Here is a 137,219-nt window from a genome sequence, read left to right as displayed (position 1 = left end):
CCTTGCCTGAGGTAAAAAAATCCCCTGTGTGACATGGTATTAAGCGTTTTCAATTGTGACATTGATAAAGGTTTATTGAATACCATGAAATTAATTTTGATTCCTAAAGTAGATAATCCTGAAGCAATTTCCCAATTTCGTCCCATTAGTCTCAACAATTTTGCATATAAGATAGTTGCAAAAAATTTAGCAAACCATTCGCATGAGCTTCTTGATGATGGTATTTCTGATAGTTTACGTGCTTTTATCCCTAATAGGCTTATCCAAGATAATAATATTATTTCTCATGAAGTGTTTCATTATTTAAAAAAAATAAGAAATCGAGCATTAGATTTGAGTTTGTTATTAAAATGGATATGAACAAAGCCTACGATAGACTTGAGTGGAAGTTCCTAAAACACGTGATGCTAAAATTATGTTTATGCTCTAAATGGATTGACTGGATCATGCTATGTGTGCGTAGTGTATAGTTTAAGGGTGCAAATCTCAAGTAGAACTTTTACTAATATTACTCCTTAAAGGGGGTATAAGACAAGGATGTCCTCCATCACCTTATTTCTTTATCATTGCTTTTGAAGTTTTCTCCACAATGCTCAAGAAGCATACTAATGCTAATGAGCTCATTAATGTTCAAATGGCTAGATCTAGCCCAATGCTAGCCCATTGCTTATTTGCCAATGATACCTTAATTTTTCTAAATGCTGAGGGCCAAAATTGTAAATTGTTCAAGGATGTCTTGAAGGAGTATTGCAAAGCCTTAGGGAAAAAGCTCAATTATGAAAAATCAAGCTTGTTTTTCTTGGGTAATATACTTAATATCGTCAGGGAAGTAGTTGCAGAGGCACTGGAAATTGATGCAGTAGATGACATTAGTTGTTACCTGGGAGGCTAGGACTCCCCATCCTTTGGGGAAGATCAAAAAATAGGGCACTGGCTTATGTTTGAGATATGGTGGGTAATAAAGCTTAAAGTTGGAAAAGATTACTTTCCTTTTCAAGTAGGGAGGTGATGATTAAAGTTTTTGTAAATGCGATCCATATTTTCCCAATGTCGTGCTTTAAATTTCCTAAACATACTTGTGTGGAGCCTAATAGATTGGTTTTCATTTTTTTCTAGAATAATGATGATGAGGGAGGTGGCATTTATTGATAGTCTAGGGGTTATTTGAATATCTTAAAACTTGAGGGAGGTTTGGGTTTTAAGGATTTTATGGGTTTTAATATCTCTCTATTTACTAAAATAGCCTAGCAAATTTTGTAACAACCTAATAGTATATGGGTTCAAGTTTTGAAGAGTGTTTATTTTCCCAATAGTTCCTTTTTTAATTCTACAAAAGGCCATAGTGCTTTATGGATTTGGGATAATATCCTAGCAAGAAGAGAATTAATGATAAAGGGTTTATGTTGGCAAGTGGGCAATGGCAATTATATACAGATTTGGTGTGATCCATAGATACCAAGGGCTCTAAATTTTAAATTGCCATGCAATTCAAACGTTGTTGCAAATGAGGCTTTAACAATCACCTCTTTTATAGCTAATGGGCAGTGAATTTATCTCCTATTCAAGACCAAACAAGTGAAGAAATGCTCAAACTCATCCAAAAATTTTCCTTGGCAGGTATTAGAAGACTAGATAAGTTGATATGGATGGGTTCTAACAATAAGGAGTATGTTGTTAAAACAGGCTATAGGTAATCCATAGAAAAACAATCCCATTTCCACATGGAAATCTCTAATGGTTGTAGCAACTCTGGGGATCTTTGGTATTCAATCTTCACCTTCTAACAAGTCATACATCGGGATACGTACTTTGTCACATCCCTCTTCATACTAGGCCACCACTATTGACTCTTCATGTCTTGATATGTCTTGGTGGCTTCTGGATGAATGGTGAACTTACTTTGATGAGTTTTAGCTAGAATGGTCTCTCGAACCCCTTTATCATTGGGTACACATACCCGATCTCTATACACTACCAACCTATCATCATTAAACTAAAAGTCCTTAGTATTGTTTGCCTTAATATCATCTTTAATCCCTAACGGATACTTGTCTTCAAGCTAAGCTTTTCTCAAGTCTTTTTAGAATTCATTAGTAACTACTGCTGTATTCAAGTTATACAAAGCAAAATCTGGACTATTTTTGTATTCATTAGAGAAATCCTCTAGTAGCTTGTACTCATAGATCATCAACCACGCAACATGTATGGTCTTGTGACTCAAAGCATCGGCCACTATGTTGGCCTTTCCTGAATGATACTTTAACTCGAGGATGTAATCTTTTAAAAATTCCATCCACCTTTGCTATCACATATTCAACTCCTTCTAGTCAATTAAGTACTTGAGGCTCTTATGGTTACTGAATACCTCAAACTATGAACTATAGAGATAGTACCTCTATATTTTCAAGGCAAATACAACCGCTGCTAACTCAAGGTTATGAGTTGAATAACTCTCTTTATGCAGTCTCGATTGTCTTGATGCATAAGCCACAACTCTGTCATCTTGCATTAGCACACAGCCTAGTCCCTTAAGTGATACATCAGTGTAAACCACATATGGCCATTTGGGATCTAGAATAGTCAACACTGGTGTTGTAGTCAACTTCTCCTTTAGAGTCTGAAATGCCTCTTCAGACTTCTTTGTTCAGACAAACAGTTGATCCTTCTTCGTTAGCTTTGTCAAAATAGAAGCAATTTGAGAGAATCCCTGAATGAATCTTCCATAATAGTCGACTAAACCTAAGAAACTTCTTATCTCAATTACTAACGTTAGTCTCTCTCATTATAGTATTGCATTAACCTTATATGGATCCACTACTATGTCGTCACTAGAAATGACATGGCCTAAAAATTTCACTTCTCGCAGCTAAAACTCACACTTGCTCAGTTTGGTATACAACTTGTGCACTTTTAACACTTGCAGTACTATCCTCAGATGCCTTGCATGTTCTTCCTCATCTCTGGAGTATATCAAGATGTCATTAATGAAAACCACTACAAATTTGTCTAAGTAGGGTCTAAAAATCCTGTTCTTGTAGTCCATAAAGATTGTAGGAGCATTTGTTAGACCGAAGGGCATTATTAAGAACTCCTAGTGCTCGTATTGTGTCTTGAACACAGTCTTAGGCACCTCATCTGCCTTAAACCTCAATTAGTAGTATCCAAACCTCAAGGCAATTTTAGAGAAAACTACAGCTCCGGCAAGTTGATCAAGCAAGTCATCAATCTATGGTAATGGATACTTGTTCTTTATAGTAACCTTATTGAGTTTCCTGTAGTCGATGCACAACCTCATACTCCTATCTTTCTTCTTTACAAACAACATAGGTGATCCCCACGACGATACACTTAGCAGAATGAATTCCTTCTCTAGCAACTCTTCTAACTGCTTTTTCAATTCTTCCAGTTCTACAAGAACCATACGATATAGAGCTTTAGAGATTGGCTTGGTATTGGGTACTAAATCAATTGAGAATTCAATCTTTCTTTCTGATGGCAATCCTGACATTTGGTCATCAAATACCTCTGGGAACTCATTCACTATATAAATTCTGTCAATTCCCCTATCGTACACTTCATGTGTAGAATAGTAGATCATGAAAGCTTGACAACCCTCTTTCACTGACTTCTCTACTTGTAGGGTTGACAAGAACTTGGGAGTCTTATGATCCACTACTGATAATGATTTGATAGGATCAGGGTTAACAGCTATCGCTATGTAAACCGATAGGGAAACTATCTTTCTATTATAGTTGAGTGTTGCACCATTGATAGACAATCAATCCATCCTACTATCACATCAATGCCACTCAAAGGTAAGCAAATTAAGTCAATAATAGTAATTCTATCACCAAACTTCAATTCTAATCTCAAACAAGCTCAACTGGTCCTCGCAGATGAACCAGTTGGCGTAGATACATTCAAGAAAAATGGCATTTCAAGCACATGCAATTTAAGTCTCTTAACACAATTATCAGATATAAAAGAGTGTGTGGCACCAGAATCAAACAAAATATCTATCTGGTGACCATAGAGTGAGATTATATCTCTAATTAGCTTCGATAAAGCCTTGGCCTCTTCTTTGGTCATGGCGAAGATTCCTCCTAGGACAGTGGATCTCTAATCAGGAGTAGGTATGTTCTTCGGGAAAAACTTGTCTATGTGCCCTACCTTGTTGCATTTGAAGCAAACCCAACATTGCCTTTGATGATGTTTTTTGCATTTATGGCATTGCGGAGCTCTAGTTGCCATCATAGCAGATGGAGTTATAGATCCCTACTAGGATGTCTGACTTCTGACCCCACCCATACTCCTCAGGGCATTGCTCCTTTGGTTGGATCCCCTAGATTGGGATCCTTTCTGGAAGCTCTTCTTCTTGCTTCCTCCTGTACTGTACCTCCCAAATATACTCGGGTTAAAACCCGACTTCTTACTCACTCTGCCTATAGGGCCTGTGTAGGAAAAGAATCTCTCTTGACCATCTCTCTTCTTCTTTTCTACCACTCTACTCCTTCTGGCTATAGCTTTGAACTTGTTGCACATAACCTTAAAGGAAGTAATGTCAAAGGCAGCTAACTACTAGCTAAACTTAGGCCTCATCTTATTAAGAAATTACTTGGCCTTCCAATACTTGTCATCGTGATGACTCAGGTAAGTGGAGTATTTCAATAGTTTATTGAACTTCGCTATGAATTCCTCCTCATTCATATTCTCCTATTGGAGTTTGTGAAATTTTTCCTCTTTCTCTACTTGAAATGAGGCTGGGAAGTAATGGGTGAAAAACTACCTCTTAAACTCTATCCAAGTCAACTGCGAGCCATCCACTAACCTCACAATTTCCTACCATTGCTTTACTGTGTCTTTGAGCATGAATGTGGCTAAAAGAACCCTTTGCTCAGTCGTATAGGTTATGACTAAGAAGATGGTCTCAAGCCTGTCGATCCACTTCTCAGCTGCTCTATCTTCCATAGAAACCTTAAAGAAAGGAGAATTTAACCTCGTGAATCACTTCTAATCTATGTCTATAGAGCCTTTCGACTCACTTGTCCTAGGCCGCACCAATCACATCGACCTTTCAAGAATACTTTCCTCATAATACTCTTCATCTCTATGTCTATGCACCTCAGCATGCAAATCATTTCGAGCTTCCTCTTGGTTAACCCCATTTTCTCAACTGTCCTGCTGCTCTCGCCAGGTCTTCTTCTAAGGATCTCATCATAACCATCCATTCTCCTCTGAATGTCCATCATCATATGCCTCAGCTCATCTAGAGCATTGTCTTTATTATCTTGTTAAGGTCCTAGTTGTTGGTCTTAGTTCATCAGTTCTTATTCCGGTCTTTGAACATTTTTTGGTACATTTTTGACATTTATGGCTCTTGTTTGCACCATATTCTCCCTTTTTAAGGATGGAAACAATCTCAAAATGAAAAAAGAGAGTTAACACTAGCTCGGTGAGGGAAATAACAAGTATAATGGGATATTGCCAATTCTCTATATGCAATGCACAACAATCTTAACCATAATTTTACATACACCACAAACTAGTTCTTAGAATCAGAGAAACTGATACTAAGTTGAAATATTCTTACTCCACTAAACCTAATTAACTAATAAAACTCATGGTAATTAAAGGATTAACTTAAAGAGTGATTACCAAGGTTTAGTTCAAAAGTAAGGGATCCTAAGTTTTCTAAATGACAATGAGTTTAGATCCATTAAAATCCTTTATATCAGAGTAAAAATAAATTTTGGATGCACGGGATATCTCAGAGGAGTGAAAAAAGTCAAAAACAAATGAAAAACAACTCACTTAATGTGTGACAGAGCAGTGCGCCATGGCTCGTGCACACTACACCATGGCGTGTTGCATGAAAATTAAACTAATTCTGTTGTCATTTGACAGCAGAATTAGGAAACTTTTGACGCTCCCTGATTCTCCATCCGAAGTTTGAATTGCGTGATTTAGGTGTCTACGAAAAACTCTTTACATGAACTAGATAATGGCATGGGTTTCACTTTCAAAACAAGTCACATTACACCCAAACACATTTTAACCACTTTTCAACACTTTTACATAAAATGGGTATCTAAAACTCTTAACAAGTACCAAAAGCTTTTCCTAACACTTGAACCATATCTAATGGACTTAGGATTACCATTATAACACGTCACTCACACTGAAACAATAGTATAACAAAAATTCACCCCTTAACCTCATTTTACCAAAAATAAAGAGGAAGGTAAATTGTCATTACTTTATACCCAAAACAATCAAAACATGCTCAAATGTCTATTTTTATACTTGCACTAGTATTTTGGCCCTATTAACAAATAAATATCAATATACATAAAGACTTAAGGCCCAAAATATAAATCTAACATTCCCGACAATAAAATAGTGCAAGTGTGATGGCATACATCCTAGAATTAGCGTTTATATACTATTACACAAAATAAATCTAAGCCAGAGGCATCTAGTAGGAATATGCTAATTCCTAGCCTCTTGAGCCTTCTCCTTTTCTCTATCAGAGCTAGAGCTTGAAAAATGTTAAATAAAAGGGGTGAGTCTAGCCACTTAGTAATTAAAGTTAAACCTATCTTATGCAGTTATATATCAATTATAAACCAAGTACCTGCATAAGGAACCAAGTATGTAAAACAAGCTCACGAATATCATAACTTGTCATTTATCATTAAATAACTTCTTTATCTCTCTTAAACTAGGTGTATTGTCACCATACTCTCAAATATGTGACATGACCTATTATTCACGTGGCTTGTCACCACTTAACGTGTGACATGTCATATATTTACTTAGGCAATGATCAGCTAACCTTATATCCTCTTTATTTTCTCAGACTGAAATTGTGAGCTATAATATTGATTAGGGCTCTATCCGTGTGACTGAACTATCCAAGCTCACTAATCTTGAGGTGTGACCTGGCCAAAGACCACAGGACTCACTCTCAGACCATGGCTTTCCTCATTCTCGAATCCCTGGGGTGTCTCATACCCTAAGCTATTCTCTTCATTAAACCGGTGGAGATAGCTAGGTTCTAGTCCCTCGACAGGCTATGAGACAGTCCCTCAAAAAACTATGGGACAAAGCTATTCCTTCGGTGCAACCTAAATACGATATGAATTTTTTTCTACTCACAATCCCTAGGCAAACTCCTGCCACTGATCATGTCATAATCAATTACTCACTCGTTTTTACTTTTTCATTTTCATATACTCATCATTACAACAATCATGTTGGGCTCACGACCATGCACTACCCAAGTATGTATTCTCATCATTTTCTCAAAATTCATTTCTCATTAACACACATCTATCTCACATAATCATCACACTCATTTTTTTAAAGACATATCATTTTCATATTCAAAAACATCTTAATTAGGCATTTGCATTTCAAGCCACAATAATCTTATGCATATTCAATTTTTCATATACTCATCGAAACAAACACATGCTTTTCACATTAAAAATCAACCCATGTATGTAACATTCACAATTTACATTTAACAATCAATTAACATATAACTACCCAAAGTAGGGCTTCCTCGATTACTTCAAACCTTTGAGAGATCAAAGATTTACCCCTCAATCTGCTAGCTTTCAAACTTGAATTTTCCAATCTAATAGGTGACCAAGAGTCAAAACTACAATCAACCAAGTTGAATTTCATCAACATTACCAATTCAAGCATTTACACCCTTAATCCTCTACTTCTAAATTGCTCAATATTCACTCTATATGAATTGGAGCCTATCTATTAGGTTCATTATCTATCTATAATATCATATAACTTCACTGAATAGCCACATTGCCATTAATACTTCAACAACCACAATAATGACAAATTTAATGTCCATTTTTAGACATTAATGGAGCCCATCATTGAAAAATCATCAAAATCATTTATATTAGGTTTAAATACTCTAAACAACTCCTTTTAACTCCATTTGAGTCAATGGGTTTAGACCCATAACCCATATGGACCAAAATCACCATCTTTATCTAAACCTTAACTCAAATCCTTGAGAAAATGGAAGAGGAAGGGAGAAAAAGGATTTAGAAATCTTACCTTAGATGATTTAGAGCTTCAAACCTTCTCAAATTCTCATCGAAGTTGTGCCCTAGCTTCAAACCTTCCATTTTCTCTTTTCTCTTCTCTTTTTTTGTCTCAGGTTCACGTTTGATAAATTGCAGCGGTGCATGGCACAAAGAGATCCTCCTCACATTTGAAGTATCTGTGTGCCACGGCATGTGACATAGCAACATCACTCTTTATTTTTCTTCAACTTTTGATGCCTGAGTGGCCCACCTTGATATCGGGCCCACAATTAGGGCTGAATTGCAATCAAATATAATTATTAGATCTCCCTAGCCACACACCACTTCAACTTACTTAATTATTTTAATTAGGTTTAATTAATCAGGAGATTAAAACTGAGATTTTATAGGGTGGGGTCTCTGCCACCACCTCCTCTAACGTTACTTATTCAATAGGATGTTGAACCCCCATGTGTTTTAGATGGCCATTTTGGGTTTGTCACTAACATAACCAGAATTGGTTGATGGCTATATAGTGATAGCCTCACTTTGTAATTTTCCTTTAGTATCTTGCTTTCGTTTGTTTTGGACTAAGCTTTAGGAGCTTCCTTTCATTTTTTGTTTTCCCTTTTGTTGATTGAATGAAATCCTTTGGCAAAATAAAAAAAGGTTTCTAGAAAAAAAAGGCAATGAAATAGATTAAAGAAATAAAAATAATATTTTTATTTTTTATTTATTTCATTGCCTGATATTTTGGAAAAGATGGGGGTATTCCCATCTTCCAACCCAATCCAAACTTTCATTATGTGAGATTGTTGTTACGAATGGAAGCCTGTCAGGTACCTTATATATGTCTTCGACATTTATATAATGTAATCACATATTTTAGAACTTAAAACTTTGAGATAAACTAATTTAATTTTGATTAATTGAACCAAACATTTTTAAGTAATAACATTTCTTTAGTATAATAGTTAATTCCATAGTCATTTTTTTTATCATCTTTCTTATGAAAAAAAATAACTAAATATCACAAATGTTGAAATCATTACATCCTTCAAACTTTTACAAATCTCACAAATTATGACCCTTAATTTTATGAATTAAATTATTCCCCTTTCATATAGACATGTGTAACCTTTCTCTCCTTTACACTTGATTATTTTATTTTTTCTTCTATCTCTTTAATCCATCTTATTCTCATCATTTTTCAGATTTTCAATTCAAATCCCTTTCTCTTGATTTGTTTGAGAAATCATTTGTGATAGAGTAACAATAAAAAAAAAAACCATGACTTTTACCCCTTTTTTGCCCGAAAAACATGATTTTTACATGTACATTTCTCAAATCTTACTCTGGAGCCCCACTCCCCCCACCTTTTTTTTTTTAAAAAAACTATCCTTAGGCACTAAAGGGGATGCAATCATTATTAAGAGATACATTAATCCCTTTTTATACGATCATTAATAAACTTTGAGTGAATGTTTTCTTATATTTCTCTTTCAACAGAGCATCACCATCCTACATCTAGACTTTCATGTTGTAACAGCTTCAACAACTACATCACCATCAATATAAAATATAAATATATAACATGAATTCTATTGTGAGCCATAATGCAACTCATCTCAACATCCATATAATGCATGAAAGGCATGTCTAGTCTGCCTCAAATAAATTTTACAATTACAAGCTGACCATATATAATAAAAAGGAAAAATAAGATAAGGAATAAAAAGATGAGTAAATTCCATACCTAGTCTTACTTTCTTATGTCTCACCCCATTCAACAGAAGAGTGCCATTTCTAACACGTGACTTGATTGGCGATGCTAAAATTGTTCTCACTGTGAAGCCAAAATTTCAAATGTCTTGCCAAACTCTTTCAAGATATGAAGGTATATAAAGAATCTAATTTATATTTAGCATAGCTCAGAAATAAAGTAATAAATGTTCAGCTGTATCTTTCCACATTTTGAGGCCTTATTCCCATCTTAAACATGCCATGGACCATGCAGTCCATAACCGCCTAAAAGCTTTTATTTAATTTAAATGAAAAAAGAGCATTACAGAGAAACTACTCAGAGGGTAGGTATTTTCCTCTATTATTTACAAGCTCCTAGAGAAAATATACATCATTAACCCGAAAGCATCTCTTCAAAGTGGAAGCAGGACTTCTGTTAAACCCTCTGCCGTGAGAACGAGCTCCACCTTCAGGATAAGGAAACAACACAAAGCTTCTTAAATGACAGTTCCACTGGGAATCAATGCATCCTTGATCACTGTCACTATACCGCTTTTTATGAAATAGCCATCGGTTTCCCTTGCAGCTTCTTGAACACTGTCAGTATTGAGGATCTGAGAAAGGAAATCTGGTTAGACTTGTTTCCAACAGAAAAGCATACATTTATACTCCTTTTTGTGCTAGAGAGCCACTTTCTCTCATTTTTCATTACAGTTACCACTCAGTTGTGAGATGAAAAGTAAAGGGGGAAAAAAAACCTAGTTTCATTGAACAAGTAATGTCAAGTAAGAATGTTAGACGAGGACTAAAGAAATTAGTTAATTCCATAATAACCTTAACGTCTTCCCCAATACGAGCATTTTTGTCGATTATTGCCCTTTTGATATGAGAGTCCTTTCCGATACCAATTGGAACACTGCCTTTAGCAGCAAGGAACCTCCTATCAGCATCAGTCTGGAAGAGACAATCAGAGAGAGAATTGCAATCAGTCACTTGGATCAGTTACATTGTCAGTGGTATATAACTTAAACAATTGGTGCAAGTTACATCGGTAAAAATAATATCACCTCATAGTAATCTGCCCCCATCAAAAGTGAGTCTTCTATAATTGCCCCCTCTGATATGCAAGATCTCAGCCCAACCACAGAATGGTGAATTTTGCAGTTCTACACCATAGATTATGAAAAGAAAGTTAGCTTCCCCTACTTTTTGATTGGGATCATGCCAATGTTCAAATAATCTCACCTTGATTACACAACCTTCACCGATAACGCTATCAGTGACATCAGCATTAAGCATCTTGGATGGAGGCAAATATCGAGGTTGGGTGTAAATTGGGGCTGAACGGTCATAGAAACTGAAATTGATAACCCAAAATTGCAGACATTTATGATTTAACCATAATGATAAAGCTGCAACCATTAAAGCACACTGACAATAGAATGGTTATATCAAATAATTATAATTAGTTACCTGAAATCTGGCACTGGCTTTTTAGTGATGCCAAGATTTGCATTGTAGAAAGCCTCGATCGTACCAATGTCCTCCCAATAGCCATCATATAAGTAAGCTTGCACCTGTGAAAATTCACAAAGGTAATATCAAACCCATAGAGAGTAGGGATTACAGCCATGATGGAAGAATTCTATAAATCAAACATAAAACTCTATAACAACAAAGTCTCAGCATGAAATTTTTATGCAGTTTCAATGAATTTTTTTTTTAACTATTGAAAATCATAACCTGGAAAACGGTTAAATAGATTAACATTTATATTTTATACCAATTTGTGAAATTCCTCTAAAATGCATGTAGTGCAGAAGTCAAAGCAGCAATTAGCTCAATGATCAAAGTAAATAAATAAGTACTTAGAAAATCTGAATGCAATTTTATCGTAAGAAAAATCAAATTCCAAAGCTATATTCACACATAAAAAGAAGAGGAAACTTCTCCGATTGATCAAAATTGAAATGAAGCCATACTCTCATTCCAATAGAAGTAGCACCAGGAATGACTTCACTTCCAAAGTCATTTGCGCCAGGAAATTTGTCTCGGAGCAGATCTAACATCACATGTTTGCTGACAACATATATACCCATGCTAGCAATAAAAGGCATTTCCTTTGCTCTCTCATCATCAAGACCCAAAATAGTAGTATCAACCTAGTAGCGAAAAAATTGACACAAACAATTAATCAATTGAATAGGTAATATCTATCAGATTAAGTAACATGAAAGGTATATTTTATGGGGTTCACCTTCATAGCTTTCAATTGTTCTCCTTTTGGCTTCTCTGCAAATTCAATTATGCGTCCTTCTTCATCAATCTTCATCAGACCAAATGCAGTGGCACGCTTTTCATCCATTGGCAATGCAGCCACAGTAATATCGGCATCAGTTTCTCGGTGTGCTTGAATAAATTTCTCATAATCCATTCGGTACAAATGGTCACCAGCAAGAACCAAGAACTCCAACACATTGTGCTCCTCAAATAGCCATAAATATTGCCTAACAGCATCTGCAGTGCCCTGCAATGACAAGATCGAAGGCGATCAAGCAGCAATCATGCTGAATTCCATTAAAAAGTTAAAAGAGATAAAGATGATATGGTAATTGCTAAGTTAAACATTCAAAACCAGGCCAATTTGTAAGCTTCCTTATAAGTGGGAGGTCACGGGTTTGGTACTGCGTGTAACCTCGTGTGCCTAATTAAAAAAAAAAAAAAAAAAAGAAACATTCAGGACTGGGTTAGGGATATGACCTGGAACCAATTTGGATTCTCAGGACTTTGCTGAGCAGCAAGAACCTCGACGAAGCCCTCATTTTTGTAGCCACCCATGTTGCTTGCATATGCACGGGAAAGATGCCGATTGAGAGATGCAGAATTGAATTGGGTAAGAACATAGATCTTGGATATGTTGCTATTTAGGCAGTTGCTTACAGGAATATCAATCAGCCTGTAGTTCGCTCCAAGAGGAACGGCTGGTTTCGCCCGCTTCTTCGTCAATGGGTAAAGACGGGTTCCAGCACCACCTCCAAGTATAATGCCTAGCACACTCTGCATATTGTGATACCAATATATCAAACATTTCCGTCGAAACTGGTTCTCGTGAAATTCAATTACAGAGCCCAAAAACACATGTAATCCATTCTTTTGTTATAAGAAGAATCCTCACACTCTCAATCAGATTTCTGAACAAACCAAAGAAACAATCACCATTTTATTCCTAATAATTGAGAATAAAATCCCATTAAAACGGGAGGGAAACCAATGAGATAATGCTATAAGGATCAAAAATCGAATTTGACAAAAAAAACTCAGATAAAAATAAGAGTGTTTTACTCCTCCATTAAGGAGAAGAAAAGATAATTTAAACAACACATTATAAGAACAGAGATATAACTCACGCGGCTAGCATCCGGGTCAAGACATGTCTGGGAGTTCCTAGAATCAGAAACAGCCTTTGGCGTGACAATCACCGGATAGCGGCTGCCCGAGCCGCCGCCTCCCACTGAAACTGCGATCTTATCACCAGAAAGCTGTGAAGACGAGAAACACAGGTTTCTTGAGATGGCTTTCTTTATAGACCCATTGTTAGACGAAGAAGAAGAAGCAGACGATGAAGATGGCACCTTCAGAACTCCGATCGCACCAGTGGACGCCATTGCATTAAGCTTTGTTGTAGTGTGTTGTGTTCTCTCGTGTGAGAGATATGACTGAGATTTGTGGTCCAACTATTAAGTCCAAAATGAAATGTGTGATTTCCTATTATTATTACTCGAAATAATTTATAGGGTTAATTTATGTGATGGAGATTGCAGATATCATTTTGGTCTGCGTTTTATAATATTTGTCGTTTTTGGTGAAATGTGAAAAACGACAAAGAAGAATTGGCGACCCAGATCTGAAATTGTGCAACGTAGACCAAGTGGACGTCGTTTGAGGCTTGGGAAGAGCGTTGCAAATTGCAGTGTGGGGTCACGTGAAAATTCTGTAAAGTGATCGTGAACCGTCGGGTTATTGGTTTATCGAAACCATTTTCCATCGTTGATTTTTATTAATATTTTAAATTTTTACTCAAAAATTTGAAAAATTAATTTTAAATTATGATTAAAGTAATTTAATACAAGAATTTACATTTTAAGAGGAATTTCATATTGAAAGTAAGGACGAGAGAATTTGTAGAAGAACAGATTTTGTTATTTGAAAGGATCATTAACTACTGAGCATATTTCGGCATATTTCGGTGCATTAGAATTGTTGAGTTAAAAGTAAATATTATTTTATGATTAATTAATATTAAAAGATGTAAATATTTTTTTAAAAATAATTCAAACAGTTTGCATGTAATAAAAATCTATACAAAATAGCTTAATGGATGTATTAAACTGTGTGCATCTCTATCATACTATATGCAAAAAAAATTAATTTAAAAAAATAATTTTTAAATTATTTTATCAATTTTGTTATCTGAAACCACCCTATTAACCTAACGATAATTATAATATGACCATTTACACCACCGTTTTTTTTTTTTAAGAAACCACCCTTTTATCATATAAATAAATATATAATTATGTGGGGGACTTTATTAGTGTTTTAGAATTCTTTAAAACTTGATTGATATTAAATTGCTGTTTTGGAATTTATCCATCATCCTCTTAAAATTAAATTAAATACAAAGAAATTAGGGGAAAGAGTAATGAAGGACTATCGGAACAAATTTATATTAATTAAAGAGCAGTTCTTATCAAAACTTGAATTGAAAATAAGTCCAAATAAATTATTATTAATTTAAAATAAATTATTATTAATTTAAAATAAATTATTATTAAAACTTAAATGGATATTTATTAATAAACAGTTAACCCAAATCAATAAGTATCTATTTAAATTTTAATAATAAATAATTTTTAATTGATATAAATTTATTTCAACAGTCCTTGATTAATATTTTTTTTAAGAAATTACTACCCTACATAATTATATATTTATTTACATATGAAATTAAGGCGTAAACATTGAATAAATATTAAAAATAAAGGAAGTGAATGATTGGGCATGGGAGCTAAAAAAAAGTGCGCAGAGGAGCACCGTTGAGACTTGAGGATGGTGACTTTGCCTTCTAATCATAACGAAAGAGACATTGAAACACTTAAAAAAGAATCAAAATGATTGAATCAAAATTTTATAATCCATCTTTCAAATCATGATTCATTCCCTTTTTAAAATTATATTTTGAATCAATATCAAATATATCAAATCAATATATGAAAAATCAATATCAAATATATCAAATCAATATATGAATATATGTGTGTGTGGGGGGTAAAAAAAAATAAAAATATCGTTGATATCTTAAAATAGTAATAGTAGTATTTTTTTTAATAAATTGGAAATTGATGTGAGTTTGAATTCAGCTTTTTGGAAAAAGAAAATATATAAAACATAAGTGTTTTGCTACAGTTTTCTAAGTAAACCCATATGAATTGGGAATGGTGAGCTGAAAAGGAAGGAAAAAGTGTAAACGTGGACTTCGTCGGGTCGTGATTATTTCATCTAAGTAGGATATTTTGTTAGAATAAAATATTTTAAAAAATAAAATTTATTTGTATTAATACTTTAAAATCTACTTGTTATAATTTGATTCAACAAACTGTATTAAACATCTAAGTCCAAGTATTCAAGTCTTCCCCTATTAAATTCACAAGTTAGCTTTCATGCCCAGCATATTAAAATTGTTTTCTTTTATAAATGGATTGATTGGTTTAACTTAAAATTTTATTACCAAGGGTTTGATTTGCAAGTGCTTGGACAAAATATTCTAATAGAATAATTTAAGGAAAATATGATTTAAATTCTAAGTGCATATGTTCGTTGGACATTTTAATTAGCTAATACTTGTTAATATTTTATAAATGGAACATCCTGATAGGTTGTCTTGTTCATTGGGTCATGATGATACACACTATATATATTGGTGATTGATATGATGGATGAAGTATTCTTATAATAAGTTGCAGCAGCTGCTGAAAGCCAAAGCTCATGAGCCTCAACACAAAAACATGGAGTTGGACGTGTGGACATTTTCTTGTAGTTGCAATAATCAAAGAACAAAACTAGTTGTGTATGGCTTGAAGTCTTGGACTCGTCCTTGAATTTCATGAACTGTCTAGCCCATTGGTTGCTGCCAAGTGCGTATAACAGACCTGAGTGACAACAGATATGGCAATGGTGCTCTGCTAATACACATATGATGGAGAATGCACTTGTTTCTGTCGTTTGCAAGAAGAACAACCTCATCTAAAGAATGAAGGATTCTGAAACATTTTTTAGACCCTTTTTTCTAATTCTTACTACTTTTATTTTTTTTAATATTTGAAATGTTCTGTCAAAAATAAAAAATTGAATTGTGATTCAAATTAATTTAATTTAATAATTCACATTTTAAGCATAATTTCATATTGGACATGGGAATGAAAGAATTTGTAAAGGAAAATGTCTTGCCATTTGAAACACCTGGCTCTTATGAGTTCAAACTCATAAGCTTAGTTTCTCTAAATTTGATCATTTTCTGAAAACTTAACTTTTATTTAAATGGCTCAGGGTCAAGTCTTAAGCTCATTTTTTTAAAAGATAAAATTTAACATTATAACATTATAAATTAATTAAAATCCCTTAAAATTTAACGTGAATAAAACAAATATAGATCCTCAATTATGTCACAATCATAAGTCAAGCTTTTACATGCTAATCACTCTGAGATATGCATGTACAAATGGTATATAGATAGGATGAAAGAAGAGAATTAATCCTAACTCATCATGACAATCCTATATATTTAAAACAATAGTCTTACATCACAAAGCCACCATCACAATTCACAGTTAACATTCTCATGGCAATTTAAATTTAAATTGGAAGTAAGAGAAACCAAATACTCCACATTTAACTTGCTTAACGAATCAAAAAACAAAATCAATAATTATTTCACAATATCATACTATCACGAAAAATATTTCAAATAACAAATTCACTAAGGAAACAAAAGGAAGATGGTTAGACAGGGTTTATGGCCACAAACCTCATTTTAATTCATAAAGTAAGTTGGATTATGAATGTATTTAAAAAATTAATACTGGCATGGCGAGCCACCCGAGCTCAAGTCCATTTTAACAAGGCCTAACAAGGCTAGGCTTATAAGGCTAGTTACATTAAAATATATATAATTTTTCAATATCAAATCCTTATAAAAATAGGCTTAAACAGGAAAATTGTTAGGCCCAAACCATATTCTCAACTCTAATTTGAAGGGATGATTAATTACTCAACATATTTCCATCATGAATTGTTGTTCTAAAAATAGATATTATTTTATTATTAATTAATATTAAAAAATATGAGGATTTAAAATAAAAATTATTGAAACAGCTGGTATATAATAAACCATCTATACAAAATAGTTTAATGAGTGTATTAAACATTTGTTGGCCCAATTTTTAGAAGAGGGGTTGGAGCATCAAGACCTTTTGAGTATTTTAGAGTACCAAGCAGGCCAGAGGAGTGTGTTCTCAAAAGAGTGAGTCATAATCAAATGATAAAAACAAGTTCCTAAAGTCCTTACTACAATTTTCTTAGAGAATCAAGTTACTTGCAAAAGTAATAACAAATGCATTGTGAGAGAGTGTAAAGCTTGGTGGTATTACTTGAAAAAAGTAAGTACAATGAGGAGTTCCATAAATACAAAGAAGCAAACAAGTTTGGAAAACTAGCCTAAAAAGCTAAGTTTACATAGAGAAAGTGAGTCACATAGAGCAAGATTGAAGATGACATTAGGTCATAAATAAAGTAATTGTACTAGGCAAGTGTAGTGTAAATTTGATAGAGTGTTCAGTCTCTTAGTTACATGCTCCTTGTCTATTTATAGCAAAATGGCAACGGCACGCGTTTCTTTTGAATTTTGATTTTGGCGCGATTAGAAGCAAATAACTGTTCATGCCTTCAGCTCCCTAGTAGAGCTCTATTGTGTGAAGTAGTAGGAGTAGGAGCATTGAGAATCTCAAAGAATATGAGGAGTGGGTGCAATTATAAGGTCTCACTTACTACTCCATGATTATCTTCAAATATAAGATAATCATGAGAATAATCCAAAAGGATTACCAAGTTTGTAAAATTAACATAACATCCCAAGTTTTCAAAAGGCTTTCCAAATTTATCTTAATATCAAATCATAATAAAAAATAAAAGTTAAACTAGTTTATGGAAGCATAGAAATCTGAATTGTGTAAAAAGCATTTGCATTATCATTGGAAAACACTCCTTCATCACAAAGACAAAGGTATGCAACCACATTCTCTAAAATCACCATGGCACATTTGCCTTTGTGCCATACGTCACGACACATTGCATACATTTAACAATAATTTTGTTGTCATAAGATAGCACCTGAGACAAATTCAAGCGTGTCCCATTTCTCCTTTTGTCATCCGATTGATATAATCTAGATGTCTATAGAGAGCTTTTTTTGAGCTCTAATTAATAACACTGACTTTACATTCAAATCATTTTCAATCAAAAGTTAGACACTCATTTCCAAACTCGCTCTTTTATCACAATAACACATAACTAAGGTATCTAATACCTAATCCAAACGAACTCGTGCAACACACCACGACAACCAAACAATACATAAATCACATTTTTATTTCTTAACCCTTTCATTACAACAACAAAAGGGGGAGCTAAATTCTCATAATTAATCATATAATTCATAATACTTATATATTTACACATATATTTACTTGCACTAGTATTTTGGCCTTATTTAAAATTTACAACGTTATCACATATAATCTAGGGCACAAAAATACACATTTAATTCAAGTTCACAATTAGTGCAAATAATCAAAAATTACATGATAACCTAATTGTCAAATATCGATCATAAGACACATGATTAATATGCCAATAAAGGCTTACATATAAGATTATGTAAAATCCTATGCCTCAAGTTGTTTTACCTAATATTGATTCGACGAGCTAGTCCTTGTAATATTGAAAAGAAATGAATGAATACAACCACTGAGTAACTAAGGTTAATCTAGCTTATACAAATGCATGTCAATCAATTATAGATGAAAATGGCAATTCTACTATTTTCACAAGTATACATGCTTTTTAAGAGGTTGCCATGACCACAATATGAATAATCATGTGATCGGGTACCAACATCAAATATAAGCATTAAAACACATATGAGATTATAATGCTAACAACCATATGCCCCTATCAATTATGTCAGACCATAATAATAATAACTATGGTTAGAATATGAAATGCATGATCAATGCTATCCTTATACCCTTTTGATACCTTCGATATGAAATCAATAGCTATTTAGTGGGCTATGTCCATAAACTCAGACTACTCAATCCTTCCACTCTTAAGGAGTTTCTCGACTAAGGCTACTACACTCACTTGTGATTTATGATTTTTCTTAATACTAACAATCATGAGGTGTCATACCCCTAATCTAACGTCCTTATGAACAAGTGGGATAGTTTCTTAATAACTATAGGATAATGGCTACCTTTTAATTTTAACGATTGGCAGCTGGCTAACTTTCGATTCCAATAGTAAATGGCCAATACCATGTGTATTTATTACTACTCCTTTCTTTGGGCAGACTCTCACTTCATAATGATTATATCATGCACAATTATTCAACATGTAGCCCGCAATTCCTTAATTATCAATAGCATGTGAAACACTGATGTTATTTCATCATAACATGCTTAAACTATCATGAACATAATCATTCTCAACATATATCTAAATTCAACATTTACCTTTTCCATATACACTCATATAAACTTTCACTTTTGCTCAATAATTATACATATGCATATATATTTACACATGCCAAACTTACCAATTTCACCATATCACATAAGTTATCCATATTTCCAAAATTTGCATCAAATATAGATATACATCCCTCATTTGGTTTTCAAACAATTCTTCTCAACATGTAATCAATCAAACTAAATTTCTCCTTGTTACCTCAAGTCTTTAAGAGACCAAAGATCTACCCATCTATTACAAACACTTCCAAAGCTCCAAATGGCTTAAATGGTGTCAATTTTTATGATTAATCTACAATTAATCCCATCAATAACCATCAATATTCTCATTAGGATAATTTCTAACATTATAATTCAACACTCAGTAATTCACAAAATCATAACCCCTCACTTTCAAATATACTCATTGAGTTTATTAGCTTCCTTTAGCTTACATTATTATTAATGAACTATTAAAACATTATTAATGGCCATCAAACACCTCCAACAACCTCATTTAATGCATATTTATGGGTAATTAATATTCCCACCAACCAAACACTTGTGAAACCATTAATACTAGGTACATATAGTCTAAATAACTCCTATTAACTCTATTTAAGTCAATGAATTTGGACTCATAACCTATATGGATCAAAAATCATCTTTCAACTTAAACCCTAACTTCACAAGTAAAGAAAATGGAAGAGAAAAGAAGGATAAGAGTTTAGGAGTCTTAACTTGATGGTTGATAGCTTATAAATACTCTTAAACCTCCAAACTTGCAAGCCTTAGTAGAGGAATGGTAGGTCTTTCATTTTCTCTCTTTTCCTTCTTTTTGATTTTTGAACTAACTCTTGCATTTATTATCAAAAAAAATTGTGCGTGTGTCACAGAACATGGTACAAAGAGGTCCATCCCTAGCAGCCTACCACACATGAGTCACGATGAATGAGTTGCACATCTAACCATATGATACAGAACTTCCTTCCTCAGATTTTCTCACCTTTTGATATTTGGGTGACTCAACTTCATTTTGAACTTGAATTTAAGGTTGAAATTACAACCAAAACATCAATTAGCTCTCTATAACCACACGCACTATATTAATTTATTTAATTAACCTCATTAAATTCAGTTGATTAGGGTTACTTTTTCAGGATATTACAACAACTTTATTAAAACTTCCCTTAAAATGCACTATCCCACTTATTTTCACAAGGCTGGATCGTAATTGGGCCAAGTTCCCTTTCCTCTAGTTTGGACTTTAGAAACCTTTGTAATTGGGTTTGGTGCTTCAATTTCGGTTCAAACAACATTATAAATCTTTTTTATATAATATGTAAAAATTTTAACCTACCTATAATTACCATAATTTATATTCATGATTCCCATATTAACAAGATCACTTAGTAAGGGAACATTTTCTTTCTATATGTTAATTGTGTTATTTAATCAAAGATTACATTTTTGATAATTTCTATTTTAAAAAGAAAGAGGTCCTAACACTATGATAGCATCAATTTAAGTCAACTGACTGTGTAAAAAATTAGGTATTAAATTGAGCACATTAATATTAGAATAAACTCCAAAATATTATGTAGTTTTTTAAAAAAAAAAATTGAAGTACCAATTAATTCAAAACCTCTTCCCATTGACAGTTCTAACATGGTGTAGCTGTCCTCCCGGTGGGTTGAAATAATTCTAACCCGATATACTATTTTTCCTTTCTTTTAAATACTTTCAAATTTTTTCATTATAAGTGGTATAAAAGTAAGGTTTTGCTTGGAACATTTTTAATTACACACACATTTGAAATTAAAAAGTGATGAACTTGTCTAATTTTGATAAGGATTTGTATGTGTCACACCTTTTGAAATGTGTATGCATTCAAAGTGAATTGACCCTAGTTTATCCATTCTTTATAAGTGTTATCAGAACATTGTTTCATCTACAACTTATATGAAGATGACGTTGGAAATGTATAATTATACGCACGTTTAAAACTCACAAATGGAAATTGTAACACCCTCAAATTTACAAATCGATTTTCCGCAAATTATTAATTCAACAAATCATTTTTTTTTTCTTTCTTTTTTTTTTCATTGAACCCTTATCATACCCTTATCATGGTAGAAAAATTTCTACCATGATACATCCAAGACAATATACCACAGGTCTTAAAATATCTCAAAAAGCAATTAGAACCATGAGGGACAGACATGATCCTCATAGCATGTTATTCAAATTAGGTCATGAATCAAAAGGGACAGACAAAATCCTCTTGGACATATAAATGCATTTAATAAAAAGGATTAGAGTTTACATGCTCCATAGACAAGATATGTCCTAAGTTGGCACAAGATACATTGTATAATCCAAAATAAGAGGCAACGTAAAAGATGGTGTCTCATACACCATAATTACACCTCTGGTGCTTTCTCGACCGGATCCGCTCCTGTAAAAATATTAACCACGGGGAATGAGACTTAAAAGTCCCAGTAACCAAAAATTAATATGTAATGATGCATGCGGATGTAACTAATCATGCGATTGCTAAGTGGGCACACAAAACATTTAACCGAACAATATTTTCAAACAAACCGAACAAGTATTTAATTTGCATGACTGCACCTTATATCCTCCTTTCGCCATGCTCGGACGCCAAATCACCCGGCCAAAGGTGAGTTGGACCAAGCGACACGCCACTCATTGGGTCCAATGAGGGCTTACCACGTGGTAATAATTAACCGAACAGAAATTTCCATTAACACCATACATTAAAATACCCTGACAAGTCATGCATCATTCAAATATCCAAACAGAAATATATCCGAACAATAATATCTCATCATGATAAACAAAAATAAATTTTTAACCCACTTGGCAATGATTTTACGGAAGTATATAACAGTATTTATTTTCAATAATTCATAATTTTTCCAAACAACAAAACAACACATAACCATTCACAAACACACCCATCACAACACATTAATAATGGTTACCTTGTGTCTTGAATAACAAGTTCCCCTTCACAACTCCTTTTTCACCACTATCTTTGTCAATATAATCTACATAATTATTTCACAATACTATATATTAATTTTACATTAAAATAAATAACTCTAATCTAAATAGTTAGAAAGTCTTAGATCTATAATCCATATTAACACTAATTTAAGATTTATGCCTCATTTAACTTCTCAAATTCTTTTCTAAAATTCTCGTACCCTAATAAACTATTTTTTTTATCCTCAAATCACTTCTAGTATTACAATTTCATCCTTCTATATTCTAAAAATTCATCCAAAAATAAATTAAAAATTTTAAAATTATCCTGAAGCCTCAAATCACCTTTCTATAACCTCAAAAATACCTATTCATACTTAAATAAATATTAATAATCATAGGTTTATCCCTACGTCTCAGATTCCACATAAATTCAACCATATAGATTTAGATTTTAACTCAAAAATTCTTAAACATGAGTTTCAACCTTAAGAAAATATTCTATAATATTTTTTATATCCCTAAGAATTTTAACCTATATTTTTAATCCATCATATCATCAGATTAACTATCCTATAGAAAAATCCTAATCAAAATATTTACTCTATCCTACAAAATAATCATATCACTAGAAAGCTAATATTATTTAAAAAATAACTATAAAATTAATTTTGTAATTAAATAAATTTTTAAATGCTAATCTAAACAGGAAAGTTAGAACATATCTAAAGAAAAAGAAAATAATCCCCCCTTGCGAGAAAACGCCGAGCAACGTGAGAGGAAGAGAGAAAAATAATATAAAAATGGGATTGTGAGTCCCAAAATTATATTAAAAAAAACTATAGGTTTGAATTTAATTATTCAAACCTTTGGGCCAAAAGTTGCAATTTTCTCTAAATTGCATCTTAGCCTCTCATGCTTCCTAATGCACACACCCCCTCCTTTTTATACATGAAGGCACCTCTTCTCTTCCCTCATCTAACCAATGTGGGATTTAGAAACAACAACCTTCTACCCCCTTTTTTTTGTTCCTTCTACCTTCTCTTTTTTTTTAACACATACATAAAAAAAATTATTTATGTATTATATCTTAATTAAATATTACTTATGTGGTTTTAAATTTAAATTTTTAAATTTATAATTAAATACCTAACCATAATATTATTTCTAAATAACCTCAAATAATATAAATTCCTATTATTATCATTTTTTTTTCAAAACCTAAATTCCACAATTTCTTTATTATATAAAAAAATCAGGATGTTACAGAAATGACCGTAATTTCATCCAAGGACTTGCATGTGACACATTCTTTGAAGTTCAAAAATTGGACTAGCTTTAATTGCACTAACAGGGATTTAATGTTAGCCACGACATCCTTAATATGGAGAGCTAATGAATTTACACTTAAAGAGAAAATTGTTAGGATGTCTACTGCTATTATTAGCAAGCATAATTCATCTTTTGTCTCGCGCATGATATTATATTTTTGGAGTTTTGGATTTTAGAAAATGATTTCATTAGACTTGAAAAAAAATGTTGGAGTGGTGTATATTAGTATTTTAAAATTCTGTAACATATGCTCTCACGATTTAGTTATGAATTTTATAAGTTATTTATTTGATATAACAAAAGAAATATATGTATGTAAAAGAGTTTAAAGTTTGTAGAGTTAGTTCTAAGCTTAAAAAGTTATAGCCTTATTATGTAAAAAAGTTTTTTTAGGGCTATGCTCTTTTAAACTCATATCCATAAAAAACCAACTCTAATCACTAACTTTTTTTTAAAAAAGACCGGCCAAAGATAAAATACTCCATGCACCTCATTTTATATTTTATAAAATTCTTCAAAACAAAATTGGTAAAATTGAAAATGCTAATGAAGTTAATTATACACTTTGGAATCTTAATTTTTTTTCAAAAATAAATATATACTTTTAAAAACATCTTTGTTTTACAAGGAAGAGTGAAAATAAAAAATATTTAAGGAGCGAAATAATCAGAGTTAATTTTGAAATAAACCACGTTAATAAATCATTTTTCAAAACATCTTATGTTATGAAACATTAAATCAGACCAATTTATTATAATTTAATTCAACAAGGAGGGGATCCAAATCCTGATCAAAGAACGTAAAAATGAAAGGGGGAAAAAATGGAAGCCCAAGTCAATCCTTTCCAATACTGCGAAAATTTATAAACAAATAAATGTAAGAACCATTTTATTTAAGATTAAAAAGTAAACAATTTTTAGATAGTTTATAAATTTTTATAAAAGATATGTTTTAGTGAATTTATAAAAAAATATTTCCATGTTTGATTACAATAATAAATCATTATTACTATTTAGTTATTTTTATATTTTATATCTTCGTGGATTTTTATTTACTCTCTCCATATAAAATATAAATTTTTTTTTGAAATTTTAGATATTAAAAAATATAAAACATTTTCAGTATTTCAAGGTATAATTATTACTTTTTTTCAAAATACTCATAATGAAAAAATTACTTTATAAATTAATTTATATTTACTTTAGAGTAAAACACTAAATTAAATAAGGATAAATATAAAAAAATAATATTAGTTTAAAGATGAATAACTACTTTATTGAAACAAAATTTAGTTAAAAATATCTTATATTTTTTAACAGAGAATATAAAAATAATTTGTATTTGATTATTTTAAAATTTCATAATATTTTTATATCTTTGCATTTTTATGACGTTCCCTCTCATTTATTGAATTTGACTATTTTTTCACATTAATCAGAAATATGTTTTTTCTAAATTCTTATTATTTTACAAAATTTGAACAAACACTATAAAATTTACACAAATAAACTATTTTTTCATGAGAAAAAACTAGACCAATTTGCTGTAAATAATTGTGCAATTATAATACTCCCTTCCTCCCAAATTATAAGATAGTTTTAGGGGAGATTAGGTTTCCTAAAATATAAGATACTTTAAAAAAAATGTTTCATTAATGATGTTTTTGCAATATTACCCTTCACATATATTTCTTTCGTTAAAAAATATAAGGCATTTTTTGAGAAGTTAAATATTAAAAAAGGTAAGACATTTTTAATCTTTCGATATGTAATCATTGCTTTTTTTAAAAAAAATGTTCCCATTGATAAATGACTTTATATTTAATAGGGGTCAAGATAAAAAGATAGGGTTAGTTTGAAAGTAAGTAACTGTTTTATTAGGAAATGAGATTCAGTTAAAAATATCTTATATTTTTCAACGGAAGAAGTATTCTCTTTCTTTAATATTCTTTCATAAATTAAGTATTAAATTAATGACATTTCTAAAAATTTATAATTTTATTTTGAATTGAAAAGGTAAAGATTTAAAGTGTATTCAATAAGTTTTATTAGTATATATAATTTTATCTAAAATTATCTTATAAATTAAGAAAAAGAGATGAATTTTCTTAGCAGATGTGATGATTAATTAGAAAACAAATTTCAATGCATTAATGGCTTCATCAAAGAAGATCAATTGGAATTTCGTACCATAACAGATTTAAGTGCAATGACCATTTTTTAATAGCAGGGCATAAATAGTGAGAGAATAATGACCACTTCAATTTTGGGAGAGAATATTCCTTATTTCAATCTCATCAGCTTAATTCCAACTTTTAGGATATCCTAGAAACGTAGGGTGCGTTTGGAAATCCAGCTTTTTACATCCAAAAAGTTGGTTTTTACTTTGGGAAAGTTAAATGGTGTTTGGGGATCATTTAAGGTTTAAAATTAACTCTTTGAAAGAGCTTTCAGACTTGGTTGCAACAGAAAAAAACTGGAAGCTGGTATTTGGAGCTTTTAAAAAGTCAGTTGAGGAGAGATAAAATACTTATTATTTAAAATGACCATGATACCCCTGACTCATATTTGTCTTTTCTTCCTCCCAAGCTGGTCTTCTTTCATGCTTTAGATCTCGCCTACTTCATCTTCAATTCTATCGTGTCTGTGGTCTGCTCTCCTCCGCCTCTTCTACGTCGTCTACCGTCAGTGCACCTCTGTCATATTCCGGTGAGTCTCATCATTCTCGTGTTCGTCTTCCCCCACCACACTGGGTCACAGATCTAACTTCTTCATTCTCTCTTCTCTGTGCTGTGTTCGTCCGCCTCGTCCGCTGTCAGATCTTCGGTGACTATCGTCCTTCTCTCCTCTGTCTCTCCCCTACCATCTCTAGTCATAGATCTGACTTTTCTTCCTTCGCTGAGCTCGTGGTCTCATTCTGTCATCCTTCCTCGCCATTTCAGTCACCATTTTCCGGTGGTAGCTCACGGATCGAGCTTCTTTTGAGTCTGGGACAGCATTGTGAAGCTGATAGAAGTAAAAACACTTGAGGCTTGAACTGAACTCGGATGGTTAGAGCTTCTTTCCGGTTGAAGGTTGCTTATGCTCTATTTTTTTTTCGGTTGAAGGTTCTTCTGATCTGTTAACCGTTTCTTCCACTTGCATCCAAAACTTGAGAGCTTCTGGACGTTTCTTCCATTTCAGTTACCATTTTTTGGTTGCTTATGCTCTGTTTTTTTTTCAGTTGAAGGTTCTTTTGATCTATTTAACCGTTTCTTCTACTTGCATTCCAAAACTTGAAAGCTTCTGAATGTTGGGAATCTGAACCTTGAAGAAGAAGGACAGGTTCAAACTTTTCTCATACTTATTGAATAGGAATGTTGTGAATCTGAACGTAGTTGTGCTTTGTGTGTATGGGTCAAAGTTTTGTTATGCTAAATGAATAGGAACCGAAATGGTGGAAATGCTTGGTTCTGTTTTTAGATCTTGAATTATTTAAGTTCAAAATTAGTTTTGCTCTTTGTATATGTTTGTAAATTTTTTTATAATCAATGATTGATTCCCAGGTTTTGATTTCTTTTCTTGAGAATGTGTGTGTTTTAAAATTTTTTTGTGCTCAATTACTGGTGAATTATTCTGAATTTATGTATGTTTATGTGTGTATTTTCAAGTTATTTTTTTGTTCAAACTAATGTTAAATTATGGGTTTTGGTATGGTTTCATAAATGAATATTGGATGATTTTACTTAATTAATTATTAGTTGCTTTGTTTTCTGTTAAATGTAAATTGACAAATAGGTCTAATTTATGTTAATTAATTATTGAGAATGTAATATTTTGATAGTAAATATAAGTAAGGAGAAGGCATTGTGGACTACCGAAGAAACTGAACTATTCATCAAATTAGCTCTTCAACAAGTTAGAAAAAATGAGCGCAAGGGCTCTACCTTATTAAAGGAAGGTTGGGAAGCGTTAATACAACAATTTAATACTTTAAACTCTAGAAGCTATGATAAGAAGTAGTTAAAAAACAAATGGGATAATTTGAGAAAAGACTGGAATATATGGGATAAATTGCTGAACAAAGAGACTGGCTTGGGATGGGATGGCGAAAAGAATACTATTTTAGCACTGGATGAGTGGTGGAGTCAAAAGATTATGGTATATAGTTATATACGACATGCTATATATTTGATGCTTTATTTTGTAAATATATTGAACTCAATTCTTGTAATGTGTAGGAGAATCCTGAGTATAGAAAATTCAGACATAGACCACTTCCATATATATAAGAATTGACACAGTTGTTCCAGCCAGTTGCAGCCCGAGGTACTTACTTGTGGACACCTACGGCTGATGACGCATAAGATGTGTATAGGCCTTAACTGGATTTGACCGAAGGATCAGGAAACAGTGATGATGTGAGAAATATTAGTGAAGAAGCTCTCCCAAAAATTGGGCAGGTCAACTTGAACAATGCATACAGTGGTGGTACTAATTCGGGGAGCAAGAGAAAGAAAGGTGAAAGTGGTTAAAACAAAAAGGGAAAACGTCTTGCAATTGTGATGGTTGATTCAGTGAGTCGCTTGGTGTCCACACAAGAGGATAGGATTTCAACACTGAAGTCAATTCTTAATTCCATAGAGGGTGGCACAAAACCAGTTAATCAAAATGTGGTGGATGTTGCAAAGGAACTTTATGGAATCGAGGAGATTACTTATGATGAGTCGCTTCTTGGACAGTATGCTGTGGCTTTATTAGATAAGACTGCAAGGGACATATATATTGGGCTTAGGGACAACAGAAGAGCATTAGTGGCCTATTTGAGGTGCTTAGGCAAAAAAGTAGATTAGATCAATCTTAGCTTGCCTTCTTAATGTTTTAAATTTAGCTAGTGCCGTTTATGTTGTTAACTTTGTTTTGAAACTGACTATGTTATTTGACTTTTGTGTTATGTGTTTCTTATGTTAAGTCATGAACAATAGTGTAATGGTTGTTTAATTATGCTATGCAGTTTTTATGGATGACAATACGCAATCTTGCTTATTACAATTACTTATACATACGGAAGATGATGAGATTGAGGTTATTACTGCAATAATATCTAATTACTCAACAACTTTATTGAAAGAGCCTTGTAGAACCAGTTCAAAATCAGGTCATGCATGGGTGCAAGAAATTTTGCAAGGGCATCCTCAGCGTTGTTATGACATGTTTCGCATGGAAAAAGATGTTTTTTTTAACTTTGTGATGAACTGGTGCAATATGGTTTGTCTCCAACTAGAAGAACAGGGATTCATGAAATGGTCGGTATGTTCTTAAATATTGTTGGACATGGGGTGGGGAATAGGATGGCACAAGAATGATTTCAACATTTAGTAGAGACTATTCACAAACATTTCAAAAATGTATTGCGTGCTTGTGAGAAGTTAGCAAAGGAATATATCCAACCAAAAGATCACACTTTTCAAGATATTCATCCAAAAATTTTAGGTGATCCACGATATTGGCCATTCTTTAAAAATGTCATAGGAGCAATCGATGGAACACATATCCCATGCGTGGTTAGTGTTGAAGAGCAAGTGAAATATATTAGAAGGAAAGGTATTTCAACACAAAATATAATAGCCGCATGTGATTGGGATATGTGCTTCACTTATGTCATGGCTTGATAGGAAGGGACTGCCTATGATGCTCATTTGTTTGACTATGCACTCATAAGGCCGGACATGAAATTTCCACATCCACCCCAAGGTATATTTTATATTTATTTAATTTAAAATAATTTACTCAATATTCTTTGGGATCTTATAATTTTTTTTATTAGTAGGTAAATATTATTTATTAGATGCCGGCTATCCAACGCCACGTGGATATTTAGGTCCTTGTAGATCTCATAGGTACCACCTCCTAGATTTCAGGCGTTCATCTGGATTTGCAAACAATAATGAGGTTTTTAATTATTATCATTCAAGCTTAAGGACCACGATTGAAAGGACTTTTGGGATTTGGAAGAACAGATTCGCAATCTTACAACACATGCCTAGCTATCCATTTGTGATGCAAGTTCGTATCGTTGGTGCAACAATGGCTATACATAATTTTATTAGAAGAAAATCTGCAACTGATTCAGACTTTAGGCGTTTTGAGGATGAAAATATGGTTAATACTAACGATGATAATGATGAGCATGTATTTTTATCAATAATTTCAACTACAATTTCAAGCATAGCTTCTGATAGAGAGATGAATATGGTTCGAGATTCTATTAGAGATTAGATTGTATATTATAGATCGAACCATTAATCATGTAACTATTCAATATTAGTCAATGCTTAACTATTTATTACATAAATTTGCCCAAAATTAAATTTTGAATTTTTTTTATTATTTAACATTTTAAATTTTATGTTATTTTAAAATTTCTTTCACATTTTTCAAACATTACTAATATATTATATTTGTATAATAAAAATTATAAATTATCATTTCTTAATGTCCTTTTTGGTCATTACACATTAAAAAGTACATTTCAAAAGAATAAATTTTTATTAATCTAAACAACTTTCTGTTTGTCAAATTGACTTTTGAAAAAATATATTCAAACACAAATTTTGTTACAACAACTGACTTTCACCAAACTGACTTTTACCAAATAAATTTTCATCAAATTGACTTTTGCCAAACTAAAAACTAAACACACACTTAACTTGTATCGAAGAGGAATAAAATTGGAATCTTAATTTTTTTGAAAATCTGAGACTTCCAACCATTTTTGACAATTTTTCTAAATTTTTGTACGAACAGTTAAACGCATCCTATATTTTGATTACAAAAGTATAAAACTAGTGCATCTTAAATATCCTAAGACAATGTGAAAAATTAAAGGTGTGTTTAGTTAAAAAGTTTTGGAGGGAACAAAAGGAGAGATTTGGTTAAGAACTTTTGGAGAGGAGAGGAGCCAAAATAACCCATCCCCTCTCCCCTCCTCATATTGCTCCCTTTCAAATTAGAGTTTTTTGGAGAGGTGTTTATTTTTTTAACTATTTTGCTCATATTTATTTTTTAATATTCTGAATATACTCATAATTAAAAAAAAATCTCTTTCGTATTAGATTATGCTTCACTCTCAAACCTCGACTGACCATATTTAATTTTTTAAAACAATTACAGTTCATCATATTTTATTATATATTTAAAAGAGTTATTAATTTTTAATAAAATTTTTTATTATTATAATTATTGATTTAATTTTTTATTCACATATTAACAATATGATAGGATGAGAGTGAATTTTTAAAAAACCATGCTATTTAAGTTGATGTGTAAAATTATTTTTTACATGAAACAATTTAAAAAAAAAGCTAATGTTGAGAGATATAATAGTAAATTAGTTATTACCTCCCCTCTCCTTTCTAAACCAAACAAAGGATCATTAAAAACCCCTCCATTTTAATAAAATTAAACAAGATGATATTAAAATCCTCTCCTTCCCTTCCATCCGCTCCCATCCCCCACCTCCCCTCCCTTTAAACCAAACACACCCTAAAAATTATTGATTAAAAAAAAAAGAAAAATTGGTGAAAATGACCTTGTTAGAAGGAAAATTAGATTCAAGGACCAAATACAATTGAAATACCAAAGCTAACATTTTATTCATTAAATCATTTGAACAAATGATCGAAATATTCCTCTCTCTAAACCACTGAAATTGAAAAAAAAAAAACAAATGCTACTTGTTCAACATATATATCCCAAGTCAGAAACCTTACACTCAAATTAGAAGCCTTATATCCAAAGTCAGAAGCTTGCACCCTAGTCAGAAGCCTTGCACTCAAGTAGTTTAGGGGTGCAAGGCTTTGATCATTTTATTCATTTTTATTTAGAATATGAAAATTCTTCTTCAAAACTGAGAATTCGGGCGGGCCGAGCCTATTCAAGCTCGGCCTGAATAAGCTCGAACTCGAACAGGCCCCATTCTCTAAAAAGCCCGAATAGCTAAGCCCAACTCGAATTCTTTTAGACTTCGGGTGGCCCAAATATTCAAATTTTATTTTAAAAATTATTTTTAATTAAATTTTTAACTTTAAAATTAATTATTTTATTTTATAAAAAATGTAAAATATATATTTTTGATACTTAAATTATATATAGAACTCAAATATATAATATTTTAGTATAAAATGACTTAAAACTTAAAAAAATTAATCAATATTTATTATATTTTATATATTTTTTTAAAAATAAATTTTTTATTCAGGTATTCAGGTCAAGCCCAAATCCGATCGGACTTGGCCTGAATTTCTTCAGGCCCATTCGGGCCCGAATAGGCCCGAACGTAAAAAAAATTATAATTTTTCAAAGCTCGGTCCTAAATTTTTTTTGGTGGGTTCGAGCTAACCTGTTAGGCTTGGCCTGAATTACCAGCTCTATTCTTCTTAGTTTATTTTGATTAGCTTTGATCAATTTAAGGGGAACAAGAAAATAGATGAGTTAATAAGAATGGCGGAGAATCTCATTTTTTCCACATCACAGCCTCTCAGGAAAATTATCATGTATACACTTCGAATGGCAAAAGGAAGAGAAATCATAAAGTAAAATATACGGATCATCCTTTTTTATCTAATTAATTATACAAACATCTTTTTTTATTTTACAAGCTCATATAAAATCTCTTAAAATTAAAATATACGATACATAAACCTCCATTATATGTTTAAGATTCTATTTTCATCCATCTAATTGTTAGTTGACTGTTAAATTTGATTCTTAAATTTTAATTTGACCAAAATGTCCCTCTTTAAGGTAAGAATTATTTAAAAATCTATATTTGCCAAAAAAATATTTTTTGTATGCAATTAAAAAATATAATAAATGCACTTTCAAAATTTTATTACATCATAAAATTTATTAATTTTTATCATAGTAGAAAATTCTAATTTTTATCAAATTTATTAAGACTTATTTAACTTTCAGACTGCTAGTGTGTGGTTGGGGGTGCAAGGCTTTTGGCTCAGGGTGCAAAGATTCTGGCTGGGGGTGCAAAACTTTTGCTTTAAGATGCAAGACTTCTGGCTTAGAGTGTATATATCAAACAAGTAGCCTTTGTTTTTTTTTCAATTTCATTGGTTTAAAAATAGGGGTATTTCGGTCATTTGTTTAAATTGTTTAATGAATAAAATATTAGCATTGGTCCTTCAATTGCATATGGTCTTTGGAACTAATTTCCCTTCTAAAAAGGTCCTTTTCACCAATTTTCCAAAAAAAAAATAAAAGACTAAACCCTTAAAATCATTTGAAATTTGTTGTCATTCTGTGACCTCACAGTGAAGACAGACAATGGAACAATGGATTTTACAGAAACACAATGTTGAGATAAGGGATTTTTTTAAAGCAGTGAGGCACAATGGTTTTTCAGAATTCACAAGACATAAAGAAACAGAAAATAGTCCATTTAGTTTCTTTTCTGATATGTATGCATGGGTCACTGTGTTGGTGACTTGGAAGGCCATGTTTTGCAATGTAATGCTACATAGGATATCCTTTTGCCATGTTGGCACAGAGTTGACACCAATAGTAGGGAGTCTGATAGAGCTTAGCTCTATTTACTAGTTCTCAATAGAATCTTAACACAAAGACAAAGAAATGAAAGGAAATTCTTAAATTTTGATATTAATATGAAATAACCGAATCAATGTTATAAAGTAGAGTCACTAATTCTAGCCAAAACCCTATTCCCTATGACAATAAAATATAATGAAGAAATAGTTACCAACAACATACACATAAAGGCCAAGTCTCCTACTGGTGTTCGAGAGACTAGCACTCTCCTTTCTAATATTTGAGTTACAACATATTTTAAGTGCCAAAATAAATGATAACAAAATATTAAGGAGGTAGAAAAGTGACACCATCACCTAAGCTGAGCCTACAACCACCCTACACACATAATGATCTATCTCATAAAATTTGGACCCTAAGGATAAGAGTCATGACCTGTTGGATTTTTCAATTTTGTTTTTTTATTTTTCCTTTTATAAGCCTGCACAATTTCTTGAGTCACATCATTACCCTCCTCTAAAAGCTTCACCTTGTCCTCAAGAAAAAAATCTAGAAATTGCATGGAGATGGTATCAATAGGCTTTTAAGAATTCTCAAACTCCAAAAAATCCTTCCATTTAACAAGAACTTCTTGTTGACCATTTAAAAGTTTTTGGACCTTTCGAATCTCTTAGGGCTGCAAGTGGAGTTCAAAGTCATGAGACAAAGCTAAAGGGATAGTTAGAGTAACTATAGTAGATTGCACAGATTTTTTTAATTTGGGAAATGTGAAAAACCATATGAATGTTAGCTATAGGAGGCAATTCCAACTTATATGCAACTTTGCCAACCTTTTCAAGCACCTTGAAGGGACCATAAAAGCATGGACTCAGCTTCTCATTGACCCTTCTAATTAGAGTTTTCAACCAATATAGCTTGACTTTAACATAAACCAAGTCTCCCACCTCAAACTGAACATCCCAACAATGCTTATTAGCTTGGTGCTTCATATTAGTTTATGCCATAGCTAAATTTTCCTTCAAAGTTGCAATTATCTGGTTGCGAAGCTGAATCTTCTCATTGATCTCTTCCATTGCTAACAGTTCATCTTGCAACTTAGAAAATGTAAGAGGATCTCAATCATACACGACTTTGAATGGAGGCATTCCTGCGACATTATGATGTGATGTATTGTAATAATATTTTGCCTGTGATAGCCATTTGACCTATTGATTAGGCTTCTTACTGGTAAAACATCATAAATATGTTTCCAATCCTTTATTAAGCACCTCGGATTGCCTATCAGACTCAAGATGATAAGCGGAGCTAAAACATTATTAAGTACCAGCCTGCTTGAATAATTCCTTCCAAAATTGACTTATAAAGACCCTATCCCTACCTAAAACAATTATTTTTGAAAACCTATGCAACTTGACAATCTCATTCACAGAAGTCTCAGCAATATCCTTAGTAATAAAAAGGTAGGAAAGGGGTAGAAAGTGAGCATATTTGGTAAGTCTATCAACAACAACAAGAATGGTGTCATAACTCTGAGACTTAGGAAGCCCGGTAATCAAATCCATGCTAATATCCTACTACATATTGTGAGGTATAAGAAGAAGTTGCAAAAGGCCAACTAGAGATAATGCTTGGTACTTGCTCTTTTAACATACATCACATTAAGCAACATACAACTGTATGTCTTTTTTCATTCCCTCCCAATAGACATTATTGCTCAATCTTTAGTAAGTCTAGAGGTAGCCCGTATGTCCCCCAATAGGTGAGTCATGATATTCCTTAAGCAACAGTGGAATCCAAGTAGAATTCTTCAGTAAAACCATCCATCCTTTATGGTGCAAACAACCTTTGTTTAAGCTGTATCCCTTAACACTGCCTTTTTTGTAATGATTTACTGCATTATTTGGCTCAATTTTGGGTTTGACTTCACTCATTTTTCCTATTCTTCAATGTCATAGTACTGCCACAGAGAAAAACCCATAATTTCCATAGTTCATCTTGCCTAGGCTTGTAAGAAATTTCAAACTTGTACCCCATTAGCTTAGAAACCCATTTTTGTTAGTTCTCTTCAACTATCCACTGGTCCAGCAAATATTTCAAGGCTTTCTGATATGTGCGAATGATAAATTTATGCCCCCATAAATAATGTCGCCACTTCTTGATTGTCATAACTATTGCCATCAACTTCCTTTCATGCATAGAGCATTGTTGGGCTTTAAAAGAGAGTTTTTGACTAAAATATGCCACTAGTTTTCCTTTTGGCATTAAAACCGCTCCTACACCAGACCAAAATGCATATGTTTCCAACTCAAAAGGAATGGAAAAGTCTGGCATGGTGAGCACCAGAAGCATAGTCATTAAGCTTTTAAGTCGTTCAAAAGCATCACCAACTTTAGTTGTCCACTTGAAGGCGTCTTTCTTGAGCAAGTCAATGAGGGGGCTTGCTATCTTTCCATAATTCTTGACAAAACATCAGTAATACCCAATCAACCTTAAGAATCCTCTCAAGGACTTCACATTCTTGGGCTTAGGCCATTTTAACATGCTTTCAACCATTATAGGGTCAGCCTAGACCCCTTCCTTTGAAATTATGTGTTCGAGATACTTGATCTTTGCTTGAGCAAAATTTCACTTTTTTAAATTTACCACCAACCAACTTTCTTTCAAGCAAGTTAATACAATTTCTAAATATTTCAAATGGGTAGAAAAATTAGTGCTGTAAATGAGTAAATCATCAAAAAATACTAATACAAACTTATGCAAATACTCCTTAAACACCTCATTCATCAGTGATTGGAATGTAGAGGGGGCATTGGTCAACCTAAAAGGCATCACTTTGAATTCATAGTGTCCTTCATGCTTTCTGAAGGCAATCTTATGCTCATCTCCCACTTTAATTTGAATCTAGTGGTATCCAGATTTAAGATCCATCTTTGAAAAAACGATTGCTTTCTTCAACTCATCTAGCAATTCACTCAATAGCAGGGATGGGAAATTTGTCTGGAATTGTAATTTTGTTCAATGCCTTGTAATCAACATAAAATTGCCAACTCCTATCCTTTTTTTAACCAATAAGACTGGGCTTGAGTAGGGGTTGTTGCTGGGTTGTATAATCTCAGCATTTAGCATCTCCTTCACTATATTTTCAATTTCATTTTTCTATAAATGAGGGTACCGATATGATCGAATGTTCGATGGTTGATCCCTTAGCTTGATTTCAATTGCATGATCCTTAAATCGAGATAGAGGTAACTCTTAAAGGGCTTGGCAAACTTCTGGAAAAAATTTTAAAAATGCCTGAACTTCGAGAATTAATCTCCCCTCATCCCCGTCATCACTGACTAGACCATTATACTTGATTAAATAGCCTTCCCCTTTTTCTTCACCAATCGCATTAGAGACTTGAAATTTATTTGGTTCTTGGACAAGGTAGGATCACCTTGTAAAGAAACCTTGTCTCTTCCCTTACCAATCTTCATTGTTAGCTAATTCCATCCTCCTCCTTCTCTAAATCAAATTCCAGCAGCATAATTTGCAAATTTTTATTTTTACAAATATGGTTAGGGTTATACTTTTCCAAACACTTGAAGCAATGACCCAATTCCCTCCAACAAGTCAATTCAATGTCTGAGAGTCTTCACGCACCTCCCCCTTTTTTCACCAATGCTATGCCTGTGGAGTTACTTGCAGATGAGTCTCCTCCCTTCACTTCTGGTTTGCGAATTGTATCCGAGTGGGTATAAGAATATGCAGTGCTTTTTTGCATTTCAGATAACTGGGTTTAGGCTAGGTATGGTTTGGGTCCATTAGCGTAATGTTACATCTTGTTTACCCGATTCTCCCTGACCTGAACCAACACCAAATTCCTTTCTTCAATTCATGGGGCCAACTCCATTATCTTGCAGTGGATGAGCAATAGTGAGTCTCAACTTGGCTCTGATCTCTAATTTCAAGGTGATTTTGAAGGCTCCTATCAAACTCTCTTTGATCGCGTCTGCTAGTGGGTCTGAGAGGCACTCGAATTCTTCCACAAACTCAAGCATAGAATGCTCATGTTTCATTGCATAAAGCATCTCATATTCATCCCCCAATTGGGAAGGGTGAAATCTCCATAATAACTCGTGTTTAAACTCAAGCCAACCCCATATAGTAGTTTGAGATTCAACCCATTAGTACCAATTCAAGACTTTGCCTTTTAAACAAACAACCATAGCCTCCAGTTTCTCAACTTCAGTAATGGAGTTAATGTGAAAGTATCTCTCTGCTCAAAAAAACCACCCAAGGGGATCTTCTCTAGAAAACACAGGTAACTCTAATTTTCCAAACTTGACTCCTCATGATTTGCACTGCTCCTTGATGATGCATCATTCTTAAGAATCTCTGGCTCCTTCGCATTGAACTCTTCAACAATCTTTTGCTTTACTAATTGCCCCAGAGTCTCTTGCACTTTCTCAATTACCTCTCTCAAGGCATTTACATCCCTAATTAATACCCTAACTGTCTCCCTGAACTCTTAAACATCTAGATCAACATAAAGCACTTCCTCTACCATTACTCTTTGCCACAAGTACCTTCCAAATTCATACTACACTAATACCAAATGATAAAGCTCAGCTTTATTTACTAGTTCTCAATAGAATCTTAACACAGATAAAGAATGAAGGGAAATTCTTAAGTTTTGATATTAATACGAAATAAATGAATCAGTGTTACAAAGTAGAATTACTGATTCTAACCAAAATCATATTCCCTATAACAATAAAATACAATGAAGAAATAGTTACCAACAACATACACATAAAGGTCAGGTCTCCCACTGGTGTCCAAGAGACCAACACTCTTCTCTCCAATATCTGAGTTACAACATACTCTGAGTGCCAAAACAAATGATAATAAAATATTAAGGAGGCAGAAAAGTGACACCATCACCTAAGTTGAACCTATAGCCACCCTACACACATAATGATCTATCCCATAAAATTTAGACCCTAAAGTTAAGAGTCTTGACTCATTGGATTTTTCATTTCCATTTTTTTGTTTTTCCTTTTATAAGTCTACACAATTCCTCAAGTCACATCAGAGTCTTTTGCAAATATTTTTAACTATAGCCACCAAATCACAAGGGAATAAAGTACAAGGACAAAAAACAATTGGTGAAACAATAAGGATTGATCACTTTAACAAACCACAGGATGCTTTATTTAACTAACAAGGGAGTTGTGCGAACTTAATTAGAAGTATCTAGTTCAAGCTCTAGGTACACAATACAATAGTGTTGATTGTAGAGCTTATGTCTAAAAGGCTCCCGTCCCATCTCAATCCAAATTAGTCTAGGCCCTCATTAAATCTCTTTAGCTTAATGTGAGGCAAGCCGAGAATATCAGATGCTCTGTGAAAAATAAAACTCACTTTTAACATAAATATAAAAACCAAGGGGCCAATCTACACCAGAAAGTGTAACGTTTAAGAGAACCTCTCATTATTAGTCATCTTAAGTTTTGTGGATAAAATCTCCAAAAAGAAGCAATCAAAGGCTTTCATACGGGTTCAAGAACTATTAAATAGAATGCAAATATTTCATTTCTTGCAAGCGGATTGATGAATAAGCAGATCTCTCCAATGTTATCCTTCAAAACAATGCTCCATCAACAAACCTACTTCAAATCCTTCAAGGATCGAGAAACATGAAATTTTGAAGAGGAGCACTCAGAAGTTACATGGTTACTTCAGAACAACTGCAGCGTTCCTCAAGGCCAAGTACCTCTGCACATACTCATTAGGAAGCGATCTGACAGTCTTGAAAACTTCAGTATTTGCATACCGCAGTCTAGTCCTGGGATCACAGTAGGGTGCCTGCAGAGTGAACTAATTAATTCTTCTCCAATACAAGGTCTAACGATTCCATATTAGCTTGAATATATGGCATAAAAATTAGTATAAGAAGAGTATAAGACGAGAATAAAGTGACAAGGATATGTGAGTTATGAAAGAAAATATATCCACAATAACAAGGAAAATATAAGCACGTTGAGAAGGGTATTTAATCAGATCACAGACAAGCCTAAGAACCATAATCCAAACCAATCAAGTTAAAGAACCTTAAATCGCTGATATGAGAGATCTAGCTAAATTACTAAAAGGTCATAAAATCTGTCACACTTAAGTTTTCTTTTGTGTTACCATGACTTCGTTAAAATATTTGCAGTTCTATGCATTGGCAGTATGTGTGCAGTTACTGCAGTATAATGCAACAAGAAAACAATAGGAATACTAATAGGTGACAAAAAGTGTTTTCATCCATGTCACACCTTCCACTAATTTCCTGCTGCTAATAGTGGCAGTGGAAGTCATTATCAAAATTTAGCTACAAGGAAATGCCATTATTTGATATTCAAATGTGAGAAGTTCACAAGCAAAACAATGACATGAGAAAAAAAATCTTATTGGATTCACAAATTCCAAAAATAAAAGATGAGAATGACAGCCTTTTAAATTGAAATTATGGGGATTCAATTTCCTCACCAATACAAAGCGCACCCTCTATTCTTTAAAATAGAATTCTATGATGAATTTCCAAACCAAGACATGGATGACTAATGATAGTCGTCAAGGAAATACAAGACCGAAACTAACAAAAATCTTTCCATACCTCAAAGCCTGTAACATCGCAAATTCTCTTGCAGGGATGTATAGAGGGTCGTGACTCAATATTCACATCTGCAAGCAAATCCCATGAACTAATCAAACAACCAAACAGAAGCATCAATATGGATTGCACAAACGGGAAATGGAACATAAAATATTAAAATTAGGAAACAGTCTCAGGCTCAGGATTTAATACTTCGTATGCAACTCTGGCACACACATATTGTCAAGGAAAATTAATTGAAGAACCAGATCTTGCATTTCTTTATAACTTTAGACCCTATAATATGAATAGGAAGCTTTTAACATTAGATTGACCAACAATTGAATTGTTATCACTTCACAAACCTCTTATGCAGTTCCAATTCTAAATAATAAAAGAAAAATACAAACATAAAAAAATAAAACTTACAAAAATGAAAAAAGCATAAAAAGATTGAGAGTACGTGGAGTAGTGTACACAAAATGTTGGATGAGACAAAATGAAGAAATGGGTTTCCTTTCACAAAAAGAAAAAGGATATTGGCTCTAATAGCTCACAATTGGGTTCATCAGGTGAGTAATCCTGGTAGTTCTCAGCTTGAAGAATCTGCTTAAGATGTTTCCAGTGCCTGCCACGGGCTTGGCCTTTGGGATATTTCTCATATGTTTGAACCCGCTTAAAACTGAGATAGGTTGGTAAAACTAGCTCTGCCTCCACCACCACAGGCTCCATCTTTCTTATCCTTCATGAGATATCAATCAAATTTCACTAAACAAAAAATCACGTCACCAATTTAACGCAATGGTAACATAGAATAACTTAATTAGAAGAACACAAAAAGTAAAAAAATAGAGAAAAGATATAAAATAAAAACAATAATGATAGAATAAATAGAGACACAGAGCCCAATACAAGCTGCAATGTTTATCAGGTGAACTATACAGAGAGGTCATACTAGTTACAACTTCTTAAAAATGCAGCTTGCCTTAATTAGAAGAACACAAAAAGTTAAAAAATAGAGAAAAGATATAAAATAAAAACAATAATGATAGAATAAATAGAGACACAGAGCCCAATACAAGCTGCAATGTTTATCAGGTGAACTATACAGAGAAAATCAACCTATTGCAATGCAGTAACCTAACTAAGGAATAAGGTGGAGAAAATCCTGTAAACTGTGCTAGCATGCAGAAACAAGGCCTGACAACACCCAAGCACCTCCAACCTTCCTGATTTTTTTCTGGAGGATAACGCAGAATAAGTTACACCCTAGTAAGAATTATCAATAAGAAAAGTCAAACTTAAATTAAAGATTCTCCTAAGAGCTTTTCCAGATTTAGATTAGTTTACTTGTACATCTACCCAATCTCAAGCACCTTCTATTTAATTAGGATCAGAATAAGATAAATTTTCTCTTGATTCAGATCTGATCTTGATTAGATTGAATATAAATTTAACATGAAAAGGAACGAAACAAAACCTTATTTGCTTCTCAAAAAGAGTTACAAAACGAATAAAGTGAAAATAAAGATTAAACCAAGAACATTTTTTTGTGTCCCATGCATCAGAAACATCACTACACAATATTAGTTGATAAATCCGATGCACTTGGCCTGTCAATAAGCTAGTAATGCGAACTAAACAACTGGTGGTATGCTGGTATTGTTGGTCACATTGAGGTTGTTCCCACGACTTTAACCTAACAAACTCTACTCAAGTGGACAAGCCCAGGGGGCATGTGGATGCTAGTATCAGTTTTAAAGCTGCGGCAGCACTCAAATGTAACAGGCAAAGACATAAATGTAGGATTTTCAGATATTATCTATAGGTACCAGTATCATGACATATAAAGGCCAGTAAGCTTTCACCAATATTAGGGCATGATAACTTCGAATATAATTTAAACATATAACAGTATGTGAATATAAAAATTAATGGCAATAGTTTAGCGCCAAAATGTCCCAATATATTAGCTAGTTCGCAGTATTATTGATTGTTAAATGAACTTGGAAATAAAATTCAATTCTAAAAAAAAACCCGATCGACTCTGACATAGAAAATTTTAAAATAATAACAGCATTAATGAAATCAATACCCAACCAGAAACAGCCGGACATTTTAGGATGGCAAAATTTTCTATTAAAGCTAACAAAATAAGTTGCAAGCAGAGGAAGCGAAATTAGGATTCACTGGCATATCAAGATCAGTCCACCTGTATCCACAAACTAGAGTTCAAAGTGGAGAAAGAAAAGACCTGAAGCTGCTGAAGAAAACGTCGCCGGCAAAATCCTGACAACGTCCCTACAAAAACCGACGTTGCAGTCGCTGGATTATGAGGATCAAAGTACGATCCCAGTGGCGTTCAGCATTCAGAAGTCAGCAGGAGAAGCTTCGGCATTGTTTACGCGCTGAATCCGAAATATTCTGTCGAAGAAATTTAAACTCGGCCGTTGCTCCCCTCTCATTTTCTTTTTCCTTTCTGTTGGCACTTTGGTAGTAGGAATTCTTACGTGTACTGGATGCACCCGTCATCCACAGCCTGTTCTATAAAATCATGCTAGTTAAGTGTAAATATAAATTGATTTTCTCGTTCAGAACGAAAGAAAGAAAAATGAACAAATTAAGGAGTTACTTTCTTTTAAAAATAAATTAAGAAAATATTTATGTACTTAACATCATCATATAATTAGGGTTTGTTTGATTGAAGTGGAGAGAAAATTTTTAAAAAAATTTTTCTCTCCAAACCCTCCCCCAAATTGGGAGGTCCCCTCCCCTCCCCTCCATTTCATTTCTTTTTCTCTAACCAAACATTATTTTTAGGTACTTTTATCTAATTAAATCATGATATGTGAATTTTTTATAGATTATTTAATCTAAAATAAATTTTTGTTATTGATTAAAATAATATATTAAGATTCACATGTCATGATTTGATTGAATAAAAGTATTTAAGTATATAAGGTTAAATATATGAATCTTGCCCATAAAATTATTAAAAAATAATTTTATATAAAATTTAAAATTTTATTTGATTGCATTAACATGATATGTTTTTATTAGATAATGTAATGTCTTTGGTCTATCCAAGATTTTTTTTTTTTTTTTTTGGTAGAAAGATTTGCAGCCGTGCACTCATGCATGTGTTAGTTGAGAAATTCTTGAATGAATTTAGTGTGCTATATTATTTATAATCTATTTAATAAAACTGCACTAATTCAATTAAATAAAATTTTATGTGTCATTATTTTTAATACATTTATTTTTATAATAAAATATTTATTTAATTTCTTGTATTTTCTCTCATTATTATTAATGTTAAAATTAATTTATATTTAATAACATATAAATATTATATTTTTGTTAGATAGATCAGTAATAACATGACGTACAAAGTCCATCCAATAATTTATCAATGTTAGATATCACCATGCACCTTAAAGATTTCTTTTTCTTTTTCTTTTTTCACCTCCCGTAAAAGACAATAATTTAAAATTTTTTAACAAATTATATTTATCTTCTAAATATCTAATATGAAACTAGATTTTTTTTTGAAAGAATGACAAATAAATCTCTCTAAAATAAGAAAAAATTAATTTGATCCCGTGAAATACGATAATGCAAATTTAAGTTTTAAGAGATCTAATTGTCATTTAGTTTTTACTTAAATGAAAAAAAATCCCTTAATTTAAAAAGTGCAACAAATTTTTTTACAACTTTAGTTCAAAAAATGATTAAAATAATTTAGACATTTACAACTTTCTCCAACCTTTTTTTTTTTCAATCAGCAAAGTGCAATAATATTTTTTGTTCACAACTTTAGTTTAATAAATAACTAAAGTAATTTAAACATTCGCAATTTTCTCTTTTTTTTTTTTTCTTAATCAACAAAGTCCACCAAAAATTTTTGATTCACAACTCTAGTTTTACAAATCTGACTCAATAAATAACTAGAATAGTTTAGACATTGATAACTTTTTCTCACCATTTTTCTTTACCTTTCTAAATTAAGAAGCATTTTTGTCATTTCGTTAAAAACTTTAATGAAACAATTACAAGTTTAAAGAATTGGGCAACGAGCTAATCGGATTAACGAGCTCACTCATCACTACTAGGCTACAATTTATCAAGTGAAAAGAAATACAAAATATATATGCAGGGCTAGGTTTGAACTAAACTAAGGCAGACCTTATTAAAAATCAGTTCTGCTTGGTTTTTTTCAGCTTGGTTCAATTTTAAAAACAAAGGGGAGAAACCAAGCCCCCAAGCATGAAACAGTAAGATATGTTAGGAAAACCACGTGCTTCTCCTTCTACACAATCTGCAGAAATTTTGGGCCCCAAGCTTAATGGGCTCCTGCTTCCTGAACAGAAAATCCTAATAATTCATAGAAAGATAAGGACCATTTGTTAATTTGTATAATTAGTTAAGCCACTTGTGGTGAAAGCCGGTTCTGAAAGGCGGTCAATTGATCACGCTGGGTCAAGGTGAACATGACATACTGAATGGGTAATTAAATTATGTCAAAATGTGAGGATTTCATAAATCTCTGATTGATCATATAACCATGAATAAATTGATCATCCATTTAGCACGTTCCATACTTCAGCTTCATCCACAATGCTCGTATTAATTGACACCACAACTGAGATATATCCAAAGCAAAACCATCATCTACCTAAGATTCTTGCATAGTTGCATGAACTCATGAACTCCAAGCTACAAGCTTGTGACTCAGTGAACAAAAATTCCTTGAGCATTAAAAAAACCACTCGTTCCAAAATATATATATATATATATATATATTTATATAGTTCCAAGAGTAACAAAACATCAGGGTGGTGACCCAAAAATTAACACACAAACACTCAACTATTTAGCTGCTCTAGAAATATATTACATCAAGACCACAGAGAGCAAGTTACCTTGGCATTCATACTCTCATATGTTTCCATTTATCTTTTAGATCAGCAGTGTTACGTTTGCTATGAAATACATGACAACCAAATTCTAAAATTTTCTTCCAAGGGATATTCCGCTGATCCATTGAGAACCTTAACACTCCTTCCTGCAGCGTGAGAACCAAAGTTGATGAGATAGACTGAGACAAGAAAGTCTGGCGTAATTGCGAGAATCAAGAATAATGCAATTCACTCTACTTGAATGATTATTAATACATTAAAGTTCAATATCATAAGTGATTATTCATGGTTAAATATAAGAAATTATATCAGAACCCATTTGACATTGCCTCAGATATCACAAAGTCTGCTGAATTAGTTCATGTAGCATCCATGATTCAGTTGGTTCTAGAAATATAGTTCATGAGACATATACCTTCAGCATATTTACTTCTTCAACCGTCCAATTTAATCTCTTGCGCTTCCCCGTTTCAGAATTGGCAACTTCCTCTTTTTTGTAACAAGCAGTTTCACCCCGAGTTATACTCTTCTGCGGCAATGATTTCCAAACAGGAGGAACTCCCCGAGTATAGGATGTTCTTTGTTCCCCTTGTTTGTCATGACTCTCCTTCATGAGGAGAGGCTGAGAATCTGAATCACCAGTTTCACTAACAGAACAATCAGTTACAGATGGATTTAATTCACTCTGGACTAACTTTTCTCTACCCTTCACCCTGCACTTATCTAAGTAGATTTCAACACCTTGCATCCCTCTGGCAAATGCATCATCAGGCAAGGGTCCATCTAAGGATTCACCAAAACGGAAAGCACTCAAAGGCTTTGCATCCTTAACAATCATTGCATGAGCATATTCATTATTATATCTCAAGTCTTCCAGTTCAATTCCCTGTTGTCCTTCAACAAATCTCGTTTCATGTGTTTTGGAAATGTTATTGTAGAGAATATCAAATTTCTCCCCGTTACCAAATTTATGATCCAGATCAATATGTACAGGTGTCACTTCTTCTCTATAACATTTAGAATCACAGGAATTGGCTTCTGGACCATTTGCATTGGCTATATCTCCAACTGCGATTTCATGTTGATCAGTTCCAGACATCGATATTTCCCCTTCTTTTTGTTCATCTTGCAAAGTCCTCAAAGGCTGACTGTGAAGACTCTTATTGCCTGGCCTATTATGATAATCCAAACCACTCCCATTTCCCAAAACAGAGACCTTTTCAGGCTCTCTCATCTCAATTCCCACATCATTCTCAGCCAGTCTGTCACTCGTGATTCCATTTTGAAAAAAGAATTTAGACAAATCTTTCTTTGCTAGAAAGGCCTTTCTCCTAGATTCCTCAGCTTCTGCCCGTGCTCGTTTGTACCAGCAATAGGGACAGAAGAAGTTCCCCTTATCATCAAATTTAGGTTCAATGCATAAACATTTTGCATGGAGATTAACAGGGCAATCTCTCTCAGCACAAACTAATACTTCTCCACCTTCATTACAACTGATACAGCTTTTTCTGCCCAAAAAAGTCAAACATATATCGTCATCGTCTAAACTTTCACGAGAGCTTCTGTTGGAACCCTCACCCATGTCATTATTTATACTTCCTTTTGAAACATCCTCTCTAACATCTGCCAGATCATGATTACTCTCAAGTGATGCTTTAAGCACAGCTACATTGTATTCATTCTGTTTCAAGTTTAAAAATTAATAAAATGAGTCATTTAAAATTAAGTAATCCAAAATCATTAAGGAAATAAAATCATAGGAAATAAGGGCACAAGAAGAGCGGGGCATGCATCATGTCACGGGTTTAAAATCCTCTGAAGTTGTTGAGATCCATGAATTTATGTGAAGATTTCCTCTTTTAATATTTCGCCCATTTTATTATTTTTTTAAAATATAAAATCTTTATTACAAAAACAAACTTAATGAAATTCATGGAATCTCAAATTCAGAGAATTTAAATCCATCCTATCACCGGATTCCCCGGAAGACAATAAGTAAGCCAAAGAGTAAAGCATCAAGATAAGTGATTGGCAGCATAAAAACAGAATGAAATCACATGCGCCCAACCCCTGGAAGCCAAACAGCATCATTACGACCCAATACTTTTTTTTCTTTTCTCAGCAGCCAAACAGAACAAATATTGAATCCGAAAAATGCTTTTTATTTACAAAGCAAAAATTGGAACATGAAATCCCTAGAAACATAAAAGAAGGACCTGACATAAAATTGGAACCTCGCCGCCAGTTCCCGGCGCTGGCTCGGGCTTTATCGATGTAGCAGCGCTTTCTCCACAAAGAGTCTTCCTTCTCATTGCAATTTGTTGGCTCCTATCAAAGAAGGGAACCTTTGATCTTCACCAAATGACCCGGGGACCAGAAATTTGGAAAATTGCCGAAGGATTTCACTTTGAGAATATGTGAATCTTACCAGTGAACTCTACTGAAGTATAATATATTTATAAAAAGAATTAAAATTAAACAATTTTAAATAAATCAAATTATCATCAACATTAATATCAATTATCATTATCTATTATCAAATACACTAAATCCTAGTAGTTGCCGGATGAACACCAAGTCACACTTTTTTTCTATTTTAATATTTCTTTTTTTGATGATTCTATTTTAAGTCACACTTTTTAATATTTTAATACATTTTCTACTTTAATATATAAAATATATATATATATATAGATAAAGAAATAGATATTTTTATATTTCAATAACCTTTTCATTAATCAAAGTATCCATTTCAGATTAAAAAAATTTATCATTATAATAAAAATACTTTTACAAAAATTTCATTAAGTTAACTAATTTAATATTCACATACTTCATTAACAAATTAATTTGAAAAACTGATATTTTATTATCAGATGTAGAGATTAAGGGGAAAAGATGCAGTGATTAAAAAAATTATATGCAACTTCTTATCTTTGTATTGTCAGATTTTTTTTCAGTTAACACTTAACACTACCAAGACTATAATTATATTTATTAGATTTTAATTGAAAATTGATAGTAAAAATAAATAAATTGCATATTACTAGCTAAGTAAAAAGTATATACCATTTATCGTTAGACAAATAATCTCCCTTATTCTTGTACCCTTAAAAAAAAATAATCTCCCTTACTCTCAATATATTGGTGGTATGGATAACTGTGATAATTGGAATTTATAAAGGATCAAAAGTAAAAATATCAAAAATTTTAAAAATATTTTCTTTTACATACCATATTGTTTTCAAAAATTACGCTAGATTTTAATTAATCAAATAAAATATGGTCAAACCACACAAGGGTAAAGTTATTCTAAGGAAAGTTCAAACTCAAGATGTTATTTAAGAGAAACAGCCCTCGTGTTACTTGAATCAGGTGTTGCTACTTTATTGTATACAGTACATATTTTTTATAAGTAAGAAAAATGCTAGTCCATTATATTTTTTATCATTATTTAATAATAGCATTTATATTTTTTTCAAGAACATATACATTTAATTTCTATAATTCATTTAGATTTTATGCGATCATCATAATAAAACTGTAGAATTGAGTTTGAGTCTTAATATTTTTAATTTAACACTACTTATTATTACAGTTTTATTACTATTTCATCCTACATATAATTAATTTCATTTGACTATCTATCAATATTTATATTAATTTTTCTTACCAATCATACGCATTCAAAATATTGAGATAATATACGATCAGTTATATCAACAACATGTTGATAGCATGGATTAAACTAATTAGCCATGTTTCCCTAACATGGCAAGAATTTGAGAAAATAACCCTATTCATTATGACTCTTAAACGACATGTGGGGTTCGCTTAGGTAGCTGTGAGTAGTGAATACATAGTATTTACTTACAAGTGGCCTTTAGTTATGGGAAAATTTTACTGAGGACCTCATAACCATAAATAATAAAAAAAGAAAACTTTAAAGTTTTTATTATCTCACTGCAAGGCTTAGGGCCTGAAGTGATATTAATTTGAAAAGCCAAATAATAAAATTGCTCTCATTAGAAAGAAAAAGAAAAAGCTTAAAGCTTGCGATGGAAGACAGATGAAATGCAAGAATGCTTTGACCCTCTCATCCCCCTTCTCTCACCTTCTCTAACATCATGAGCACTTAGTAAATTCTCTAAATTGTACTGTGATTGTGTTCTATAATCGAAATGAAAATATGATTGATTTTTAGTTGAAAACACAATTAGATATAATCGAGTCCAACCTGTCTTCTCTCCCCCTATGTATTTTACAGCTTATTTTGTGGTTGGAAACAAAATTAAATATGATCAGATGGTACAGCTTCATTATTAAAAACTGCTAGTGAAAACCACAAATCTTTTGCTTCATTACATTAAATGATGGGGTGGTTGGAACAATTCTAAATGTATATTTTGCTTACTATCATTATGACCCCTTTTCGCTTAAGTTTCTCATCTTGTTCATCTTCATATTGCTGTTGTAAATATGCTCAGTGTAGTTGTTTACATGTCCAATTATTAAATGCTACTAATTAATTAAATTTGAATGTGTACACGTATAAAGACTCATGATAAATGGGCAGTTGTTCTGGAAACCAACTATATTGCATCTTCCATGTAAAGGGGAGATTTAAAGGTATGGGTGAAAAAATTATTTATAAAGGCAGTGTTATACTTGGAAGATGAATAACTAAAAGGATGACGCATGAAAGAGTTAGAAGTATCATAGCAAATAATCTATGGCCTAAATGTAAAGATTTTTTTACATGAAATACAAAGTCATTCCAACTAAAAATACATTATTGGATCTTGAAGATAATGTTGGAGTAGAGCAACTAATTGAGGAGAACCAAACCAATGGTCATGTGTATATTGCACAAACATCACAGTTAAAGTTTCAAGAAAAGTAAGTTGTTAATTTTAACAAATTTGTTAATTTCCCTTCTGGTTAACATACACTAAGTTGCTAACTTCCTTTGTCACTTATTAATGCAGCATAATGAGGTTGCTAGGACTTAAGGAGGGAAGTTCATTAAGCCCTCCCAATTTTGTGACAACAAGCACTCCTTCTCCCTTGCCCTTACAAAATATGGAAGCATGCATTCAGAGCTTGCAAAGATCATACATTATATGTCAATTGAGATGACATTTCCTCATGGTGATGAATGCTTAACTAAACAAAGTTTGCTTACACCAATCCTTGAGATGAATGTCGACTGGGGAAACATTTCCTCATGAATATACCAGTATGAGATGAATATATCAATATGAGTTCTCCACAAGCAAAGAGGAGTAATTGAGAAGGAGATACCAGTATGTAACACATATATAGGGAAGAATAACATATACTAGTATGATCGAGATATATTGATACAATTCATCAATAAGCGCACAAAGTATTAGGCAAAGTTACTAAGGACATACCAATATATAACATATATATTGGTATGAAGAACCTCACTACATACCTTGTTTTTATGTGCTTGCAAGACGTGTTTGTGAGACATTTTTTATTCCTCGATGGTGTTCTCACAATGAAGGCAACTTTATCATTTGGCTTTTAAAATTAATTTCAAATCAGAACCCCAACCTTGTAGTGAGATATCAAAATTTTTGGAGTCTTCTTTTTCATTATCTACGATCAAAGACCCTGGATGAAATTTTCCCTTTAATTAATGCTAAATCGAGATAGAAAGAAGAATCTCTAATGGCATGGTTTTGGTTTCAGTTCAAAGAAGGGATACTGATTAAGGAGGAAAGGATTTAAAATACATGAGATATAGAAAAGGGATAAAACAATTAATTTCACAATAAGTTTAAAATATATGCAAATTAAAAGAGTATAATGAGAACTCCTAAAAATTGATCCAATTGATAAGAATTTATTTCATGATATCATGCAATCAAATTTCACTGTCAATATGAGAACTTTATCAACATTTTTTTGTGAACATTCTTTGAGTTTAATAGCGTGTTGGTCATTGTAAATCCAAAACTCAACTAAACTAAACTTTAAAAAAAATGTGTAATGAGATAAAATTATTGGTAGGGTCCATGACCGTGTATACTTCAAGGCCAGAGAGGCCATGACCTTAGGCCTCAAAAAAATCTCTGATACTCTATATAACCCATCATTATTTTTCTCATTAAGTATTAATATTAATTAAATATTTTCATCTAAAATTTATTTTTTGCTTATACCCTTAATAACCAATATTCATTTTTACATCAAGTATGAACGTTAATTACATCTTCCCATTAAAAATTCATTGACTCACATGTAATTGTATCTATCACTCTCATTTCCAATATCAATTAACCATTCTCTAACTAAAAAAGTAACACACACCCATAAGTTTCTTTGCCACTGACGAGAAAAGAAAATGAAGATACAGTGAAATATGAATTCTTCTAACTAATTAGAGTTTCAAAAATAAATCATATTGTTCATAACTTGTGCCCATGAATAATGTGACTGGCTAGAATTTTCACATTATATATAAATGAACTAATGCATATAATATTATTAAAAAAAAAAAAAAACTCGTTCCCACTCTTCTTCAATACCCTCTTTCTATTATTACATTACATACTATCACAGAACGTCCAAATAGATAAGGTCAAGAAACACCCCCCTTGCAACCCTCACTTCTATTCCATGCTTAAAGATGGGGAAAAAATAGAGACTGCCAAGCTATTTGGATTTTTTTTTTTTATTCTCCTTTTTACCAGCGCCAAGCTATTTGGATATAATGTACGTCAGTTTCACTCTTGATCACATTTTAAAAAATTTTGCATGTTGACATGTGGAGGCATCAGTAGTAAACTTGAAAAGATTCTTGTCAAAAGGAGCGGAAAACCTTACCTCTTGTGCTATATAATGTGTATAGAAGCCTCGACAAGGATTTCTTCAAGATCCCATTGTTCTGTGTGCGTGAGAGAGAGAGACAGAGAGGGGGGGGGAGAAACCCACATACAAGGATTTTGTTTTAGTACCTAAAAGTTTTGTATTCCCTCTGCATGTTACCGGGAGTGCAGAAATTGAGAAACAAAGTCCTCAAAGTCGGACAAAACGTGATTGAGAAAAACGCATTGCTTTCCCTTAGTCTGCAGAAATCTCCCAAGGTCGACTGTGTCCTGATTAAGATTAAATGTGTGAAAACAGAAAACCCAATTAAGTCAAAGAAAGAAGATGAAAGACCAATATGATATTGAGGGAGGCCCGTTGTACTCAAGGTACTATGTTCCAGTTACAGAGGCAATTAACTGGTTATGGTAAGTCAGGATAAGCATGATAAACTGACAAGATAATCATGTGAAAAAAATGAGAATTTCATAAATCACTGATTCACTGTAAAACTAGGACTAATTTTTATGTCCAGTTTTTGCATTTTTCCACGTTTGAATTGAATAAACCTAACCCAATTTATTGAATCCACAGCTGACAAGGGTCCAGTACAAGATCATCGCCTTCCTTAAATACTTGCACGAGTTGAGTTATCCACTTCAAGAACCCCAACTTGTAAACCCAACAAGTAGAAATCTTGTTTAGCATTAAAAATAATAATAAAGAATTGACCAAGTATTATGAGCCACTTATTCTTTATTGTTCACTCTTTCTGTAAGTTGTTTTCACATATATAATGAAATGACTCACTCAGGTTGAGTTAAGCTGAGCCTCAGAAAATATACTCTTCTCTCATTTCATTTTGCAACTTACACAAACAAATTAATGCATGGACTTTGAACTTAGAGGCTAAGATACCCCCCTGGAAGCCACTATAAAGGCTACTAATTCTTTTATTCATTTGCTTATGAAAATAAATCATCAATTAAACTACACACAGTTATTTACCTGGCCCCACTGTCATGGTCCTCCATTTATCCTTAAGATCAATTGGGGTGCGTGTAGTATCAAATACATCACAACCAAATTCTAAAATTTTCCTCCAAGGGATATTCCGGTTTTCCTTTGAGAATCTTGAAACTCCTTCCTGCAATATATGAACCAAAGAAGGCTATGGTTCAGGAAAACAAGGGTAATTGCAACATGATTTTCATGAACGAAAAACACAATTATCTCTTTTCTTTTGTGTCAATATTGATTCATCTGATGATCTCTGTTTCAACACACTAAGGTTCACAACAATTTTTGAATATATATCGCTTAAATCTGCACAAAAACACTTGGATACACAGGATGGGTTAAAATAGCACAGATCTTGGTTTGTTCTGCTTAAGAACATCAGTGTTTGAGAGTCATAAAATACAAACTCTTCAACTATTCAAGTTAATTCAGAAGTAGAAACATAAAGCTGGGTTGATTACTAAAGACAAACAGCCATATGAGTGTCCAAATGTTGAACTCACGCCATCCAGATAAATTCATGAATGCTATAAGTAAAAGAATGATCCAGGGCTGTTGCATGGGCATAATCAACAACAACAAAAAAAGCAAGCCTTATCTCATTAAATGAAGTCGGCTACATGGATTATACGTCATTGTACTCTTTTACCAACTAAGCCTATGAAAATATTGTTAACTAAGAAGTTTTATTCAGCAACTTTTATGAATATTCTTTTGGTCTTCTCCCACCTCTTGTTACAAGGCTCAAAACTATTTATGCCACTCTTCTCACTAGGGCCTCCCATAGCCTTTTCTATATATATCCAAACTATTTGAAACAATTTTCTATCATCTTCTCCTCAATAGATACCACACCCACTTTAAGTCAATGGGAAACTTTTGGATCCAGTAAATATTACATCTTTCTTATTTAAAGTGCCCCCCCCCCACCAAAGAAAAAACGTCTACAGCTGGCAAACTTACTTGGTTCAAACATAGTGAAAGCTCAAATGCAGGAACATGAATTTTGTTATGATTATACTCCCCCCAATCCCTATTACAAGGCACATTTAAACCAAGGAGAGATGGTTAAGTTATTAACTTTATCTAAAAATAGAATAAACTTTCAATTATATCCTTATTTACATAAAAATTGTAAATTTACATTACATTCTCTCTCATAATTAATGAGTTTAAATATACAAACACATTAAGTATAATAAGGGCCACAGGGAATGTATCATAAGAGGTCTGAACTCTGAACCAATTTCACAACTAGACAATCAAATGAATTATGTCAATGCAGCATCCATAATTCATTCAGTTCCAGAAATGTAGAAAGTGTCTGCGAAATTCATACCTTTAGTTTATTTTCTTCTTCAGTTGTCCAGCGTAATCTCTTCCGCTTTCTAGCTGGTAAAGTCAGTTTTTTGCTGAGACAGCAATAAATAAACTCCTTAGCAACCTTTTGAAAGTGAGAGCATGCCAATACCATATAAATAGTAAATGCCTTCACGAGATAATTCCATGTGAATTTTTAAACAATAATATTTGAAAAATCATATGAGCATACAGACATATAAACAGAAATGAATTACTCACCCTTGCTTAGAAGATTTCTGGACCCGTCTCAAAGTTCCAGAACTGGTAACTTCCTCATCTTTGTGACAACCAGTTTCACCCTCAGCATTCATAACTCTCTGAGGATGCCTCTTTGCCATATGTTTGACACGTCTTTTCTTCATTAAGAGAGCTTCAGAACCTGAATCATCAGTTTCACTGACAGAAGTACCCATTGAAGGCGTCCTTGATTCATTCTGGAGCAACTTCTCTCTGTCTTGCCTTGTGTCCTTTTTATCTACAGTCACAGCACCACTTTCTTGTGTCCCTTTGACAATTGCAATATCAGGTGAGGGTCCATCTTTGTGTTTTCCCAAATGGTATGAGCTCGAAGGGGATACTTCCTCTTCATCCTCAGGGATCCCTTCGTCAAGGCTTTTATCACTATATTTTGGATGCTCTGGTTCAATCCCCTCTTTTCCTTCAACAAAAGTGGTTTTATGTGCCTCTGAAATTTTATGATCAACTTTCTCCCTGGTCATGGATTTATCAATCAGATCCATATGCTCTGGTGTCTTTTCTTCCACATGATGCATAGAACCAGTATTGGCCACTTCAGCATTTGCATGAGTTTCATCTTCAACTGCTATTTCATGTTGATCAGCACTAGATGTCACTCCTTCCGTTTCTTTTTGTTGATCTTCCACTCTCTGCAAGGACCATGCGCATGCACTGCCATTTTCCTGCCCACTCTTGTAATCCATGCGGCTCCCATTTCCCCCAAGGGATAACTCGTTGGAATCTTTTCCTGCTTCCCCGTAATTTTGGGCCAACTTACTACTCATGCTCCCACTGTTACCTAAAAAGTCAGACAAATCTTTCTTCGCTGTTAAGGCCTTTTTCCTCAATACTTGGACCTCTGCCAAAGTTCGTTTTAACCAGCAATAAGGGCAGTAGTAGTTCCCTATACCATCAAATTTAGGTTTGCAGCTGATACATTTTGCATGGACAGTAACAGGACAACCACTTTCACTGCAAATTAATACTTCTCCACCTTCATTGCAACGGATGCAAATCTTTCCATCAAAAACATCTGTACAAATGTTGTCATGACCTAGACTCTCATGAGGCATTCTATTAGAGCCCTCATGAATTACATTATCCAAATTGTCTTTTGAATCCACCTCTCTAACATCTAGCAGATCACGATTACTCTCATTGGATATTTTAGGCACAGCTGCACCATCTGCATCCTTCATCAATTTCAACAATTTTAAGAAACGAGTCATTTGAAAATAAATCATTCACAATATATAATGGGATTTCATCATCAGATCCAAAAAAAAAAAAAAAAACTCATTGAGGCTAGAAAAACAATAACAGAACAAACTTCCCAAAATCACAAACTCCTTCAACTATGACGTGCGCAGCAATTAATATGTGCAAGAAAAGATGTGCCAATAGTAAAATAGGAATTGTAACGAACAGTGAGTGAAGATAAGGAAAGAGAATCAACAAAACAAAGCAAAATTGCATAACGCGACTCACGCAAGCCACTGTCAAATAAACCTAACCAGCCAAGCAGAAAGGTCAGCAGCATGTTCACTCAAATATGTTTTTCTCAGTAGCCAACCAGAACCGAAATAGAATTCAAAAAATGGTTTCCAAGCAGGCATTTGGAACTTAAATTCCCAAAAGTAATGAGAATCAGAAATAGAACCTGACTCACTCGAGGAATTGCCCTCACAGTAGGATGGGAGGGTTTTGTAGAAGTTTTAGCCCTGCCTCCATCATGAGATTTCGTTCTCATCGCTATTTACGTAAGATTTTCAGTCCTCTGGCGATGTAGAGATGGCATTTGCGTCGTTTTCAAGAACTTGAACGCGCGCTGCTTCAGATTTCTTGAATTTCTCCTTTAACCTCTTACATGAATATGTACATATGTTTTTTGTTTTTTTTTTTTTTTGGGGGTAGTTGTCGTTGTAAGCCCATGTAGTACGGGACACGTTTCGTGCTCATCACACTGACCATGATCATCGTTGAAATAAAATCTAGATCATTTAAAATTTATTTAAAATATTATTATTTTTTTATTTTATATTTATTAAAATAAAAATAATAAAATAATTTTAATAAAATTTTTATTTTTAATCTGACCTAAATTTAATTTAAAATGTCTAATTTAATGTTAAAATTTTTATAATTGATGTATACTCCAGATGTACTATCAAAATGATCAAGTATCAAAGAAGGTAGTCCGGACAATTCCTAAAATGCATCATCCATCGCAGCCTATGTGTCATCCACAACAGCACACTACATAGTGAGAAAAATTTGAACTATGTAGAATATATATGGATAATCAATATACATTAATTATAAAATTTTAATATTAAATTGGACCTTCTAAATTAAATTTAGATTAGATTAAAAATAAAAATATTAATATTATTTTCTAAATTTTTATTTTAATGAATATAATATATAATAATACTTTAAATCTAGAGTATTGAATGGTCCAGATCTCATCACAATAATGAGTACCATGAGCACTCAAACCAGTCCCTACATAAGTCATTATTAATTATTTAACATTTCTCAAAAAAATAGAAGTTAAAATTTTGATTTTTTTTAAATTTTTTACATTTTTCCAATCAAACCCTTGAATATAATAAATATAATATTTAATTTATTCAAAATATCATCATTAATTATTCAATAAGATTAAGATATAATTAAAAATAAATATATAACATCTACCTAATATCCTATTTTTAGAACCAAGTAAAATTTTTAGAAAATGATTTATATTGTGATACAGAGAAAGTATATATATATATATATGCAATGCTTATATTTTGTAAGGGGAGAGCATTAGGTCTTGTTTTGAAACTATTTATGTTTTATTATTTTGAGAACCAATGCTTTGTACAATATATTTTGAGAATAAAAATAATAAAAATATGTATTTGTTACATTCTTTTCTGTTTTTTAGAATAATAATCCCAAAACATCTCTATTTTTTTATTCTCCAAAGCAATATTTAGAATTTTTTTTTGTTTTCTCAAACATTTTTAAAAAATACATTATCAAACAATTTTTTTTATTTTTTTTATCCTAGAGAACATAAAACTATTTCTGAAATAAGTTGTCAAACAAACCCTTATTCTCTAGAGAAAAAAAAAAGGAGCTTTACCCTCAGTAATCTTCAATTAATTTTGAAATTTTCAAATACATATAAACAAAAAATGTAATAACTATAATTTATTTTTTTATAAACAATAACTATAATTTCTTTAACAATTATTCCATCTGATCACAATATAAGAATTTTTTTTATAAATTTTACATGGTCCAAAATATAGGATATTAGGTGGTTGTTATATTTTTTCAATTATACTCTTACTTTATTTATTATTATTTTTGAAACATTAATCTTAATGGAATTGTAATTGTCATTATTAAATCATTTATATAATACATTTAATAAGGATATAATTGAAAAAATATATAATTTTTAAAAATATTAAAATTTCAATTAACTTTTTTTAAGGACATACCAAGTTGTAAAATCCCACTCCACTAAATATAACTAACAAATAAAACTCATGGTAATAAAAGGATTAACTCAAAAAGTATTACCAAATTTTAGTTTAAATTCAAAGAATCTCAAGTTTTCTTAATAAACATGAATTTAAAATCAATCATAATCTTATATATTAAAGTAAAGATAAGTTATGGAAGTATGGGATACTTCAAAGAAGTGAAAAAAATCAAAAACAGTTGAAAAATAACTCATATGTTATGAAAGAGGGCAATGTGCTATGGCTCGTGCATGCTGTGGCGCGACATGTTGCTCTCTATGCCACATGCCGTCACTTAGGCCCTGTGTGCTATGCGTGTTGCATGAAAATATTAGTAGATTCTGCTGTCATTTGACAACAGAATCGAGGAACTTTCAACGTGTTCTGAATCTCTATCTGACGTCCAAATGATGTGATCTAGGTATTTATAAAAAGCTCTTTACATGAACTAACTAAAGGCACGAGTTTCACTTCCAAACAAGTCATACTAGGAAGTTAGACACCCAAATATGTTTTGACCACTTTTCACAACTTTAACATAAAAAAAGTGTCCAAAATCTACAACAAGTGTCAAAAACCTTTCCTAACACCTAGACTGCGTTCATTGGACTTAGGATTATCAATATAACACGTCACACGCACTAAAACACAAGTATAGAATAAAATCACTCATTAACCCCATTTCACCAAAAACAAAAGAGGGAAACATTTACCATTTCATTGCATCCAAACCAAATAAAACATATTCAAAATATCATTTTTACACTTGCACTAGTATTTTGGCCTTATCAATATATATATATATATATATATTATCATACACAAATACTCAGAGCCCAAAATACAACTTGGACATTTGCAATAACCAAAATAGTACAAGTGCAATGGCATGCAATCCTAAAATTGGCAATCATATACTATTACACAAAATAAATCTAAATTAGAGGCATACAATAGGAATGTACTAATTCCTAACCTCTTGAACTTTCTCCTTCTCTACACCAGAGCTAGAACTTGAAGAGTATTAAATGAAAGGGGTGAGTCTAACTACTCAGTAACCAAGGTAAAACCTACCCTATGTAATTATATATCAATTGTAAATCACACATATCATAACTTATTAATCCAGTTGGCAAATTTTTATCTCACACATGCTAGGTACATAATCACAAAATACTTAAACATGTGACAATGACTCAATTTATCACACAACTTGTCACAATTCAGAACATGTGACACATTATAAATTTACATAAACAATGATCAACCAACCTTATTCCTTCCTTATTTCCTCAAATCGAAACCGTGGGCTATAACACTGAATAGGGCTCCGTCCGTGTGACTGGACCATCCAAGCTCACTAATCATGAGGTGTGACCCGGTTAAAGATCACATGACTTACTCTTGGACCATAACTTCCTCCACTCTTGAATTTTTAGAGTGTCTCATATCCTAAGATATTCTCCTCATTGAACTGGTGAAAAAAGTTAAGTTTTAATCCCTCGACAAACTATGAGATAAGACTATACTTCCGTGTATTGGAGAGCAGCCTAAACACCATATGAATTTTTCTTTACTCCCAATTCCTAAATGAACTTTCGCCCACTGATCATGCCATAAATGATGTTCACTTATTTTCACATTTTCATTTATTATTTATCACAATCACACATTGGGTTCACGATCATGCGCTACCTAAGTGAGCATTTGATAACATTTCACAACACTATCCTTATTTATCATAATAATCCATTTCTTTATTAATACGCTTTTACCTCAACATAATATCACATTCATCTTCCTAAAACATATACACATCTATAGTTCAAAAATCATCTTGATTTCACATCTTACATTTCAAGCCAAATATGACATTATGCATAATTATGTTTTCAAACATTAAAAATCAATTTATGCATGTAGTGTTCACAACTTTACAATAAATAATCAATTAATAAATAACTGCTCAAAGTAGGGTTCCCCCGGTTATTTCATACTTTTGAGAGGTCAAAGGTTTACTTTTTAATATTATAGCTTCTAAACTTGAATTACAAAGCCAATTTAGTGTCCAAGATCTTAATCTACAATTTACCCAATTAACTTTCATTAACATTGCTAATCTTACACATTTCAACTCTAATATTCCCTTTCTAGATTATCCAATGCCCATATTACTTACATTTGAGTTACCCATTGGATTTATTATCTATTTTTAGTTCCCAATAACATTAATGAGCCATTAAACTCCCATTAATGGCATCATTCTCTTTCCAACAACCCACATTAATGCAATTTTAGATATTTATAGTGCTCAACAACTCAAGACATCAAAATTCATTATACCTAGATTTAGATACTCCAATCTACTCACATTAATTCTATTTGAGCTAATAGATCCGAACCCATAACCTATATGGATCGAAAATCATCTTTCATTATCAAAGCCTAATCATAAACTCATAAATGTAGAAGAAAACGGGAGATTAAGAAGCAAGATACTTACCTCGAGTGTTTGTAGCTTCCAAAACACTCATAATATTGTCCAAGAACAAACCCTGGCAAAACTTAGCGTGCCTCTTCTGTTTTCTCCTTCTTTCTCCCTATTTTTTTCTCAGTTTTGTGACTAATAAATTGCAGAAAATGACCATACACTACGATAGAGGTTCAATGCACCACGACACATGATATAAAGAGGTTCCCATTCCGTATCAATAGTGTTTATGTGCCGCGAATGCACTCCATGCCACTACGTGTGGCACAACAATATTACCCTTTATTTTCTTCTCCTTTTAATGCTTGGGTAGCCCAATTTGATACCGAACCCATGATTAGGGCTAAAATATAATCAAACATGATTATTAGACCTCTCTGGCCACACATCATTATAATTTACTTAATTTTTCTAATTAAGCTTAGTAAATCAAGGAATTAAAAATTGAGATGTTATACCATGAGGTAGTTAGAAATGTCTTATATTATGAACTTGAAGGAGTATATTACTTATCCTTTCATTTTCATATATAAAAAAATTTTAATCAACTCAAATAATTTAAGAAAGTTAATTAATTTTAATGATTATGAATAATATCGGAAGGTTTGGACTAGAATGCTTTTGTAATTAATTCTCATTTTTGTCTAATTTAATGATATTTCCATTTAATAATATTACCAACTAATAAAGAACAATTAAGAAAAGATAATCTATAAATTTTTTAAGTATGGCATAAAAAAAAAAGAAGAAGAAGCCAGATTATATGGTTTGGCTTGTAATTAGTTACTTGAGAAAATAAGCAAACCTACCTCTTTCTCTCAACTTTAGTGGGCAGTAGAGTTGATAATTCAGACTACCCTAAATATGTCCAAAGAATTTTAAGATTGGGCTTGATAAAATAATACATTTTTAATCTTGAAAAAATTAATACCCTAATAGCATTTTACTTTTTTCCAAAAATATATAAAAAGTATATTCTATATTTTTAATAATATAATAAATAATTTTAAATTTTTAATAAAATATTTGATAATTTGAGTATTTGTGCTGACCTAAATAAACCCAAGATTGTTTGAGTTAGGCTTGACTGTGTTAATTTTTTACAAGTTCGAGTTTATTCAAGCCAACCCAAATAAACCCTATCGAAATTTAGTTAAGCCCACTCAAATTATCAACTCTGGTGATTTAGAGTGTAAACAGAATACGTCAAGTTGGACTTTGACCAAATAAATAGCCTATGTGATAAGTTAGAGGTCTTAGCCTGCCCTTGTTGCACCTGCAGCACAACGCGGTGGCCTAATCATTGAGAGGGAGAAAAAAAGAGAAGGAGCCACCACCGAGATTTTAAGAAAAAAATCTTGCAAAACCAACTGAAGGTAATAAGAATGATCTTCATAACTAGAGATAGGTTCGGGAGTCAATTATGAGTGGGGAAGGTTTTATGCACCCCATATAACCCATTTTATAGAATTATTACCTTACTTAATTGTGCAATTATTATGACCTTTTAAGATTATTTTAACTACTCTTTTTATTATTCATCTGCTAAAAATAAATCTAAGAAAAAATTAAATTTAAATATGAAAGAAAAATTATTATTTATTTACAAGCAAACTTGACCTAAGATGAGAGCCTAGGGCTTACATACCTTGCTAAAGGGATCAAAGCCCACATAGTTCGGAATGAAAATTTTATTTTTACATTTTATTATTATTGAAGAGAAATAAGTTGAAAAATAAAAATAATTTTCTAAAATTTGGATATGAATTGAAAATCATGACATCTATGAGCACTTATTAATCCCACACAATGATGTGATTAATTTAAATCTTTATGAAAAATCTTAAAATCTCACATGAGACTATTGATTTAAATTATAAAAAAGAAAGTTAGTTTTAATGATGGGCCATTTGGAACCCATTTTTAATATATACAAGATTGATCCTCATATATGCAAAATCTTATTAATTTACATGACATGAGATCATTTTAAATACTTGCAAAGATTTTTAAAATCTTACATGATAAATAAATTTAAATATAATAAATAAATAAAATTACAATCAACACATAATTGTGATGCACCTACTCAGGAGCTAATTTATACCATAGGATTTGAATGTTTCGTTCCTCCTTTCCTTATGATGGTCATCAATTTCTCCAAATTAGGCACAGCGGCCCGATGATGCTAATAGAGTAGCAACTCAAAATTTTCAATAAAGCATAAGACAATCATGATAAGGAGCTACAGCCTATATCTTGTCATCACAAGGCAATTTCATGACACGTCAATGAATCTCAATGAGCTAGAATTGGAGAATTTTGAAGCACCGTCACATGATATCATAGCCACACAAAATAATTCATCCAATACATATCAATCAGAACTTCCCTTATTGTTGCATCAATTCATAAAAGCATAACGTGATAGATGAAGAATCTTCAAATTTTTTAGCAAACAAAATATGGAAAGGGAAATACTAATGACTTTGAAAACGCAGTATTTGAGTCTTGAATGAGAAATTCCTTGATCTATTATCTCTTCTTGAGATAACCAAAGCAAGAGGATGAAATTGTCACTATTAGAGAAAGAACTTAAACAAAAGAAATTGAGAACAGCACATAACCAACAAATCACATGCAGAAAGGTCCTTTCAAAACAATATTTTCCATTTAGACATTTGATCAAACATCTAATATGCATATCTGGAAAGAAGAGCAAGCATTATATGTCATTTTGTCTATTTTCAATATCGCACAGTAGATATGAAATTTTCAAATCACCCAAGCAAAAAAGAAATAAATTCCATAGTTCAACCCATCCTCATGCATAAATGGATTCCGGAAAGATTTGAGATTATGCGTACATTAAGCATAGAAGAAAGTAAATGCAAAAATTGTTACCATTTAAAATTGAGCTCTTCCTCTGTCTTGTTCGGCTGACTTCCTTCTTTCCTCATTGTTTCGTGTGTCTCACTTCTTCAAGTGCTGAATTGTTCCTTTCTCTTTGAGTGCTCGACGGCTCAATCACTCTCCATTCCTCTATATGCTTCAAACTCAGACCCCCCTCAATTTGTCGCTCTTCCAAACTCAAATCCCTCTCAGTTTGAATGCTTCTTCAGCGTCAGGCTTCCTCTCTATCTCTTTCATGCTCTCAAGACTTTTTTTTTTTTCACTTCTCAGCGCTTCAACATCCATATATAGGAAGAAAAAGGGGAGGATTTTTCGAAAATAATGATAACTCAGCGCCCATCTGCTCTAATCCATACTCCTCTGTCTCTTGCTTTCAGTGCAGCGCCGATTTCGTGCTACTTCTTGCTCCATACAATCCAGACCAACTTGCTCTGACTCTTCAATTTCCTCCTGCTTGCCGCCCCGACTCTTCTCTTCTGCACGCTCCTCTCTCAGCGTTTGTCCGACTCTCCCTCTGTTGCTTGCCGCCTTTGCGGTCTTCCCCTTTGCGTGCGTTTATTAGAAGCCGAGGAAGGATGGAGCTGAGTGACGCTCTCCCATTTTTTTAATTTTATTTTCATTAACTTTTTAATTTTTTATCCATTTTTGATGATTTTTTTAATATTAATTTCAGGGATTTATAAGAGAAAATATGATTTTAAATCAAGAATATAATTTTTTAAAAAGATTTAGAAGAGGAAACAACCAGATTTAAAAGAATTTAAAAGATTTAATTTTTTACAAAGTTGATTCCCTTAATTTTTTGATTATTGAGATAATTTAGTAGGGAAATTTTAAAAAATTTAAGCATGATTTTCTCCTCCATTTTTGAAATTAATTCTGAAGAGAGATAAAATTTATTTATCTTCTTTATTATTTATTATTTTTTTAAAAATAATCTTTAAAAAGATTAAATTTCATTTTTTATATTTTTCAGATTTTTTGAAATATAATTCTTAACCAGAATTAATAGTTCATTTTTTTATATTTATTAGATTTTATTTTTTTTAAATATAACTCTTAACCAGAATTAATATTTCATTTTTATGTTTATTAGATTTTTTTTGAAATATAATTCTAAACCAGAATTAATAGTTTATTTTTTATATTTATTAGATTTTATTTTTTTTTGAAATATAACTCTTAACTAGAATTAATATTTCATTTTTTTATGTTTATTAGATTTTTTTTTGAAATATAATTCTTAATCAGAATTAATAGTTCATTTTTTATATTTATTAGATTTTTTTTTTGAAATATAACTCTTAACCAGAATTAATATTTCATTTTTTTATGTTTATTAGATTTTTTTTGAAATATAATTCTTAACCAGAATTAATATTTCATTTTTTTATATTTATTAGATTTTTTTGAAATATAATTCTTAACCAGAATTAATATTTTGTTTTGCATATTGATTAGATTTTTTTGTGAAATATAATTCTTAACCAGAATTAATATTTCATTTTTCATGTTTCCTCTTTTTTTAAAATTAATTCTTAAAAAAAGAATTAAATTTTATTTTTATATTTAAATTTTTTTATAAAAACAAATACATTTAAAAGTAAAGGCTATTTAAAAAACAAAAATATATTTATTTATTTTTTTAAATATACAGATAAAATATGGTGTTCACAGCTCTTTATAAGACTTTTTTTTTTTATGGCTCAAGCATAAATTTACCTAAAATCTACCATGGAAATATGTTCAAAAATCTACTTAAACCTTTTTAAATAGACCTATTTATTGACTTTAGAGGTCTTCAATATGTTTTAAGACAATTAAAACGCATATACACACAAATGACTCATCAGCTACAATATATAATAATTAATAAGATTTTTAAATTACAACACAACAATATAGTAAAAATATTAAAATTAATATATAAATTTGATATGATTGAAAACATAACCAAGAACTTAGAAATAAAAAAGAATATCTCAATTGAAAATTAAATAGTAAAATTGGTATAGCATCAATTCTTAATGCCCCGTTTGGTATGCTGGAAATGGAGACATGGAAATGAAAATGAAATTGCAACTCACAATTTTTTTTTTGCTTGGTATGCATGAAATGGATTTTTATGTGAAAATGAAATCCATCAAAATAGGTTGAATTAAATTTCATGATAAAACCTGTGAAAATAAGATGGGTTCTATGGAAGTGAATTTTTTTGGACAAAAATAACCTCAGTTATGAAATTATTTGACAGATTTGCCCCTTCATCAATCATTGAAGTAAATCAAATTTTTTTAGTAAATGTGCATATATTAAATAAAAATATATCATAATTAAAAAAATTGGCAGGGGTATTTTAGTAAATTAATTATATAGATGCATATATTAAATAAAAAAGTATATCATAATTTAAAAAAATAGATAAGGGTATTTTATTAAATTGATTATATAAGTGCATATATTAAATAAAAATATGTCATAATTAAAAAAATTGATAGGGGTATTTTAGTAAATTGATTATATAGATGCACATATTAAATAAAAAAGTATATCATAATTAAAAAAAATTAGATATAGGTATTTTAGTAAATTGATTATATAAATGTATATATTAATTAAAAAATATATCATAATTTTAAAAATTGACACGATTATTTTAGTAAATTGATTATATAAGTGCATATATTAAATAAAAATATATCATAATTAAAAAAATTGATAGGGGTATTTTAATAAATTGATTATATAAGTGCATATATTAAATAAAAATATATCATAATTAAAAAAATTGATAGGGGTATTTTAATAAATTGATTATATAAGTGCATATATTAAATAAAAATATATCATAATTAAAAAAATTGATAGGGGTATTTTAGTAAATTAATTATATAAATGCATATATTAAATAAAAAGTATATCATAATTCTATGTACATACCAAACATACTTTTAAAATTTACTTTCACCTTCATTTTCATTTCCATATCCATTTTTATTTTCATTTCTATTTCCATCAAAAACATTTTTAGGATACCAAACGAGGCATAAATATTATTTCCTTCGACCCAAAATATAAGCATTATTCCTCAGTTGATTTTGGTTAAAAATATAAGTAACCTAGTACATATAAAATAATTTTTCCATTTTACTGATAGAACCTAGTTGCCTCGACCTCAAATTTAATCCAAGCTACAACTACTATAGAATAGTAGATAACTTGGGTTGATCTTTCGAGGAGGTCTTAAAGTCCTGTACTTAACTAGATTAAACTTAAATTAAAACAAAAAATGGAGGTCGAACTTGATTTTCAAATAAACTAAATAACTTGAAATTTAAATACATCAAATATATTTTTGAATTTTTTTTCAAACAGAGCAAACTAAATTAAGAGAGTGGAATGCAAATGAAGTGATGAAAATTTGATTATGACAACCCTCCCTAGAAAGTGTTTGTGCTCTATCCTTGACACCAAAATGAGTTCAATCTTCTACACTTCAATTAGGATATAATGGTTTAGGGATTCTTAAACTCACACTTAATTTAAGTAGTCTTACTAAGGCCTTTAACAATCCTAGCAAGAGTTAAGTGTGATAAAGCTCCAACTAATTAGCCCAACCAATTTCTTTAAGTTACTATCCTTGCCCAATTGCAACAAGATCTTGCCCTGTTGAGATTTAGTTTTACTCTTGAATTACACAAAATGCATGCATGACTCGAATAAAACAAGAGGAAGCAAATAAAAGCACAAGGGAATCAAAATCTAGAGCTGGTAATTCAGGCTAGACTTAATTCAAGCCAGGTTTATTCGAATCGAGTTTAAAGTATCCTACTTCTTCTAAAAAGCCCATATAGCCAAGCCCGACCCTAATACCTTCGAGCTTCGGGCTTATTTGGGCTAGCCCGAATACTTGAAACTTTTTTAAAATATTTTTTCTTTATTTTTCAAACCAATTTTAAATTTTAAATAATTTTATTAAACGTAAAATATTATCTTAATTTTAAAAGAATAAAATAAAAAATAACTTATCAATATTGTATTTAAGTAGCTTTGTTATTATTTTGTTGTATTATGTATAATGTATTTATGAATGTTTTTTTTACTTATAAATTAATATCTTAATTGTTTAAACATTGCTCTTATCATAGTCATATATAAATATTTTATATATTTTAATTAAATTATATAATTTTAATTATAATTAAGTTGATCTCAATTCAATTACAGTTAGACTACTAACTTAAAATTATTATCCTAATTAGTTCAAAGTTTTTAATAACTTTTAGGTAAATTGTACTTTTCATTTTTATGAATATAAAAAAATTGCCATCGTTATATTATATAAAAAAATTATTTAATTATGAGTAAAATATTATTTTTTTGAAATTATTTTTTAAAATTTTTATATTGTTTAACTTTTACATATAAGAGATTCTTACTCTAATTTACTCTTAATTTTTAACCAAATCTAGCATGGACAATAACCAAGTAATTATTTAAGAATATTATTTTATTTATTATGTTTATTTAGTAGTAAAGTTGGAAATTCATCCATGCCTAAATTTTATTTTTAAAATTATTTTTAATTTTATTTTTACTTTAAAATTAATTATCTTAATTTATAAAAAATATAAAATTATTTTTTTATTTGCAAATTATTTACAGGAGTCAAATTTTTTTAAAAAAATTGGGTCTTAAAATGTAAAAATTAATATTAAAATATAATTTAAATATTATTTTGAGATTTTTTATTGATTAAAAATAATAAAAATATGAAATATAACTATTTTTACTTTTTTTAAAAAAATAACTAAATTAAAACATTTATATATATAGTATTTTGGTATAAAATGATATAAAACTTTAAAAATTGAGTAATATTTATCATATTATATATATATTTTTTAAAAATTATTTTTTTTATTTGAGTATTCAGGCCAAGCCCAAACCCGATTGGGCTTGGCCTGAACCCGAACAATAAAAAATTAATATTTTTTTGAGTTTGGCCCTAAATTTTTCAGGTGGGTTCAGACTTGATCCAAATTATCAACTCTAAAAATTACAACAAGTAAAATGCAAATGGACAGCACATCAACTTAAAGAAATTGATTAAACAACTTTAATTATACATTACAAAAAAAAATGTCTAACTCAAGTAACAATATAAGAACTAAATAAAAGCAATCGCAGCTTAAATGGATTCAAACAAGATGAAGAGTAGAAACTCTCCCTAATCAATCTAAGGCCTCAAGAGCACTTTCACAACCTATATGGGCTTAGGTGATTAGTTCTCCATCAATTTCAACTCAACACCCTCATTAGTTCTCCATCAATTTCAACTCAACACCCTCATAAAACCAACAATGAAGTTTCAACCATGGAGGAAAATGGAGCTTTGACGAAGTATGTATGATTATGTATTGGAAATGAATGAAAGTGAGGTATGAAAATCAAATTCTAGAATTTGGAATTTCTACATAGTGGGCGAAATTACGAGAATATGAAAGAGCTAAGTGAAATCTAACGGAAGATGAAAGTAGATGGAATGAGAGGAATTGATGAAAGAAATGAAGTAGAAATAAGATGAAATGGTGTTGTTATGGGGAAAGAAGATAAATGGCATGAAGAAGAAGAAGAAAATCTAGAAAATAAAAATGAAAGATTGAGTGTGTGGAAATGGAATGTGGTGGCTCCCGTTAAAAGCTCCCCTTTGCCATTTTTTTTGTAAATTTTCCTAAAGCTGGCTCAGTGGTAAGGATCTTTGGGCTGGGAGTAAGAAAGCCTCTTAGCCCTTGGATTTAGGTTTACAAATCTGACTTAAGGATAAACATCAACAATAAAATAAATCTAAACTAAAATAAAATGACAAAATATTTACAATTGCTTTGCCCTCTTTGCCCTTGTAATCTTCACCAATTTCAACATGCAAATCTACCATTAAATGAACTACATTCTTGACCAATGGCTAGAATTTTGTCCAACATGGTCAACAAGTCAACAAGGATATCCTTCCACGCCTACATAGTCAAATGACCCCATTTGCTCAAGTCATGAACATTTTTCAATGTGTTAATTCAAATTAATTCAGCTTAGGTGTAAAAATGTGGAAAAATGGAAATATGATTAGAGCAAAATTATGGTAGGGGATTAGTTCAAAGGAGTTGTGATTAGCTCACTTGGAATTTTTCATTAAGAAATTCAAACACAATACACTTCCAAAGTAGCTAGAAAATACAATTAAGGCACTGAATAAGAGATGTTTTGGTGAATTAATAACAAACTAAATTGAACTCAAATTTAAACTAATAGGATTAAAAAGGAACTAAAAATTAATAACTTATTGGAAATTACAAATTTGGTCCAAAACTTTTAAAAATTGCAATTCTACTCCAAAATTACAAAAATTGTAAAAATTGCCCAAACTGCTCCCAAAGGCTTAAATATGCTCCAAATGACCTCACATTAGTGTTAAAACCCAAAAAAAAGGAATAAAATGATGTAATTATTATGGTTTATCATTTACCCCTGTATTTATTAATCTAGATATTTGTATAAATGTATTTCTCACTTATCATAGAGTATATTGGTAATTGAAACTAGGGGCTAAAAAGGAAAAATAGTTTATATTCTTTATAAGAATGGAGAATTTATTGTTATGCATTTTTTTTCAAAAAATATTTATATTTTAGACCGAAGGTAGCATCTTGTGTGTGTGTAATATATTACATGATAATAATGTAGCCTGGTTTATTAGGCTTGTAGTTTAAACTTCATAATAATATACATGCCTTATTTATTTAAATATATCTAATCAAAGACCTACATATAGCTTGATCTATTTTGGTAAATGGGCCATATTAGGCTTGAAGTAGGGTATGTTATTGGCTTATACTCTCACCTCAATGAAGCGAGGACATATCCATAATTTTTATAATTTGTTTTGAAAAAAATAATCTATTAAAGTTTTAATTATCAATATAAATGCACTCAATATATTTAATGAGGGTATAATTTAAATGATGTATAATTTTTTAAAAAAATTAAGATTTTAACTAAATTTGTCTAATAACTTTGAAGCAATTATTAATATATTATATTGTAAATTGAAAGGAGAGTACTAGAAGCATAGTTCATAAAAATAAAGAAAAAATTAATTATTTAATCTCTATATTCTTAACTTACTTGCAACTCAATCAATAAATTTTAATATGTTATAACTCAATTTTTATATTTTTGACTCAATTAAAACTGAATTTTTAAATTTTAACTTATTGCAACTTACTCTCTTTAGTTTAAAAATTTAATTTAAAACATTAGTCATTAAGGTTAAGAAATAATTTTTTTAGCAAATAGTTTCCAGAAATAATTTTAATCTTTATAATTTTAATTTCTAAAGGGTTAAAGTACAAAAATACACATTAACTGGTTGGCTAGAAGCATCTAATAGCCTAAAGTAAGAAAAAAAGATAAAAATACCCATAATGTTACCATAGTTTGTGTAAAAGTGACCAAACCATCAGTTAATTTTCGATGTTAGATACTAATTGTGCTTGTCATGTGTCAGTCATTGTTGACGTGGACTAAAGAAGGGGCAAAAACATCTACAGAGTTGTTGGTTATAAGCATCCAATTGCTTAAAGTGAGAAAAGTAATAAAAATATCCATAACATTATTAAAATTAGTGTAAAAGTGATCAATCCATTAAATCTCTTAAATGTTGACCATTTAGTTGATATCTAAGCAGAAGTTGACTATTTTTCATTAATGAAGACAAAAAATATTCATAGGTTAATTCCAATGAAGGTTGATCGATGACATATCCCACCAAATCTCATTTTTTTTGTTGACATATCCCACCCTCTCCCTCCCACCCTCTTCAATCATTTTTTTTTACTTACAAAACTTGAAATTTAATACAGTGAGATATATTATATACAATTGAAGATTGAGATTAAGCATACCTCCTACGTTACCCATCTTAAGAATATTGTCACAACTTTAAATAATTTTATTTATGATATGTTTGAAATTCTTAAATAGTTTTTGCCATTGTTGCAAAGAAGCGAGCAATTTAATTTAATGTTTGGTCAAAATGATATTTTTTCACATGATATTTATACAACAATCGATCAACCTCTATAGAATTTCACTTAGAAATATTTTTTGTCCAAGTTAGTGAATAAATGGTTAATTTCTGATTAAGTGTAAGCTAAATAGTTAATATTTAAGGAATTTGATGGGTTTGTCACTTTTGCATCAACTTTAGTAACATTATATGTATTTTTGTCATCTTTTTCACTTTAAGCTACTAGATGCTCTTAACTGATGATTTCGTGGACATTTTTATCCTTTTTTTTAGTCTACATTAGTAAAAATTAACACATGACAAGTATAGTTAGTATTTAACTCAAAAACCTAACAGCATTAGGGCAAAGTTGACAGTGTAGTCATTTTCGCACTAACTTTAATAACATTATAAGTATTTTTATTTTTTTCTCACCTTAGACAATTAAATGTTTCTAACCATTCACTTGATAGGTATTTTCATACCTTAACTTATTTTTAAAATGCACAAATCAATATTTTAAAGATAATTAACACTATAAGAGCTGATATGCAATAAGTAAAAGTTTAGAGAGTGAACTGCAAGGGAATTAAAACTATAACCATAATGAGTAAAAATATAGAGATTAAGTTTTAATTGGATTAAATTAAAATCTCAGTATCACACGATTAATTTTTTAATGGTTGATTTTCTTTCTTTCTTTGTTTTTTTTTTTTTCAAAAGTACGTACTAGTAAGCCGCTAGTGTATCTTCGCCGTATATAGCTTATCCTCGGCTCTCAAAAAGGGAAAAGCTTTTCTCAAGCCGCTTCAGGCGTACCTTAACCCCTTCGAAGCCCTAATCGCACTGTACGCTATACCGCGCACGAGGTAGGCAGCGTACTCAGGGATTATAATATCTTTTCCAGAGATCAGAGTCTCCGAAGGAAAGTATTGAAATCACCAATTTATTCTTGTTTATGTCTGAGTTGGTAGGTTGAAGTGATCGGATTCGGTGTTGAAGTTGGTGCAAACTGCAAATATCTCCCTGCTCACTCTACTATGGTTAGTAGCGTCCGTACCTTTTTATCCTTCAGTTACCAGTAGTTAGCTCTATGTTGCTTCATGTTTTTCTTCGTTTCTTACTTGAAGCACTACCAATCAAGGCCCTTTGGCATTCCTGATTCTCACTCTATGATGGTTTGTGAGATTAACTAAGCCCATTTGCCATTTGATGCCGAATGCCGATGCATGTTATTGTTTTCTTAACGAGGTTTTAGAGAAAAACGCAGAAGTATCTATATTTGAGGCTGGCTATTTTCTGTTGTTTTGGCTATAGTTAAATCGAAGTGGTGGAAGAGATCGGTTTAGAAGGGATTACCCTTCAAGATTTGAAGATAAAGGTAGCAGTGGGCGGAGCAACAGCAGCAACCCCCCTTCCAGGCATCTTTGGGTTGGGAATCTAGCACACAGTATATCAGAGAATGAACTTGCCCGTCATTTTCTACAATTTGGACCACTTGAGAGTGTTGCATTTCAGCCTGGTCGTAGTTATGCTTTCATCAATTTCAGAAGGGATGAGGATGCTATTGATGCCATGGCAGAACTTCAAGGTTTTCCTGTTTCAGGCAACCCGCTTAGAATTGAGTTTGCCAAGGCGGTCAGTCCTGCCCACCTTTTTCTGTCTGATGCTTTTTCAGATGCTTTTTCATGCGTATATGTACATAGTTCAGCTGTTCAAATAAATTATTTATTCAAGGCAAAAAATTGACTAATTTAAATCGGAGAAAACTTGTAAGACAAACGTAGGCATCCAACTCACTACTTGGGATGTATGATAGGCCATCAAATTACAGTGCTTAAAAAATATGCTTATGACAGAAACGGTGCATAAAATTGCTTCTTTCCATTCAGTAAATGATTCACTCCAAACAAGGGTACGAAGTGATCAATTCAACTTTCCGGAAGAATAAATATGCTGTCATTTTCTGGATCGATACGGCATGAACTGTTCACTGCCTTTCTCTAGTTCTAAAGTGATTTTCTATGTAGCAGATTCCAGGGGCACAAACTGTGTCAGTCTGTCAGATGCCCTTGTGATAATTAATATTTTCTTTTTGAGGAGATAAAAATGTGTTGACTTTTGAGATCTCATGTCAAATCCACTAAAAAATGAAAAGGAGGATAACAGTGCGCTTTTGCTCGCCAGCCAGAGCCCAGATTAGTTAATTATATAATATGTAATACCATCTTGCTCTTAGACCTGAAGAACATGCTTGTATAATAAGAGTATAAATTCTGCCCTGATTGAACTTTTCATGTCAGCATGCTGGCTTCAATAAATCTAACAAGGTCTGGGATTATTATCATTTAAATGAAGTTTCTATTCCTGATTACAGTTTTTATAAGATTTTCAATTAAACAGGATGCTTAGAGTTAATTTCTCACCAGAAAAATTGGAGCTTTAGCTAATCAGTGATCATTTCTTTATACAGTCTTTTCTTTGAGCTTCTTGTACTATACAATTGGTAGCTTTTGTATGTTGATAGACTGTAGCTGATGAGGAAAGAATATCTTGAAAAAGTGAGGAAAGAAACTTCATAAAAGGTTATACGTTTTTTATGTCCTTGGCAATTCAACTTCAGGTAACGGCCCCAATTACTTGCACTATACGGTGAAGACTAACTGCTGAAATAATTTGATACTGTACATTATCAAGAGCTAGCAACTTATTATAATGATAATGTGTCCAAGCAATGACCAATAATCATGAATGTAACTCCTCCAATGTCCAGCTCTGGATTCATCTCACAATTCCATCCAAAATAAAATCATTTATTTCTAAGGGATGAGTAATGAAAGCATGCGGATTCTCTAAGGTTGGCAGACTATTATTCTTTGTTAGAAATTCAAGCCCTTTAATTCCAGTGCCATGGCTTTTGAAAGGGAGCGAAAATGGCTTTGCATTCAAGCATTTAGTGTGGTTGAGGAGACAGAGTTGACTGGTTGCAAAGCAGTTGAACAACTTTTATGGGTTTTAACAAGTTACATACGCACATCAATTCAATTGATAGCCCGGTCAAATGTTTCTGTTACTAGGGTGAAATATTTGGTCAAATATGAGAAAATAAATGCAAATCAGTGTGCTCCTAAATCTGAAAGACAGATTCAAATCCCCCAGCTTGGTTCCATTGAATGGATACTGTAAATAATTTGAAATACTTCAATATCCTCATATCTCTGTAAAAAGTTGGGAAAATATGGATTGTGTTTTCGAGATCATGTTGGTGAGGCTGGATTTTTACTTAAGATCCACAGCAATTACACTGTGCCACATAATGTAGCCTTCCATTTTAATTATTTCTGGCTTTCTATGACATACATGGGGAATACTGATGATTCACTGTCAAATATTCAATCTATTGTTATTCATATGATGCCAAATCATAAGACCTTGTGAGGAAGTTTCTGCATGTTGAAATTTTCATATACAATTCAATTCACCACCATGGGGGCTTTGATGTTTGATCAATGCCTGCTTGCAATTTTGATTATCAACCAAACACCATGAATCGTGCCACAAAACACTCTTTAACTATTGGAAATCACTTTTAAGCAGTGAAAGTGCATGGTCTAACATGAATCTTTTTAAGTATTGCTATCTATATGGAATCTCTCAGATTGTAGAAATTATGGATGGAGCATTGATATGAACTATAGAAACCATAGACAGAAACTTATGAAAAGGAAGTTTAGCCCATCCAAAGTTTCTTCCTGAACCTGATATTGTTATATGGGTTTCCAAAGGTAAAAAAGGCTATTCTCATGAGAGATAAACTTCCCATAGTGTGAGTGGTCAGGCTCAGGATCTTTACTGCTTGATGCAAAGTTCAAGGACCTGAAGTTATTGTGTGTGGATAAAAGCCTAAAATATGCCATGTTACTATGGCAGATGGTTGCCAGCTGTTGTATTGAGGCAAACAGATTAGAAGAACATTTTCAAAATGGAAAAAAAAAACACATAACAAAAGTGATTTAAGAGGTAGTCGAGAAAAAATGATCACATGAAAAGTTAGAATCATCACTCCCGGCCTCCAAATCATCTGCTCATCACTTATTTTATCATTGACAGTGGGCTTAACCCATCTTATTCTTCGTTCAATGGATGTAGTTTTTGAATTAGAATCATTAATGTCATCTAGAGTGGCAGGACAGAGGCAGTATGAGAGGTTTTGGTTGAAAATTCAAAATGATGAAGGAAGCAAAATTGTTATAGGCTAAAGTAGCTCCCTAGTAACATGAATAAGGGTTCCAACCAGGTTTTGTTCAGATTTAAGACCTGCGAATCCTTCATTGGAATTCTTGGGCTGATGACAGATGTGAAAAATCTCCTCTGCATACGATTCTAATGTGGCACCTGCCATAAATTGATGGCCGCCACAGCTATAGCAGCCACCTTGTTGAGACTGCTATTCCTTGTGGGGCTGCATTGGCATGGCCTGAGCTTGGGAGCTTCAAAGCCATCATGGTGGCCGCCATTGACAACACTTTGCTGTTTCTATTTGCAGCAAGAACATGATGCACTCTTAAGCAATCACATTAATAAGCTTAATTTGTTGGATATTGATATCTGCAATGGAATTTATTCTCGTCATTGAAAATTGGCAATTTATATTTTGTGATCTCAGCCAGGCAATAGGGTTCATACTAGCTTTATATTTAGCGATCCCTTAAATTTTGACCTTCACTTGCAACTCTGTAATCCAATATCAACCTCCCATGGTCCCACATATTAGTAGAATATTTCCACTCGCTTTCTGTCCAAGTTAATTGTAGGCTTTGGTCGTCTAATACTTGTGAGAGGCTTAATTATAATACCTCTCAGTTTATATTTTAAGGTGACTAAACCATTTCAGCCTTAATCTTACCTACCTGCCATTTTGGTTTCTCTAAAATTTACGCTGTCCTTCTGCTGGCACTTACTGTGGTCAGTTATTGATTGAATTTCTGCTGTGGCTCAAGTAATACGCTTTTTACCATCAGTTTGAATTGTAGAAAGGGTTTATTTGCCTCAATTCTAAATGATAAGTGGTATAATAAGGGGCATATGCAGCAACATATCAAAGTAAAAGAGATGCTATTATTATCCTGTTGATTGGACCCCTATTACTTTCTAAAACTAATTTACATGTCATAAAGATGAGGACCATGTTTTTCTAGACATTCTAGCTGTAGTAACCTCTTAGCGCTTGTATAAAAGCTTTTATATTTCCTTTAAATGCCATTCATTTCTTTATTGTGATTGGATTTAGGGATAAGAGAGAAACAGATAAAGATATGCTGAGTAAATGAGAAGATTCCACTGGTGAAAGTGTCCTTTTCCTTAATTATAGGCGTTTATATTGCTTAGATGGGAAAAGAAACTATATTAGATATGCAAGAAAGAGGACAAGATATCCTTAGCAAGAAAAGCAGGAAAGAAAGGATAAGTAAAAAAGGAAAAAAAAAAGGAGAACATGCCAGTGGAATAGTTGCCTCACTGCCTTTCATGGTAAACCTTAAAATGACCAAGTGAGTGACAGCAGAGCTCTGCTCATTCAACAAATGAGCTTTAAGCTCTGCTTAAACATGACTTATTTAATAAGCAAGTATATTGGCTTGACTCATCAAGCTCGTTTAAAGTTGATGCTTCTTTGTTCAAAAGCATGAACTTAAGCCCATAGAAATTCAGTCAAAACTTAAACTGCCTCACGCCTCATTTAAATATTATATATATTATTTATTCTCTTGTATATAAATTATTTTAAATTATTTACTCTATGTTATGTGAAATACATACAACAAGAATAACAAGCTTTATTCCTTTAGGTGGGGTTTCACTACATGAATTGTATGACGCTATTGTGCCATATTATTTACCAAGTTTTTAGAAATATTGTTAACTAAGAGGTTTTGATCAGTAATTTTCAAAAGTGTTTTTTTTTGGCCTTCCTCCACTTTTTTTAATAGGGCTCAAAGTTATCTGTGCTGCTGTCCTCATGGGTACCTCTTGTGATTTTCTTTGTATATGTCCAAATCATGTCAAACGTTTTTTACCATTTTTTCCTTATTAGGTGCTATGCCCACCTTTTCTCATATGTGTTCATTTCGGATTTTATCTTTACGTATATGATCGTACTTCCATATCAACATTCTTATTTTTACTACTCTAACTTTATGCTCTTACCGTCCTATTAAAGATCAACATTTACTACTATATAATGTTACTAGTCTTATGACAGTTCGATAAAACTTCTCTTTAAATTTATTAGTTACCTTATGATTGCAAATATCTTTTTTAGCCTTTATTTAGTTAAGCCACCTGACTTGTATCTTATATATAATATTCCCATCAATTTTCCCATCATATTAAATAATAGCTCCCAAATATTTAAACCTTTTCAATTGAGGTATAATTTGATAACCTAATTTTACTTCCAACTTACTATTAATTGACCTCTTATCAAAATTACAATGCAAATATTATGTCTTACTCTTGCTCAAGTGGAAGCTTTTTGACTCCAATGTCCTCTTTCATAGCTCAAGTTTATAATTAATTTCTTCTTTTATCTCCGCAATAAAAACTATATCATCTGCTAAAAGCATGCATTTGGGATTTTCTCTTGAATATGCACAGTCAAAACTTTTAGGATCAGGTCAAACAAATAAGGATTTAGAGATGATTCCTAATGTAATTTAATCTTTATAGGAACACCGCTAAATGTTCTTATACTAGTTGCTGTCCTCTTATACATATCTTGCATAGCTTTGATGTTACATAAAATACATAAGTAGTATATTAATACTTTTTTTGTTTATAATCTAGCTCTAGTGGGATAAGGTTTGTTGTTGTATAATCTAACTCTCATTGAGCCAAGTTTAGTTGAGCAAGGATGTTTTCAATCTTGAATCATTAACCAATGTGTCCCAATCTGAACTCGAGCTTTTTTCATTTAGCATACAAGTTGAGCCTGAACAACTCCAAGAAGAAACATGGTTTATTCATCTATACTTTCCCCTAGTAGGAAAACCAACTTGGAGTCTATGAATCAATTTTGCCCTAATATTTCCATATCAACACTTGACATAGAAGCAACCTTTTCGCTTGGCTGAATAAACATGACATCTACTTGATAGCTAAACCATACAAGGGACTGATTTAGTTTCATGCATTAAGTCTATGTTAAAGTAGACGCTCTGCTCTTTCAGGTAATTAGGACTAGAAGCAAGGCACAAATCCCTTGTGATTGTCAGGAAGCTTCATCAATTGTTTTCCCATGGAGCCTCCCTTTTTTTTGCAAGATAGACCTATTTAATATCATGTACCCCTTCCGTCCCAAATTATAGGGCACTTTTGAAGGAGTTTTTCCGTCCCAAAATATAAGACACTTTGGGTAGATTAAAGTTTCATTAAATGCGTCAATTACAATATTACCCTTTCTTTCTCTATAATTAATTCCTGTCCCTTCTCTTTTCAATATATTAAATGATGGATATTTTTGAAAGTTTATATTTTTGTTTTGGAAAGATAAAGTTGTTAGGTGTATTTAATGAGGTTTATTGGTATGTGAGATTTTGTCTAAAAGTGTTTTATAATTTGGGACGGAGGTAGTATCATTTAATATAAGCTACAGGGTTACACACTGCATTAGCATTTAATATTACAACAGCATTCCACTGGGTGTTTTTCAAAGTTACTTGATAACGGTGGACGTATTGTTTATCTAAATGCCAGTCCATGTGCCTATAATAACCATGGCTTAATCCTTTGATGGAGTTCTCTTGGAATGGGACTATCATATTAGTGAATTCTTGTCTCAGTCACTGAAAAAAAAAAGAAAAAACCTAGCCACTTGGGCAACAAAATCAAATGCTAGTCGGATTTGTTTAAACTATAATCTATTGCCAAATTGAATTAACTCCTTGATGGGTGCCTAAGTGGGATAAGGAATCTTACTCCAAAAGTTAGATATTGAGGTGGGAGAACCAACTTACTTAAATACCTCATTGAGCATCTTATGCCACTCAAGCTGAGACTTGGTATCCTATGCTGCCAATCAATTAGCCTCCGATGGAAAGTCAATGTCGTGGCAATTGCACTCCATGGCAATTAACTTAATCTCCTACCAATTAGAACTCTTTATGGGTAGTTCTCTACGAAACTGTTGACAATCAGGTTTTGATACCAATTGATGGGTATCTAAGTGGGGTGGGGAACCTTACTCCAAAAACTAGCTGTTGATGTAGGAGAACCAACTCACTTAAATTGTTGATCATCCCATACCACTCAGTGTGAGACCTGATATCTCATATTTTTCAAGAATTAGTGGTCCTCTCGGATTAAGATTTGGAATTGCTGTGTTTTCTCTTATCTATTTGCTCTAATGTACTAAATATGAAAAAAAAAAAATCCTTAATTGGGGTTGTCAGCTGTTTTTTAGTTTTTGCCACCCCCCTTTTCATGTTTGGATTTCTTATCTCCTGTCATATTACTTCTTTTCTAATTATCAATCTCTTTACTTCTTCTATGTGTTGTATAAAAACTAAAAGGTCATGACAAGGGGGAGATACAGAACATCTTAAGAGTTCCTCCAAAACACAATCTTTAATATTTAGAGGAACTGACATATTTTTCCTCAGTAATCATCCCACTGTCAAGAAAACTCAACTTTTCTGTGCATATGAGTTTTCATTTCTTCACTGTCAGTATCCTATGCATGATTTCCAGAATGAAAAAAGAACAGTGACTATAATGCATTGCATGTCACGAACAAATTATTCCAGATTTAATTCTCAAATGATGCAGTTATTACAACACTTGGCTTCTATTGTTGAGGCAAGAAATGGCACTCACGGGGTTTGGTTAGTTTCAGCGTGTGGAATTGTATTGATTCCTTGATATAAATGCACAATATTTACTTAACTAATTGAAATAGTTGAGACTGGTAGCTTCTGAATGATCGAGTGTGAAAGTAAGCTAAATTTGTACATAAAATCCTGTTTCTTGATGGCCTAAGTGAGTACATACAACGTAAGTAAAAAGATATGGTTTCTTTGTGATTGGTTAAAATGGTTAAAATGAAGGCAACTTTCCATAATTCCATCTCTTTCCCTCGATTATTTGATGGAACAGTACCATCTGCTCTCAGACTTGTAGGTGTCAAATAGAATTAACTAGCTAGCATGTCACTTGAACTTGGTTTGTACATTTCATTTACAATCAAGAAAATGTCTTTGATCTTAAAAACAGATCTCTGGTTCTTGTAATGGTAAAATGTTGATAAGATTTGCAGTAAGAAGTACGAGATGGGTTAATTTTGACAGCCCTAATAATTGAGGCATCAATCTTAACATCATTTGATATCAAACATCTTGGGTAACTGAAACTACATATAAAAGCTCTACAGCAACAGTGTGAAATTGATGGGCCTCAAGGAAGTCTGGGAAACCCAACCTTAATAATGCAGTACCAAGGGCAACGAGCCACTCTCAAGTACCATACAGAGCATCCAATGCTACACTACGTGAAACTTAGGCATCTCATCCTACCTAGTCCTATCATAGTACAACAGTTTGAAATTGATGGGACCCAAAGAATCGATGTCTTGAGAACTGCAGTTTGCAGCATTTCTCCGTCACTTCTTAGAGGTTAGAGCCCTCTTAGGTAGCTCTCTGTCATTGGTCAACCAACTCTAATGGCAAGGGGGTTTACTGAACTCACCATTAAAAGTGTGTTGTCAAAGGGGAAGAACCACTCTCCTTAAGTACCACATCAAGCATCTTATACTACGAGATATGGAACGTTGGCTTCTCCTACTACCCAGTCCCGTTCAGAAATACTTTGACTTTTGCATGGACTTCTGTGTAGATGATCAAGGATTGCTTATTGGGAAACGTCTTGATTTGGATGGAATTCAGTTAATATGGGAGACATGATACAGGGTTTAAAGAATATTAAGGCTGAGGGATTAACTTATTTCATTTATCTTGGTTGTCAATGCCTTAAATTGGATGAGATATCTATGGAGAATGTCATTATGCAGGGTTTAAAAGGAAACAGATCCTTGGCAATACTGTATGCTGCATTTGGAGGAAAAAACTAAAACCTACCGATGTTAGAAGCTACTTCTAATGTTATAAGCTATTTTCTTTTTAGAGTTTGCCTTATATTTTGTGTCTATTTCTCTCCAACAGCTCCAGGTACATTTACCTCTTATTAAAGAGGATCTGGGCTCTCAGTTATCTCACTTATACGTAAGAGCATGATAACATTTTGCTTGTGACTGGACATATGAATAATATTTATAAAATTTTGTTTCTGCTGAAGGTTTTTATGTGAGAATTTGATTTGAGGATAATAATTCACTTTTGTCCAGGTGGTTTTGTGGATATTAATTTGGTCGTCCATCTGTTGCCTGTTTGACTTCTTCATCTAGTTGATATTTCATGTAAATAATAATGGTTTACTATGCGGGTGACTGACTGTCCTCTATTGACTGTTTGGTTTAGTTTTCCCCCATCTTTGTTCACTTAAAATTTAAAGATATTGTTGAGGTTCACAATAACTTAAAAAGCTTAAGCTAAGGGCCACAGTTGATTTTATTATGACTAATGTGCCTACCCCCTCAAATGAAGATTCTTTTGGTTGATACATGATAGTGTAGATAAACCATATGCTCTCCATACTTGGTGCAGAAACTTAAATTGTAATTAAGAAAATGTCGCCTGCCATGGATTGAACTTTGAACTATTTCGTCATTGAAGCTTTAATGCCATGTAAAGCAAAGGTTACAATAGAGAAGAATCTTTAGCTTTTACAGCACGTATCAATGATAATACTGACAAAAACTATGATATTTGAAATTTATTTATGAAGTTTGCAACTTGTAAAAGAAATATGACAACAATGTAAAACTCACAATCTAGCTGGGAGTACAGCTAGATAAGATCAATTCTTAATTCTCTTGAGTTATGTTGGATGACAGCAATCACGCACTTTCATAATTGTCATTTTGTGATGTGAGCTGTTTTTGCAAAATATTGGATTCTGAGTGTGTGCAAAATATTGGAATTTCACATTCAGTATGTTTCTAAATACAGGATAAGCCATCTTCACTAACACGTGATGAAGACCACTCTTGGGATGAACGAAGCTCAGGGAGAAGAGGATCTCCTTTCACTCAAAGAGAGTTTAGAGGACGCCATGGTAGTCCTGAGCCTCCTTATCCCGACAAATCCAAGCTGACTGATAAAAACCCAGAACCCAGTGAGGTTTTGTGGATAGGATTTCCATCTCAATTGAACGTGGATGATTTAGCCTTGAGAAAGGCTTTTTCTCCATTTGGTGAGATTGAGAAGATCACAACATTTCCAGGTCGTAGTTATGCTTTTGTTCGTTTTAGGAGTCTAACTTCAGCACGCAGAGCAAGAGATTCTCTGCAGGGAAAGTTATTTGGAAATCCACGCGTACATATTTGTTTTGCAAAGAGTGAAGCTGGTTCATCAAGCAGTGGAAGGTTTTCAATTAATTCCCCTTCATCCCCATTTTATGCATCTAGCGGTCGTCATGGATCAATTGAGAACTTGAGAAAAGATAGGAGTATCATGGGCTTTAGTGGAGACCGTAGTGGTAGTTCCCCTGATATATTCCCAAAATGGGACTTGGCAGATTCTGATGCTTATGATTCAGATAGAAGGGGCTCTTCACGGGCTAGTGGATTCACTTCATATGAACAAAGGAGAGTTGGTGAAAAGTTGCCACCCCTTGGAGTACTACAAGAAAGTTTTGGACACTCAAGAAGTCCTTCTAGAGATAGACAAGCTCATTTGGGTACTTTTCCTCAAAGATTTCCTCAAAAGCATGCATTATTTGAAGATCCACGGGACTTGCCAGATGATCTGTATTATCAACATGACGCTAAAAAGCTGAAGACTGTATCTCTTCCTTCTGAAAAAGAGCTTCCAGAGTATCCTCTTTCTGATTTAGAAAGGCAGAGGCATATGTTCCCAAGGTTATTAACTGATTTGCCCCAACATGAGGTCCTTGATAACAGAATTGATGCTGGACCTGTTGTGCATAGACAAACTTTTGATCCCAAACCAAATTCCCCTTTTGCTCGGTCAGATCGAAGTGAGCACCGGAATCCTAATGATAGTTTCCGCATGGGTGCCAGTTCTCTGCAATCACATTCTATTGAGAAAAGAAGACTCACACCTGAACCTAGTAACTCATCCTTAACTGAGTGGAAATGGGAAGGAACCATTGCCAAAGGTGGAACACCTGTTTGTCGTGCTCGCTGCTTCCCTGTGGGAAAAGTCCTGGATATCATGTTGTAAGTAGAATGTCTTATGTTGAGTTTGCCTTGTCATCGCATCAATAACTTACATATTGCTGTTTTATTATGAATGGCATCGATTGTATGTCTTTTCTCATCATAACATAGGCCAATGAAATTGCTACTAAAATGTACTTTTTGAGGTTAAATCTTTTTTATCAACTTCAAAGGCGATGGTTCTAGTAATGGGCTTAATGCTATGAATTGTTGTTCCATATAGCGAGAGAGATGTTTTGTACTATTAACATTTCTGAAGCCCTTGTATTTTGGAGGGTCCTTTTTTCAACGGCGACTTTGTCCATGGGGTTGCTTCTATGAAGCTGGAATTAGGTTCTGTGTGATTAGAAATGGATATTGGTTGAGTTAATACATCATAATGTAGAAGGCCAAAAAAAAAAACAGTTGCAGGTTTGGCTTGATTAATAAATAAGTTAATTGTGCTTTGATAGACATTTGTTGAGCTTGAATTAACTCATCTGTTTGATTGGATGTTGGAACTTGTCTTAACATATTCATTATTTTTATGCATTGATTTTGCTTCCTTATGGAAGTTGTTGAACAAGATCTTTTAGTTAATAATATTCTTAAAAGCTTGATTGATGATGAGCATAATGGTATTATGCAATCTATGTAGCCGACCTCATGCTTCTTGTTGTTATTGTTGTTTATTTTACTTCCCTATGACTATCAATGCATAATTATTTTTCAATCAAAATTAGAATTTGGTCTTGTGCTTTGAATAAAATTTGAGGCAAGTTGCATTGTTCATAGCTTATGAATGGTACATTTGATAGAATTTATATTATTTATAGATTAACTGTAGCATTGCATTAATTTATATGAAAAAAATCATAGAAAATAGAGTAGAAAAAAATATTTGTGTCAGTCAGCTATCAGTGTGCCATCTAAATGGTCTTTCTGTGGTGAGAGTTTGGGAGCGAAGCACCAGAAGCATTAAGAAAGATACTTTTACAATACAGGGTTGTTTGCAATTGATCCCTTTGACATCCTTATTTTGGATCCCTTTCCCTTCCCAACTTGAAATCGTGAATGGAACAGGCTCAAGTTTTAATAACTCGATCCCCAACTTCAATTATTAAGAACTACTCCGAGCAAATTGCTTCCTTTAATTCAGCTACCTTACCGCATACTCAGCTACCTTACCTTGCCAAATTCAATTTTCAAAATGATTTCATATTAGCATGTTGAATGCTCGGCAAATAGAGGGATTACTTACCATCTTTAATTTCATTGATTGTTTGACTCCTGTTGTACTTGTTTCCATAAGTCATACTTATAGCTGCACTCATTATCTATCTTGTTTCACCCCTCATTGTTCTGACTTGGGTTTTAATCTCAATACCATAATTTCAGACCTGAATTCTTGGATTGCACAGCGAGGACTGGTCTAGACATGCTTTCAAAGCATTATTACCAAGCGGCTGGTGCTTGGGTTGTTTTCTTTGTGCCTGAAAGCGATGTTGACATTGAATACTACAATGAATTCATGCATTACCTGGGGGAGAAGCGTAGGGCTGCAGTTGCTAAGTTAGATGACAGAAACACCTTGTTTCTTGTACCTCCATCAGATTTCTCAGAGAAAGTATTGAAGGTACCTGGAAAGTTGAGTATATCTGGTGTGGTTCTAAGGTTGGAGCATCCGGGTTCTACTCAAGGGTCCATGCACAATGAAAATGAATTGAGTGCATTGTATCCAAAGCCACCAATGCCATCAGCTCATAGCCCCCCACAATTTACATCTATTCCTGAATTGGGTGCATCGGGGATGAGCAATCTTTCGTTCCTTGGAAATAAGATTTCAGCAGCTCTGCCTACCGGACCTGCCATGGCTGGTGTATCTGGTTCTCATGATGGAAGAAGGGGACACGAGTATCCTGCTCAACAGCAGAACAATACATCTGGGCCAAATTGGTCTGCCAACAATCTTCAGACCTTGATCTCCAATAGAAATTTACCATTACAATTGTCAACTGGTGCTGTTGAACCTCTTGCTCAGGATCAGCAGCAGGACATTCAGAGGTCAGTGCTTGATGTCAATTCAAACCAACGTGTCGGTGAAAACAAGTCATCTCTTCAGGAAATAAGGCCTCTGGATTCTTTATCTCTGCCTGGTGGATCCCTCCAACAAGAGCAGCTCGCACAACTAGCAGCATCTCTTCTTGAGCAGCAGAGGCAATCAGGGAGCGGTCTTAGTGTATCTGCGGCGTCACATGATCCGAGGCAAATTCATAGAGTTAACGGGTCTGACTCCTCCTCCAGATCATCCCAAAAATACCCCATTCAAAATAACTCAGTGAATCCTGAACTCGCAACAGCTCAGTATGGTCAAGTTCTACAGATTCAAAAGCAACAGCAGATGTCAAATGTGCCTCAAGGATCACAGATGGTTCAAAGAGAGCCACAAAGAGTGACTAACGGAAATCAGCAACAGCTAACTGGAAGTAACATGCAGCAAGATGCAGAAGCTGATCCACAGAAGCGTCTACAAGCGACATTACAGCTGGCTGCAGTTCTTCTTCAGCAAATTCAGCAAGGGAAAGGAAGTTGAACAGTGCCTGGCTCTTTTTAGTCTGTCCGAGCTTAAACGAGAATTACGGCTTGTAAATGGACTGGTTAGAGTTTCAGTTTATGCAGGACCTGTTTAGGAAATCTGTGATTCATAGTAGTAATGCTGGTTCTTGGCTTTCTGATTAACTATCTGGTTTGAAATTAAACTGGCGATCTCCCTCACTGTTCAGGCTTCTTTAAAGTGTTTTTTTTTGGCCAACTAATAGTTTTCTACTATAAAAAGTTAGCTTATATTTCAGATAGAGAATAAAGCTACATAATTTAATATTTTAATAACAATTTTATAAAGATAGAGAAATATGTACTTTTATTTGGTTTTCACTGCAGTTTTAAACTTTTTAAATTAAATTTTAGTAGTCTGTATTTAATTATTTATCTTTTCTTATAATTTAATATTTTAATAATAATTTTATAAAGATCAAATCGAAAATGTTCAAATATTGATATAATGGTTAGGGGAAAAAAAAAAGGAAGAGGATGAAAAGGGAAGAGGAGAGAATTCTCTATTCTGGAGAATAACACTATTTTTATTAGCATATTTTGGTTTTTTAACCAATACACAATAAATAATGAAAAAAAAATTATCCAAATGCTATATCATGAAAAGTATTTATCAAAATGTTACATTGAAAATCGTTTAGATTGAGAACGATTTTGTAATTGTGAAGAAATCGTTCACATCAAAAATAATTTTTTAGTAAGAAATTATTTTTATTCAATGAAAAATGAAATCGTTTAAGTTAAGAATAATTTTAGCTTTTTTTATTGACATGACATAATATTCATTGTCAATTGTGATAATTTCTTACTTTTTCTCATCATTATTATCGCCCATTTTCACCTCTTCCAAACCTATTTAATTCAAGTCTTATTACGTGCTATCCTTATTATCATCTCTTTTCAACTCACCTACTACTACTCATTTTGAATCGTTCATGCCTTTACTTCATAATTACAAAATCATTTTTAGTATGAACAATTTTTAGTATAGCATTTTGGTAAATACTTTTCATGGTATAGCATTTAAGTATTTTTTTTATTATTTATAGTATATTAGTAAAAAAGCCACATATTTCATATTAGAAAAAACTTATATATATATATATATATATAATTTTTTTGTGTGTGTTAGAAACTTAACCTTATATATTTAATATATTTGTTTTCAATTAAATCACGATAATTAAATATTTTATATATTATTTATTTTAAGGAAAACATAACTTTTGATTCCTGTAATTTTTTTGATATTTTGGGTCTCTATACTTTTATTTTCAGTGTTTTACATTCATATAAGGATCTAGAATATCAGAAAATAAAAGTGTAGGGATTTAAAATATTTTAAAAAAGTGTAAGGATCTATAATAAAACGCGAGCAAAGTATGAGGATCAAAAGATATATTTTTTCCTTATTTTATAATAAATTAATGATATTAATTTTTTTAACACATTAAAATTCACTTATCACGATTTGACTAAATATGACTATATTAAATATATAACATAAAATACATAAATTTTATCCTTTCAAAATGCTAATTTTTTCCTTGTAGTTTTGACATTGATTTATATATATTAGTAAATGGATTACTATCCTTCTATATCAATTCTTTATTTAATGAAAATTAAAATATTAGGTAATTAAACATTTCCATGTTATGTTAGAGACATAATTAAAATTTCGGCAAAAAAATCTCCATAATCATGGATGTATTTTATATTTATATTTTATAGTTTATATGAGTGTGAATTAACAGCTGGCCCAAAAAAAAAGGCCGGTCCAAAAGAAAAGAAAATAAATAAAAAAATAAAAAGGTCTAACTAGCCGTTGCCATTTGAAGACGCTCCTGGCTGTCTCAGCACCGAGTCACCGACACACGCTCTTTTTCAATACAGTTGGGCTCTCTCACTGTCTCTCTCAGCAGCTTGATTCTCTCGTGATCACGCCTTCTTCGATCCCAAAAAGACCCGTCAGATGATGTTCACGGAAGGTCTAGACGAAAGCGCTATCAAATGGATCAAGCAGGTTCTTTTTTACCGTCATCATTGATTCTCTCCATTTTTCTTGTCTTCTCCATTTTTCTCTGTGTTTCCTCCTTTTTCAAACAGGTCTTTCTTGAACGCCTTTGGACTTCATTCACTTTTATTAATCCTTTTCCATTTTCATCTTTAAAACATTCCTATTTTTCGTGTTCTTTTGAAGGTAAATGTGGCATTAAGTTATTTTCATGGCTATTTTTTAACTGGGATTCTGTTTTGAATAGGGCGTGGAGTAATTGCTTTCCCTTTTTTCCTTTTATACCAGAAGGACCTGTTTGTTTGATGAATCAAAACCACATCTAATGGGTCTTGCTTAAATGTCTTTGGAACGAGTTTACCTTTATTCCTTTTGTTATTTTATGCCTGTATTATTTGAGTTACTATGTTCTTTTAGACCAAACTGTGGCTTTTCTTGTGGTTAATTTAAATCATGTAATTTTAGTCCTTTATGTGCTTTTATATTCTTTCCGGTTGAATCTTCTGACTGTTGATATTTTGTTTCGAAGAGCTGGAATCCTTCAATGAAATCAAACCTAATGGTTATAGACAAATATAGAAACGCGACAAGATAGAGTATATTCTTTTGAAAGCAAGTGTCTGAGTATCTCCATTGTAGGATGTGATGTGACTCAGCTTTAAAGTAAAAGGGATGCATCTGGCGTTATTAACTAAATTCCTTTTCTTTATTGTTCACAGGGAACAGAAGCAGGAGCAGAAGAGCCTCGAATACGATCTCCTTTAACGGAGAAATTTTCAAGTGAACGGTTCCCAAAATCTCCGCTGAAATATGGTGGCAATGGTCTGAGTTCTCCTGTTTTGCCTCCATTAAAGTTTCACTCTGGTCTGCTTACACCTCATGGCCACGCCTTCGCCACTTCATCTGGCTTGATCGATGGCGAAAGTGAGGAAAGCATCGATTCAGTTTCGGATGGTGAGGACGAGAATTTCTCTGATGGAGAAGTTTCTGTATCAAATAACTTGGATTACTTGGAGAAGCCAATTTCCCAGTGCTATGACGAGGAAGAATTATTTGGTTATAAAGGGCTTGAACTTAAACCTAAACCAGAAGGACGCAATGGGATTCTGAAAAGTGGACTGTCAAATGAGAATCTCACGATTGAAGTACGAGGCAGTAGCGTGAGAAGATTTACAGACGGCGAAGTGGGTTATAAAATATGTGCTCAAAATCAAAAGAGTTCGATCCCAATTGGAGGTAGTCACCTTCTAAAGCAAGTCCACTTGAGGAATGCCAATAATAGCCATAATGACCTAGCGGAATTGGGAACTCCGAGTGCCCCTCCAATCATCGATGTTGATGTTTCAAAGAAGAGAGATTCTGAGGGTTCGGTTACGAATGAGCATACCCCTAAGCGTTCTTGGTTATCAAGAGATTCAGTGGATTGTGATATGAGAAGTGTAAGTTCACATGAATGCAAGACCAAGACTATGAATGAACAAACCCAAAATGGGTCTTGGCCATCAAGAGGGTCAGTAGATAACGATGGAAGAAGTGTGAGCTCAAATGAATGGAAGCCCAAGACCCTAGGAGCCTCTGAAATCAGTGACAGGTATTGCTTTTGTTAGCTCTGTTGCAGTCTTTTTTTCTGGGAACTTCTAATTGATTCTTAACTTTCTTCTGCATATTCTCTTTTTCTTTTCTCTAACAAAGATACGGTGTCTTCTTGATCTTGATTTGTGCAGATTAGACAAAGTTTTTGCGGAAGATAAAGAAAAGCAAGCTCCTCATTTATCGTACTACAATACCAGGTAAAAATTAGTAAAAATTAAAGCATGCGAATTTTCAACATAATTTTATGCATTTAGGTAACAATTAGTACAAAATCAGTAAAATATAATACATGGGTATCAACGTATGGGTTGGCTCTTACAATTGTATGAATGCTATACTAGTATACTGGTATATCACCTGCTGCAGTTGATAGTTGATACATTTCTTGAGATGATAAAAATGCTAAATTCCTTTGTAATTGCTTTTCACTTACTTTGCACTTTAAGAAAGAGCCGTCCAACTTCTAGATCTTTATTAAAGTGAGGCTATTAACTTAATATGCAGAACGAGTAGGATGGGCTCTGATGTAGCTAACTGATATTCTTTAACTGATGTAAAAGCTGCCACTTTTCATGAAGCTCAATTTAGATTCAGCTAAATGCTTTCCTAGTGTTAATTATATGATTAGTTTCTTTTTATTATTTTGAAACTCTAAATCTGATATGCTCTCCACTTTTTATGGCATGTTATCCGCAGTAACTGCAGTAGCCAGTATGCCTGGCAAACCCTTATTACTTATGATGCGTGTATACGGTTTTGCCTACAAGCATGGGCAAAAGGCTGCCCTGATGCACCAGAGTTCTTACGAGATGAGTGCCTGGCTCTTCGAAGTGCCTTTGGGTAGGTTCCCTTCCTTGTGCAATTAATATGAATTATTAACTTATTCATTCTGAATTTTGCTTTTTATGTGATTCCTAACCTTTTTCTCTGTAATTCTTTGACTCTATAGACTGCATGAATTCTTGTTGCAACCTCAAGGCGTAAGAAAACCTGAAGCCAGCAATCCAAGGAACTCAGAACAAATATGCCCCTTGAAAGTGAAGAAGGTTGTTGGTAAAATAAGAGTGGAAGGTAACGCCATAGCCCATAAAGGGAACTCTGCTTCATAATAATTATTTTTGCTCTTGAAGGTTCACATGGAAGGAATATTTGTTGTTTCATTTACACTTTGAAAAAAGATCAATGTAATATGGTCTTGTTATTGAAATTGGACCCTCTTTAAACCTCATGAGGATCATTCAAGTCCTGCTAAACTGTTAACTTCTTGATGTTATGCAATACAACACTGAGCTTTTTAAGAAATTCCAGTGAGGAAACTTCGCGTTATACCTGGGCGGAAACTTAAAAGCACATTTTCACAACGAGGAGCGAATTACATGCAAGCAGGGGTGGGCTATGTCCGGCATGTTTCATTGCTTGTGAAAAATGGCATAAATTCTAAGAAGTTGGTTCCATTCTCGTTGTCATCAGAAGGTTAGTGCATGTGACGGAAAATTTAAAATCTGTTTTTGCCTCCTCGCAAATGTAGCACTTTTGTCTGGTTTTCTGCAAAACATTTCTATATTTCCTTTCACTTCATTTCATGGTTTAGAATTATTTTGACCTTGAATGCACTGGTCATTGAAAAGAAGCTATTAGAGATTATCAGGAGCAATTCCTTTCCTCTTAACCTAAAAGTTTGACCTCGACATGTCTCATTATTGTAGAGCCACTATCATGTTTGATCCAACTTAAGAGTTCCACAGAAGAAACTGAATCAGAGGCAGGTTCTGCTGTTTGCTTGCGCCCTGGAAGTGGAGAATACCATGATTTGTAAGTTTCCTTTTTTTTTTTTTCCCTGCTTTCAATCGCACAAATTGTTCATTATTGGGATGTTACTCTGCCGAACTACTCTAGAAACTGGCAAAAGAATTGCATACTTTGAGAAATATAGTATAAGAAATTATACATTCCATCTTTCACTACAGTTCTATGCATAAAACACCACGGTTTCGGAACATTTTGCATACTTTGAGACTGGCATCTCGTTGATGTTGTCTTCTGAAATTAAAAGCTCAAAATTCCACTATTATTTTGTATTTCTAGGTATGATGTATTTTTTATTTTAAATTATGATGATTTGGAAGTTAACAGATAAATGATAATTCTTTAAAGTCTTCATTAAGATCTTCTTGAGAGCTAAATCTGTGCAACGTCATCTATTTTTTGTATCTAATATGAAATTCTCCACGTCTAAATTAAGTTAACGTTTTAATTGTTGATAGTCTCCAATAATTTAATTATATTGCCAAACTTCTAAGCGGTCTTGTACTCATGTCTAATTCAGTTTCCCAGAGAGCCAAGGGGATGCTTTACTTATAGAAATCCAAGATTCAAAAAAGGCAGTCCATGGTCACGCTAGAATCCCAATTTCATCTCTTAGTGATAATCTTGTATGTGATCTACTATCTCATTATCTTTAGATATTATTACTCTTATATTTGCTCCATTTCCATTTATCTGATCAAATATGCCATTTGTGTAGAGTGAGAGAATTCGGTGGTGGCCAATATATCAAAATGAACATGAATGTGTTGGGAAGATCCAGCTCTCCCTTGGTAGCACAATGACAAATGATGAGAACAATCATATAAAGGTTTTTTTCCCCTACCAAATCAACTAACACAATATAAATGTTTATTAAATATTTTCCTTTTAGTGAACTTAAGAAGACAGTCGAACTGTTGAGACTTGAGAACATTAACAGTATCAATGATTAGATTGTTAAATTAACTAGTGTCTATCACCAGTAAAACAACTTAGCATTCATCTTACATGGAATATAATCAAATGACATTGTTAAAGGCTGAAACGTAATTCTTTGTTTTACCTCTTGCAATTAGCTTCAAGGGCTTGTACCTGTCCAGTACTTGTAGTCTGGTTTTCAGTGTCAATTTGAAGAGAGGAAATTGCCCTAATTTGACGAACAAAAAGACTAGTTTGGGCATTTTAAAACCATATTTTCATATTTTTATGCAGAGTGGTCCTGTTGTAGAAACTTTAGCTTATGATCTATTACTTGAGGGTGCCATGCGTGCCCAGCATTTCCATTCCCGAAACTTGCGGCTAAATGGTCCTTGGAAGTGGTTGTTGGATGCATTTGCAGAGTGCTATGGGGTTTCTAACTCCTATGCTAAGTTGAGGTACTTGAGACATGAAACTTCCACTAACTGAATTAGTCCTTTCTGTTTTCCAATAATTGAATTAGTCCCTCCACTTGAAGATATCTGCTACTAGTCATGAATGTGGCAACTCCAACAAAGGATTGCCTAGAGCTTGTGAGGGAGTTACTTTTGCCACTATTAGAGGCCAGAACTGAGAAGAGTTTGACCAGACAAGAGGTAAGCTATTTTGCATCTTTTCCCTTTGGTGCAAACTACTGAATCAAATATGATTAATAATTTATTTTTTGTTTTTGATATTTTTGGTAGTTATAACATTTGTGAACCAGTTAGACTGTCTAGATTACTTGGACACCTAGTGAGAGTTGGAACTTGAGGAAAATACACGATGTGAATCAAAACTTGAGTAAATCTATTTTGAAAAATGAGTAACTACTTATCATTGATAAGCTCATAGATATCTTTAAAATTGTTTTGTCCATTATCATTCCTTCAACAACTTTGAAACTTTTTGTAGAGACCTTAAAGCCTTAGTTTTTCCATCAATCAAAACTTGTTCAACTCTTGTGTAAGTCATTAACTTCAGAACCAAGGCACTGTAGGTGGACTGTGACCCATTCTTAGATATCATGCTTCTTTATAAAAGTTTCCAAGTCTCCTTGGACTATCTGATCTATCACTTGCGATAAATTTCAACAACTATTTGATCAATCATGCATCTTTTTAAGGTTTTCCAAGACTCCAAAGGTGATAATGTCTATTTTAATTGATGTTTCACATGAAGGGGGGAAAAAGAAGGATATTGATATTAGGCAATAGGCATGATATAGGCAGAAAATGTTTGGAGAAGTGTCTACTTCACAATTACATCACAAGGTTGAAACATGACAAAATGACTTTGTTTCTTAATAGACTGCTCAGCCTATCTAATTGGATTGATTTTTGATTAGTTTGGTCTAAAGCCACCTAGTTCAGCAATTCTTAGAGTGGTTTGCTGCACCAATGAATTAGTTTTGACACTAGTTAGGACCAAACTAGAATAGTGTAGCATCCTCACTAAATTAAACCTTTAAATGAAGCAATACTTAAGAAATCAAAATGAAAAGTAAGGGATTAAAGAGTCGGGTTCCAACAAAATTAAACAAATTTGGTATAAAACTCACTTCCCATATGCCCATTCTTCATATTCTATCTTGGTTCAAGTCTTCAAAGCCCGACAAACATGATCTCATATCCTAAAAACTTAAAAAAAAGAAGCAAAACCAGTTTTCAAGGTGCTTAGCCATGGCTAAAAATTATTGGCTATGGCCCAATCCCTTCTGAACAACAATTCAAGGGGAAGTTGGCCATGGCTAAATTTTTTTTCAACTTTTAAGACCTATATCTTGGGCTATAAATCTCTGATTGGAGTGATTTAAAATCCTACATGAAGCCTATAACAAAATCTAACCATGGACCATAAAATCACCTTATTTGGATTTAAATTGAGAGAGTTGGACACTTCCAACCAAAATGGTAAGTTGTAGGCCCAAAACTTGAAACCCAATTGTCCAAAACCTAACAAAAGCTAAACCAATAAACACATTTCAAATGAATTTTGACCTCTTAAGACCTAAAACATTATGTTACTCAAGAACCCTAAACTTCGCAAGTGAACTAAGCCTATACAACACTAATATGAGCCAAGACACACCTAAATCAACTGGTATAGTATGTGATTAGTACTGGGCAAACGGGTTGCAAGCCAGCCCGCGGGCTAGCCCGCGCGGGCTGGTAGTTTTGCGGGTTGGGTTGGGCCAGCCCGCCAGATAAAACGGGCTGAAAAATCTAACCCAACCCATTTTTCAGCGGGCTAGTCAACCCGCGGGCTAGTAGCAAAAAATTATCAAATTTTTTTAATAATTTAAAATTTATACAATATAAATATATATATATATTTATTTTATATTTTAAAGAAAATTAGAAATTAAAAAACTTGTAAATAAATAAAATAAATATAAAATTCAACCAAGCAAATTCATTTTGCTAGATTTTTATTATTAATCATTTTCTCATCTAGGTGTGCTATCTTTGTCACTAATAAAGAAAATTTAAATATAAACTTATATTATTTTTCTTAGTGAATTCATATTTATAATTTCAATCAATAGAATTTATGAGATTAATAAATAATATATATTCAAAACATTTCTATAAAAACTAATAAATCATCTTCATAAACTATAACAAAAATTTTATTTGCAAATTGTAAAAATAATTTATACTATATTTTAAATGTAAAGAACATATTTAAAAGTCATAAATTATATATTTAAGAGATATTATCATTATTATAAATTTACAAAAAAATATAATGTAATTAAAAAATAAAAAATAATTTTTTAAAAAATATTGCTAGCCAGCGGGCCAGCCCGTTTTAACCCGCTTTTTTGCGGGTTGGGTTAATAAACGGGCTAATTTTTTCAACCCAACCTGTCAAATTGTGCGGGTTAAACGGGCTAGCCCGCGGGCTCAACCCGTTTTCCCAGCTTTATATGTGATAACATTCCCACACAATTGGACCATTTTCAAAACATTAATTCCAAGTGTAGAAAATTGTGGGACAAATCAAGATTGTCCAAAGTCACTCGTCTAAAACTAATGATCCTTTTTTAAACAATAATCTTCCAAATACAAAGGCTATGCATTGCAAATACAACAAAATATTATGTATCATAGTCCAACACTTGGCATTATTACAAGGTATATGATATCATAACAACTCAATATCTCATTTATGCCATGAAATTGCAAAGGCTAATTGGTTATCAAGGAGATCTCATTCTCTAATGTTCTCCAATGCCTTTCCCTTATCCAAAGCATTTTCCTTCACCTGAAAATGTTTATTCCACGAGGGCAAGATATTCAAACACAATATAACAAATAAGGATATTCAAACAAAAAAATGAGATCAGAAATTTCCATGCAATATATGCAAGACCCCAACCAAAAACCATGGGCTATCCTCTTACTTATTTAGGCTCAATAAGCAAACTCCCTTTCTATAATCAGTGAAATTTACATTGGGGAACTTACTAAGCTTACTATCCATCTTTTATGATTTGAGCTGGATATCTATTTGGATATTTATGAGAGGTCTAATCCTAATCCAAGTTTCCTTTTTCTTCTATCTAAGGATGAACATCTATGTGACCACGGGATAAACAAGCCTTACAATCTTTTGCACAAGGCCTCATATGCATATCTATGTGGATCAACATACTATGTGGTACAATTACATCTATCAAAATACAACAACATATATCCAACTTTATTAATGATCAACATGGGTAATCCCAATCCAAGTGTCCTTTTTCTCCACATTCACTTTACTAACAAGTGGCATCAAAGTTAGGTGTATGAGAAGCTTGTTTTAGTAACTAATGATAGACTCACACTTAAGGGGAAGGTTTTTGTGATGTCAAGTATATACGAACTTATCTTGATGTGGGAAAACGAAGAAGTCACACATCTGATAGAGTTGAGGTATATAAGCAAAAAGATCCATAAACTCACTGCCTAGGGCTTTAAGTTAAAATATGATGTGTGGGGGGACCATGTTTATGTTTTTGGGATGTCAAGTATAAACGAACTTAACTTGATGTGTGAAGACCCATAAGCTCATTGCCTCAGGGTTTTAAGTTAAATGTGGTGTATAGGGGAGCATGTTCGAGTGATCAATGATAGATGCATACTTGAGGAAGATGTTTTTGGTATGTCAATTGTAAATGAAATTGACTTGATGTGGAAAGCAAAGAAGTTGTGCATTTGATAGAGTTGGGCAATATATAATATAAGTGAAAATTCACTGCCTTAAGATTTTAAGTTAAAATTTGGCAATGAGTCTATTTATATACATCCTCTTGCCAGTTGGAATCTTCTCTTTCTAGGATGCTCCTTATTCACTTTCCAACAAGTGTTATCAAAGCTCTATTTATGGAAGGGGCTTTTGTGAAGACAATGGAATCCTAGATTGAAAGCCAAGTACATACTCATACTTGATGAAGAGCTTTTTGATACCTCAAGTATGGGTGAACTTGACTTGATGTGGAAAAGTGAAGAAGTTCTGCTTTTGATAAAGTTAGGCTAAAGGTATATAAGTAGAAGAACCCATAAACTCATTGCCTTAGGATTTTAAGTTAAGATGTAGTGTTTCTAGTTTAGGGAGCATGTTTGTCAAGAATACCAAATTGGAAGCAAGGAGCTATACACCCACTTAAAAAAATGATTTCTTCCTTTAGTGATAAAACGAGCTATTGGGCTAGGCCATTTAATGGCACATAAAGTTGAGCTAAAGTTGATGTATGTGTGGAAAGACTTAAATTCATTGTCTTAAGATTTTGGGTTAAGATGTAGTGTCAAGTCCACCTATTATCCCACTTTTGATACAAAATCCTAAAATCCAAAGATTGATGTTACACTCTCCATCATAGATTTACTTCAAAATTTTCTTGTTTTTCATTCTTTCTACCATTACTTTCCAGAATGGAAAAATAAGAGCCAATAATGATATGTTAAGCCATTTTTAGCATCAACTATATTTTTATAGAAATAATGCCATGTACTTTAGTTTTATGCCCCTAACTGCCTTTTGGAATGTACCAAGTAACAAATTTATTGGTTTATTCTTGCAGAGAAATATGCTTTTAGACTGTGAAACTCAAATTGAAAGCCTTTTGGGTAATGTTTTTGAGAACTACAAATCATTAGATGAAAACTCACCAACAGGCTTGGCCGATCATTTGGGTCCAACAATCAATTCAGCAGCACCAGCACTAGCTCCTGCCGTACAAGTCTACACACTTCTTCATGATGTTCTTTCTATAGATGCCCAGACTATACTTAGAAACTATTTGCAGGTAATTTGAGATTTTATCATCCCCATAATTCAGCATAACTCTTATCACAAATGCATATGTGTGTATGTTTTTCCTATCCTGCAATAAGACGCACGAATATTTTCTTGTCTAGCCAACTTTCGACCTCTGATTCTTCAGAATTTATAAATAACGGAATGTTTTGTATAATTTTTTGAAGTAGTTTTTATAAAGATTGAAATTATAGTTCATATAAAAACTTCTTTCAGCAGAAGATTCCACCACAAAATTTCTCAAGTTCAGTAATTATCAACTCAGGATATAGAAAGAAAAATGTGTATGTTTCTAAAGAGAGGAGAAGCTTATGAAGCAATTTTGAGTTTGGAAGCTTCTTTTCTTTTAATCCAGTAAAATGAAGCCTAAATGAGAATTTAATTGTTCTTAGACTGCAGCAAAGAAGAGGTGTAGGAAGTACATGGCAGAGACTGATGAATTTGTGTCAAGCAACACTGAAGGTTACCTTACGGATTCCATTACCATCTCCACAGCTTATTTAAAGGTGAAAAACCTGTGTGTCTATATGAGCAATGAAATTCAGGCAGACATGAAGATCCTCAGCCAGAATATATTCCCAAGGTATTTGGCAAAGTTTTGTAAAGGAGCTCATTCTTGATAGATTGACGCTGGTCAAAGGGCTCATTGTATTCTTCAACCATAACAACTTCAATCGATTTTTGTTCTTCTCCAAACATTTTGCTTTTTATTGTGCATTATCCATTTTCTAACTTATATCCCTTAAATTTCAGTTCAATTGACCTGACAAACATCACAGCATCTGTTTACAGCACCGAGCTATGTAACAGACTTAGAAGTTTCCTATCTTCTTGGCCACCGTCTAGTCCGCAGCCACATGTAAATGAACTTTTAGTTGCAACTGCTGATTTTGAGCGGGATCTTGAGTTATGGAACATATGGTATGAGAATGAAACTTCTCTCTTAGCACAATGACATCCAGTGACCACAAAACACTATATCCTTTGCATGGAAGTACAGTATCTGCTCTGACATGGCGTATTTTTCTGCTTCAGTTCTCCACAGGGGGGTGTAGACTCCAGAAATTTGTTCCATAACTACATCCTGGTCTGGATACAAGATATGCAACTCAGTTTGCTCGATCTTTGTAAAGCAGAAAAGGTAATCACTCTCAGTTTAACCAGCAATGAAAAAGCATACAGCAATGATGTTTCTTAAATGATACAACATATTAGAAATCAGATCCTTCCCATGAAAGTACAGTATTTGTTCTCTCTGTTGGGATTGAAATAACTACTACAAATAAATGATACAGGTACCATGGTCTGGAGTAACCACAAACCATTCCACTTCTCCATTTGCTGAGGAGATGTATGAAAAAATCAGAGACAACCTCATTCTATATGAGGTGGTAATCAGCAGATGGCCTCAGTATTCACTTTATTTGGAAAGTGTAAGTTCTGAACTCGACTCCATATCATCACTAAGCTATCTGCATGTGATATATTGAAAACCAAATACAAAACTTATTTGCAAGCGGTGAGAGGGAATCTTGTTAACAATGTAAGCTCACTCAGAATCCAGTTCCCTCTTTTTTTGTCATAAAATCCTTCTTCTGGTAAAGCATTGACAGTCTCAATAAAATGTCGAGTGGATATATAGATTTTGGTCCTCCAAAGTTGCACATTGTATGGGTTTAATCCTTCAAAAGTCTAGCATCTCCTTTTAGTCCTTCAAAAAGCATGTTATCTCAATGTTGTCTTCACTTGAAACAAGGTGTATCTTTGAGGACTAAATATATAAGTTCATTCCAAGTAGTTTTGAAACAGAACAGCAAGTGAAGCCCTTGTGACTAAACTTCTGTCCTATTTTGCTTTATCTGTATTTCTAGCTTCAATAAATCTTTACTTTTTTGGGGTACGGACATCATTCTCCTCCCATATTATGCATTATTTCACAAAGTAATGTGATTTTTACCTCTTGGCATAGAGTGGATAGCCGGTAAAATTCTTTCATGCTGTACCAACTTGATTTTCTAATTCGAATGGCTGTGGGAAATGTTGAAAGAGCAATATGGTTTTCACAACGTAATGTGATTTTCACCTCTCGGCATAGAGTGGATAAGCGGGAAAATTCTTTCATGCTGTAATAATTTGATTTTCTATTCTGAAAGGCTGTGGCAAATGTTGAAAGAGCAATCGTGAAAGCCCTCGAGAAGCAGTACAATGATATTTTAACACCTTTGAAAGATAGCATCCCTAAGAGACTTAACTTGCAAGTTCAAAAGCTAGCAAGAAGACAGTCAATGCCTGTCTATGTAGTTCCAAATCAGGTAAGTTCTTTGTATGCTTACTTCTAGGCCAGGGTTTCGAGTGGCTTTGAGATGAAATCCAAAATTTCATTAAATTCCCGTTCGCTCACACTTGTAGTATTTTCTTTCTTTCAGTTGGGGATTTTTTTGAACACCATCAAGAGGATTCTTGATGTCCTACATTGTAAAGTGGAAGACATCTTGAAGTCCTGGGCATCCTGTCTGCCAGCCATGGGAGATAAGAAATTACTCTTTGGAGAGCAGATAAATGGAGTCACTGTTCTATTGAAAACCAAATACAAAACTTATTTGCAAGCGGTGATAGGGAATCTTGTTAACAATGTAAGCTCACTCAGAATCCAGTTCCCTCTTTTTCTATCATAAAATCCTTCTTCTGGTAAAGCATTGTCAGTCTAAACAAAATGTCGAGTGAATATATAGATTTTGGTCCTCCAAAGTTGCACATTGTATGGGTTTCATCCTTCAAAAGTCTAGCATCTCCTTTTAGTCCTTCAAAAAGCATGTTATCTCAATTTTGTCTTCACTTGAGACAAGGTGTATCTTTGAGTACTAAATATATAAGTTTATTCCAAGTAGTTTTGAAACAGAACAGCAAGTGAAGCTGTTATGACTAAACATACATGACTTTTGTTTGCTCAGATGCAAGCAAACCGAGGCACGAGATTGAAAAGGATTTTGGAGGAAACAACAGAACAAGATGGGGAGGCTGAAATTCGTGAGAGAATGCAATCGCTGAATGCACAACTTATTGATGCAATCTCTAACCTGCATGAGGTGTTTACCAGTCAGATTTTCATTGCCACGTGCCGTGGATTATGGGATAGAATGGGACAGGTGAAGAAGAAACTGTGTTTGTGTTGTATCATATGAACATCAATGGTTTGCCCAAAATCTAAATACTTGCCAGCTCTAATTCTTTTCTGTTTGTTTGTGTCAGATTGTTTTGAAATTTTTGGAAGGGAGGAAAGAGAACAGGATATGGTACAATGGATCTTACTATGCTCTTGGGGTAAGTGGTTGGTTCAAGTCAACCTCTATTATGTGCTTAAGTTTGCTAGTCTTCATTTGCAGCCATATATTGATTAACATTACCATAAGTATATTATCAGTTGTTGAAAAGGAGCCATAGTAAATCAGTTGGATAAGTATATCAGTTGTTGAAAATTCATGAGAGAATTGTGTTCAGATCCCCCACAACACAATTAAACACTACAAGATTCATTGACAATTAAATATAGCAAAATCATAAGTATTTGATGTGCTCAATTGTCAATAGACCTTGTTGTATTTATTATTTACAAATGAACTTAATAAAACAAAAATTATTAGCGCCTTTATTCTTCAAATGATGACATCTTTTTAACTACTGAAATACTTTTAATGAAAACTAACTGGCAATATGCAACAAAAATAACAGTATTCGGTAGTTGTTTCAATTTTAGAGAATTTTCATCATGGGATTTTGTTTGATTGAGCAGATATTGGATGACACCTTCGCTTCACAAATGCAACGTTTACGAGGGAACGCACTGCAAGAGAAGGATCTTGAGACTCCTCGTTCAGTGATAGAAGCCAGATCCATTCTTTCAAAAGATACCACAAATGTGTCTGATCCATCCACTTATTTTTATGTCTAGTAACTCACTTCATATTTATCTGTACATCTGCTTCGTAGCAACCTATTTTTTTTCCCCTGGAAAACAGACATCATATTCTTTCTGGATAAAATTGTAAGAATAAATATTTTTGTTCATATAGAAAGTCGGTCAAAAGCGGCTTCTTAAGATGGAAGCCATTTTCGAGTTTCTTGGCTTTAAAAAAAAAAAATTAAAAAGCCATCTTATTTATGATATACATGCGTATGTTGAAATAAAAGACAAGTAATTTCAAGTGTACGGCTTTTACTAATCTCATTCATGGCCATAACGTTCATCCGCAATTTTTTTTCCCAAAACTCTGAATTTGCAAATTTTAAGTTGATTGCATGAAACTAAAATGGCCAGAGGTGATCGACAATTTCACTTCCGTATTTTGTCTAAATTAAACGAGACTGAAAAAGTAGTTTATCGAAGACAATCTAATAGATAAAATATTGGCCATTTGGACTGCATACAAACATGAAATGCCACCCAAAAAAATCTCTCATTTTCTTACCACTTACCATATCAAGAAAAACAGACTCCAGATAACTAAAGATCAGCAAGACATGAACAATGCTCGCACAAAATATGAATACCATGCTAACAGTCGAGAGCAATTAACGTCCAAAAAATGTATAACCTTCCATTCTATTCATAAGAAAACATAAAAACTAAAGCCCTTTCACCATGACAGGATGCAAAGAATAATTGAACATCTAGAAACAAAAGTGGCAACCAAAAAGAAATCTAGAAGTAAGCAACTAACATTACTCTAAAGTATTTGAATAAATAGGGGGCATGACAGTCTGAGCAATTAAACTTCCAAGAGCAACTTGATTAAACAGTAAACACGCTAAGAAAATAGAGCTCAAGCACTAGACAATTGAGTAAACTACTAAACCACTAGAATAAATTGCATATCACATGGCAAAATAAAATCAATTGACAACTACCAAGGCAAAGCATAGCAATACGCTGTTATGGAATCAAGTAACAAAACTCAGCAAAAGTTACACAGATTTTCCTCTTTCTGCATGCCAGACTCCCTTTTGCTTAGTTGATCACTGATAGCAATAGAACCTTAATCTATCTTTACTGATGAGAACAAGTAATGCACAAAGTAAAATGACATAAGGAAGCCAATGGCGCCGGTTGATAACATGATCGCAATTGCCATGAGCAGCGAATAGCCAAGGTATAGGGCAGCTGAGACAGGTCCACTCAAACTCTGAAGGTCAAAAACCAAATAATTGATGGAGTACAAGAAGACATAAAGGGCAACAGAGCCTGAAGCAAAGAATGCCTTCCACCACCATCGCCAATCTTCCACACAAAGATGCATATAGGTGAGAACCACCGACACTTCAGCACAAACAATGACCAGGAGTAGAAGAACTACCAACAGAAAACCAAATACATAATAGAACCTCCCAAGCCAAATACTGGAAAGGATAAAGAAGAGCTCAATGAATAGGGTTCCAAATGGAAGGGTTCCTGCACCAAGAACAAGAAGCCACGATGGGTATTTACGTGCAGGAATTTCCCTTGGAATCTGATTAGTTCGCACAGGATACTCAATTGGCTGAGCTCTTGTCCCCATAAACCCACCAATAAGGGTAAGCGGCACTGAAACACAGAACCAAAGGAAGAACAGTTCAAAGTACAACGAAATGGGAATAGCACCAGTACTGTTGCTGCCCCAGAGAATAAAATTCAACACTGTTAATATGATAAATGCAATTCCAGGGAAAAAGCATGCTGCAAGCCAGGAAATTGACCTCCATCCTTCTGGAGTTCCCTTAATGGTCCTCCAGAGACGTACACTGACATAACCAGAAGCAATGCCCAGGAAAAGATATAGAATTATCATCCCTGTTAGAAGCATCCCTCGGGAAGCAGGTGACATGAAACCAAGGGCTGCAAAAACAATAGTAACAGCAGCCATTCCAGTAATCTGAACCCCATTACCAACCATCACACAGAGAAGCTTTGAGCAATCAGGCTCTCTAAATACATCACCCACAACAAGTTTCCATCCTGAAAGCTCCTCATTCATTTGAGCTTGTGCCTCTTTGTCCAATTCTTCATACCTTGTCAAGTCCCTTCTCACAGTTCTTAAGAAAATGACAAAAACAATACCTGCTAGGAAAAAAATCACCATCAGCGAATTTAGGATTGAGAACCAGTGTACTCGAGCACCCTCCATCTTCAAATAAGCATCCCAACGTGATGGCCATCTTATATCACTCTTCACAAATTCAACCTCGTAAGTAAATGATACCCTCTCCTGCTCCCTAATTATTTGATACTTGTCAATCTCAGCTGGGCAGCTTATTGGAGAAAGACTATCATACAAGTGGTACTTTGTCATAGCTTCAGGATCATGTTTAATACTGCAAGGGACAACCTGAAAACCAACTATTTCATATCCGGATGCTTTCTTCTTGTCAGCTTCAGAGATAACACCCATTCCTTCCTCTCCAGTTCCAATAATCTGAACACCGCTACCTTCATATTCATGAATCAAGACAGTGAATTTGAGGTGGTTAATGATGTAATCTGCCCCACCATCAGGTGGAGTATACCCAACTGGGAACCCTGTCCACTGAATCTTAACCCCATTTTGATTAGCAAACCTCATAACTGGTAAGTTATCGAGGATCATATTTACCTGGTACAGATCTCGTGTTCTTTGTTTCAACAGCTTTACCTCGTGCTCATTCAATGGGGGTGTAGTACATAGGTAGACTGTCTCATTAATATTCATTCTGAAACGATATGGTGAGTTATCAATCTGATCTCCCATAAGGAGTTCTCCCAGATTCTCAGCACTTTTCTTTATGCCACTAGGAGGCTGACAGTATGGGAGACTGTAGTAGCTGAAGGGAAGCTCAGTTTCAATAGAAGTCAATGAATTAACTTTGGCATATATATGATCTCCATTGGAATAAGTGTGCATGTAGCTTCCAGGAAGATAAAAAGCATTGCTAAAATGGGCAAAGACAATGATGGACAGGAAAACCCAGTTGATCGAGATTTTCCTTCGGGAAGGTAACTCCATTTGATTGAATGAAATAACAGCAGTGCTGGCTCTTTTCCCCTGAATCAGCTAACTAGGCTGATGCATCCAAAACCAAATCTACAGAAGAATAAAATTTCGATCTCAGATTGCAAAACTCTATCTAAAACAATGCGAACAGCTACCACAGTTTTCACATCAGATCCAATATTTCTCAGGCAGAAGAAACGACATGGCTTCCCAGAAAGACCAACGAACTACCCCAAAGCAGATCACAAAGCTTATTTATGGGATGTACCGGGAAATTAACAACAGGGATAGCAATAATTACCAAGCGCAAGAAGAATAAGAACAACTACGAATAATAATCAACTCGACCACAGAAAACAGCAGAACGAAAAAGTAAAAAAAAAAAAAAAAACTCAGTCAAAACAATCACAGAAAAAAAAAATTAACACAAATAATTCCAATTAAATCCACATCAACGACCTATACAACATTTTCCTCGAAATCAAAATCGTGAGAATAAAGAACTTAACCACCACATGTTGATAAAGATCAGCTTCTTTCTGCAATTCTTCTGATAATCGTGAGACTGAAAAACTAAACCACCACATGTTGATAAAGATCAGCTTCTTTGTGCAATTCTTCTGATATAAAGAACGCGAAAAAGAAAATGGAAAAGAAGAGAAAAAGAAGACCTAGTAGCAGAATAAGAAAAAGAAGAAACAGCAAACCACGAGATCTGGCTATGGTTTCGTTTATCCACAAACATAATTTGATAATCATAAGCTTCAGTAATTTGAGAGGGGTGGGGAGAAGAGGTAACTCACCACCAAGGATTCTGCCGAGAGATCTCAACGCACCAGATCGTCGGGGAGCGAAGAAATGGAGACTGAGAAATGTGAAGAACACGATACTGTTAAATGTTGGGTCACACGAGAGAATTTGAACTAAACTTGGCAGCCCACAATCGTTCAAAAATTATAGGCCCAATGTTCAGGTTAATTCTGGTTAGTTCAAACTAAATAAATAAATAAATAAACAATACCTACACCGCTACACGCGCTTAGGTACATCCAAAACTCTCAGATAAGGCCTCACCTAAGTGGGGTTCCGAATTTGTGTGGAGTGGTATGTGGACCGATAAAGAACCTAACATATTTAAATGTTTCAGGATACCAGAAGCAAAAGTAAAAAATTAAATAAATAATAAAAAATATTTTGCATAATCAATTTTTTTTTAAGCTTTTAAAGGTAAAGTACATATTATAAAATCATATTAAATAAATAGTTCAACATTTATTATATTTTTCATTATGATCAGTTTATTATATTTGTTAATAATATATCATTATATATCAATAATAAATTTTTTATTAATTTTTAAATTTTTATTAATAAACTCTTATATATCAATAATAAATTTCTTGTGTATCATGTAAATCAGCCATGTTATCAAATTTTTAAAAATTTAATTCATATTTTGTGAATACAAGATTTTTTTTTTTTTACCAGTTGGCCAATTCATCATTTTTTTGGCACATGAATTCATAATTGTCTAAAATTAGCTTTCACTTATTAATGTATTATGTGCGCGCGCGCGCACACACATATAAATAAAAGAAAGCTGCTTAATTTTGGGTCTCATGACTCACGACATGGCCACAGCGTATAAAAATAGTTTTTAAAATGACAAGTAGGATGATATCGCCATTCACCGCTACGGAATCAAGTTAGATCTGGGACCATGTGAACATAGAATAACTAAAAGACGAATTGGCCATTAAAATATAAATGATGATGACGATGGTTAGACAACTATGAGATAGTATACAATATTACCAAGAATTTGGAAGTACAAATTCTTTGTGGGGTTCATAACGTTTACCCAAAAAAAAAAAAAAGAGCATATTTGTATGAGCTTCTTGTGAGTTGTGATTGAAACATATGAATTTATTTATGAAATTAAGCCATTCAATGAACCATTATGATATAAGAAAAACACCAAATCACATCAAGATATATCAAAACTAAACAAGTATAGAATTTCAAACAAATTACTTTTTTTATTTCCCAATTTCAAACAAATTAGTTGCTTTCAGTGACGACAAAGAAGTTGCTTTGAAGAATAATATTGACTTTAGTACAATTTTGGAGAGAAAATTGTGACTCTTCCAGTAGACCAAAATATATGTACCCATCAAAGTTTTTAAGAAATAGAACATTTTAATATTTTTCTCATGAAGGCAAAAGTCCATAATTGCATGCTAGTACCTTTTTTCTTCCTTTTTGGCTTCCACAGTCATATGGTGGCGTCGGAGATGGATAAAAATTTGATACGGCATTTGAGATCATATAAGTTAATTAGAACTTGTAAATAACCCAGATTTTTTTTTTCTTTTTCCCTTAATGGAATACTATATGATCATCCAGGCTTGTTCCATATATAGCTAGACAAAAGGCCTAAAGTAACATTATCGATGAGGCTTAGTGATGGAAGCTGCTAACTGAAAAAAGTTGCAGTAAGTAGTCAAAGATATCCCCAGTTCTTATCATGTTTTTCTCGTAAGAGCTACTACAAGATGAAGAAGAGAATTACAGGATGTTCACATTAAGTTCCAAGAGAGTGAAGAAAGATACAAATGATCCACAAGAGATAATTTATAACATATAATACACATATTTAATGGAACTTGAGGCTGGTCAAGACATTGTTGTGCACAGGATCAGCCAAATGATCCAGAAGGTTCTGGTAGGGTCCAACACCAGTCACAAGACCTTGTACAAAGTATCCCAAGATAGCCAACATAGCCAACCTCCCATTCTTCACTTCCTTCAACTTCAAATCCTTCATTGACTTCTCATCCTTCCCAAACCCAAGAGGGTTAAAGAATGGGCCTCCAGGGTAAGCCGGGTCACCAGACCCTCCCAAGCCCTTTTCTAGGCCCAAGAAGTACTGCTTCCCCATTGACCCGGGCTTGGCCCAATCTTGGAATCTCCTGTGCTCTGCAAAGCCCATCAGTGCCATTTCTAGCACAAAGAGGGTGTATGGGTCAGCCCAGTAGTTGTAGGTTCCTGCTGGTGGGATCACTCCTGTTTTGAACCATGGAAGTGCTGTTTCCTGGGGGATTAGACCAGCCTTGCCTAGGATTTCAGGTGCTATGGCTCCTACTGCACCCAACATTGCATAACGTCCGTTGATGATTTCACCATATGCTAGCCATCTGGGTTCAATGAACCCTCCAGGTCCCTCTGGGTCTGAGAGTCCTAGTGGGTCAAATCCATAGTCACCTGGAAGACTGAAATTGATACAGCCCAGCAAAGTCAAGTCAATTCCAACAACTTTAGTCATATCTAATGTGAAACCAGGTTTTAAAGATATATTTTATCTAAGTTTAATAATCTCTAATCTCCCAGAGTCCGGTCCTTGAGAGTATGTGTTTTGTTCCATCTTGTTCTTATGTAAACTCTTCTTAACTATAATCAATAGACAGAGCCTAAGTTGAATCATGAATCGTGTGGTGATCCACATCATCTGTTCTCTTTTTATTATGTTCACATATATATACATAGAAGATTTGAACTTATGATTATGTGCTGACGTCATTTCTATTGATTAATGTCTCAGTTCATTACCTGCTATCTATTTCTATTGTTTTACGAACAGCTAAAAGCAAAACTCAGACTTGTTATTAGGTTTTTTACCATCAGAAAACATCAATCGAGACACTGGCATGAAGTTTTTACCTGCCATCCAAGTAAGAAAGACTCTGTTTGGATGCAAACCACAAGGGTCTATCTGCTCCTTGCTGAACACAAAAAAACAAACAACCAGAACAGAGAAGACCTTTTCAGTATCCATCCACATATAGCTCAAAACCACTCACACACGCATAAACACAAACACAGAGAGAGCAAGAAAGTGAACAATCGAGATCATATACAGACCTTGACAGGAGGTGTAGCAGATGCCTTCACTACAAAAGAAGTCTTTCTAGAAGACCCACTTGGATACTGGGTTGATCTCCCTCCCAGAATCTGCCTCGCAGCCTGCACCGACGAGGTGAGAGATGATGAAGACACCAAAGCCTGTGTCGCCATTAACAGAGGGAGAGACCGGGGGGCCGGGGGGGGGGAGTTTTATGGTGTAGTTTTAGAATGTGGTAAAGGGTTAAGAAGTTGAGATGATATCTATGGCGGTGGAGGCACCAATAAGCCAAGCAAGGAAGATATCGGAAGAAGATAATCCACTACTTGCGATTTCATGCAGGAACATTGGAAGCGAACTCATGGTGGAAAATGAAGAGAGGTGGGCCCTGTTGGGAGCTTCAGATGAGGATTGTATCTGCTTCTCCAACGAACATTGTACACGTGGCATGGTGAATTGGATAATAGATATGATTTTTTTGCCCCTTCCTCTTGCTGCATTCCGTTGTTGTTGCTCACATGAGCTCCCGTCCACGTACCACCTTATGGAAATTTTTTCGTGAACTTCTGCAGTCATTTACCCAGATAAATTCCAATGATGGTGATGATGCAGAACCATTTTGTGTTTTGAATGGGATTCCTAATCAATTAACAGAAAAAAAACTATATATTATTCTTATAATTTTTATCAAGTTTTTTATTCATTATAATAAGCATATACTTTATTAAAGTTAAATTTTATAAAGTCTACATATCTATAAAATTTCATTACTCCCCGTGTCTCATGGGAAATATTTTTTATAGTCGGTGAAACATACTCCTTATCCTTACTAAAAAAAATTATCATATACATAAATGTCAAAAATCTTTATTAATAAGTAATGAATAATAACAATAATAATTTATATTGAATTTCGTGCAGGTATTATTTTGGATAAATTAGGCCAAAAAAATCTTCTACCTAAAAAATATAGATTAAATTTTTAAAAATTTGAAAATATGGCTGATTTACATTAATATATAAAATATTTATTATTAAAAATTTAAAAATTTACAAGAAGTTTATCATTAATATACAAGGATATATTAGTAATAAATATAATAAATCAATCATAATGCAAAATATAATAAATATTAGACTATTTGTTTGGTTTGGACCTATAACTTACATTGCAAAAGCCCCTATTATTTTTAATATAATTTTGTCTCTTTTTTAATGTCTTTTTCAACATTTTAATTTTCTTCAAAGTAATGTATCCTTCAATCAAAATTTTTATTAAATTAATATATATAGCTACTTTGCATGAGGAAAAAAAATCTAATCTAGTTTCATTATAAGTCATGTCTATTTTTTTTAATACTTACATTACAAAACTTCTAAATTTTCTAAAGACGTGTAAAATCTTTTTCATTTTTTCTCAATCTCTCACTAATGCCAAAATCAACTAGATCAAACTTACATTTGATCTAGTGCCAACGATTATTTTTATTTTCAAACTTTTTTGCATAGAATTTGTAAGCATTTTGAACTTAATTTTGAATCATTTTATCCTCAAACTTTTAAAATTCGACACCTTATTATCCTATCATTCACATGTCACTTGTTGATTGTTATCTGCTTGTTGATCGTTAGCCACATGGCATTCAAGTGGATATACTTTAGGACATTTTTTATTAGGGTTTTTAAAGCTTAAGTGGAAATTGATTCAAAAAATCAAGTTCAAAACAATATGTATAAAGGCAAAAGTAACTATATTAAATTCTAATACATCCACTTGGATGCCGTGTGGTCCAAAAAAGTCAACAAAACACATTTAGCTTAATAGATAATTGTCAACAAATAACGTGTGAATAATAAAATAATGAGACGTCAAATTTTAAGAGTTTAAAATAAAAATGATCTAAAATTAAATTCATAAGTAGATTCTAGCAAAAAGTGCAAAGACAAAAATAACCATTAACCTATTAATCAAATGTGTTATCATCTTATCAATAAATTATTAGCAAAAAATATAAAGTTAATAAAAAGCTGTATTATTCACATAGTTCAATTTTTCATCCTCTAACTTTTTCTTCACTCATTTTTTCTTGTATTCCTTCATTTTTTATACATCTCAAAATAGTTTAAATATTTAAAAAAAACATAAATTTTTAAAATTTTTAAAATTATCTATAGTATTCCTCATGGGGATATTTTTTGAACCTTGGCTTCCTCTTTCCTAGCCTCTATGCAACTGGGGCAACCAACAAGAAAACTTTCTCGTCATAACTTATAACAAGATAATTGTAATCCTCAACAATAATACATGATATATCTTAGAATAAATAACCCAAGAAGATACTACTATAATAGTACATTCTTCAGTTCCTCTTTATTTTCTTTTCCTGTCTTCCTAAGTATGTATTATACATATATTTAATGAAAACAAAAGATTTGCATATATTACCAAATATGTGAAAACTAAATGTGCCTGAACGCCTAATATCATTTGGGGGGGGGGGGGGGAAGATCCAAGAAGAACGAAGCTCGAATGCTATACACAAAATTTCTCAACATTTACATTTTTTTTTTTGGGGCCTGACACAACATTTACATTGAATCTTTCACAATTGTGGAAAGCTAGCTGAACTTCAGATGAAGATCTTTCAATTCAAATTCCTTACCAAGAAATGTTATTTCTTGTCTGTATTTACAGCCTCGTGCTTGGTGAGAACAGCCAAACGCTTGGTGAGAACATAGTAGTCTTTTATGACAATGGCGTTCCTATAATAGTTTGAGATCCTTTCTGTCGTTTCAAACCCAAGTTTCTTATAAAAGTTTATGGCGTCTTCATTGTCTGTGTGAACATGCAAGTAAACCTCAGACATGTTCTCCTTGGAGGACAAATCAAGCATATGATTCATCAGCCTTGTTCCTGCATATATGCACACCAATATTTACATCGATCATATCAGAACCAGTGATCAGCAAACACTTGCAAATTATTCATGGTAATGAATAAAGTTAGATGTATGTCCATGTGTTTTCTTATTTTACAAAATATACACCGATCATCTGTTTTTAGAAGGCCTGTATTCTGACTAGTATGCATACTAAGAACACAATTCAACTAATTAACAACTGTTAATTCGATCTGCAGTAATTATATGGTTGTATATTTGCCTTTTGGAGAGAAAAGAAGGACACAAAATATGTATGGCTGTGTGGGATCAACTTCTTTTCTTTAAACTTAACTTTCTTTATCGATTTCCATATGAATGTGCTATATATTCCGATCATATTAATGATTACAGATAATCCAAATCGTAACAAATGGCAATATGAAAAGAGTTTTAAGTTCTTACTTACCAACACCAAGGCGGCGATAAGGTTCTAAAACACCTAAAGTCATGATATAGAGCCTAACTGCACCATCTTCCTTCCTCTCACGATGGCATGAAATTGCACCAACACAAGTATCACTGTGATAAGCTGAAAGAAACAAACATGACAACTAACATGAAGGGTACGGCTAATAAATGTGTCTTCGTGATGAATGTGAGGCAACGATCGGCATGAATTTGGATTTTTGACACATGAAAGAAGCATAGAACCGTAGTATATGTACGTACGTCTTGCAGCAAACATCTAAAGTAAACTTCAGCCTTCATGAAATATTCAATCACTGGAATGTAATTTAAATGGATGGCTACCCACAAAAAAATGCAGAGCATGTTTATGGTCTGAATTTCTAATAGGCTGCACCAAGGAAAGAGAAAAAAGAAAGAACAAATTGTTTAGAAGACATCCTGCGTTGTATATAATATAACCAAGTTCATAAAATAAGTCATAACATAATCTACGAAGAATTCAAGTGCGAGCTTAAACGCCTTTAATGGAATAATGAAAAGATACAGATGTGGACAATATTCAAAAGACAAAAATCAATGGTTTAAAAAAAAAAAATGAAAGAGGGAGCTTCCCATGATTTAGCATAATAAAAGCTGAAAAACTCTGTCAATGTATTGAAACAAAATCCAAAAATCTTTAGAGAAACTATTGATAAAATCCCATTTTACCCCATACGAAGATGTAATAACACGGAAAAAATGAAAAGAGATGCAATAACAACCTAGAGGAACAAGGAAGATCAATCACATGCTGAATGCCGAAACCAAATTAACCCTTCAGAATTTTCTTCTCAATTCATGAAAATCCAAAGATTAAAATGAACGTTACGGGTGTTGAAAAACTTAACCCTTCAGAAATTCGAGCTGAGGCAAACAAAAGAAAGGATAGAAAAGAATGATTGATTTTAAACCAGTCAAAATCAGAGGACCGAACCTAGTTTTGTTAGTTCGCCAGAAGCAACGACATCAGCATAGTATTTCTCATCGAAATGAACAGAGAAAAGAATATTGTTGAGCATCTTCAGCTGCGTTAGGTTCTCATCTATCACGTTAACGAGAGAGACTGAGATTTCTTGGCCAGCAAACATTCTAGAAAAGAACGATAAGAATGTCACAAGACAAAATTAAGACCATAGTTCACGTAATAAATTATGTGTTGAAAAAGGAGGCCCCAATTTCACTCACTATTGGCAAAACCAACCCACATTCTTTCACCACTATTCGCATTTCATTCTCTCCTCCTAACTTCACAAAATTAAACCAACCGACATATAAAATTGTGATACTCTTCTTCAAGTCCCATGGAAAGAAAACATAACAAGAGAAAATGCGAGATTTACCCGTTAAAGTGAGAAGAAAATCGAACAGACGAGAAGACAGGAGGCAAAATTTACCTGAGAAAAGTAGAGGGAAAAGAAGAAAGAAAGAAAGAAAAGCACGCTTGATTGGAGAGATTCTTTCTTCGCTAGCAACAGAGGAGTTTGCAATGGCGGGTAGAGAAGTAGGGAATGGAAAGTTTACATGGCGGTTATGGCGAGTCTTGAATAATAGTTAATGACTTTTTTCCTGCTTTTTTTAGCCCAAATAAAAAAAAATTTTGTTCTTGATTTCTTACGTAGAGTGTCCAAATTCACGGAGATGAAAAATTAATAAATTATTGCCTTTTTGTTTAGCTAAAATTGGGTACAATATAAATTTTTTTCTCAATTAAAACGGTCTTGTATTTACTGTAGCTATATTGTACAGATCAGATAAGCCACGTTATTATTAGTTTTATAATTTATAAAAAGTATAAATTAATTAATTTTATACTATATACTCCGTTAAAAAATATAAAATATTTTTAATTTTTTAAAATATAATTATTATTTTTTTTAAAAGTGCCGTTATTGAATAAATCATTTTATAGTTATTTTAATATAAAAAATAAGATTAATTTGAAGAAAAATAAATATTTGATTGGAGTAAAATTTAATTAAAAATATTTTATATTTTTAAATGGGAGGAGAATAAAATATTTTTGTGTAAATGTGTTTTCAATGTGGTAAATATGATCATTGCAAAGAAGAATGCTCATTCAGTTCCCATGTGAGCTCTTCCTTAGTAAATTTGATCTTCTTCTTCCCCTCCTCAATAGTTGGTGGTTCATGCTCCAAGTCATTTTATAAAGTTCATGTTGAAGATGAATAAGGGTAATGGATGATTTTCAAACGTAATCCTCATAACAATATTAGAAATAATGAAATTTTTAATTCTTCAAACATTTTTTAAATTTATCATATTAATCATTTAAATTTTACAATTAAATTTATTTTTAAATTAATCTCGTGTGTAAAGTAAATTTCTCAATATAACCTTTACACCGCAATTTATTCTTTTGCTTTTTTGAATATGTTTATTACATAAATAATTACACTGCGTTTCATTAATCCATGTGATTACCATCATGTGGTAATGTGATTTTTTATTTACAAGATCATGGAATTTTGGCAATAAATGTCGAGTTTCTCTTAGAATAACTTCAATAATCAACCAGTTTAAATCAATAACTTGAATGGATCCTCTTTAGTTAATCAATCAGGATCTCTTGAATCAATTTGCATGCATATGTACATGATAGGATACAGGCAAGCATAAGCCTATGATAGTCAATCTAGCTAGTAACTATTTAATAGTCAATTTAAATTGCCAAGTTGATCGTGCAAGTTGAACATGTGATGCTCTCCTCCTTGATGCTTATACATAGGGGTGTTCAATCTGAACTCGTTTCGATTGACCCGGTATCGTTCCGATCATATCGGGACGGGTCTTGTCTCGGCCTGAAAATAATTGAGATGGAATTTTACGGGAAGGGACAGAAAAGGGGTTCGAGACGGGACGGGACACGGGATTACCATCGGGACGTCCCGTCCCGTCCTGAATATTATATATATTATTTTTTATTTTAAATATATTAATTATATTAATATAATTTATACTTATATTAATTATATCAATTATAATTTTAATACTTACAATTCTTATTTAAAATTAAAGTATTTTTATATTGATAATTTTAATAATATGGACTAAACATGACGATATCTTTTTTATAATATATTAATTATATTAATATAATTTATTCTTATATCTATCTATTTAATAACTTTTATTTATAACCTATTTCTTGCTTATTTTTAAAAGAGTAATTAACTTAGTACATTTTCACTAAAGTAGAAGAACAATTATTTGATGTTGTGTTTGACTTGCCTGTTGTTGCTAATCTTATAGCATAAAGATTACTTGTATTTTTTATTATAATATGTAGTTGTGATTAATATAATTCAATAATTAATTTTAAATTATTGTTATTTATGTACTTGTGTTATTTTGATTTTAAATTTAATAAATTATATAATTTAAAATTTTAATGAACATTATTATCCAGATCTTTTTTCGATATTATTTCATTTATCGGGACGGCAGGACGTCCCGATCTTGTCCCGGTCCCGTCCCGACTCTTAACGGGACGGGACGACTTTCGGGACGGAACGGGACACGGAATCAAGATTTAGTCCCGATCTTTTTTTCGGGACGGAACACGGGACGGGGGTATCCCAGTCCTGTCCCGTCCCGTGAATACCCCTACTTATACACCCAAATGAAGCATACATAAAATCTTTTGAGGGCACATTCAATCCTCATTAGGGGTGATGACTCCTGAACTAATTTGAACAGTACAAATTTAATATGAATGGTCTAGATTAAACTACTTTTTTTAAATAAAAATTTATAAAATTATAAATAAATATATTTATTATTAACATGTACCATTTATATTTAATTAGATCAATCAAAATTTAATATTAATTTTTTTATAATTTTTATAAATTGACGATACAAATTTACTTTGAACTATTTTGAATCTGACAGTAAAACAAGTTAAAAATTTTGAATCTAAACAGTATAAATTAAATTTGTATGATCAATTTATAAAAAATTATAAAAAATTAATATTAAATTTAGACTCATCTGATTAAATATGAATGATACATATTAATAATAAATATATTAATTTAAAATTTTATAAGTTTTTATTTAAAAAATAAAAAAAATAAAAAGAGTTATTTAATTTGGACGTTCCAAATTAGTTCAGGGATGGTGCCCATCACCGAATGTGCTCCCAAATCTTTTTACTAGAATATTGAAGAACCATTTTCTTTCATGGGACTTGGAGCAAAGGGAGAAGACTAAGGGAGATCATGAGCTTCCAAATTTTTAATGTTTTTAGTATTATATGGATATTATATATTTTAACCCTTTCAAAATTTATGAAAATTTTATAATATATATGTTTTTAATCTTGGCCTCCCTCATTGTTAAATTTCTTGACTCTATCATTGAGTCTTGTGAGAGAAGATAGAAAGGGAAAGAGAAAGGGAGATGAGGGACTTGTAGGTCTTACTTGTATGAGACCCATCAAAGACACCACTAGGCATTAACGTAACCAACGAAACTTTCACCCACGTCTCTCAAATTTCAATTGCTCATCTTGTTCTCAAATCTTGATGCCAATCTTAGAGCACCCTCATTTTCTACATCTTCATATATTTACTCTCACCTTTTTGGGAAAGTGCCAGATATAAAGAGAATAGGTTTTTTTTTTTTTAACGGTCGCATTTCCATCTCTATTACTTGAACTAATTTTTAAAAATTTAACTTATTTTGAATATGATTACTTTTAATAAAAGGATAACATATACAATAAAAAAGCTTAAAGCATACGTTTGATTGTATAATTTTATGTAAAATTTTAATATATTTTTTAAATTTTATAAAATATTTTTTTAGTTCTTCAATCTTAACATTGCTAATTTAAGATGGTTATTTTTTATGATAATTATTGTTATTTTTTAAAAATTAAATTTAATATATCAGCGTTTGAGAATATTTTAATGTTCAATGTAAAAATGATGTCAAGGTTAAAGGATAAAAATATACTTTATAAAATTATGAGACTAAAATGAAAAGAACTTTTTTCTTTCTCAAAAAAAAAATTTAAATCAATATAATTGATCACCATCACCATGTCAATATAAAACCTGAAATGCAATATTCATTTCATATCAAATATAGATTTAATAATTAATATTAATATTAACTTGTATTTATATAAAATTTCGTATAATGCAATAGAGATCCATGGTTAATCTATGGCGATGACAATATATATAAATCGGTGGGTACCATCGATTTTGATTTGAGGGCTGTTTTTTATATTTTTTCAATCTTTTTTGGCGACTACATTGTTTAAATTTTGTATAATTTACATATGTGTAATATTTTATTAACTTAATGTGGAAAAAAAATATATTTTATTAACTTAAAAAAAAGTTATTTCGCCAGCTTTCTCCGATGAAGCAAAAACCGCTGCCGCTGCTAGAAAAAAACACACAGTATTTATTTAGTCAAATGAAATGTTTTGCCTTATATAATATTTTATCATCCGCCCTTCCACGTTATCGTTATTCAAATCTCTTTATCTTCCCTTGTCGTTTCTTGTAAATCGCTGGTCAATCACTCTTCCTCCTTCTTCCTCTACAACTCTGCAATCCAATCTCATTCCCTTGCAATGCCTTCTTCCTGCATTGCTCCTTCTGCTCAGTCCGTCTTCTATCCCATTCCCTTCACTTCTTCCTCCGCATTTCCCTCTTCTCACAGACTGAAATCTCGAATTCTAACCAAAACTGTGCCTTCTTCTCTGAGATCACCTAGTAGAGTAGGACTAATGGTAAGAGCCGCTGTCTCCATCGAGAAGGAGACGCCTGAATCTGAACGTCCAGAAACTTTTCTCAGAAAATCTGACGGTCATGATCACTCCGCTTCTTCCTCTTCTTCTGTCAGGGCTCGCTTTGAGAAGATGATAAGGGAGGTTCAGGACAGCGTGTGCAGTGCACTTGAAGCTGTCGATGGTGGAGCCAAATTTAAGGAGGATGTTTGGTCTCGGCCCGGTGGCGGCGGCGGAATCAGTAGGGTTCTTCAAGATGGAGCCGTTTTTGAGAAGGCTGGGGTTAATGTGTCTGTTGTTTATGGTATGATGCCGCCTGAGGCTTATCGTGCTGCCAAAGCTGCTCCAGCTGATCAGAAACCTGGTCCGGTTCCTTTTTTCGCGGCTGGAATCAGCTCGGTGAGTTTGAATTGAATTATTGGACACTTTTAATTGAGATTTTATAAACCCTAATCCCTGATTATGGCTAAGTGTTTGGATATAATGTGCTTTCTCAACGGTACTCAGTGGAACGTTGAGATTCTGAGATTTGAGAAAACATTTGATAATGGATGTGCATTGTTTTTCTCTTCTATTGGATGCAAGATTCACTTCCAATTGTTATCTAATAAGTCTGCTCTTCGTCCCTGTATTTTTTCCTATTCAGGTTTTACACCCGAAGAACCCATTTGCCCCAACATTGCATTTCAATTATCGGTATTTTGAAACCGATGCTCCCAAAGGTATGTTATGGCCCCCTTCTCTTTTCTTTTTTCTGTTTCATTTTACAACACCTTAACATTCATCCAGAAACTACATTAGCTGTGTGGCATTAGCTTAGCCATTAGTTTTTGCTTGCACGCTGGCGCTTTAGCCTGTGGCAAACGTAAGGCTTCCAGAACATATCTTTTTCTTTCTTTCTTTCTTGGGGCATTGGCTCTAGAGATACTTGTTGTGGTGGTAACACATTTCACATTTTAGGAGAGTCCGATGTAGATTGTCTAAGCTTATGTATGATTTACTAACTCAACCTGAAAATTAGTACGTCGAGGCCCCTCTAGTTCTCCCCTGGCATGTGGCTAACCATGCAGGAGTTCTCCATGTTTAGGAGTTTGTTACAATGAGGAGAAGGGAATGGAGGATTTTCAATTAACATTTGGAAGTCCTCCATATTCCTTGCTCCTGTGTGGTCATGTATATTCCGTCTGTAGCATCAGAAATCACTTGTTTGACAGTTCCCATGATTGACAAATATGAAAAGAAGGAAATTTTCAATTTTATGTAGTCCCCAAGTATGCGTCTGCTGCAAATGTCATATTTATGCATTGGAATTGCTGTTAAATTTAGGTCTCCATAATGATCATACTGTTGCATCCTATTGCAGATGCTCCTGGAGCACCAAGACAATGGTGGTTTGGTGGTGGAACTGACTTGACTCCTTCTTATATTTTTGAGGAGGATGTCAAGCATTTCCATTCGGTATGTGTTTAACACACTATATTGGTTTCTGACTTTTTTTTTTTTTTTTTGCGTGTGTGAATAACTTATCCTTCTCGTTAAATGAGTAATTTGAATTTAGTGTTGTATTTTTAGGGTCCAGTGATTTTTTTTTTTAAAAAATTAACTTATTAGCTTGGATTCACGTAAAATAGGAGGAGGTGAAATGTTCAATACAGGATTTAATTTCTGGGAATATATCTGAAAAAGTGTTTCCGTCTAACAGTTCTGCAAACAGGTCATGCATATATTTATTTTATCTTGATTATTATCTAAAACATGGGAAGAGAAATAATTTCATTGGACTTCTTGAAACTTCTATGTTTTTTTCCCGGAAACTTGAGTGGTTAATTTTTCACCTCTACCTTTTTTTCTCTCCACTAGACTACGCAAGTGACTTTATGGCATTCTTTCAGTAAAATAGAACTATATCCTTGGAATATTGATATGCTGTTTTAATTCTTTCAAGGCAATAAAAGGCTAAGCTTTCACTTAGTATACCTCTATCCCGCTTCTGTTGTAGATTCAAAAACGTGCTTGTGACAAGTTTGATCCTACTTTCTATCCCCGATTCAAGAAATGGTGTGATGATTACTTTTATATCAAGGTAAAATTCTGTATTCTTTTCCTTGATATTGTAGCTTTTACTGCAATATTTGTTCATACTCCATAGTCTTGCATCCTGTTCAATGACCAGAAACTTAGCAGTTAACGCTAGAAATCAAGTACTTAGCTTTTAGAAAAGGAATACATGTGGACTTGCTAATTTAGTCTATATGCTATAGTTTGGAAAACTTCATATATCTTCAAGAAACAGTTTGGTGATTGTGGGAATTCTATTGCTGTTATTGCTTGATGAAGTCAATCTGGATGATAATGAAATACAGTAGTAAGTAGACAAGGGAGGATCGGTTTGAGCTGGATAATATTCATAATTGACAGCATTGGCAAGGTGGAACAGGGTGTGTCAAGATGGTGGAGTGATAGTAGCAGTGGTAATGGATCAGTGATACTGATGTCTCTTCTAGGTCAATGGCAAAATTCCATGGTGGTTGATTGTTGAGGAGACAAATGGTGATGAGAGACAAAAACTAATGAGAGTTGATGGTACTTGGCAGTAGTTGTATAATGGCTGTTCTGGTCTAGTTGGAAAAATGTAATGTAGATGAATGGTGGAAGTTGTCTTGGCGGTAGTTGCATGAGGAAAATGATACAAAATGAAGGTGAGCTAATGATTGACATTGATGGATTCAGTGTAAGTTGGTTATATCATTTGCTGAATGTTTTCAGCAATGAGTCATTCATTCTCTTTTGCTTTTCCTTTTCTCAATCCGGAGCTGAATTTTGAATATAAGCACGCTACAAAAATATTATTGCAATGAGAGTTATTAAGGGCTTACTAGCAATTCCCCATTGCTGAAAATCTCTTGCGTCATTGTTGATGAAAGTTCCAAAATAGGTCCTGATTATGACTAAACTAGTTTATTTATTATCTTATCACCAAAAATGTGGTTGATTGCATTCTAGATGCACTCATAATAGACTTCATAAACTTGAGGGGCTGAAGCGTGTTGCTCTATATGCTTAATTTATTTTATACTTTGTATTTTAAATTTGTAGTAAACTTTAATCATGAGATTTTCTGTCAAGTGTTTGCTTCATACATGCCACGTGCAAAATATGCACGTCAAATGCTATTTTTAATATCAGTTTCCAGGCTTTTTATTATTGGAAAAACTTCTCTTCAGTTTCTTATGTTTTTGTTATGTTCTCAAATTATAACTGAATTGAGATTATTGAGATGGATGTCAGTTTCACTTTCAAAAATTCACGGTGCATTCACTATAAACTAGACGGGGTTAAAGAAAAATTTATTTTTAGTGTTCTTAATGCTCCATTTACCAAAGAAAATTAAAGAGAGAGAATATAATAAAATTGTAATATTAAAAAAATCATTAATAAAACTTCATTTTTATTAAAATATCTTATGTTTTGGGGTGTTGAATTTTTCTCAAATATATTTTATAGATTGGGATAGAGGGTTTACTTCATGATTTGCAAGCAGAGTTATAAATTATATTCTTACCAACGCATACAATTATGAGTTTTTTTTGTGTTATAATAATTATAAAAAAACATATAATAAAACATTAAATAATCTTTTATATTGTAAAAAAAAACAGTATTTTCACTGCATAAGGAACAGTAATTTTAATGCAATTTACAAAAGGTAAGATAATTGGGTTTATCAAATTACAAGTGTGGCAAATACTTCTTGTGACTGCTTACCTTTTTCTGTTGTTATGCTGCCTTCAGCATCGGAACGAGAGGAGAGGGCTTGGAGGAATATTTTTTGATGATCTGAATAACTATGATCAGGAGATGCTACTCTCCTTTGCCACTGGTAATTGCTAGCGCTATTGCATTTATGAACTGACGTTTCTCATCAGGAAGACATCTGACATTTACTCTCTCATGCTTGCCTAAACCATGGTGCAGAATGTGCCAATTCTGTCATTCCTGCTTATGTACCCATAGTAGAGAAAAGGAAGGATACGGCTTTTACAGATGAGCAAAAAGCATGGCAACAATTGCGAAGGGGACGTTATGTTGAATTCAATTTGGTATCAAACCTGGCTCTGGGATGATAAATGCGTGGTTCTGTTCTTTGTTTTTCTACTAGACATGACCTTAGTGTTCCTACTAATCAATGACAGGTTTACGATCGGGGTACAACATTTGGACTAAAAACAGGAGGGAGAATAGAGAGTATTCTTGTTTCTCTTCCACTAACTGCTCGTTGGGAATATGATCATGTAAGTTTTGGTATTCTTTGTGGGAGCATTAAAATACTACTTTGATATTTGGAGCCTCTTACTGAAATGATGGTGCCATTTTGTTTTCAGAAACCTGAGGAAGGAAGCGAGGAATGGAAGCTTTTAGATGCTTGCATCAACCCAAAGGAATGGATCTAATTTTTTAGCTGCCCCCTAGCTTCCCTTTGCTTTTTATGTTTCAACTATACGAGAGCGTGTTCCACTTCTGATATTTTTTGGTGTATCGTATTGTATAGTTGATTATGTTATGAACTTATGATAGCTGAGAAGGCTATATCTAGAGAGTGATACCCTGAGAAGATAAATAAAATAATCATCTAAGCTACCATTTAGTGCCAGTCAATGCCTCTGTTATCTTCAAACCAAAAGAGAAAATATTCAAATTATTAGTCGAGTCATTTCTTAGTCACATTTTCACTATGATTAATTCGCAACCTCATGTCTCCGTATTCTACCACAGGTCTAAACTATACAGCCAAGTTTAGAATTTCCTAACGGCTTGAAACTAGATTTCTTTCTGAAACGACGGAACTTGGCTTGGATACCAAGGTGCAATGCAAAATGTGTTCGCTGAAAGAAAATGCTGAAACGTACGATGTCAACATGCTGAATTCGTTATTCCGTGCGATAAATTAAGATCTCGGATGAATTTCACATATTGTTTGACAGTGGAAACACCAGAATGGGAGTTTAAATACTTTCACAAGTCTTTTCTCATAGAAGTGATGAGAATTTTTTTAAAATTATAAATCCCTTTTATAATAAATAATCAATCAACTATTTTTTTGTGTAGTGAAAATTTAATCAATGAATTTATTACGAGAAATATTATTAAAAATTAAATTTAGATGAAGATATGCTGGTGCAAGTATAGACTTTAAATGGATTAATATAAAATATAAAAATATATAATTTGTAATATTTATGAATTATAAATTAATTAACTTAATTCATGCTTTTTTTAGGAAGAATGACAAATGAGGATATTGTAAGAACATTAATGTTAAATTAAAATCTTTTAACACCAACGTTTCCAAATTTTAGTACTCATTCTATCATATTTCACAACTAAAATTTTTAATTTAACATTAATATCCTTATAAAGTCCTTAATTGTCATTCTTCCTTTATTTTTTTTTTGGCCCAATGAAAATTGTGTTCAAAAGAACAAGCTAGTGTTAAAGATTATTTTTATTCTTGAATTATACACAAAAGGTCACAAATGTTCCTAAGCTTAGCTATGGGTCAATTCTATATCTCAATTTTAAATATTTTTTCTATAATTATCTTGCCGTTTCATCATCATTAATTGATCTAGTGAACCTCGTATTATATTTTTAATATTTTTGTTATAAAATATTAGAATTAAAAGGTAAAAATATCCTTAATTTAATAAAAAAATTTAAAAATAATGGGATTCATAAATGACTAACTAATATTAAATATTTTTAATATTAGAGAGACGATGAGATGAATCTTTTATAATTGAGGAATAAAATTCACTCGGAATATTTGTGATTTTTGGGATACCCTTGACTCAATAAAATAAATGTATAATAAAGTAACTATCAACTTCAGCTAATATGCAATTGACTATAGCATGTCGATGTGACAGGACCAGGAGACGTGCAAACAACACCACCACATTTTAGCTCAAGAATTACTACCTCCTGTCTCATTTATAAGTCCCATTTTAAAAGGTATATTTGATTTCATTTATAAGTCATGATGTATTTTTTTAGATAATATTTGAGAGGTATTTCTAAAATTACCTTTCATGAGAAAGAAAAAAGTAACAGGACATTACTTTTTAGATTTGTTATATAGGGGTATGTTTAGAATTTTACTTATTTTTATTCCTTGTACTTTTATTGTATTGATATTGATGAGGTTAGTAGAAATGACTTATAAATAGGACCGGAGGGAGTATTATTTTATGCCGACATATCTCAGCTTGTGATGCCTACAGAAATTACATTCAAGGGCCCTAGTTTTAAGGGAAATTAATTTATAGTGGAAGTTTCAAAACTTTAAATTATTTTTTATATTCGGCTTTACACTGCTTATTTCCAATAATAAAAAAAAAACAGAGATTGCACTGCTAATTATAAGATTATCATCATAAGATTTACATGCTTATTGCTACCACTTTATATATATATATATATATATATATATAATATTATGAGTTTGTAACTTTGTATATATAAAATATTAAGGGAAATTAGTTTGTCAATCCCTATAATTTTTCCTAATTTTTAGTGAGGTCCATGTAATTTTTTTATCGAGTCCCTATCGTTTCCTCAGTTATAAGAGTTAATCCTTAAAAAGCAATTAAAATTGCCACATAGACTTAGTTTTTTTAAAAAATAAAGAAGAAAGAACAATGAGAGATTAATTGAAACTGAGATATGGTAGGGTGGCTCACACTTTTAGGATTCTGGGTGAGAAAGGAGAGTGAATTAAAAGCTTTTGAATTGGTAACTTTCGAATGCATTGTCAAAGATTGAATTTTCGCCATCATAATTATTTTGTATTCTTTGATAAGTTTGCATGACTTGTAACATGAAGATTGAATTCTTATGTCATTGATTTCAAATTAAAAATCCTCTTGGTTTATGCTTTTAGTCATCTTTACACAACACCTTTATCAAAACAATTTTTTTAGCAAGCAAATCCACCTTGGGGAATGCTAATATTTTGATAAGCAAAGTCTACCTTGCAAAATTAATTTAGCCTATGATAATTCTGTAACAATATTTTTAAAATTAAATTGGACTGTGAATTAAAAACGTGAGCGAGTTATTGGTTTTTCTTAAAATTTTTAAGAATCATTGTGGTCAAAGCGAGATAACACGAATCAGTTGCTAAAATGGATTAAATGATTGAAGTAAATTGTTTTTTTCTTGACAACAATTCAACTATTTGAGCTAGTTTATGCATGAAACAGTGATCAGTAGGTCCCTGTTTGATGGTTTTGAGGAAGACGGGCTAAGACGTAATGGTAGTAGGTATGAGGATTTAATTAAAAAAAAAATATTCAAGGACCTACTTCAAAATAAGATAAAATTAGAAGGCTTGAAGGTTAATTTTCTCAAATATTGATACGAATAAAATTATATTATATTTAATATAAAATATAAGATCTATAAGACGTTGTACTATTTGTCAACCATTACTTAAATCCATGCACAGTGTAGAAGTATCAAGAATTCGCCAATCGTGAACCCGCGTGCCATTTTTACTGCAAGGATCCTGTTAAAAGGCCAGTGCCTTTTCTTCATGGAAGAAAAAGTAACACAGTATCCTCGCGCTAAACCAAGAGACCGAACAATGGCTTCTTCCTCTCCTTCCTCAAAGAAATACGATGTTTTCGTCAGCTTCAGAGGCGAAGACACGCGCGACAATTTCACCAGCCATCTTCATGCCGCTCTTTGCGGAAGCAAAATCGACACCTACGTCGATTACAGACTTGAGAAAGGAAGTGAGGTTTGGCCATCGCTTGTCCAAGCCATTGACGATTCGATCCTATTTCTGGTCATTTTTTCTGAGAACTATGCTTCTTCCACATGGTGCCTGAATGAGATCGCCAAAATTATTCTCGATTACTCTAAGGATCAGGAGCATCGTGTGCTTCCAGTCTTCTATAGGGTGAACCCTTCCCATGTACGGAAACAAACAGGGAGTTATGGAGAAGCATTTATAAAACACGAGCAAGGCAATCACAGTCAGCAAGTGCAAAAATGGAGGAGCGCTCTTACTCAAGCTGCTAATTTATCTGGTTGGGACTTTAGCACCTATAGGTATACATCAGACGTTGAGATCAGCCTTTCGTTCTTCTTTTTTATTCTTTATCTCACTAGCACGATTTTTAATTTCGTTGAAAATTAACGTTCCTACGCTATTTGTAGAGAATTAATGCGATTTCAAGCAAGTGATTACTATTCCGACATGAAAAGAATATTTTAACGTTGCAATTCCGACTGGGGCTTTTGAGTTTTATATGATCCCTTTCTTTCTCTCGTGGTCCAGGAATGAAGCTGAGCTGATTGTAGATATTGTCATATGTGTTTTAAAGAAGTTGGAGCGTATTCACCAAATTGACGCTTTTGTTGGTCTTGTTGGAATTCATGAACGAATTGTACCTGTAGAATTATTACTGAGTAAGGAGTCACAAGATGTTCGATTTATTGGAATTTGGGGCATGGCTGGAATTGGCAAGACAACTATTGCAGATGCTGTATTTAAGAAACATTGCTGTGATTATGAAGGGTTTTGCTTCTTGGCTAATGTAAGAGAAGAGTCAAAGAAGTGGGGAATTGCTTATTTGAAGAGTAAACTTCTTTTCAAGTTATTAGAGGATCAAGAACCTTACATTGGTATGCCTGATAGAGGAACTCCTTTGGATATGAAGAGGCTTAAAAGAAAAAAGGTTTTCGTTGTTCTTGATGATGTTAGTGACTCAGATCAACTAGAAATTTTAGCTGGAGCACGTGATTGGTTTGGACCAGGCAGTAGAATCATTATAACATCCAGAGATAAAAACGTGCTTGGTAAAGAGGTCCGTCATGTGCATGTGGTCAAGGCTTTGAACTTTGGTGAAGCTCTTCAACTTTTCAATTTGAATGCCTTTAAAAACAATGTCATTGACAAAGAGTTCGCCTTATTATCAAGGAAGGTGGTTCTTTATGCAAAAGGGCTCCCCTTAGCTCTGAAAATTTTGGGTTCATTTCTTTATGGAAAAAGCAAAAGTGAGTGGGAAAGTCAACTAGAAAAACTCAAAAGACTGCCTGACATGAAAATTCAAAATGTATTGAAATTAAGTTATGATGGATTAGATTTCCAAGAGAGAAACATTTTTTTAGATATTGCATGCTTTTTCAAGGGCAGAAAGGTAGAGGACATTAAAAATTTGTTAGATGCATGTGATTATGCAACAACTATCGGATTGAGAACTCTTGAGGACAAAGCTCTTCTAACTATTCTTGATGAGAAGGTATCCATGCATGATCTAATACAAGAAATGGCTTGGGAGATAGTTCGAGAAGAATCAATGGAAGAACCTGGAAAACGCAGTCGATTATGGGATTTTAATGATGTCTATGAAGTATTGAAATATAATGTGGTAAGAGTCAAATTTAACATCCTTTGGATTGACTTAATCTTTTTATTGGTGTGTGTGGGCTTTGTTTTATCCTTTTTTTTTTTTTTTTGCGTTCTAATTTTGCTTGCTAGGGAACTGAGTCCATCAAAGGCATTGCTTTGGATTTGTCAAAAATTGACGACCTGCCCTTAAGTCCTGAAGTCTTCTCCAAAATGCGCAAGCTTAAATTTCTTATATTTTATAATTTTGGTTCCGAAGAGTTCAGAATGTATCTACCTCAAGACCTTAGATGTTTACCAAATGAACTCAGACTTCTTCACTGGGATAACTTTCCTTTGAAGTCCTTACCGCCTACATTCTCCGCTGAGAAACTTGTGTCGTTTGAAATGCGAAATAGCCAAGTCAGGATACTTTGGCATGGAAAGCAAGTAAGTATATAAGCACCCACATTTTATCTTTTGTTGAGGCTATATGACGTGACATCTCTCTTTCTGTTTCACCTTTACAGAATCTTGTGAACTTGAGGAAAATAGACCTCACCGATTGCTATAATCTAATTGAGCTCCCAGATTTTTCAAAGGCCTCGAATCTTAAGCAAGTATATCTTAGCAAATGCACAAGCTTGCGTGACCTTCATCCATCTATTTTATCGCTGCATAAACTTGAGATTCTGGCATTGGATTGGTGTGAGGCCCTTACTAGCCTTAGATCTGATACGCCTTTAAGATCCCTTCGTGATCTTTCCCTCTATGACTGCTCAAGATTGAAGGTATTTTCAGTCACCTCACATAATATGAGGCATTTGAATCTAGCGGGGACTGCAGTGAGTGAATTGCCATCATCTATTACAAGTCAAGGAAGACTTGAAACGTTCTCTCTTATTGATGGTAGAAGCCTTGATACTCCAAGCAAGTCAGGTGATCTGATATCTCTTGGCGAGTTACATACCGGAGATAATTACATGCACCTTGATGCATCAAATCTGCGTTTCTTGTACGATGGTTTAAGATCTTTGGAAGCCTTGCCACGTGAGACTAGCATGTTTTCTTCATTAGAAGTCTTGTTAATTGTTGGAACTGAACTTAGAAACTTGCCTGCAAGCATCAAGCACCTTTTGAGGCTTAGATACATTCGCTTTGATTCATGCAAAAGACTTCAGTCTCTGCCGGATCTCCCTTCATCATTAGAACAATTAATAGCCATAGACTGCCCATCACTTGAGACTCTTAACTTCTCTTCGACAACTAGTCAACTATTGAAGGCAAACAAGATAAGCTTTGACTTCCAAAACTGTGCGAAGTTAGATGAACATTCATTCAAACTATTTGGATCGAATGTCATGGCTGAGATAATCAAATCTGTTCCAGCCATAGAGAAATGCAGTTTCTCGAACGGTAAGGTTGAGGTTATATACCCCGGAAGCAGAGTTCCAGAGTGGTTCCTGCATAAGACGACACAAGCTTCCGTTACTATTGATCTCTCTTCTGCTCTGGATTGTTCTGAGAATTGGGGTTTCATCTTCTGCATCATTGTTCCTGAGGCTCCGTCAATTGAATGGATTCGAATTGAATGTGGAGCCTGTTTGGAAATTAGTCGTGGAGAATGGGAAGAGACACACGAGTTCTATTCACTCTCTGCAAAGCATGTCAACTTCTCATCGGATCATGTTTTTCTTTACTATGATGAGAACTTCTGTTCTGAAATACATGAAACACTCAAAGAAAGTGTAGGAGATGTTCAGAACAACGTTCGTAAACCAAAGGTTTCGTTTAATTTCTGGGTTCATTTTGGTGGTGGGGACATTCATGAGAAGCAAGAGGGATGCTTGGATATAATAGGGTGTGGGGTGTGCTCAACATATGCATCAGAATATCGTGATTTCATTGAAAAAATGAACTTGCAATTACAGTCAAAAACTGATGCAATTGAAATGGGACATGGAAGCTCTCATGAGAACGAACAGAAACAGAAATCTGAGGAGGGAGTTGTCTTTCCATATCTTGCACGTGGAACCTGGAAGCATGGAACGAAGGGGTTGAAAGACTTCTTCGCATGATGTTTGATAGATCAGTCCAAGTCCTTTGCCTTTGCTATCTTTGTAACTGATTCTTCATTCTAGTTAGTCAGAAAACATGGTGTGTGTGAAGTGTGATGTGCGCACGAGACATTGTCAAAATTATCAGCTCTGTATATTAGCAGAGGACTTGTTCAATAATTTCAAAGCCTATAAGAGACGATCATAATTAGTGAAGTTGTGATGATTATAGTGAACATGCCCACAACATGTAATATAGGCAAGCATAAATATATAATTGAAGTACTGTACACTTGAACCAGATTATCTCGAGAGAAGCGAAAATGCAAATTTGGATATTGGATATTTAACTTTGGCATTTAGAGATTACAAAGCGACTCTCTTGCTTAATAAGCGAAAATGTAATAATATTACTTTTCACCAAAAAAATTTCTTTTTTTTTTTCCAAAAAAAAAAAATCAACTAATATGCACCAGCCTCCTTTTTGTTTTTTTTTTTTGTTTTTTTTTTTTGAAGCAAGAAGCAAACTTTATTAAAAACAAAATAAAAAAGGCACAACACTAAAGCTCAAGAAAAAAGTGATAATATTACCTGAGGCCCAAACATCGATCCACAAAAAAAAAAAAAAAAAAGAGAACGACGACAGAGCACAGACAGGATCAATCAGAGCACACAACCAACACAAAGAAGGAAGAAAACGACGACGACGACGACGAATAAAGACAACTATAACTGCAACAAGAAGGAAACCATCCAACCAACTGTTCTACGAAAATGCGAATGTAAAAGAAGTGAACCCAGTAAGTGAGCTGAAATAGGTGCCAATCTTCGATTAAGCTTCAATTAAAAACTCAACAAAAAAAAAATTAGAACGAATATCAAACTAAATTTGCTGTTAAAAGAACAGAACTAAATTTAATATCTGATTGAGTAGTTTTTTTCACCTTGGATTTTGTTACAGATATTTTAAATCCAAATCCCAGTTTATAATAAAATCAGCCAAAAAATATTTTAAAAAAATATGTCTATATTAGTTTTTTTGGGGTCTAAAAATGTATATTAGTTAACGTGATTTTCATTATTTTAATTTAAACTCTAAAGGGCATTTGTTTTTTAAAAATTCAAATCTTTAAAATTTTCATTGCCAAGTGAAGTGGTGAACCCCTTCTCAAAAAAGGATTAAAAAAAAAAAAACAACGATGGCGAGTTGTAGGGCTGCACAAAACTTAAAAACCCAACAGAATTGTACTTCGATCCAATCAAAAATCTGATGTTTTTTACGTAAAGGATTAAATTAAACAACCTCTAGTTTGGTCCTGTTTTGGCATAACTTGAAATTAAACGAGACCAAACTTGATCCAAAGAATTGAAGGATGGTCCCAATAATCTAGAACCTCTTTGGTTTTTTTTTTTTTTCTATGAAAAACAACAATTCATTTAAACCTGTTAAACTTAATTAAGATAAAAAAAATACTTATATCATATAAAATTTATCACAAAACATTAAAAATTAAATAATTTCATAGTAAGGGGAATGAAGTGAGATGCCACATTCAACAATCAGGTGTTAAGCTTTACACTCAACTATATTAAAAAATAAAAATAATTATAACTATATTTAAATAGTTTTATAGGACCAAACTGAATTAAGTAATCTAAAAGTTCGGTCACCTGTCCAGTTCAACCCAAAGATAAAGCCTTGTCTTGTTAGTCATTTTAGTTCTTTAACTCAATTTTTTCACAAGACTGAACTGGATTAAGTTTGCCTAGATCGGACAGGACGGCCAAACTTTTGCATAGCCATAGCGAGCTACAGTGAAAAAGAAACAAGCCCCAAGGTTCAAAAGAAATAAAAATAAATGTGACAACCAATCAGCTGATGATTACATTTATCAACTTATGGCTTATTAGTTTAACTTGCATTCATGGATTTAAGCATTTTTTGTTTGAAATTATAAACAGCCAATTTCAGTTGCATAAAACAAGGGATTTCTCTACTTTCTCTTGAGATTTGTAAAGATAATCTCCAATTTATTGGCTCTTCATCACATTAAAATAAAATACAATACAATAATAATTATGAAAGCCAATCAAATGATAAAAGTGGTCGGTAGATAAGCACATCAAACCACTATAGATAAATTGCGACCTTCCTTCTCCAAATCTCTCAAGCCAATTCAAAATGTGGTATATAATCTTCACCATAGGAACACAACCATGCCAAGCGCAAAAGATATAGACATAAGCAAGCTCCATCTCTGCCTATCTTGTCAAGCAAAGATGGCTATTGTCAAGTTATCCCCATCTTCTCCTTTTGTTGAAGAAGACATAAGGTGTGCAGATCCTGAATGCGTGAGCTTTTACATTCCAACAAAAGGAGGTCCATCTTCTGCCATGAATGAACTTGATGAGGCACAGCTTGACGTACTTGCTTTTCTGCACCTTCATGGGCATAAAGAAACAGAGAAGCTGAAAAAGATTTTAGCAATTCCAGTTGCCATGATGACTGAGGAACAACGTTCTTGTGCGAAGGAAGAAACCTGTAAGCTTATCCAGGAATTTGATAAGCGTTATCCAAACATTCCAATCATCGACAATAGCTGCAGCAGCAGCAGCAACAAAGGTTAATGAAGGTACTGCAGCTGGGCTTGGGGCTCTAAAGTCCTTTGTAATACCCAATTTTTTTAATTATATTTTTTTTGAATTATTGGATTTTACATAAAATAAAAAACACTTTGATATTTTAAAATGTTGAAACGGTGGAGTTTTCTATTTTTTAAGTTTTTTTAAAATACAATAAAATTGTATAATTTTGAAATTTTTGAAAAAATTGAAAAAAAAACAAAATTCTATCGTTTCAAGAATTTTTTGATAGTAAAGATTTTCTTATTTCATCTAAAAGCCAATGATTAAAAAAATGAAAAATAAAAATGAAAAATTGGGGACCTCAAGCCCCTCGTCCAACAACAACAATGGTTACTAAATACCTAAATATGGTCGATGCTTTCTGGCCAATAAAGTGGTTAATGCCTTGGCACTGTTTCTTGCTAGTCCTTAATTTCCAGTGTTTTGAGTTCAAGTCTTCTCGTATCAAACAGTCATGTTTCGATCATTATATACATTTATATATATGCTTTATGGAAGTGCAGTTTGGTAATCTGTTATACTTTGATTATCATCACTTTTTCGCACAAACTACTTAATCATGATATTCAAAGAAGAGCTTTTATGCTGATACGGTGTATGAACAAGTAATGTTTGAATATATATAAATAATTATTCATATATACATAATAAGATATCCAAGATTAATAAAAGCTAAATGTTTAAAAAATAAATTTATAACATACTATACTTTTTTTATTTAGTATAATATTAATAGCTTATTAACATTGAATGTGAAAAATAGAATAAACTGAGTTTTAAAAAACTGAATAACTTGTTAACATTGATTGATCTGTTCAAGTCAATCAATGTTTAAGAATTACCTAATCTCCCTATCTTCTTATCTTTTAATCTGTGTGATTTTTTTTTTGGTCATAGATAATCGAGATTAATATTGAAAGGCACTTGGCTCAACTAATAAGGAGAGTTACATTGAGTTTATGGTTTTGGACATGCACTTGCAGTGAATAAATTAAATATGATAAATGCATTTTCAAGGTACCCGTGAGGCAATTATTAGTAATAATGGTTCTTACACAGTGAGAGTTCATTTTACTCTAGGTGGGATAGTGGTGATTGGTAATATTTCATGTTTCCCAATATACCAATTGATGGAATAAAAAAAAAACAGAGAGAGAGAGGCAAGATTAATAATTAAGCGAGTAGTTAAAGCAATAAAGATAGTCAGGGGCGGAACCAACTTCCAATTCTGAGGGGGGCCAAATGCTTAGTGAAAAACGACACAAGATTTAATTAAAGATATTGTAAATTATATAATAATACATAAAAAGTTAGCTTGTCTTCTTAGATAAAAAAAGCTTTACCCTTCTCTCCTTCATGTCATTAAAATCATTTACAAAAAATTTTATATCAAACTTTTTAATAATTTTTTTTTTCAATATACAAAAGCAAAGAATCAGAAAGGTATCCCTCATCCATCTTGTTGAGAAGCATGGTTATAATAATGCTCATAGTTAAAAAAAATTGCTCTATTATAGCTGTAGAAACTGAAAGAGTGAGAATCAAAGTTACAACTCTATATATCAAGAGGATATATTTTTGATTTTTTTTGTTTTCACCAACCATTGACATAAATCAGAAATGGTAACCAATGTTTGAAAATCAGGAGGTTGTAGGCCATGGCCAAAATGCTCAAATTGTATTTTTAATTGTAGCATTTCATGTGCCAAAAAATTCTATGGATAGAACTTTTCTACCATCTTGCAAATATCATCAATTTTAAATAATATGCAAATTTTCCTTGGATCCAAAGCTGAGCTAAGAATAAGCAACTCCACCACATCATCATTAAATTTGTTATTCAATTCTTGCAATTGAGAGTTTATCATTGCATTGAAGATGTCAACTTTATAATGATACCCTATTATAAATTCATCTTGTTGATGGCGAGCCCTTCCTCTTTTACCAATATAATGAGCATCAAAATCAAGAACAAGAATATTGACTAATTCACAAAAAGATTTTATCTTTACAACTAATTCTTTCCATCCATCATCTCTTAATTTCTGAATAAGAAGCTTAGTAGATTAAACAAAATGTATTGCATTCACAATATCTTGAGATTGAAGTTGCAGAGCTTGACAAAGCAAATTAGAAATCTCTAAAATTTCTTTCATAAGATGCATGATAAAAACAAACTCAAAGGAAATTAGATCTCATAAGCTACATCTGCATCTACATGCTGAGTTGCAGTAGTTCCATCCTCAATTTTGTTTATCAAAACTTCACATGTAGCACTAAACATTTTCATCAAGCTTGAAATAGATTTCAAATGAGAACTCCAATGAGTATCCCCAACCCTTTTGTAAAGAACCAATTTGATTAAGCCCTCTTCCACTTTCAAGCTCATTAATCTCAAGCAAATAGGCAATATTTTCAGCATGAGCATTTTTTAATTGATCATTGCGCTTACAAGAGGCACAAACAATATTAATAATAGTACCCAATGAAGAAAAAAAAATTGATGGATAGGAATAACTTCTTTAGATACAGCAACCAATGCTAATTGCAAACGATGTGCCATACAATGTACATAATATGTATATGGGCATTCATTTAAAATCAAAGCTTGTAATCCATTCCATTCTCCACGCATGTTACTTGCACCATCATCGCCTTGTCCTTTAATATTTTGAACACTAAGATTATGTTAAGAGAGGATAGAAAAAATACCTTCTTTTAATGTCAATGCAATGGTATCTTGAACATGAACAAGCCCAAAAAAGTGCTCTTGTACACATCAACTTTTGTCAACAAATCTCAATACAATAGACATTTTCTCCTTCTTTGATGCATCTCAAGCTTCATCAATAATTATACAGAATTTTGCATCTCCAATTTCTTCATGAATGACATTTTTCACTTTTTTTGCCATCACATGCAAAATTTCTTTTTGTATTTTTGGTGATCTATATAATGCATTTTGTGGAGCATTTTTCAAAACATTTGCCACCTTATCATTGTAAGAAGATGTCAAACTTAGAAGTTCCAAAAAATTGCCATGATTAATTGATGTTTCAGATTCATCACAGCCTCTAAAAGAGCAACCTTTTTAAACGAAGTCTATTTTCTACAATTTCTTGAGATGTGTAAGTTTCAAATCTATGAGCAATATGAATATCTTAATTCATGAGATCTTCACATGCTTTTTCTACAGTTCGTTGTGGAGAATTATGATCTTTTCTAATATGTGCCAAAAATGCACAATTTCTCCCATCTCTCACCCTTTTCCTAGATCAAAATTCATTAATTGTAAATGCATCTGATCCAGAAGGTCCATTTTGAGAATGAAATAAATAACAAGGTAGACAAAATGCAGCATCTATACTAGGAGAATATTCTAGCCATGATGGAAAGAATTGAAACCATGATGCTTGGAAATTACGGGGATGTTTTTCTTTAGATTTTGGATACTTTGAACACAAATATTGATAAGGACTGACTTTAATATAAGCTCTTCTAACTTCATCACGCATCTCAATAGGATGTTCCCATATTTGTTTCCTCAATTCTGGATCATGTTGTAATGAGTTGATATCAAAATTTTTATTGGTCTGGATTCTTGAAATTTATGAAGAAGGATGTTAGGGAAGTAGCTTCTCAATACAAGGTTGATGTTCAATTTCTAGTAGAGAACTTGATCCCCCATCAAGTTGTGAAATTTCCATATTCTTTCTTTTAAAGAATGAATGTATTGTCTTTTTCATCTAAAAAATTAAAAAAGCTAATAAGAAGCTAACAAATAAGAATCTTTTTTAAATTTAAGAAATATAAATTAAAACATATAAATAGAATTAGTGACAGGAAAGACAAACATATAAATTATAAATAAAAATATCAAAATAACATATAACCATCAAAATTTCATATAAATCCAAATTCTAAAATCACAGAATACATGTCTGATGTGTCAAGTGTGGGTGCCTAAGCCCTAATGAGTGTTAGTGTTTGTTGTAAAGTGTGCCTTTTTTGGCTTTTGCTATCCATCATCCTCATCCATTCTCATTTCTCCATATTAAATTGATTTTAGGAATCAGAGAAAAAGACCAAAACTAATTCATCAACATTGTATCATCATTCATCAAAAAATCAGAGAAACTCAAATGGAAAGTCATCCATTCTCATTTCTCCATATTAAATTGATTTCGGGAATAAGAGAAAAATACCAAAACTCATTCATCAACATTGCATCATCATTCATCAAAAAATCATAAAAACTCAAATGGAAATGCGAACTCACAATCTAGTCTCCAAAGTCCAAAGGTCGAAGTTGAACTGAATAGCAAAACAGCTTAATAGGGTTTTGGGCGTTTGGGAAGTGAGTGCTAAAGTCAAAGTGGGAAACATAACTTTGCTTTACAGTCGCTAATGTCAAGTCATTGGGTAATCATTGCTCTTAGGCTTGGACGAGAATAGGATGCCGATGACAGTGAGCAGAATACATAGAAGAGGGCAAAGGCGAGAGCAGAGGTAGCTTATCAAACACTCCAACCAAATTAACAAATTTGAATCATTATTTTAAAATATATCAATCTTATTTATTTTAAGTTGGGTTAATTGTTTTAGGCTGGATCATATATTTAAGTTGGGCTAGATTAGATTATATTATGTGATTAAGAGTATATAATGAAAAATTTTTTGAGGCCTGAAAATATTTCCCAACACACTCCCTGTACCTTACAAATTAAAAAAAAATCTGGGGGGTAGGCAGGGGCAAGGGCCCCCACCCATAAAGTAGGTCTATCCCTGAAGACAGTGATAATATTATATGTGAAACATGAATTATTAGGGCGAATGAATGATGTTCTACTTTGCAATTATTTAAAACAAGATGTATGTAGACAAATTAGAGCATTGAAGACTAATTAATTCATGAATGT

The 137,219-nt window shown here is 32.8% G+C and overlaps 11 protein-coding genes across 30 annotated transcripts; 4 read left to right on the top strand and 7 right to left on the bottom strand.

The window, feature by feature from the left end:
• Positions 1-9,958: 9,958 nt before the first annotated feature.
• LOC129303807 (glucose-1-phosphate adenylyltransferase small subunit 2, chloroplastic) lies at positions 9,959-13,544 on the bottom strand. Its single transcript, XM_054943335.1, has 9 exons — positions 13,211-13,544; positions 12,564-12,860; positions 12,061-12,330; positions 11,786-11,965; positions 11,277-11,380; positions 11,049-11,160; positions 10,871-10,969; positions 10,638-10,757; positions 9,959-10,417 (listed from the first exon to the last, which is right to left on the bottom strand). The coding sequence occupies exons 1-9, from the start codon at positions 13,466-13,468 to the stop codon at positions 10,301-10,303; spliced, it is 1,557 nt and encodes a 518-aa protein (XP_054799310.1). The 5' UTR covers positions 13,469-13,544; the 3' UTR covers positions 9,959-10,300.
• A 25,373-nt stretch (positions 13,545-38,917) lies between these two features.
• On the bottom strand, positions 38,918-42,681 carry LOC129303830 (protein EIN6 ENHANCER-like). Of its 4 annotated transcripts, none has more exons than XM_054943371.1 (4): positions 42,408-42,681; positions 40,711-40,921; positions 40,175-40,242; positions 38,918-39,378 (listed from the first exon to the last, which is right to left on the bottom strand). In XM_054943371.1, the coding sequence occupies exons 2-4, from the start codon at positions 40,883-40,885 to the stop codon at positions 39,247-39,249; spliced, it is 375 nt and encodes a 124-aa protein (XP_054799346.1). In that variant the 5' UTR covers positions 40,886-40,921; positions 42,408-42,681; the 3' UTR covers positions 38,918-39,246. The 4 variants fall into 4 exon arrangements, with proteins under 4 accessions (XP_054799346.1, XP_054799345.1, XP_054799348.1 ...); XM_054943370.1 differs by having other exon boundaries at positions 40,711-40,895; XM_054943373.1 differs by having other exon boundaries at positions 40,711-40,897; positions 42,457-42,681.
• Positions 42,682-44,712: 2,031 nt separating this feature from the next.
• LOC129302005 (uncharacterized) lies at positions 44,713-50,656 on the bottom strand. 3 transcript variants are annotated; one of them, XM_054940667.1, is made up of 4 exons: positions 50,534-50,656; positions 47,289-47,512; positions 45,488-46,753; positions 44,713-45,218 (listed from the first exon to the last, which is right to left on the bottom strand). In XM_054940667.1, the coding sequence occupies exons 2-4, from the start codon at positions 47,382-47,384 to the stop codon at positions 45,084-45,086; spliced, it is 1,497 nt and encodes a 498-aa protein (XP_054796642.1). In that variant the 5' UTR covers positions 47,385-47,512; positions 50,534-50,656; the 3' UTR covers positions 44,713-45,083. The 3 variants fall into 3 exon arrangements, with proteins under 3 accessions (XP_054796642.1, XP_054796643.1, XP_054796644.1); XM_054940668.1 differs by having other exon boundaries at positions 47,307-47,512; XM_054940669.1 differs by lacking the exon at positions 50,534-50,656 and having other exon boundaries at positions 47,294-47,448.
• Positions 49,905-64,001, bottom strand: LOC129302004 (uncharacterized). 8 transcript variants are annotated; one of them, XR_008591138.1, is made up of 6 exons: positions 56,192-56,425; positions 54,514-55,724; positions 54,272-54,344; positions 52,921-53,059; positions 51,931-52,202; positions 49,905-50,715 (listed from the first exon to the last, which is right to left on the bottom strand). XR_008591138.1 is itself a non-coding variant. In XM_054940663.1 (5 exons), the coding sequence occupies exons 1-5, from the start codon at positions 63,451-63,453 to the stop codon at positions 52,168-52,170; spliced, it is 1,461 nt and encodes a 486-aa protein (XP_054796638.1). In that variant the 5' UTR covers positions 63,454-64,001; the 3' UTR covers positions 51,914-52,167. The 8 variants fall into 8 exon arrangements, 6 of the variants coding, with proteins under 6 accessions (XP_054796638.1, XP_054796641.1, XP_054796637.1 ...); XM_054940663.1 differs by lacking the exons at positions 49,905-50,715; positions 56,192-56,425 and adding an exon at positions 63,451-64,001 and having other exon boundaries at positions 51,914-52,202; XM_054940666.1 differs by lacking the exons at positions 49,905-50,715; positions 56,192-56,425 and adding an exon at positions 63,451-64,001 and having other exon boundaries at positions 51,914-52,202; positions 54,514-55,717.
• Positions 64,002-72,305: 8,304 nt separating this feature from the next.
• On the top strand, positions 72,306-86,627 carry LOC129302379 (flowering time control protein FPA). Of its 2 annotated transcripts, XM_054941212.1 has the most exons (5): positions 72,306-72,393; positions 72,499-72,567; positions 72,842-73,162; positions 82,642-83,873; positions 85,251-86,627. In XM_054941212.1, the coding sequence occupies exons 2-5, from the start codon at positions 72,565-72,567 to the stop codon at positions 86,443-86,445; spliced, it is 2,751 nt and encodes a 916-aa protein (XP_054797187.1). In that variant the 5' UTR covers positions 72,306-72,393; positions 72,499-72,564; the 3' UTR covers positions 86,446-86,627. The 2 variants fall into 2 exon arrangements, with proteins under 2 accessions (XP_054797187.1, XP_054797188.1); XM_054941213.1 differs by having other exon boundaries at positions 72,324-72,567.
• Positions 86,628-88,313: 1,686 nt separating this feature from the next.
• LOC129302333 (uncharacterized) lies at positions 88,314-102,262 on the top strand. The gene is made up of 21 exons (XM_054941131.1): positions 88,314-88,491; positions 89,202-90,073; positions 90,207-90,272; positions 90,772-90,915; positions 91,025-91,146; positions 91,384-91,548; positions 91,782-91,887; positions 92,402-92,507; positions 92,600-92,710; positions 93,094-93,257; positions 93,338-93,455; positions 97,910-98,134; positions 98,538-98,728; positions 98,899-99,066; positions 99,181-99,286; positions 99,441-99,578; positions 100,299-100,457; positions 100,572-100,778; positions 101,097-101,291; positions 101,395-101,466; positions 101,936-102,262. Exons 1-21 carry the CDS (start codon positions 88,441-88,443, stop codon positions 102,092-102,094), a joined length of 3,645 nt encoding a protein of 1,214 aa, XP_054797106.1. The 5' UTR covers positions 88,314-88,440; the 3' UTR covers positions 102,095-102,262.
• Positions 102,263-102,851: 589 nt separating this feature from the next.
• LOC129302334 (transmembrane 9 superfamily member 12) lies at positions 102,852-106,105 on the bottom strand. Of its 3 annotated transcripts, none has more exons than XM_054941132.1 (2): positions 105,950-106,105; positions 102,852-105,236 (listed from the first exon to the last, which is right to left on the bottom strand). In XM_054941132.1, the coding sequence occupies exon 2, from the start codon at positions 105,156-105,158 to the stop codon at positions 103,179-103,181; it is 1,980 nt and encodes a 659-aa protein (XP_054797107.1). In that variant the 5' UTR covers positions 105,159-105,236; positions 105,950-106,105; the 3' UTR covers positions 102,852-103,178. The 3 variants fall into 3 exon arrangements, with proteins under 3 accessions (XP_054797107.1, XP_054797108.1, XP_054797109.1); XM_054941133.1 differs by having other exon boundaries at positions 105,953-106,092; XM_054941134.1 differs by lacking the exon at positions 105,950-106,105 and adding an exon at positions 105,656-105,868.
• Positions 106,106-107,646: 1,541 nt separating this feature from the next.
• On the bottom strand, positions 107,647-109,371 carry LOC129299807 (chlorophyll a-b binding protein 8, chloroplastic). The gene is made up of 3 exons (XM_054938284.1): positions 109,068-109,371; positions 108,867-108,928; positions 107,647-108,418 (listed from the first exon to the last, which is right to left on the bottom strand). The coding sequence occupies exons 1-3, from the start codon at positions 109,218-109,220 to the stop codon at positions 107,803-107,805; spliced, it is 831 nt and encodes a 276-aa protein (XP_054794259.1). The 5' UTR covers positions 109,221-109,371; the 3' UTR covers positions 107,647-107,802.
• A 251-nt stretch (positions 109,372-109,622) lies between these two features.
• LOC129299812 (uncharacterized) lies at positions 109,623-113,938 on the bottom strand. Of its 4 annotated transcripts, XM_054938299.1 has the most exons (5): positions 113,777-113,923; positions 113,371-113,525; positions 112,396-112,518; positions 111,711-111,961; positions 109,623-109,686 (listed from the first exon to the last, which is right to left on the bottom strand). In XM_054938299.1, exons 2-4 carry the CDS (start codon positions 113,522-113,524, stop codon positions 111,720-111,722), a joined length of 519 nt encoding a protein of 172 aa, XP_054794274.1. In that variant the 5' UTR covers position 113,525; positions 113,777-113,923; the 3' UTR covers positions 109,623-109,686; positions 111,711-111,719. The 4 variants fall into 4 exon arrangements, with proteins under 4 accessions (XP_054794274.1, XP_054794281.1, XP_054794271.1 ...); XM_054938306.1 differs by lacking the exon at positions 109,623-109,686 and having other exon boundaries at positions 111,602-111,961; positions 113,831-113,938; XM_054938296.1 differs by lacking the exon at positions 109,623-109,686 and having other exon boundaries at positions 111,602-111,961.
• Positions 113,939-117,932: 3,994 nt separating this feature from the next.
• Positions 117,933-122,854, top strand: LOC129303745 (oxygen-dependent coproporphyrinogen-III oxidase, chloroplastic). Of its 2 annotated transcripts, XM_054943252.1 has the most exons (9): positions 118,065-118,206; positions 118,320-118,602; positions 118,850-118,925; positions 119,567-119,661; positions 120,203-120,286; positions 121,996-122,083; positions 122,179-122,303; positions 122,397-122,495; positions 122,586-122,854. In XM_054943252.1, the coding sequence occupies exons 2-9, from the start codon at positions 118,336-118,338 to the stop codon at positions 122,652-122,654; spliced, it is 903 nt and encodes a 300-aa protein (XP_054799227.1). In that variant the 5' UTR covers positions 118,065-118,206; positions 118,320-118,335; the 3' UTR covers positions 122,655-122,854. The 2 variants fall into 2 exon arrangements, with proteins under 2 accessions (XP_054799225.1, XP_054799227.1); XM_054943250.1 differs by having other exon boundaries at positions 117,933-118,602.
• A 2,945-nt stretch (positions 122,855-125,799) lies between these two features.
• LOC129302175 (disease resistance protein RPV1-like) lies at positions 125,800-129,883 on the top strand. Its single transcript, XM_054940856.1, has 4 exons — positions 125,800-126,318; positions 126,548-127,640; positions 127,751-128,047; positions 128,128-129,883. Exons 1-4 carry the CDS (start codon positions 125,849-125,851, stop codon positions 129,673-129,675), a joined length of 3,408 nt encoding a protein of 1,135 aa, XP_054796831.1. The 5' UTR covers positions 125,800-125,848; the 3' UTR covers positions 129,676-129,883.
• The last annotated feature ends 7,336 nt before the right edge of the window (positions 129,884-137,219 follow it).

The sequence above is a fragment of the Prosopis cineraria genome, unplaced genomic scaffold (assembly GCF_029017545.1).
Source record: "Prosopis cineraria cultivar Desert tree isolate PC_DT_omini unplaced genomic scaffold, ASM2901754v1 PC2, whole genome shotgun sequence".
NCBI classification, from domain to species: Eukaryota; Viridiplantae; Streptophyta; class Magnoliopsida; order Fabales; family Fabaceae; genus Prosopis; species Prosopis cineraria.
The sequence above is the reverse complement of the archived record's forward strand: the minus strand, read 5'-3'. Positions and strand labels throughout refer to the sequence as shown.

Bases quoted from the DNA above. Each gene is read 5' to 3' on its own strand.
- LOC129303807 (XM_054943335.1), bottom strand. From the start codon at position 13,468: ATGGCGTCCACTGGTGCGATCGGAGTTCTGAAGGTGCCATCTTCATCG. The intron at 10,970-11,048 runs GTGAGATTATTT...TCTATGGTGTAG, and splicing joins GTGAAGGTTGTGTAATCAAG to AACTGCAAAATTCACCATTC. The intron at 10,418-10,637 runs GTTATTATGGAA...TTCCTTTCTCAG, and splicing joins GTATTGGGGAAGACGTTAAG to ATCCTCAATACTGACAGTGT.
- LOC129303830 (XM_054943371.1), bottom strand. From the start codon at position 40,885: ATGGAGCCTGTGGTGGTGGAGGCAGAGCTAGTTTTACCAACCTATCTC. The intron at 40,243-40,710 runs GTGAGCTATTAG...ATTTGCTTGCAG, and splicing joins CTCACCTGATGAACCCAATT to ATGTGAATATTGAGTCACGA. The intron at 39,379-40,174 runs GTATGGAAAGAT...TTCACTCTGCAG, and splicing joins GCGATGTTACAGGCTTTGAG to GCACCCTACTGTGATCCCAG.
- LOC129302005 (XM_054940667.1), bottom strand. From the start codon at position 47,384: ATGAGAAGGAAGACTCTTTGTGGAGAAAGCGCTGCTACATCGATAAAG. The intron at 46,754-47,288 runs GTCCTTCTTTTA...AACTTGAAACAG, and splicing joins AGGTTCCAATTTTATGTCAG to AATGAATACAATGTAGCTGT. The intron at 45,219-45,487 runs GTATATGTCTCA...CTCACGCTGCAG, and splicing joins AAGAAGTAAATATGCTGAAG to GAAGGAGTGTTAAGGTTCTC.
- LOC129302004 (XM_054940661.1), bottom strand. From the start codon at position 56,281: ATGAGAACGAAATCTCATGATGGAGGCAGGGCTAAAACTTCTACAAAA. The intron at 55,725-56,191 runs GTTCTATTTCTG...AAATTGATGAAG, and splicing joins CAATTCCTCGAGTGAGTCAG to GATGCAGATGGTGCAGCTGT. The intron at 53,060-54,271 runs GTATGAATTTCG...CATATATTGCAG, and splicing joins AAGAAGAAAATAAACTAAAG to GAAGGAGTTTCAAGATTCTC.
- LOC129302379 (XM_054941212.1), top strand. The intron at 73,163-82,641 runs GTCAGTCCTGCC...TTCTAAATACAG, and splicing joins GAATTGAGTTTGCCAAGGCG to GATAAGCCATCTTCACTAAC. The intron at 83,874-85,250 runs GTAAGTAGAATG...CCATAATTTCAG, and splicing joins AAAGTCCTGGATATCATGTT to ACCTGAATTCTTGGATTGCA.
- LOC129302333 (XM_054941131.1), top strand. From the start codon at position 88,441: ATGATGTTCACGGAAGGTCTAGACGAAAGCGCTATCAAATGGATCAAG. The intron at 90,074-90,206 runs GTATTGCTTTTG...TGATTTGTGCAG, and splicing joins GCCTCTGAAATCAGTGACAG to ATTAGACAAAGTTTTTGCGG. The intron at 92,508-92,599 runs GTATGTGATCTA...CCATTTGTGTAG, and splicing joins CATCTCTTAGTGATAATCTT to AGTGAGAGAATTCGGTGGTG.
- LOC129302334 (XM_054941132.1), bottom strand. From the start codon at position 105,158: ATGGAGTTACCTTCCCGAAGGAAAATCTCGATCAACTGGGTTTTCCTG.
- LOC129299807 (XM_054938284.1), bottom strand. From the start codon at position 109,220: ATGGCGACACAGGCTTTGGTGTCTTCATCATCTCTCACCTCGTCGGTG. The intron at 108,929-109,067 runs GTCTGTATATGA...TTTTGTGTTCAG, and splicing joins CTGCTACACCTCCTGTCAAG to CAAGGAGCAGATAGACCCTT. The intron at 108,419-108,866 runs GTAAAAACTTCA...TATCAATTTCAG, and splicing joins CTTTCTTACTTGGATGGCAG to TCTTCCAGGTGACTATGGAT.
- LOC129299812 (XM_054938306.1), bottom strand. From the start codon at position 113,524: ATGTTTGCTGGCCAAGAAATCTCAGTCTCTCTCGTTAACGTGATAGAT. The intron at 112,519-113,370 runs GTTCGGTCCTCT...TGTTTCTTTCAG, and splicing joins TGGCGAACTAACAAAACTAG to CTTATCACAGTGATACTTGT. The intron at 111,962-112,395 runs GTAAGTAAGAAC...GCATATATGCAG, and splicing joins TTATCGCCGCCTTGGTGTTG to GAACAAGGCTGATGAATCAT.
- LOC129303745 (XM_054943250.1), top strand. From the start codon at position 118,048: ATGCCTTCTTCCTGCATTGCTCCTTCTGCTCAGTCCGTCTTCTATCCC. The intron at 118,603-118,849 runs GTGAGTTTGAAT...TTTCCTATTCAG, and splicing joins TCGCGGCTGGAATCAGCTCG to GTTTTACACCCGAAGAACCC. The intron at 118,926-119,566 runs GTATGTTATGGC...ATCCTATTGCAG, and splicing joins TGAAACCGATGCTCCCAAAG to ATGCTCCTGGAGCACCAAGA.
- LOC129302175 (XM_054940856.1), top strand. From the start codon at position 125,849: ATGGCTTCTTCCTCTCCTTCCTCAAAGAAATACGATGTTTTCGTCAGC. The intron at 127,641-127,750 runs GTAAGAGTCAAA...TTTGCTTGCTAG, and splicing joins AAGTATTGAAATATAATGTG to GGAACTGAGTCCATCAAAGG. The intron at 128,048-128,127 runs GTAAGTATATAA...TCACCTTTACAG, and splicing joins TACTTTGGCATGGAAAGCAA to AATCTTGTGAACTTGAGGAA.